Genomic DNA, 144,179 nt, shown 5'->3' on the forward strand with positions numbered 1-144,179 from the left:
ACAAAAACAGTGCTTTAAAATGTGATCAGTTACTATGCACTTATGCATAGTTTGCACAAACTGTATAGTTAGGTGTCATCACGTATCTTAAAAAGTGTTTTCATAATAGACAGTATGAGTATCTAGAAGTATGATCTGACGCTAAATTACATACCGTGGCCTAAATCCAGTCTTGTCTTCTCTCCCCTTCATTATTGTTACTCATTTTCAGAAAATATTTTTATAGGAACAATGAACTGCATTTAAATAACATTAACACTTTCTGCCTTGATGCAGAGAGGAGGGAAGGGTAACAGGTTTTCTGGCTCAGCTTTGACAGTTACCCAGCTCCGGTGGTTCTTTGACAGGCAATGTCAAAATGCCATGGCTGCCTGTGAATTCTGTGACTTACGAAGCCATGTCTGAAGTATGTTTTTTTAAAAGCACTCCTCCTACTGAAAACAAAACAGATTTTCTAAAATGTAGGGTTTGCCAGATTGAACAAGGTGTTGAGTCGTGTCTCATCCTTGGGATTATTTCCCCAGTTTAAGCAAATGTCTTCCTTTTGAGTTTAAATAGAATTACACTTGTGTGTAAAGTCGAACATATGCATATATTTATCTTTGTATTATGTGGATGGGCAGGGGAGGCAGAGGCGCTGTGTCCTGTGCCTGCTGCCTCATTGAAAGGGAAGAACACAAACCTTAATGAATTGAGTAGCCCTGGGGTTTGCCGGGAAAACTACGAAGTACGTTCAAGAGTCGATTTAGGATGAAATTATCCCGTGCTCTGTGCCTGCTCACGGAATAAAACACCAGTATGAAAACACGCTCGGCCGAAGGGGAGGAGATTTATCACTTTGGGAGGCGCGGACACTTTTTGGCGAGGAGCCGGCCAGGGAAGGAGGGAGGGAGGGAGAGGGGGAGCGAGGCAGGGCAGCTGTCACAGCCCCGGTGACAGGGGGGCTGCCAGCGCTCCATAGGGAGCCAGCGCACCGGGATGCGGGTGGGAACGGGGAGAGCCCCCCGCTGCAGCCGAGGGATGCTCCCGGGTCTCCGCTCATCCCTGGCGGCGGGACCCCAGGGGAGGGGGGTTTCTACTGAGACAGAAACCCTGGCGGGGGCATTTTCTGGGGCCACCTCCCTGCCGTGCCCTGGGGCATCCCCGGCCCGGGGGGCACCGCCCGCCGCTGCTCTCCCCGCTGCGCCGCCGGGAAACAAAACCCACTCCGGGGCGGCGCGGGGGGCACCGGCACCTCCTGCCCGAGCGGCCCCGGCGGGAGGCGGCGGCGGCGCGGCGCTGCCATTGGCGCGGCCCGGGCCGTCCCTCCGCCCCGGGAGGAGGAGGAGGAGGAGAGGGAGGAGGAGGAGGAGGAGGAGGCGGGCCCGCGCGGGGCGGTCGCTGCAGTCGGTGCGCGCCGGGCGGCCGGGTCGCTGCTGTGCAGTTGTCGCGGAGCGCAGGGATCCCGGAGCCGGGCAGGGTTTAGGGCGGCGGGGCCGGGAGGTCAGGCCGGAGCTCTCGGGCGAGGGGGCCGGGAGAGTTGGCGGTGGCGCCGTCGGGGCCGCGCCGATCCGCGCCCGGAGCGCGCATGGGGCGCTGAGCCCAGCCCGAGCCGCCCCGCTCCGCTCCCGCCGCGCTCCCGCCCCGGCCCCGCCATGGCCGAGGCGCCGCAGCTGGTGGACATCGACCCCGACTTCGAGCCGCTGCCGCGGCCCCGCTCCTGCACCTGGCCCCTGCCGCGGCCGGAGTTCAGCACCCCCAGCTCGGCCACTTCCAGCCCGGCGCCGTCGTGCGGGGGGCAGCCCGATGGAGCGGCCGGAGCCGCGGCCGGGGCCGCCGCCTCGGGGCCGCTGAGCGCCGACTTCATCGGCAACCTCAGCCTGCTGGAGGAGAGCGAGGACTTCGCGTCGCTGCCCCCCGCCGCCGCCCCCCCGGAGGCCGCCGCCTGCCGCTGCGGGGACTTCCCGGCGCCCGAGGCCGGCTGCCGCCTCCACCCGCCGGGGCCGCCGCCCGTGCCGCCCGTGCCGCCGCCCGTGGCCGGGCTGTCCCCGGGGCCCGTGCCCGGCCAGCCCCGCAAGAGCAGCTCGTCCCGCCGCAACGCCTGGGGCAACCTGTCCTACGCCGACCTCATCACCAAGGCCATCGAGAGCTCCCCCGAGAAGCGGCTCACCCTCTCCCAGATCTACGAGTGGATGGTCAAGAGCGTCCCGTACTTCAAGGATAAGGGCGACAGCAACAGCTCGGCCGGCTGGAAGGTGAGGGGCGGGTCCGAGGGGGGTCCCGGGCAGAGCCGAGGCGCTGGGGGGGCCGGGCACGGCGCCCTCCCCCCTGCGGGATGCCCGCACTGCTCCGGCTCCGCGCTTTCGCTTTAGCCTCACATTTCTACTTTTCCTCACCTTTCCGAAGGGAGAACTCCTAAGGGAGAAAAGCCTTCTGCCCTTCCCGCCGCCGGGGCGCCCCCTCCCCCGGCTCTCCGCGTCCTCCAGCCCTGCCCTGCCCCGCCGAAAGCAAAAGTTCACTCGGTGTCACGGCGCCGTCCCGGGCCGAGCCGGCAGGACCGCCCCTGCTCCCCGGGCAGTGCCCTGTGCCGGGCTGCCCCGGGAGCTCCTGCTCGGCCCCCAACGGAACGGGGGCGGTCCGGAGCCGCAGGGCTCTGCCGTCGGACAAGGCAGACGGGGATGGGGAAAGAGCGGAGGCAGAACAAGGCTTGCAGAAATACCGCGTGTTTAATGAGTAAGCCGCAGTGTTTGACCCGATGGCTTTGCTAAACTCGAGTCGCGGGAGCGTGTTTCTCGCGTTCCGTGGTGGGACAGAACTCCCTCCTCCTCCGCTCTCTCCAGCAGCGCATCCCGGGGGGACCCACCTGTTGGCCAGGGGTTTGTGCCCAGCCCGGGCCGGCCGGAGCCCCGCGGGGGGATCTCCTGTCCCCTGGAGCCCCTCGGTGGGATCTCCTGTGACACTGCTGCCTGAGAGCATCGTCAGAACGAGCCTGTGCCGTCTGAGTACAGGGAGAGCCTCCTCTGCCCTGTGAGGGATTAAACGATGGCAATAAGTCCATGAGGTGCGCGCACCCAGCGCGGCATCAGCGCCATCCGATGTGTTTGGGACTCAGCTCCAGTTAGGGCCAGTCAAACTCTTTGCTTCGCTTTTTAGTATTTGTATTATCCGTCCTTTTTTTTTTTTTTTTTTTTTTTTTTTTTTTTTTTTTTTTAAGTGTCAACCCAAATCTTGCATTTATGTATTTTTAATTGCTAGGAATGTTCGTTTCATCACCTTTCTGTAAATTTCTGTTTTTTTAGAGGTAAGCAACATCCTGCTAAGGAATCATCCTGTAACTCATTTCTAGCTGAAAGCTTCTAGGGCTTTTGAAAGTAGTTTGTTAGTTTCTGTTGATGTATTTGACTAAAAAAATGTAAAGGATAATTGTCTGAAGACACCTGTCATGAAAAACTTTAATAGGAGTGGAGTGATTGATAGCTGACAGCTTTTAAATAAGGTAACTTGTCACTTGAATATACTGCTTTTTTCCCCCCCCCAGTGGTATTTTAGTCTCCTTTAAGCGCCTTTTCAGAATGAGTAGAAGAGAACTAAAAGCCAAACAAACCAAAATAAAATCAAACAGCTCCCAAGCTCAGGCGAGCAAGTAAGAAACACTGATAACTGTGTAACTTTTAATCAGCACTTCCTATTTTGTTGCTGCTCGTCCCGTGGTGCTTCAGCCAGGGAGAAGTCTCTAACAGACTGAGCACATCCCATGCCCACATAGCTCTGCTGTGACAGGGAGAGCTGCCACTGGTGTGTTTTTTGGCTGCAGTCCCCTCTGGTAGAGTGCAGTACGTCCCCTGCCACTGCTGCTGTGGGGAAATACACTTCCATAATTAAACAGTCCCTGTTCTGCATGGGACACGGGTTGCCCCCGTCCCTTTGGCTGCACAACTGCCTGGCTGCTCTCAAAGTTGCAGCTTTTACCGCTTGAGCAGAGGAAGTGCAGAGTTTCTTAAAGACACTTTCAAGTGTAGTTACGAGCAGCCACGGGGTGTCAATGCTGTACCTGAGGCGTGCAGCCCCTTTGCCTTGTTTAGCACCAATTCCCCACGGCTCGGCTTGAGTGAGGGTTGCTTTTAATTTTTCCCCGTTTGGGAGCCGTTGGTTTTCCCGCTGTAGGTGCAGACTTGGGGCTGGGAGCGAAGCCTGAGTCAGCCCAGGGCCCGCAGAGATGAGCACAGATTAGTGAGTGACTTTTCTGCTGACAGAGGGAGCGCGGGTTCGCCTCAGAGCCTGGCACTGACTTAGGGCTGGGAGCACACTGTGCACTGCTGACGCAGGCTGGGAAACGAGGGGTGGTTTGTTGTTTTTTTTTTTCCCCTTAAAGTAAAACTTAGAGACACTTTGTCTTGTTGGGGTTTGCGTGATTACAAGTGCAATACGGCATCTTTCAAATTCTTCACAAAATGTATGGAACACACAAGAACTGAAAAAGAATGTGCACTTTCTGCATAGTGGCAAGGTGGTATTTCTCAGGCAGAAGTTGAGGGCTGATTGCTCTAATGTTTGTGAATATGCACTGCCCTGATTTAATCCATGATGTCAAGCTTCTTTTTCATTTTTCACTGGAGAAAGTTCAGAGGTATCAACGTTACCTCGAAACAGCATCCAAGCTCTTCTGAATAAAAGTATTAAAATAAAAATGGCTTTTAAAATAAGGGTATAAGCCAAAAGTATTAACATAAAATTATAAGTAACATAAAATTATTTATTAGGTCAATTGTTCTCAGTTATACGTACACACACAGTAGTTTATTTCAGTTTTTCTTGTCACAAACTCTGCTTTATTAACAAATTTTCCATTGAACTCTTAGGGAGCAAAGTCCCCATGACCCCCCATGGGGTGGCTGCCTTGAATGAAGCACTTGGGATGTGCTCTGCCAGACCTGCTGCATTGTTGGTTGTGAATTGGTGCTGATAGTGACCTGTGTTGCTCAGAGAAAGCCAAAGCAAGAGCAAGATCTGCTGCAGAGATAACAAAGAAATTGTTGTGAAAGTGGCATGGAAGAATGAGGCTTTTCTCCTAGTATATAGTCAAGTAAAAGCAACATTTTGCCTTACCTGTGATAGCGGGAGACACAAGGCTTAAAACAAAGACTCCACTGCAGCTGTAGATAACTATTTTTTTGACACAAATATGATAGTTTTTTTGGCTAATCATCATATATAAAATATAAAACATCTCAGTGATGTGCATATTTCATGATGTCTTTACTTTATGGCAAGTGTTGAGATTTATTGTAAGGGAACTGTCACAGTTAAGCTTCTTTGAAGGGTCTCATCCTTTCAGTCTGTTTTTGAAAATGGGTTCAAATGAAACCTTGTAACTTTTTTGAAGGGGAAACATGGAGTTTTGGTGTCACTCATCTGGAGGTGGATGTATTGTTGATTTTTCTTAGTGGCGAGTGTTAAGGTCCCATGGGCACATATACCTCCTTGACTTCTAGTCCCAAGGAAGCTTGTTCACCTAAATTCATTTGCTGCCATGCTGAAGGAATGTGAATAGATATCTAGCTGCAGAGGGATGAATGGTTGTAAGCCTGAATGCCTGAGGACAAAACAGGCATGGGACAGGTGCTTTCGGTGGCTTTATCATAGGAGCTCTCTGTGCTCAGCAGTGTTTTGTTGTGAATTGGCCTCCATGCAAAATAAATTCTGGGTTGTTCTGGTTCTGTTGTATTTGGTTTGAAAATCACAGGTAGTAAAAAATATTAGAAAGGCTGAAAAATCAAGAATAATTTTCACTGATTTTTTCAAGCTTTTTGAATCCAGATCAGCAAACAGTTTAAATTGTGAAAATTTAGATGATTTATTTAAATTGAAATGAGTACACAGAGTAACAGAGTACTGGAGTAGTCTGGATTGGAAGGGACCTTTGTGAGGGTTTTATTATTTTTTTTTTTTTTTGTTTTAGGGAAAAATCACAATTGAAGATTGCCTTTAACTCAACTTGTGTATTCCCTCAGTACTGGTTTACATACCTGTGGGCATTCACCTCTGTCCCTTGAGATGCCTCCCCAGGTGATTTGTGGCCCTCCCAGCATCATGGGTTGTATTATACATTTATACAGCACACATATGCATATGCAGGTAGAGGTGTGGCTTTCTGTTTGTGGGTTCTGTCAAGGTCAATGCTGTACAGTCATACCTTTTCACATGTGGCAAATAGCCTCAAGAGCTGGCAGCTGCAGTTGAGTCTGCCATGACATCTGGCCTTAACCCACCCTCTTATGAGAAAACCATTTGGTGTCTTGCATACCTGCTCACTGCCACCAAAATGCCTCATGTAGCAGCCAGTGTTGACTCTGGGTCACCAGCTTGCATTTTGCTTAGTTTCAAGTGTAAAAGTTCAGCTTAATCTTTGCAGGTGTGAGATGCTCTCCTCACCTGTGTCTGAATCAGTGCTTTGGAGCTTCCCATCAAGGCCTTGAATAATGTTTTCATTTTCTCTTAATTTTCTTTGCCCGTTTTCTATTTGCTGTAGTATCTGTTCAGTTACTTGTATGATTATAGGTAAGATTAAACGCCAAAATGAAATGTGTGAGTTGCTTTGTACACTGACATAATGAACTAAATTTTCCTGAAGTGCCTGACTTTAAAGAACTTGAATACAAAGACAAGGTGACTGCTCTCTGCCACTGTATTTTTTAGGCACGCTCAGCTGCTTCCTTATTATCATTATTTTTGTATCACATGGTTTTACAAGTAGTCAGTGAAGTTGATTGTTTGGGGAACTGGAGACTTTGCTGCCTGTGATGGAAAGGGGAAGCAGTGTGGTGCAAGGAGATAAAGATGTTTAGGTGAGGCATGTGAGGTTGTTTTCTTTTTCTCTTTTTCCTTCTTTCTTTTTAATACAATAAAATATGCAATACTTTTTGTGGTTTGGGTTTTTCAGTAAAGCACCAGAAATTGTGTAGTCTTGAGATGTCTGCTCATATCTTTTCGGTTTCCAAAGCATGATGCTGCCTAAATACATGCGTCTCTGTTTACTCAACTGGTGAATCATTTTGTAAAATATGTGCTTGGCTTCTGAAATAAAAATGCAGATATATTTTGCAGCCACAGATTTGTGAAATGTTGTAGGGCTGTGGCTACAGAAAATCAACCCTCAGCCCGTTCTGTTTTGGGAAGAAGTTCATATATGAAACAAGGATTTCTGATGGAAATTATTTTAAAACTTTGAGTAATAAATAATAAACTAAGACACAGACAGGATAACCTGAAATATAGTTTATTGTTTTTGTCTTTTAGAAATATGTAAAAGATGGATGTATTTACTCCATTGTCAACCCTTGTGAGAACTTCAAATTCACTGATGCTGGCGCTGCAGATAGTTATAGTTAAGCATATGGTAGTGCATACTAATATTTTAATGAATTTTGTAGCATTTTATTTGTCAGTCTGGTAGCTGAAATGGATTTTAAATATTGGGGAAACACTGTTCTGATAGGTGATGATAGGTTGTACTTCAGAAATTAAGTGCATTGGAAAAGGACACATTTTGAAGAACAGCATTTCTGCTGCTCCACAGAGAGCTTCAGCATGAATTGAATTGATCTGTGAAGATAAGTGCTAGTCACATTTAAGTATTATTTTTAAATCTACTTAGTAAACATTAATCATGTGTGTTGATCAAACAAAGGTGCATCACTCCTGCACTGTCGTTTGTGATATGCAGATGTCTTAGAGCAATGCAGCAGCATGAGGTTTCTTGTTAGGTCTCCATTCCTAATGGAAAAGGAATAAAAAGAACTAAGATGCTTTTACTGGGTTGGTTATTATCTTCTGAGAGCTTCATTAAGCCTCATGCTTGTTCTTGATTTCGATAGTGGACACTGGTCTTTACTAAATTGCTTAAAGTGATACCTAAAGAGGCCTATGTGTTAAGTTTTGAAGCACTTCTGTAGTGAATGGTAAAGGCCTAGCAATGTTTTGGTTTGTGGTAGATGGGACCAGAAGTGTCTCTAGCTTTAAAAATGTAGTCACTCAAAACCTCCTAGGACTCTTACAGCTGCTGCATCAGACGGAGATTAGGAATTGCTGGAGAAGTGGAGGGCAGCACTCAGTTTTCCAGACGACTCACTGAGTTGTTAAAGGCATCTTGCATCACTGCACAGTGTCAATAATTTTATAGTTCTGTTGGAAAATATGTCGTATTCTAGGGTTAATTAAATTTAAAGGTACACATCTTCTCTTGTTCTAGTCTTAGAAACCTAGTTTTTGGGAATGCATCTGGAAGTGTGTTCAGTCCTGTTGCTGCTTCAGGGACAGCATGCCAGGGATGAGGATTGCATTTCTAAGTAGCCCATGTTCCTCCAAGTGCTTTGCTGGTGTGTGCAGTGTGGGACTCCTTCTTAGCTTTTGTCAAGGCTATGTAGGTCCACAGGGTGTAGGTTCTGGGGCGTGGTACAGGTAGACTTGAGAGAATGTACTGGGGACATGGTCTCTGAAATAGTACATATTCAGATTTAAATATGGACTGATTATGACAAAAGTGCTTGTAAGCAGAGGTGCCCTTAACCATAATATTTGTTGACTAAGTGATATCTTCTACCTGTGCTCTGTAATGTAAGAACTCTTATTTTATTAGCATCTTAATTTTTTTTTTTTTGGTATCTCTTTCTCAGAGGCTACTTAGTGCCAGGCCTCCATGCTGCTTGTGCACTAGGATGGGAAATGATGAACTGGGCTGGGCTCTGCTTCTTGCACGTTGTTGTCTCTCTTACAAAATGTTAGAAATGCCCCTCCTTTAATTTAGTTGCTACCAGAATGAAATTTTCATCACTCGCAGAAATCAGAAAACCTTTTCTTACTGAAATGAGTGGTGTGTATGCATGCAGGAGTTACAGGTGTGAGCAGCCTTTGTGGAAAGCTGACAGTGCATGAGGCAGATGATGCTGAGGCTGAGCTGCCACTCCATAGCCAAGCGGTATTGGCGCCGCTCTCACTCCACTGTTGATGCTGCAGAGGAGGAGGGTGACATATGAGCAAAAGTGCTGTACCTGGGAGAGCTCTACACCACTCCTGGTCGTGTGGAGCTGGTTCTAATTTTCCATGCTGGAGCTGGCCCTGTGTGGATGGGCAGTGGCTCCTGGGCAGCCCCACTTGGCCATTCTGGTGGCAGAACCACCCCTGCTGATGGTCTCTGCTTTAGTGCTGCAGTGCTTCATGCCTCCCAGCAGACAGGATTTGTTTATATGTGACCTGGTCAAATTTGTTCAGCAGGGAAGGGTCTTTTTTTTTTTTTTTTTTTTTTCTTTTCTTTTTTTGAGAAGGGGAGTTCTGGAGCATTGGAATATAGCCATTAATTTTTGTACAGGAAACTCAAAAGTGTGAAGTGATGCTTTTTTTCCCCTTCCTGAATAAGAGGCTTACACATAATTCAGAATGTGGACTCTCAAAACTGTCAATTTGGTGTTGGCTATCTCACTTGCAATGGCAAGGTAGCAACTTCTTCAGTTTTCTTGTGCTTAACTCCAGAAACTGTGATGTGGGTGGGGTTTCACTTACCCATCACTGACTTTTCAAACTGTGCAGTTAGATAAGACTGAAGCAACTTGCTATAAATGTGGTGACTTGTTAAACCACATTTATTGTGCAAATGAGCTTACATCCTGCAAGATCAGCAGAAATGCTTGGTGTTTGCCTGGATGGAAATTAATTAAAATTTGGCGACTGAAATTAAAGGAATGGATTTGTTGCCCATTGTGTTATATGAATCTGCCTTTCAGTTCCCACAGTGGGAATTAGCACAGTTGCAAATGTTTTTTTGGCATATGTGAGTTTTAAGTTGGTGCTAAGTTCTGGCATCCATAGCCTTCTCAGATTTTTACTGCCCTTTAATATGTGTTAAATATATGTGAAGTCGCTAATGGGAGTAAGGATACTAACAATCCAAAAATATACTGTGGTGGTGGTGGTGTAGACTCATTTGCTTGTAGTTTGCATTTGCTTAGAACTGATATAAGTTAATCTGCTAATTTAATTGCAATTGTTAGAATTAAAAAAAAAAAAAGGTACCTGTGCCATACATATCTTGGATATATATCCAGATTTGAATTTTGGTTGCCAAAAGCATACTTACAGACTGAGATCTTTAGTGTTTGCCAACTAAATTATATCTTATAGCGATGCTTTGCAATATATAGAAACTCCTAATTAGATATTCAAAAAATGAAGATGCTGTTATTCAGACATGCTTCATAGCAGGCCTCCGCAGTTCTACCCTGTCAGGATGTGAAAGGATTACGTGCTCTGTGCTCCTGCTCACTGTTAAATGTGTTGATTTATCTTTCCAAAAATATGCTCTTCAAATCTGAACCTTCATATTAAATGTAATTATTTGCCCCCAACCCCTTCTCCCAGAAAACTTGGTTTTCTGAAGCCATGCTGGTGGTGCTCTGAGGCAAGAGAGCTTATATGTGCTGCTGTTGTCTGTGCCTGGGAAAGTGCAGTTACCAGAGGAGTTTGTAGTGACTCACTGAATAGATTTCTCACTACTTAGATGAGTTAAGGTACATCCCTTGGCCTGTCCAGAGGGTACCATGCTGCTGCCTTTGCTCCTCAGTAAAATCTTTCAATGTCTCTGGAGGTTCAGGTGAGGAAAGCAATGCTTGTGCTAACTTGGAAGATTTAAACTGAAAGAGAGTACATTTAGATCAGATATTGGGAAAAAATTTTTTATTGCGAGGATGATGAGGCACTGGCACAGTTTGCCAAGAGAGGTTGTGGGTGCCTCATCCCTGGAAGTGTTTGAGGCCAGAGACTTTGAACAACCTGGTCTAATGGAAGGCATCCCTGCCTGTGGTGGTGGTGTTGGAACGTGATTATTCTTAAGGTCCCTTCCAACCCAAACCATTTTAATGATTCTATGAAATGTTGTTTCAAGGTAAATAATGTTTATTGATTAGATTCATTATTACTACAAATAATTTTTTTAGATTGGTTATTACTACTATTAACTTTTTAAAATGATGTGGCGTTAAGGAAGGTTAAGTTGCCAGAGCCAGGTCAGGCTTACATACTTGCAGTTGCTGCTATGTTTGTCCTGCTTCACCCCTGCTTCTTTGAGATGAGCTGATGGGTCTGCAGCTCAAACCAGATGCTATTTGAAATTCAGGATGAGGGTGCAGCCTTATGTGTGATTTGATCAAATGGTATTACATAAATTAAAAATAAATAAAAATGCTCTAAACACTTCTATCTAGCTAGATATATTTAGATTTTGATTAATATCTAGAAATAGTGGAGGAAGATCTACAAAAAAAAAAACCCTCACTTTTTTTTTTTTTTCTTATGTGAAAACCCAGAGTGTGGCTGAATGTTTAACTTGGAGCAGCTTTAATTTTTCATAGTTTTTATGGTATCCTGGTCCTGCCATCATTGGGATGATATTAAGGCAGAGCTGGAAGGCAGTTCAGTTCAGTTTTAAATGCTTGGAAACCTCAGAGACGGATGGAGAGGGACGAACCAGGAGCTTTCTCTTTTGGCTTAAATTGGGGGATTAATTTTATTGCGTTTTTCTCCTTTTACCTTCATGAATATGTGCAGCCTGTGAGTAAAACTATGGTGTCGGGTTTTTGATGCCATAGATTGTCAGGTTTCTTTATGGCTGAGGGTTTACATTTGTGGCAAGAGCATCTCTCCTGACATTGTGTGAGTGTGTATTCTGGCTGGTGGGATTTTAATGCTGATCTAAGGTCTGGTCCCTGGTACTGTTTGTGTTTTGTGTCCTCATTATGCACACATGTAGTAAATCCACTAAATGCTGCCTTGAAGTACAAACGAAGATGGGAGTTTAAAGCAGTATTTTAAACAGCCTGTTGCAATTGATTTTGGGAAAAATGAAGAGATGCTATCATAATGCAGACTTCTCCATGCTTGTTAGGAACTTGAGTCACTCTTAAATAATCCAGTTTGTACAGTCTATGAAAACCTGATACTGCACTCTTGCCTATTTCTTCTTTACAGTTCTGTGGCAATGACATAGTCATAAGCATTAAAAAGAGAAACCATAATCTTCTCTGCTTGCAGCCCAAGCCAACACTAGTCATCCCCTGATGCTATGAAGTCATTCTTTGCTTTGAGGTTTCTAACTAAAACTCTGTTCCAAACGTCTGCTCTGGGTGAGCAGTAGAGGCATTAGAGATGGAGTCCTGGTGCCCTCCCCACTGCCTTCAGCCTCTCTTCAGACCATCCTCCTGTGGCCAGGGAGATCACTCCTGCAAAATCTACATTTTCCCTTGACAGCGATCCCTCCTTCCCACTTCTGGAGCTCTGGAACAGAAGACGAAAATGAATTTGCAACGATTGCACAACCTGGTTATGCAACGAGGCTGACGTGGTAGCGTATACATATGTAGAAAACGCCTTTTTGAAGAGATGACGTTAAGCACAGTTTCACCACCTTCTCCCCAAAGATGAAGGCAACTGCATTACTGGCTGCACCTGGTTAACCTGCATATTAAAGCACACCAAATGCTCAGCTACTGTTGACTGAGGACTATTGTTGATGGAGCAGAAAAATAAATCAGTTCTTGGAGACTGTTTATATGGGAAGGAGTTTTTTAGCTTGGGGCTCAGAGCCCAGGCAATTAGACTGCTCAGTCCTGGGGCAGTGGCCCGCATTGTAGTGAGTTTTTTACTGTCAGCATAATCTGAACCACCTAAGAATGTGTTTTGTTTCTTATTTTCAAATGAGTGATGACATTTCAGTTGGAAGCACCCTCTGCTAGTCCAATAGGTCATTGAGTGAGTGAGTGAGTGCTCAGCATTCCTTGCATCTGGAAGCCCAATTCCTTGCTTCCTATACTTTTTAATTTCTCTGGAAGAAGACATGCAGCACTGCTTTTGCATGAAGCAGGGGACTCATGGCATGGTGCTTTTACTGCATATTTGAGTCAGGCTGCCTGGTAAGGCTTCCCTAACACTGAATGTGATGCAAGCATTAATTTTGTCACTTCCCTGGCAAGTTACTCTGTGTGCCATGTGTGCTGGCGGGCATAATTACTGATACCTTGGGGCAAGGACAGACTTCCTGAGGTCCCTTCTTCAGTGTTTTCCACTGAGCAAATTTGCATTCAGCTACTGGGCATGTGGAAAGTTGTTCTTCTGGGTAAGATGTGCAGTCTGTAGAAACTGAATCACTCCCATCTCACCCGAAATGGCTGAGGCCATTGTTAATATGATGTCCTGTCGCTCTTGGCCTGACTGTGGCTGGTATATTTTTACTTAGGTGTGGGAAAAGAAACCATTTTGTGCCCCAGTTGCTTCCCTTTGCAGTAATTCTAGGTAGGTAAAAAAAGTAAGTGATGTTATCTTCATGTGTAGTGCTTGTTGCTGATTGAGAGGAAAATTCTGCAAACTAAGCAAGTAGACTGACCTGACGACTCCTCATGACAACTGCCTACTTTTAGTTAACATTCAGAATATTTTTATCCTAGTTTACTCCTTAGAGGCTAATAGAGTGCTGCTAGAGTAATTTTCAGATGAATCATGCCATCTGCCATGCATGCTTTGCTGTTTCAGCAATAGGGGAGGAAAGGGAATATATACATACAATGGTTTGAAACAGTATGTTTGTATTCTCTGTAAAACTAATTTAAGTTTCAGAGTTTTTTTTTCTTGTTTTGTTTCTTTTCATCATTATTATTTGTTTGGATTTTTTTCATTTGTGTGTTGGGCTTTTTTTTTTTTTTCCTACCAGGCATTTTATGTTTCTTGCTTTGGCTATGAGTTTAGTATAGGGCTCCAGCATTGATACTGATCTGTTGGGTGGTCACTGCCAAACTTTGCAGAAGGACTCTGGCATGATCTGAATTGTTAGTGACCTAATGTGAACCATTTCAAAGTCCTTTTCTGAAAACACTCTTCAAATGTTGAGCATTTGGGTTGCCAAACTGGACCAGGTAGAATTTGCACCCCTTAAAAAAATTAAAGATCGTAATAAAAAAATTTGTAGAGCAGTAGAACTGGGGGGTTTAGCCTGGGAGTTTGGAAGGAAAGGTCACTTGTGGAGTGAGTTCTGTGTGGCTCATGTTCAAGATTTGTTCATCTAGGAGCTATCCTGAGCCAGGGGAGGAGTGTCCCCAGCATGTAGCCATCCTACCTGTGAGAATGTGCAAACTTGAAACTTAAAGTTCATAACCACACTGGATGTGTCACATTCCATGTTGTGTTTTGTCCAGAAGCAATTATTTGGGAGACTAGCCAATCTGTTAGTAAGGTTCATGGGTTTGGGTTTGGAGAGGGCTGGGGTTATAATCTTGAGGAGTTTGTATGTCAAATTTATTCCATCTTTGAGAACCAGGCTGTAATATTAGATAATGCTTAACTTACCAGGCAGAGCAAATTCTTCTGTTAGAATATATTAAAAGTCTTCCCTTGCTGGCTGTCCCAAAGATCTTATTTTCTCGTATGATTTGGCTGATAAACCATTTGCACTGAAAAGTATGAATAGGTTGTGTGCTTTGTTCATGTATTTAGGTTTTTTCCAACAGTTTCAGCTCATGTGCTTGGTATTAGTGCCTTGACAACTGTATTTAAAGAAACTGAGAGCATAATATTGAAATGTGGAGCAATTAAACTGTTTTCTTCCCTTTTCAAGCATTTCACCCCCGCTCCTCAAGGGAATGATACGTCTGGTAAACTCCACTTAATTATGTGAGGTCAGTTGAAGGCTTGAGCAATAGCATGCTCTCTTTTTCAGGCAAGAAAGACAATTTTTAAATGCCAAGAATCAAAAGCAAGGACTGCTTGCCAATGGAGAGGAGTTGTTGCACCAGATATCAAGCTGACATGCAAACAGATCTCTGCTACCCTTAGATGAGGATTAGTTTATGCCCTGAAGCAAACAGATTATTAACTCTTGTAATTTTATTTTAGCATGTTTAACAACAGATACTGTTGCTTATAAAACCCATTTAATCCTTTTTTAATCACTGCAAGTCATTTTTCCAGCAGTTATCCTGCAGGCATGGGTTCCAATGGTTAGTTATTTATTGAGAAAAATATAACTGTTTGTTGTATTTTTTGCCCATGTATATTTAAGTCATTCTTTAATGCCTTGGATTCAAGTTTAAAATAAAAAAAGGAAAAGAAAAAGAAAAAAAGTTGGGCTTCTACCTCTGTTGCCTTTCTTCTATCTTTAATCCCCAACTGTTCAAATACCTGCAGCATCTCCTTTCTTTGGCCCCCTAACTCTTTCTGCCTCGTCCTTAATTCCCCTTCAGTTTTCCATGGCCACCGTTGTTGCTGATGTGAAACACCAGCAGATAATCCCAGCAGATTTTTATTAGCTTGGGCTTTGCTCTGCACCTCAAGGCATTTATTGATAAATAGCAGCTTTGTATTATGGGATGTATGAACAGAAGCATGTGATGACTGTGTTGGATGTGAGAACACAGGGAATAGCAGTGGTGGTGGTGGCATCATGATGCTCTTAAAGGAGGCAGTGCCTTTTCTTAGAGCCAAAGATGCCAAGGGAAAAAGGCTGGCAAACTTTCAGGTGCGCGGGAGGTTCTTCCTGTGTGGAATCAAAGTTGTCAACATCAAAAACTGTATGGTTGAGAAGAAATATTTCCATTTTCAAAGATGATGAGAGCAAGAATGTCATTGGCAGGTGTAGAGAAGGGGCACCAGGGGAGGTGGAAGCCTGAATAGCTCTCCTAAGTGAGAGGGATGAAAGCTGTTGGAATTTAGAGAGGTTGGTAGAAGCAGAGGAAAAGAAAAACCTGGATAGTTACTGGTATCATTGCTTATCTTTCACCCAAGTTTCCTGTCTGCTCCTGGGACAAGAGCTGGTATTTCCTGTAGTTTCCATTACCAGCTAGCTGCCGTGCTGTGCCAGGCAGGTGCCCAGCAGATAAACTGGTGCTGCAGCCTGTTCTTTAGTAACCAGGCTGGAGTGAAAGTGCACCAAACCTCTTAATTCTCAAGTTATCATCCATGCTGGGACAGAGGTGACGAATAACTGACACCAAAAATTGCTTACCAGGTTAGGTGTCTTTATCTAGGCATGATGTGTAAAAGTACCAGCACATGGTGGATGCATGGCATACAACTTCTCCAGAAAGAGGGGTGGAGAGCCTCAAGCATTTTCAGGTTTTTTGCTTAGTGCTGGGATCTTTCAGCATCTTGCAAAAATCTGTCCTGTGCATGCCAGCCACTGGGATGCAATGTAGCAGTGCTGCCTTGTGCACCAGGGTAATTCCGTGTTCTGTCTAGTGCATGTCTGAAATGAGGGAGCGTGTCATGGAAATACAGAATTGATCAGGCTGGAAAAGACCTTTATGTATAATGTATATGTATAGAAGCCACTTCCCAGCGCAGTGTGAAGGGTTAGGAGTGAGAATGAGACAGTGGTAACATTTATGTGTTTCTGGCTGTAGGAGCTTTGTCTGTTGGCTCCGATTAAGCCAGGGTTTAGCCTGTGAAAATATTTTTTCCTCAAATGTTGGGAGATCTGCTATTACAAGTGATTTTGCTATTGGGGCTGAATGGCATAAAGTGACTGACTTGAAATAATTTGATGGGTTTGTCTTTTGCTGGGGGAATCCCTTGCTCAGGCCTATCCCAAGGATAAATGAATCATGCAGAGCAGAAGTTGAAATTGCCAATAAAGGATTTAAGTTTGTTGCTGGTAAGTGACTGTTAAATGGGCTTTGCTGTAGGATATGTGTCTTTTCCTAGAAATGTCTTTAACATGGACTGAATTATACTGAAATACTAAAACTCCTTCCAAATTTAAGGAAAAACCCCAGAGGCTGGAATGCTTTTATAGTCAGAAATCAGAAACCTCTGACCAGGTTTATTGTTAATGCTGCTGATTTGCTTGAGTACCGCTTACACTAAATTTTATTACTTGAGGAATAGAAACAGAGTAGCAAAGAATACTGAATATTCCCTTTCCTCATTAACATCTGTTTTTCTCTGCTATGTAAATCATATGTTAATGTTCACATAGGCAACACCAATAAGAAAAATAGATCTTGCTTACTGTTTAAGGTTTGACTTCATCTTGTACTGGTAACCTAAAGGTCATGTGTGTAACTGCTGATGCGAGTCAGTTGTGGGAGAGTCCAGTAAGGTTCCGAGGTTCCTCTGCAGCAGCCAAGCTTCCCATGCCAATTAGCTGGTGTGGACAGCACAGTCCTCTTCTGAACAATGTGTGAGGTTTCCTGCAGGTTCCTTCCTACCTCAAAAGAACTTTTATTCAAGCCTAGTGATTCCTATCCATTTGTTGACTTCTGTGATTCGAAGTATCTGTTGGTGTTGCAGGGAAGGCCCTTGGGTAGCGGTAGAAGGGATGTGAAGAGGGTTATGTAGTCTGCTTTTAGTCAGCTTAGAAAGCTGATCTGTGTGGGATTGGTAGTTGGTGGAGGGGAATAGGTTCCTGTTCTAAATGTTCACAAGGAGGAACTTCATCAGGCACAGTAATTCCTGAGAAAGGAGGCAGCCCTTGTGACCTTCCATAGAGGTCTTTTTAGACTCAAATTATAAGACACCATTAGTTTAGGGAAGAGGCCAAGGGACAGCTTCGAGTGTTGACAAAATAGCCTCATCAAATTCAGGTCTGCAGCTCCAAGTGCATGGAACTATGATGGTAATCTTGGACCATGTAGTTTCCTCCTCATGTGAAGATTTTGCATTTTGACTGCACAGGGAACTGGCCCAATTTGCCACGTTGTCCAGACACTGAGAGTTTAGGAACCTCTGGGATTTTTTTTCTGTATTAGGTTATAGTTTGGCAAACTGATTTGGAAACCAAGATCTGAATATCTTCTTGCCCAGACCACAGTGGCCACTAAAGGACTGGAAAATAGGTTCTGTAAGAAGGAGTAAAAAAAGCAAGTATCTTCTAGTCTGTAGAGAAATCACAGGTTTTGCTTGTGATAGTAACAGTCCTTCAAGGAGGTAGAAAGGTGACAGCCATACATGGGGTTTAACCCACACCTAATTCTCTGCTTGCCAGCACTGGGAAGTCTTAACTCTCGTCTCCTCAGTATTTAGGAGATACAATTTACAATACCATACAATTTACACACAGCAGGGGTGGTGTTTTTTTTTTGGGTTTTTTTTTTTTTTTTTTTTTTTGGTTGTTTGGTTGTTTGTTTTTTTTTCAGATAAATAGCATAACTTCCATGCATATGCAGTCTGAGAGCATTGTCACCCTTTTTCCTTTTGAAAGCAAGACCAGGGGTACACAGCAGTGTGATGTGTCCCTGTTGCATATGATGAGATACGTTCTTTGAGCCAGAGATGGCCATGACATCCATCAGTCTTGGGCTTGCCTCCTCCCAGGGCATATCTGTACTGTGAGTTATGTGCTTTCTAGAAAGTCTGCAAGGGCTGGATGGTCTTTATATAGGAACAAAAGCTGTAACATGCTGGTAACCTCAGCGGGTTGCAGAGAAATTTTCTTGGCTTTGAGAGCAGTAGAGTTTTGAAAATCAAAGCCAACAAATGTGTTTTGGTTGTGGTGTTTGTAAGAAAAGGCAAGAGAGGAAATGAGAAAGGCTTTGAAATGTGAGTTAAATCATGAGTGCTGTGAGTTGTTGTGTTTTTCTGTTTTTTTTTCTCTGTAAAATCCTACTTTGTGTCATTGAGGCTTAGTTAGGAAAGTTTTACTTTCTAAAGAGAAGACAATATGTGTCACAAAGAAAAGGAATATCTTAAAGGTATGTAATCTGCAACGTAATGGAAGGGTTTGTTATGGAGAAAAACTGCAACCATAAGACCTGATAGGATTTCCTATCAGTTCAAAAAAACAATCTTTACCTGGAAGCATGAACTCTTCATTAACATTGTAAATGCAGGTGAGAATAGAAGAAAAAGATACAGAATTAAATGAGTGTCAAAAAGAAGCTGCAATTAATAAGGAAGATCAAGTGCTATGAGTTGTATTTAAGGAAATAAATATACCCATTCAGAAAATTAATAAAAAGAGTTAAAGGAAAAGCTTGTGTAATTCAAAGCTTGTGTGCTTTGTCCAACTTTGTTGTTCAGTACAAGGTGTGACAACTCTCTGCAAATATTGTCTTTAGTGAAATATATTATTTTCTGTGATCTTTGGGTCAGAAGGAGGAATTTTTTTTTCTCTTACTGGTGTAGGATAGAAAAGAGCAGACTTTTGCTTTCAGAAGCAGCGCTGTGTAATGTCACTGAACAGATCTGTTCACATCACAAGCCAAAATGGAGATGATTAAAAAAAAAAAAAAAAGTCCAGAAGCTGAAAATGAACCGTTCTTCCAGCATTTTTAAGGGTTGAAGTCCAAAGTGTGAAAGGGATTAAAAATTCTAAATGTATCTGGGGGGTATTTATAAATCCCAATTTCTTGCCATTCCAAATGCTGAGTGTTTTGTTCTTCTTTGTAGTGTTGTCATCAAAATTGTTTTGATTTGTAACACTTCCTTGACGTGTAGCTCTGATGTGAGATGTGGCCCAAAAAATATGGAAACTTTGCTCAGTTTAGAAAAAGCCCTTAATGAGTCACAAGGCAGTAATGAATCCAGCTTCTGTGCTCATCACTGGAATACTCATTATTATAGATGTCAAAAAACATCCTTAAAAAAACCTTTCATTCAAGGGTTAAGTAATCAGGTTTGGGATTGTTTGTTTTCTTCCTAGTGGGTAGCAGCTTGCTGGCCAGTCCAAGCTCTTTTAGGGACCTGGTGGATGCTCCAGGGAATGTTGTTTAGGAGGAGCTGAAGGATGCTGTGGAGTTTGGAGGCCTTTCACTGGGGGCTTGTGGTATTTGGGAACTGCTAAAGATAAAGGAATAAAAATAGCAAAGTTGGAGAGGGGTGCAGATTGTGGGATTAAGGTTATCCCCATAGGAAGCTGTGGGGTATGTGGTGTGTGTGGGGGGGTGATGGTGTGGGTTAATCTGCAGGAAAGCATGACATGGTTTGTTGTGCTTGCATAGCTTCAGTGTATCCAACTTTCCCATGCCAGTATTTTCACTTACTTTGGCAGGCGTTTCTGTTGAGGGCAGTGGAGAGGAGAGGGTGCAAGGGGGACAACCTGGAACGTGAAGCCTAGAGACAAGCCCAGGGGGAGCGGGGTTCTGGTGTCCTCACTGGTGGTGGTGGGGCAGCTGAGGAGGAGCACGGGCTGGAGCAGTGTGGGGGCTGGTGGTGGAACCTGGAGCTGAAGCTGGGACCATGAGTCAAAGTCCCATGACTCCATTGCAAGATCATTAGCCCTTTCAAGTAGCTGCCAAGAATTAGGGCTGATGGATAGCACCAGAACAGAACTCAAATTATTCGGGGTTTTCAGCTCGAAAACAGCATGGGGTGGAAAGCGGCACTGCAGTGTCTCACAGGCAAACTCTGGTGTGGCAAAACGTGCACAGGATGAAAATGCCAGCCCTGCTGCAGTTGTAGCTCTGAGTCCTGGCCACTGCTATCCACAGGATGTTGGTGTTTTAAAGGTCATCATAAAATCGAGTTACCAGAGCATGCATAAGAAGCTGCAGAAAGGATTTGCAAGAAATGGAAATAGTTCATTTGTACATTTAAACTGTACATTTAAAAAACTTTAAGTCAGGAAATGCCACTCTAACATTATTTTATACTTTAAGCTGCATTTTTTGGTATAATATTGGTCATAAATAACTTAGTTATTGATTACCAGTTTATTAGCAATAGTACTCTGGGAATTAACATTTTTTTTCCTACTCCAGTCTAAATTATTTTGTTACTCTACATAGCATACAGAAAAATGTGAGGATTTTTTCCCCTACAATAAAATATTGGAGAAATTTTATTTTCTTAGTGCATGTTATTTTAATTCAAAGAGTTTTATATTCTTTGTAAGTCTAATGTCAATTATTGTGTCTTTCAAACATGTAGAGTCCTAGAACTTGCAATCCTTTTGGACAGATACTTTTCTGAAAACAATTAGGGCTGCCTTTGTGGTATTCACTCCCATTTTTTTCTTTAATAATTTCTGAAAATGCTCTCTATTTGTATTTTCTACTAATATACGTACTTTAATTTCTTTTTTGAGAATGGGTGTTACTTAAAAATTTAATAATTTGCTTATAGATTTTTCTGTATTGTTCTAGTTTTTATATATTATTCTGTTGTTTTAAGTATTCTCTATATGTAGGCCACTCTGTATGTGTATAAAAATACATGTGCTCCAAATTTGAGCTTGAAATAATAATCATAATTATCTACTTTTTGTCTAAGTCATAAAATAATGCTTACTTTCTTCCACTTGTTACTATTCATTCAGTTTGCAAAATGTGTAAAGGATTGATTGTACCTTGCTTACAATACTCCTGCTGTTTTATATTTCTGTGCTAAGTAAAGGATGAGGTTTTTTTGAGTTGCTGGCATTTCATGGGTCTCTTAAGACCTTTCAAGGGGGACATTTTGTGTGGTTTATGTGTAGTGTTGGGGCAGACCTGACAGAAGTAGGGCACTGTTTGCTTGCCAACAATGTGCAAAGCGAGAGATGGCACCTTTCTTCTGGAGTTCACAGCTCGAGGTCCTGAGTGTGCAAACACACCACTTGAGTTGTCATCGTGTTGTGAACATGGGGACCTGACTAAAGATAGCTTTTTGGGAGCAGAAGTGCCTCAAGGTTACAGCCTAGACCTTTACCTCAGCTCAGGCAACCTGTTGTTTACAGGAGCTGAGTGTTGGAATCACTTTGGCAAAGAGACTATTTGTCAAATTTTGTGTTCTTCAGCTGTTTGTGCAGTATTTTTCTTCAGTATTTTTTCCTAAGGTATTGTTTTTGCAGGCCATATTGAAAACATGCTGTTTTCTCTTTTCTAATTTGATTGTAATAAGGGCCTTGTTAATCAAAAATAAGTGCAATAAGGCAGAATGAGTTGGTTATTTTTACATTTTCCTGTTTGAAAAAAAAAAAGCCTCAGTAAGTGAGCCACAATGAGCCGTGATGTATTTCCTCCATCAGGATGGAGAATAAGCCATTTATTATTTCAGCTCTGACTCACAGTGAACCTGCTGACACCCGAGACATTTTATAATCATAAGGAACAGGTTAGGGCAGTAACTTGGACGCCAGGCTGGGGATTACCTACTTATTACACTGTTTTACAACCTGGATACTTTAGGTTTTCTGGCAGAATGTCCTAAACCTCACACTAAACATCACGTTGTTATTGTACAATTACTGCTTGCAGGTCTTGCTGTAGGTGGTGCCAGCTAGACAGATGCCTTCATTATAATTATCCTTTTTGCTATATATAAAGATTTCATCCCTTTAATCCATGTAAAATTTACTGCTCTTGAAAGTGACGCTAATAGTTATACTTCTCACCCTTCCTCCTTGTGCTACGTTGTTCCCAAACTGACTAGGGCTGGGCTTGCTCAATCCAGAAATGGGAGCTTTCCAAGGAGAACCTGGGTTCTGTGGGAAGCAGCGTTGATGACAATAGACAGTGCTGGTGGTCACTGCACAGTCCCCTGACACAGTCTTTGAAAACAGCAGTGCTAACTCCAGTGTCCTGGCCAAACTCCAGCTGAATAATTACTTTCTGGCTGCCTTGAATTCCTCTACAGCTTCAGCTGGAGAAGTTGAGCTTCATTTCCCGTCTTGTAAACAATCCTGTGGTGTTGAAGCGAAGTCGCTGCTTTGTGGCACCTTGGAGGTGACTGTATTTTGCCATTGGGTGAGTGGCTTTAACCTTGCACTTGTGCATAGCCTGAGAAGTGCTTGGGTCCATTTCTGGATGGTAAGTCCTGGCTTTCATTCTTTGCATTGGTAAAAACATCTATTCCGTCATCTTTGATGCTTGTGTATGTCCTGGGAATAAAAAAACCCAGAACTTGGGTTTGATTGGCCAAGTCAACTCCTAAAATGCTCCTTTTACTATGATGTGTGACATCATCTTGTACTATACTTTTCCAGTAAGAGCCCATTTATTGCATTTACTGATAAATGAAGGCATCTATGAAATTCGGGGCCATGAGAGATATCTAGGTGTTGAAAGATGACTTGCAAGGGAATATTGAGATCCTCTTTAGTGGATGAGCTAAGACTCCTTCCATGTAGTTATTTAAGCACAATGGTCCCTTGCTCTTTGATAAGCAACAGAGGATCCAACCTGTGGCTGGATGTCCCTAGTCTGCTCAAACCCACAGATGGAGGGAGTAAATCAGAGAAGTAGGAAGCTAGGTCAGAAAATCATGTCTGCTTTGACAGTCCTCAAAAATAAGAGTGTAGCCAGTGCCCTGCCCTCTGGGCATTGGTGTTCAGACAGCCTCATCTCCCCATGCTGGGAGAAAGGCCAGCTTACTCAGTGAGAGAGACCAGTCCTGCTTGCTGGTGAGTATTGCAGCTCCAGCAGAGACCTGAGGTCTTGTGCTCCTGAGAGTGCAGGTTACTGGCTTTTCTGTAAGTTGGTTTATGCTGGCGGTTTGGTTTAACCTGAAATCTGGCTGAATATTCCCTGAGCTGCGTCGCTGATAGACCCTTGTGTTGACCTGATTTTTATCAGAGGGTGACAAATGGAGTGTGATTCAGGTGTGCTCTTCCACGTTTAAGACGTGCAAAAGTTACTTGCAAGAGACAAACTGCAGGCAGAAGCTGAAGATCTTTGCCTCTTGATTTTCTGTGGATGCATAAGAGTTGAATTGCTTTTTTATGAGGAAGATGGAGAAGTTAACCTCAGTGTTAGGCTTATGCTGAGGTTTGCAGTTGAGTTAATGTTTTGTATGTTTAATCTTTGTTGTCAGATACTGAGTACATGTTTAAGTACAAATACTATATCAAGATTCCATGACTGTTCCTTTACATATAAGAGCTATTTTATTTTTTTTCCATTTATTCTCCCAAAGAAGTTAGGCTTTGCATGATCCACTCTTAAACTGCCCTTTAGATTCATATACCTACCCTCTTCTTGCTCAGGGGAGTACTCATCCTTGTCTTCCTGAAGCCTGCTTCTCTATTCAACACATATTTTATTGTTTTGTCTCTTCCCTTCCTGATTGCTTAGAAAGTACACCAATGCTGTGGCATTTCTGTCTTGCAATATTGCATCTGTTCAAAATCTGATACTTGATGAGAGTCAGAATAATTGGTTTCTTTAGCAGTGCAGGTTGCCCACTTAGCTGTGCAGAGTGATTTGAGCAAGGGATCACAAAACTGCTTCTAAGAACTGTTTGCATAACAAATTTTGCTTCTGTTTTCAAAGATCACCTGTAGGGAGTGTGTTTTACTTAATGCGTTGTCATAATCAGGATGTAAGAAAGCACACGGTTTAAAACTTAGTAGAGAGAGTCTCGTGGCTTCAGGCTCTTTGGAAATGGCAAAATTTGGCTTACAAGCAGTTCATTGTAGGAGCCCAGGAATTTCACTAGCTGTGCTGAAGCTCCAGGATGTGTAGAGAATGTATGATGGCTGAAGGCATAGACAATCTGGGAAAAAAATCTGATGGTGAACATGCAGTTTTCTTAATAAGTAAATGGTAATGCCAGGCTTCATAACTTGCTGTCTGTATGTTCAACTGCATCTTCATAAATCTTAGCATATTTGCATTTAGAAAAAACTAAAGTATTCAACCAGTATAGTTCTCCTTAAATCATCCAAGTATTCAAAATTGTACCTGGTTTTCTGTAGGCTTGCCAGCTCTTATGGGTTTGCACAGACCTTCCAAGATGCAAAGGAAGTACAAGATTCTAGGCTAAAATACAGTCATATCTAATCTGAAAAGTAACAGTAGGTAAAGATGTTGTGAAAATTACAGAAGTTGAAAGACAATGTAAGTCCAAGGGTAAATTTATATTATGAATCTCTTATTTATTGTATAGGCCATGTTCTTTTAACAACTGGGTTTTGTTTTGGTTTTGTTTTTCTTTTCAATCTAGCCTGAACTTGTGTTCAAAGGAAAACTGGAAGGCCCAGGTTTTGACTCTGTTGTTTGCAGAACCAGAGAGCTTCTCCCAGAATGGGCTTAACACATGAATGGCCTTGGGGCTCCTGTGGAGAGATGGGTCGCAGGTATGGAGGTAGGATTGTAGTCAGTTGGTGCTTTCACTGGGGCCATGTCACTGTGTAAGGAGGAAGAGCTGCCTGATAATTTAAAGTAGAAATTACCATTGTATGTCTATTAACAGAGAAGGTATAAATAGCTGTTCCTTGGGAGTTACAGGGTGGCTTTTTAAAGTGAGATTTTTGTGTTGTCCAAGTTCTATGTATTTTCTCTGCTGTTTTTACTTGGTCTCGTGGTGGCAGTGTCTTAGGTGTTGGTTAACATGAGCATTTTGCTAGGCAAGCCAGATCTCCAGCTGAGAGGGATTTCTGCTTCATATTTTTCTTTAAACTTAAAAAGACTCAGACAAATAATTATTTATGAAACAGAAAAGATGTAACTGCACACAGGAGAAAAAGTGATGAAATAAAAATGAGAGTTGAAGGACTAAATTCTAGGTACTTACATCGAGGTTAGTAAAGAAACATATAGTGGTTACATGTCCCCTTAGATGCATAATGCTGGATAATGGCCATCTTTGTAATCATAAACCAGGAATGTACAGGTGATTAACTCCACGCATGCCAAGCATCTTTCTACTACAGTTATTTAGTATTATTAGCTTCACACTTATTATCAAAGACTGGTTTAAGGCTAAGAATGAATTAAATTCTACTAACCCCGTATTTCCATCAATTTATCAAGCTGGATTTGTATTAAGCTCAAGTATGTGTGCTTCCCTTGTCATTTGCTTTATGGTAAGAATTTTTGTCCAGTCCAGCTGGATATATGTCTGTATTTTATTCTCAATTTCTGAGAAAAATTTGAGAACGTGCACTAGTAAAAATTCGATTTTTTTCCTTAAAGAGCAAGTTATAATTGGATGACTTCTAAATTTGCTCTACATATATAGACACTAAAAAACCTCCATGAGAAATATTCTGCTAGAACTTATTTGTGGTAGTTATCCCAAATATTTAATAGCAAGGGTCATTCTAGGAAGCATATTATTTCATTTAAAAAATTATAGTAAGCTCACAGTGCAGAGAAAACCCATTCCATAGCATGTCAGAAACTGTGGTGTGATCCTTACTGCCTTTGGGTCTCTGCTCATCTCATTTCTTTGAGCCATTGCTTCTTTTGTGATCCTACCACTAAGTATCTGGCCAGGAATCCCCTGTGTCCCAAGGTAATAACCATGGAAAATCAGAAAAGGCAGCAAAGAAGTTTTAAGCTGTTGCATTGTTGGAAGTATTCAGGTATGGTTTTGAGTCTTCTTCCTTTCTGAGAGATAGAAACAATCTTTTATTTTAAAATGCATTACTGGCACACACAATTTTTCTTGCTCTCCATTTGCTTTGTACAGCTGGGTCTCATCCCTTTTATTTTTTAAATTTTAAAATTTATTCTTTCTTTTTACAATATTCCTTTTATCTTCCCTCTGTTACAAAACAGCTGCTCCCAGAAAGATGTTCTGCATGGTAACTAGTGGCTTTTTCTTTACACCCATGGGGAATGGACCTTCTAGTGATGGTTTCTGCAGAGCTGGGGCAAAGACACCTCCCTGCATCCTTGAAATCCAGCCCTTGTGCATGTCATGTGAGGGTGTTGAGGAATGTTATGGAGTGTGTGAAGCTGGCAGAGTGATGGCTGCCAGTGCTGGTTGGACCCGAGGCTGTGAGGACTGATGTGGTGCCCAGATGGTTTATTCAACTTCCCCTTCACATGGCTCTCTGCTGCACTGGGAGGAGCAGCCCACATTTTTGTGGGAGGGAAGCCCTCTTCAGCAGCATCGCTCTAGCCTTGTAGGATTGTGGTGGAAGAGGAAAGCCTGGCCCTTGGTCTGTGTCCTTTTGCCCCATTCCATTGCCTCCTTTCCCCAAGGCGAAGAAACCCCCTGCCTGGTTTCTTCCCTCTTGCAGCAGCCTGAAATTTGCCTGACCATGATTAAGGATTGCAGCACAACAAGGTGGAGGATTAACAACTTTTGTAGAAGGAATGAGGCTTGGATGGAGCTAATTAATTGAGTCTGGGTTTGAGAAGATAGAGAATGGGTGTGCTGCAGTGGGTGTGTATGAGGTAGATGGATGGATGGATGGATGGAGGTCATGCTGCAGGGAGTGGGAAACACCTTTTTGGGGCTGTTCTCAGCTTCCCACTTGCAAACCTGGTAATGCCACCAGATTCAGTTTTGCCTACGCCGTTGAGAAACCTTGAGCTGGTCCTAGGCAAGTATCAGTCACACGTATTTTGTCTGGGTGAGGATTTGGTGCCAGAATTGCTAATCGGATCAGGACGTCTGGGTATGCTTTTTTCCACAGCAGTGTGTGGGCAGAATGCTGTGCCTCATGCTCCCGTGGGTGATTGAACTTGCCGGGTTTTATAGCTTTGAGACTTTGGCCTCTATCACATGCATCAGCATGAAATTGGTGCCAGGCTAGAGCTTCTAAAAGAGGCATTTATGTGGGGAGGCTGAGTTCAAAAAACAGCCTTGGAGTCACTGGGTGCAGTAACACACTAGTGGGGCTGTGAAATATAAGGGAAGCTGTATGAGAATATGCACAGCCAAAGCCCAGTGTTTCTGCTGTGAATGGCCAAATGGGAATTTTGACTGAAATGGGGTAGAGAAACACCAGTGAAAGTTGTATTTTTTATTCAGTGTATATATATCTAGGTAAACAAATTAGAAAATCTGCTATTACTAGAATTGGGCAGCTTTTAGGGATCTTAAACTTATGTTTATATTGGAAATCCAAAACATATAAACAAATGGCATGAAGTTACAAACACGGAAAGCAGGATAGACACATGACCACCGAGTGTTTACGAACATCTATCCTGTCACAGACCTGCAGCGCAGCATGTGATGTTGTTGTTTCTCCTCCAGCAGAAGGTGAGGGGGGAGTCGCTAGAAAGAAGGGAGTATAACTTGGTTTAGTGTAATCTGAAATCCTTTCACAGGGAGTTTTTTAACTTAGAGCACACAGTACTCTGAATCATCTAAAATAAACATACTTATTTTTCAAAGACACTTGTTAGTTTCTTAGTGCGTGATTTCTGTTGCAGCCAGTGTTTAGTGGTGTTGGAAGCTGCACCAGCTCTCAAATGCACCCGAGTCCCTTGGAAGCCACAAGCCTATGTTTTGGTTTGGCAGATGCTTTTCTATAATGGGCTAACTTGTTGCCACTGTTGGAAGGCATCTTGGGATCCAGAGAAGTCCTTCTTCTCTGGGAGGAGGTGCTGAAATTTTTCTCAGCTCTAGTGAGAGAGATGCTACAATTCCTTGTGCGGTGCTCCAGTGTTGCAGAGCATGCTGCAAGCTGTGCTGCAGTGCACAATAGGCTTCCCTAAGTGCAAATCCTTGAGATCTTTTGTAAATGCAAACATCCTGCAGCCTGTACTGTACAGTGGCTCTTTAAAATGGTAACAAGCAAAATACATTTCCTGCTCCCAAACTCTGTAGCCCTGAGAGGCCTGTTGCCAGCGGGGTAGGGTTCTGGTCTCGGCATCGTTTCCTGCATGAACCTTTGCCCTCCCATCTCGGGGCACTGTAACTCTGCAGCCAGGCTGTCACAAACCCTCTTCCTGTGATTGTTATCCCGACATCTCCCTTCCAGTTTGTTTTACAGCACAATGATAGTGAAGGCAGGGAGGAAGGAGTGGGGAGGAGCTGCAGTTGTAAAAGGATTTCTCCCCCCTTAGTATTGCTGTCTGTCCAGGGAAAGCTGTGTATCCTTACCCTCTGAGAAGGAGAATGTACTGGGGGGCAAGGAGTACCCCATGGCAGGGGATCCATGAGATGTAGCTGGCAAGAACAAGGAATATTTGACCTGTCAGGTCTAATGTCAGGATTAAGACAAATTAATATGAATATCCTTAGCACTGCCTGCAGGCTCTTTTCATTACCCAACTGCAGTCAAATGATGTTTTAAAAGTGAATTTCAGAATATAGAAGTGGTCTTTTGGGAATAAGGCCTAAGATCCTTCTGCTCCAGTCTTTTCTCTGCCTGGGATCTATTCTAATTAAAGTTCAAAATGAAGGCATACATCCATCCCATTCAAGCAATGTACCTTTAACTTAAAGTAGATGGATAACTGGAAGACTGAATTTTGAAGCTGTGCATATATCTTCATAAATCCTACATTTTCATTTTTTAAATTTGTCATGTTAAATTGATAAGAAATAATGCTACTGCTGTCATATTGGGCTCCTAAAATATGATGTAGTATTATTGTTATTTTTGTGCATAAAATACTTGTTAAATTTTGCAAGCTGAGAATCATCATCAAGAAGGTACTTGCTGCTCTTGAAGTTTTCGGTTATATTTCTTGCTAAGAGGCAGAAACAAAAAAGTTATTAAATAAAAATGAGAATCTCATTGACTACACTAAAAAATGCAGTAAGGCTCTCTGGTCTTTTAGAACGACTTTCACTAAAATCATTGCAAGCCTTCTTGGAAATAATCTCTTTTGCATACTGCCACAAGTACTAGAAATAAGGCAGAGTGAGCCTACCTTGCATGTGCAGACATGTCTGCAAATAGCAGTAAGGACAGAGTTCACTGTCAGCTGTGAATGGGGCTTGCAAAGACACATTAAAATACTAGGGGTTATTTAAGTTAAACCTCTGGTTAAATATGAAGTCAAGGCAAATGTGATACACAAAAAGCAATTCAAAACACATGCCAGGCAAAAATATTCAAGAATTTGTGTGTTGGTATGAGCCTTGGATGAAAGTAAGTTATGTGAGCCTGCTTCTGCTTATTTCTTTGGGAGTGGAGCTATGGAAAAGGAGGTGTTACCAGCTGTTGTGCAACTTAAGACTGCCTCATCTTACATTACATTAACATGAGGGTTTCCTCATCTTAACATGTAAGAGTTATAAATATACAAACATATATAAGGAAATACATACGTATTATACCTACCTATAAAATTACATATTTAAAAAGTAGCATTTCTGTTGCTATTTTGTGTATGGTGTGTCTATGTTTAAATAACCAGTGCCATGTAAAATGGCCAAAACACAAATAATGGTGCTGCTGCAAAGGCAGATGCTGTTCTATGTGCTCAAATCCTATTTCTACAGCAGTTATTTTCGTGAGGTGGTTTTAAAGCTGAAGCAAATGTGTTGTGCCATTGTCCAAAGATTAAGGTGAATCAGATGTGAGACATTTCTGCTTGTAATGAGGTCTTCCATTGTTGTAGTCTTACTGCTTAGTGTCTATATATACAGTTTCTTTTTAAATAGAAACTTCTGTTTCTCTCATTTTCTCTGTACCACGGGTCATAGTTATTTTGATTCTCCCAGCACATGGTTTAATAAAGCCCATTTATTATAGGAAGTAACTGAGTAGGAAATACTGGTTGAAGGATAAGATTTAGACAGCTGTGGCATACAGGGGATTGTTTTCTGTTTTTATGGAGTTGCCACTAGGTTTAATGTGCACCCTGGGGAAGCAACTTCTGGTAATGTCTATGTAACTATCTCGGCATTAGCAGAGTGAATGGAGTGAAGATACCATACCCAACACCAGATTTTGTGCATAATCCGTTTCCTCTATTCACTTTTCACTTGGTTGTTAAGGATAGGAGATATTCTGAAATCAACAAAAAAAGCATTCATGGAATCCTGGGTAGGAAGAGGGATTTTTGCTGGATCACGGGTAAGAGTAAACTATAAATTTGGCAGATGGAATGGTCTGCAAGGGGAAAGCAATGTTTACATGCAGCTCTTCAAAGGAAACTGTGTGGGGAGCAAACTTCAATGTGCGGTGCTGTTAATGAAACCTTTAGCTGTTATGCCCAGAAAACTAATGCACACTTGGATTTTGCCTCAAAATCCTGGTTTTCAGAGATAAACAAGTCTTCTCCCCCATGAATGTCACTGTGGTTTCTCAGCATGGTGGGAAGTTGCTGCAGAGTTCATCCTCCCAATTTGAGAAGGACCAATTATAACTTGTAGGAGAAGCCTGAACAGATAGGTGTAGGTGAATTGGGAGGAAGACTTGTTTCCAATGTAGTACATATAGTACATAGACTGCTCAGTCTTTTTTTCTTTTTTTTTTTTTAGCCTGATTGTCCTGGGTTGTCAGCTCTGTGGGTCACTGACTCGGTTACCCTCTGCTCCTGGCACAATGAGGCCCTTTCTGCTCAAGGTCTCTGGGTGCTACTGCAGTACAAATATTTAACGATAAAACATGCTTATCTCCCGCCAAAAATCTGGCAGCATCCTTATCAAGATATTATTAAATTGTCAGTTCAGCCATATGCCGAGCATTTTAGGCGAACAAATGTTCACACTGGCTCTCGCGCGGGACGTGAAGGCTCCAGAGAGAGACAGGTGGCCGTGTTTACACCCTCGAGTACTGCCCGGTTCCTTACAAACAGAAACTTGCATTAAGTGCCTCTTGCTTTATAGCAGATTCAAAATTTATGGACTTGATATGCTTGAGACCACGTTAATTTGATTACACTTAAAAAGGTTTAGTGTAGGTTGGTGGAACCTACATAGTTTGCGTATTAAAGATGTCTCTGCATTGACCGTGGGGAAAAAATCAATATGGGAGAAGTAAATTTATCAGGCCCTCCCCACGAGAAAAAAACATGCTTGGCAATGAAACAGTGGTTTAAAGTTTATCAGTACTTTTTCTCTCTTAGTAATTAACAGAAAAATGCCTTTACCAATAAGTTTGACTACCTCTAGTATTTGCCACTGATAAACACACAGAAAGATCCTGGTGCTTTTTTAGGCACTCTTTTTCATCTTTTCATCCCCTTTCTCCAGATGACACCACTTATCGCACCTTAGTTCTTGGAATACTTGAGCCTAAGATCCATGAAGTAGTTGTCAACCTTTTCATTTTATCTTCAGATTGTCTCTTTTTAAGAGTGAGAAGTAAGGATGTTGTTCTGTCACTGTACTAGCATTTTTTCCCACACTTTTATTCTTGGAAGGTAGCCTGTTTGGCAAAAAATCAAAATAGTCTGATTTTTGTGTACATGCTTGGAATTTTCTTTCAGAAATCTGTAGCAATACTGCACAGTGGTTTATCAAAAAAGATACATAGATGCATTTTGCTGCTGAATTTTTTTCCTCTCCTATACTCTTGTTTTAAAAATAAATTAATAATTTAGTCTGTTGCAAAAGCTGTCTACTACGACAGCTATTTGCATTCTTTTCATTAAGAATTATATTACCTTCTGGGGGACTGCGACAGCTTGTGGCATTTGATTCCCCTTCCTTTTTTCTTTCCCTCTCCCTTTTTTCTTTTCTGTAAGGACAGACTTTGTACCAAACTTCCATAATGATAAATGAGAGAAGAAGGAGATGATACTTTTTCTTTCTTGTCTTTGTCGATGGTATTTGAATGCATCAGGAGGTAATGAGCTGAAAATGAATTAGAATTTATACTGAACATTTTCTTCAGAAAAATAAATGGAATTCGGAATGCTTAATGCAAATTAATTTCAAGGAAACTGCTTAGCTGTCTTTATTGATGGATATTACTTTGTAATAATTGTGTTTGTTCCGCCTGTGTAATTTCTTCGAGAAAATTTCACAGGCCAATAAAAGTTTAAAAGTATAACCATCAAGAATATTAATACTTGCAATCTTTGATACAGTTTTAGATGACCTTCCCTTACTCAAAGCACCAGTTGCTTTGCCAGTGACTTAATTATCTTTTTGAGCTGTATATTCCTTTCTCTGCAGTCTTTTTTTTTGCCAGAATGAGAGCCATAAAGCTGTCCTGCAGCTCCGGAGTACCAGGAACATTGTCACCCAGCCTCTAGATGCCTCTCAACACCATCTTTGCAGGTTGAAGCTGGGAGAGTTGGACACCACAGAACCTTTCAGAGTAGCCTTATGGCTGATGGATGTCCCTAGGGGCACAGAGGGAGTGAGGAGAGGCTTGTTGCTGTTTTGAGCAGTGCTCTTCAGATGTATGCTCTGGGCCTGTTAAGGGTGATTTAAACATACAGTGGCTGAAATACAGCTTGCAGCGACTGCGTCTGAACTTTATTTTCCAATGCAGAGAAACAGTAATATCTCCTTAACCCATCTGTTCTTCAATCCATACTGTTCTCTAGAGTGAAGTCATTATTTCTATGCTATATTCTACAGGGAAATTCCACTGTCTCACCAAAACGTGCTCCAGAGCAGTGTAAACCAAAGTTGTGCTGTGCTAGTTCTGTTTCAAGGGGGGGATAGAGTATGTTAGAGCAGCAGTGGCATGGTTTTGGAAAGCTCCAACAGTGATGAGTCAGTGCCCAAGGTAGTTTGGGAACATTAGGCTACCTGGTAATCTTCCATTTAATATTTGAAAACATTTTCTGCTTTTCATAAAATACAGAGGGTGCAATTCCTTTGGAATTGCTGTGGGTCAAGTTGTGAAAAGAGCAGAAAGGCAGTGTGGGTCAAAGTGATGTTTAAGACAGGATAAATGGCCATCCCTCCTGTGGCAGTGTAGGGCCTCCAGGCTGTATAAGATGACCAGCAGTGGAGACAGGCTAAGAGAGACACCACAGAATTAAAGGGTGATGGAGGCAGGAGGGTACCTCTGGGAGATGGTTCAGGCCCTTGCCCACAGCGGGATCTGCTGAGGCTGTGCTCAGGACGAGATCCAGCTGCGTTCTGAATATCTCCAAGTGTGCAGGCTCCGCAGCCTCTCTGAGCAACATTTGGCACTACTTAGACCATGATGGCAGTAGGAGTGTTTCTTTCCTTAAAACATAGGGTGATCCCATAGGGGAGAGTGGAGATTGTGCCAAAGACCTGGTTGAGGTGCTGTTACGAAAGCAGATGACAGCTTTCGATTTTGCTAAAGGATATGAAGCACATTTCAAACAAATTGGAGATCACTGTTGAGAAGTAAGAACTTCTCAAGTAAGTAGTAAGAAGTAAGAACTGTTTATGTTTGAACTCTGCCTCTAACTATGAGAAAAGCACCATGCTTGTATCCATTCACAGTGTGGTTGCAGAGTTAACACCCCATATCCCTAACTGGGCCATGCCGCATCCTTCCTAACCACCTCCTCCACCCTCCCCTGTCTGTCACATCTGATCTGAATGGCTCATATTCACTTTCAGGGCCTCATTAAAGCCACTGTTGTTTATCCTTCCACTTTTACTCACCCCTGTGATATTCACGCTAGTGTTCACTCTAGTGTGCCTCCAGTATCTCTTTCTATTGTCTACTTGATGCACCTGTACAAAACCTATTTCAGTGGTCTCCTGTTGGAGAGAAACCTTCTACAAAACTGCTTCATTTTCCTCATTTAAAAACCTGTTTCAGCTCTTTTTAATGTTCTAAAGGCTTTGTTGAAAGGCTTGGCTGCTTGTGTGCTAAAGCTACTCCCTTGCAGATGGATGTTCCCTCACTGATTCAATGTCATATTGCTACCATATCACTGGTTGTCTGTTCCTGTATTCTGCTATATCACATTGACTGAGAGGCTGCTGGCCTCTGCAGAAGGCCTTCTAGAATGGGATGCAGTCCCTGGGTTGACAGGATAATCCACAACACAAGAAAAATATGGTGGATCTATGATGTTGAGATCTGATTTGTTATGTAGGGATGGACAGATCCCTTGTACAGGGAGCCCTGTGATCCAAAGAATGCAGTCAGGTTTAAGCACTTAAGTGAAAACATGAAAGGACACAACAGAAAAATCCTTAGTAGTCTTGTAAGCTGAGCTTTGTTAGATGAAGAGGTCTGAACTCTTAAATAGCCTGGGCTTGGTTTGCCTGTGGGGGTAACAGTTGTGGGGTGGTTTGTTTTTTTGCAAAGCTGCTCGGCATCAGTTTAGGCAGGGTTGTCAGGAAAGATCAACCAGATGAAGGCCACAGAAAGTAAAACTGGAAAAGTTTGGTTACTGGGAATTTTGGCTTAACTCCTTGTATCTCTACTCCAGTGTACTCCATCCCTGGTTTTTGGGCAATACACTGCCCAAATCATACTTGTGCTTGTGGTGGTAAGAAGCTGCCAGTGGTTGGGTTGGAGGCGGGGAGAAGTGATGTAGCTGTTGGTGGTTTGGTGTGGTCCTGTTGGCTTTGGTGAAATGACCAGCCTAATCTGGGCACTACTGGTGTTACCCTGTCCTGTCTGTGGTTGTGTTTGTGATACAAAGCAGCCACCAGCTGGCAAAATTAGGTGGCTGTGAGTACAGTGACTGCTGTTATAAATTTTCTAGAACATGCTTTTCCCCCCTTTTGAGAGGTGTTATATAAGTAACATCACTAATACAAAAAAAAAAAGTGAGAGGTCTTGATGCATTAATACAGAGAATTATTTTTCATTCTTGTAATGTGACATCTGTCTGTGGCCTAAAGCAGAAGCATGTTCTTGCCACGATTGAGATAGTACAGAAGTAAATTACACTGAAGTTAAATGAATCCATTTAAAAATAAAATTAACTTTATAATTGGATGCAGAAAGTTGTCTCATCACAGCTGTGCTTAGGAGTTTTACTAGCAGTAAATTAAACTTTGGGATACATTAGCAGTCATAGGGACACAGCGACAGTTAAATGTTGGCTTTGAATATCTGAGCCCTTTTTTAAGGGGTACTCTCCATTATGGAATAACTGAATTGAGCATTAGTAGTATTTCATCACTGAGATTACTGTCACATTGATGGCTCTGAAATTCTAGTTTTAGTATACTTAGTATTTTTAAAAAGCTGGAATTTCTAAGAGCTCTATTTGTTCTCATTAGTTTTTTATTTGTATTGCAATGCCCAGATGCCCCATGATTTGACCTGTTCAAAACAATTATGTATTGGATGAGCATTAATTCAAGCCTTCTTGTGTGTGTCTTTTTTCAAGATATGTTTGCACTGTGGCTTAAAAAATTCTTAAATGTGTTGAGGCAATAAAAATGGCATGTCCAACACAAGTAAACGTATTTGGTTGAAGTAAGACGAATATGATGGAGAACCAGTTAAATGCTGGAAAGTGTTTGAATTTCTAAAGTCATCAGCTTGATGATTTGTTTGCTTTTTGGGGTTCAGAAAGTAAGTTTTAATGTAGTTGCCATTTGAACTAATTGTATGTTGAGAATTGTGTATACTGTACATGGCTGCACTGGTAACACCAACGACTTTGATTTTTCTGGAAAACTCAAAATTGTAAGTTGGAAGTTTGTGCTATGTCAAAGAATGAACAAACTTCAGTGTGTGGCTTTGTAATTATTACAACTAAAAATATGTATGTGTACTGTATCTGCTGATATTATGAGGTTCTGAGTTTGTTTTCTATTCTCCTTATCATATTCCTTTGGATTATTGTGTATGATGGAGCTTTAAGCTTAAGCCCTGATTTTTATGCTGAAAAAAAAGAGTTTTGTTAATTTTATATAGAGAGACAAAAATGGAGGGGAAGAAAGGAAAGGAAGGACACTGTTTTCTTATGTGCACCAGACTGTAATATTCTCTGTTATCATGAAATGTCATTATCCCATTCTTGTTTCACTTCTCCTTCCCCCATATCCCTATTACGTTTTTTTAGTCTTTTATGCAAATCACTTTGAACCAGTTGTTTAGTCATCTTAACGGAAAAGTTTGGTCTCGGATGGGTGCCGAATTTCAAAAAAATTATTTTAGCTTTTTTGTCTTAGGCTAGAACTGTTAATGTGTGCCTCTCTCCTGCCAAACACCACTAGTTTTGCATAGCCTTTATGAACAGTGTTTATCTGTATGAAGTTGGCCATTGCTAAGGAAGACAAGCTATGGTGGAAAGTTTGTTGAAGGGCCTAGATTGCACAGATCTGAAATACATTGACTAAATTCATTTTTTAAATCAAGGATCTGTTTTCTTCCTCTCAGTGCAGAATATCCTGGGATTCCCTGTCAGGTCAGTATGTATTGACCATAAAAACAACAAAAAAAATATGGTGAACGTGGTTGTCTGGCTGAGTAAGTTTATCAAAACCAAAAAATTAGTGTGGAAGCAGTATGTCCCAAAACCCAGGAACCACTTAGAAAAGGTCACTACCATCCAATGAATTTTGGTTTTGATTCCCCTTACGAAAGGCGAGGTGGAGCAGTAACATGCAGGTTTTAGGTTTCTCCATCCCTGTTTATGAGAGCAGTGTCAGACATCTGTTTCTGCTGCTGTGGTGTGGCCATGCTCCGGTGCCCCCCGCTGAAGCGTGACGTGTCTCTGTGCCTGCACACATGGGCTGCCCCAGCGCCTGGGGAGGGTCAGCCTGAGCTGTGCCTTGGCAGGCTGAGAGACCTGACCAGCATGCCCACATTCCAGCTGCAGGCAGAGATGTTTCTGGCCCTGCATGATAGGATGATCTCCCTCCTGCTGCAGCTCAGACTTTTTACAGATGGTGGCCATGGATTTCGGGGCTGCCCTGATACTCAGGTCAAAGTCTGTTGACAGTGGGGTGGCTGACCACCACCCCATAGTGTGTAGTTTCTGGGTTATGCATCCAGGACGTTGACCTTGGTTACATTTCCCCAGCTTCATGTGTTTAGCTGAAGCTCAGACTTCAGAGGCTTGTGGTTAGCAAGTGTCTTGTGTGTTGGAAGGGTGGGACCCTGGAGAGGGCCTGCAGTACCCTGCAAAGTGAACATCGAGTTTTTTGTTTGAATTTAACTCTTATTTTTGGAACCATGGGTGACTTATTCTTGGAACCCCATTTTTCAGAAACCCATCTGCATGCAACGTTGCCAGAATTTCTGGTACAAATATTTTGTCATTTGCTCTTGAGACAATCTGTTGTTTCAGTCCTGGATGAAGTTTTGTAATATGTTGCTTGAGATACCATTGAAAAATATCTAAGTGGTGGTGCAATCTTCTAGGTGAAAACACAAGGTTTAGAATCTTTTTCCTTTTTTAAAGAAAACAAAAAGATTATTCAGGTTTATCAATTAATAAAGTCTATAAATTAAACAACAAAACAAAACACAACCCAAGAGATTAGTGCATCTATTTTTTCTGTCCTTGAAGCAATTGAGTTAGAAATGAGCCACCTTTAGTCTTCTGAGCAGTATTTCGAGTTTCCACATTTGCTGCTCATTTTGCTCCATCTCTTCTCACCTGTTTCACATGCTCAGAGTATTAATTGTGCTTGGACACCTGTGTGTTTTCGTTTGGATTTTTCCCTCTAGCAACAGAGCACATTCCCTTAGTGTCTGTACAAAATTCTGCTTTTGCTAGACAGTGAGGTAGCAGAAGGGTTGCTGAGAACTATTAAAAGTTGGAGATTTAAAAATGAAGTTTAATCTTTACTTTTGAATCCCAATTCTTATTCTTTATCAGATTTGTTTGATGCTGCACAAGTCTTTTCATGTATACAGAGATAGATGGTACTTTGGTGTGCTGTGTCAATAACAAATGGCAGGGACCATAAAGATCCCATTCTCCAGACATGGTCAGGGGCACGTTCCACAAGACCAGGTTGCTCAGAGCACCTTCCAGCCTGGCCTTGAACACTGCCAGGGATGAGGCATCCACAACTTCTTTGAGAAACCTGTGCCAGTGCCACACCACTCGGACAATAAAGAATTTCTTCCTAAACCTAGTTCCAGTCACTTTGAAGCTGTTCCCCTTTGTCCTGTCACTATGAAACCTTGTAAATTATCTCTCCCCATCTTCTTTGTAGGCTCCCATGAATACTGAGTCTTACAATCAAGTGTTCGGTGTTAGTGTTGCCCCTTCTGGTGTTGCCAGTACTGTGATCTCCCCTTGGGTTATGACACAGGGGGCACAGGAGGATGTTGTAGGCTGGTTGCTCTTGCTACCACCACGAATAACTATGTCAAAGTTACAAAAACTGCTGTAATTCTGTTTACTGAAATGACTTTTTTTCTTCCTTTTCCATCTTTGGTGAATCTCATGAACCCTGCAGACAGACAGGTCAAAAAACTCAGGAAGCAGCTCCAAGACGCTATAGAAGAAAACTCTAATTGAGTTAGGTCAGCTTTGTGCTTCTGGGGAAGCTGTTGCAGATGAGGTTTCTAACTGTAAAGAGAGAATAATCTCCTCCCACTCCAAAACTGGAGCATGAGTCGTGTGGTTGCCGGGTTTACTTTGGCAAAATAAGCATTGTAGGTGGCGGTTAATGCTAAAGGTGTGCTAAGAAAAGCTCTTCTCTGTGATGAGCAACTTTGAGTTTGAGAGGGCTTTGCATACCTGAAAAATTTACATGGAGACCTTATAAATACAGCTCCTTTTGGTGCTTGCCCCTCTTCCCATTCCTATAGCTGTGCCTAGGAGCAGGCAAGTGGTGCTCCTGGCTCAGTCACTGGCAAGAAATTCATTCTCCTAGTGCTTTGCTTCCTCTTGTTTTGCTCTCTGGATACTTTGCTCCTGGCGAGCTTTCAAGTGCTTGTGGCTCCTTTGTGCAGGAGAGGTGGGCAGGTCTGACAGCACGTAGCTCTGCTGGTGTACTTAACTTTCACTTGTCTTCTTCCTGCAAAATAAATAAATAATTGATGTGTGAAGGGGAAAAGCGTGGGAGGAAAAATGTCAGGAAATTCAAAGGTGAAGCTATTTCCTCCCTCAGTAATATTTTTCTTCTACGTGTTGTTTCTTCTCTTCAAACAATGGGGTGAGTTAAGAATGGATTAAAACTATCAGCCTTGCCATTGTTTATTTAAATCCTTTCATGTGTGTGACGGACCTCAGGAAAAGCCCACACTTCCACTGCGAGCCCTCTGGGCAGCCTCTCTGTAGTGCAGTGCCAGTACAACAAGGCTCCAGTGTTCTTTGGGTCCCCAAGTGCCAATGAGTTAAAATAAATGGTGAAACATATAAGGTGTGTGATTTAAAGGTGTTGGCTGTGAAATCTGATAGCTCCAGCAAAGTCTAATTTTTTTTTTTTTTTAAAAAGCACAATTATATAGCCCACACACCCAGAACAAGGATTTCAGATGTTAATTACTTAAGTGGAAGGTGTTTGTGAACTTTTCGTGTGTGTTCGGGTGTGTGCACACTTCCATTTGGGGGAGGGGGTGTTTTGGTGAAACAGGTGAAAGTCAGCTCTGTAGTATAAAACAGGAAGCAGATGGGTACTAATTAAAGCCCTGTTGATAAAAGCGTGACTGAGCTTTTGAAGCAGCTGCTTTCCTTATTTTATATATAGCTGGTGTGTGCTTCATATGAGAGCCAGGCTCCCCACACTTCATTGTTTTCGTGGAGCCGCAGGAAATGCGTGTGCATGTGCGTGCGTGCTGCCATGGCTGAGGGACGGCGCTTGCTGTTTGCTTCCTTCTCTGCCCCACAGAAAGCAGTGTTTTCCAAACCTGCAACAAAGGTGCCAGGCACCTCTTTGTCTCCCTCCTCTTCTCCTTCCAGCTTTCCACCCTCAAGCAGGCACCAGGCTTGTGGGAATGCCTGTTTCTAATGGTGCTGTAGATAAGGGAGGGCAGCTTACCTTGTCTCACAGGTTTTTGTGTCTCAGCTCATCATAGAGAGCTTCATCTGGGAGGGAAACCAAAACACCAGTGAGGGTGTCAGCCTCCTCTGTGTGTGTGACTTCCTATTGTCATTATGGTCTTTAATCCAAACAGGTACTCTTTTACTGCCTTTTCTCTTACCTTGGGGCTTGTGGAATGGATAGTAAACTAATCTTCAGGGGGCAAAAAAAAAAAAAAGGAAACAACAAGATTTAAACATAATGCAGGCAAAGGAAAAATTGTACCAAAGCAGAGCAGATCTTCATATGAAAGAGCTATCATAGAATCATAGAAGGGTTGGCAGGGACCTTAATGGTCCTGTAGTTCCAACCACTCCTGCCATCAGCAGGGATGCTTCTCACTAGATCAGGTTGCCCAGGGCATCATGCAATCTGGCCTTGAACACTTCAGGGATGGGCATCCACAATTTTCCTGAGCAGCCTGTTCTATAGCCTTACCACCCTCTGGGTAAAGAATTTCTTCCTAACATCTAATCTGAATCTCTCCTCGTAGTTTAAAACTGTTCCCCCTTGTTTTACCACTATCTGCTTATGTAAAATGTCACTCTCCACCTTTTTTAAAAGCTCCCTTTCAGTACAGAAAGGCTGCAGTGAGGCCTCCCTGGAGCCTTTTCTAACTAGCAGTGTTAATTTTAGTATTTTAATGGCATCAATAGAAAAAATGTGTGCTGAACATAGAGAAACGTTGAGTTTCTGTTGACTTGAGTCGGGTAAGTTTTGTCTGTATATTGAATCATTGAAACCTGTTTACTGGTAGCTTTTTGGTGTGGGGAGATTTGCTCTTTCACTGAGGGAGGTGCCAGTGTTCAGTCTTCATGTTGGGAATGTCATCATTCCAGTAGAAATAAGGTAACTTTGGTGTGGGCAGGAGAAGAAAGAGGAGGAAAATTTTGGTCAGTGATGGGCTTGAGTCCAGTAGTGTGCAGATTCAGGGGATGGCCCCTGAGGTGTGGAGCAGTATCTTCTGTATGGGGAAAGTGTCCTTGCATTGGCTGAGTTTCTTAGTGGGTGATGTTTGGTAATTGGTGTGTGTTCAGCTGAAGCTCTCATGGGGTACTCTCTGGTCATCTGCTTGAAGCTGCAGCTTTCCTAATTTAAAGCTGCTGCTGAGGTTGCAAGTTCTTAATTTCATCTGAAGCAGAAACAGCTTAACTTGAGTGGCAGACCCCCTACCAGGGTAGGTCCTCCTACCACCCTGTAAGCCTATGACTGCCTCAGAGGAGCTGCACAACCCAGAGTGCTCAGGGAAGCTTTTCCTGCTTTGGCAGTCAATACTCCTTCCCACCAAGAATGATTGGTATCTATTGTGGCTTGTCAAGTAGCTGTGGTGAAACTGCTGCACAATACAAGCCATGGTCTTTAAAGCCATGGTCTTCACTGTTGACAGTGTTAGTGAGGATTATTTTCATCATATCTTTTCACTCTCTTGGGAAGACAACCACAAACAGGTAGAGCTTCTTGACCTGTGACCTTGTTGTTTGGTCCCTCAGTATGAGGAACTGATAGGTTTTTCATAGAAGTAATTCTAGAAGCCCTTTTGCCCCTCATAGCAGGAGTGAGAGGAGGCAGCCAAAGCATCTCTTTCCCTCTACCTTGCTAACATTGCTGATGGATGAACTGTGCACTTCTTTGCAACTGCATCTCTCCCTGACTGCTGTCAGGTGAAAGGAAAACTGGCTGGTCCCATAGTACGTGGAAGAATGGCAATGTCACCTTCTCCAATGGACAGTGTGTGGAGGTTTTTTTTTACTCTGAAGTTATCTGGCTTGTCTGCATTCTGGTTATGGGCTCAGTGAGTTGTGCTGCATCATTACAACCACAACTATTTGCTGGAGTTTACCAGGTGCCAGAACCTGGACTGGGAGAGCTTTCCTTCAGGCACAGACTGCAGGGTTATGAATCCTCCTCTTAAATGTTCTGATTTTTACAACCCCTCAGTGTTTGTCAAAAAGCTGTTGCTGTTTGAGTGTACTTTGACATCGTACTTGAGTTAATCTTCTTTGGCCTTATCCTTTAAGTCAGCCTTTTGACAAAGTCTGGGGGCCAGGTTTAATCTTAGATGGTTCTTGCTCTTTTTCTAGAGTCAGCAACTTAAAATTGTCTGTTTTCTTCCTGTGGTGCACGTGTGTTTAAGCCAGGATTACAGAAAAGCCCAGTGCAAACAGACAAGAGGACATTTGACTGCCACTACCACCCCTGCCTGCCTTGTGAGGGATTTTAGAAGTATTTTGGAGCCCCAAGGAGTATGTAGGCTACAAGCTGAGAACAGCTACAATAGAAAGGATGTGAGTTTATCAATAAACTTGTTTAAAAAAATTAGAAATCCATGTGGTTAGGGCTATTTGAGATGTGGGTAGCCTCTGTGGCAGTGTAGAGGAGTCAAGCAAGCTGATGTAAAAGTTGTGGTGTGCCTTTAGCTGTGCCAGGAAGCAAGTGCCTTGCCACTGCTGCTCTCTGGCAAGTTCTTTCTTAAGGTGAAAAGGCCTTTAAATCTGCTTTAAATAGGTTTCTGTGGTGTTTTATTAGCCAACTACACTGCACAGAAATCACTGCAGCCAGGAGATTTATACAAATCATAGGCTTCTCTTCAATTCTCCTTAGAGGTGAATATGTATCTTAATATTTTGGTTGATTAGACATAGTCTTGAATGTTTTCATGTTTAAAAACCTAACACAAAAATAGACAGAAATAAGTGAGAATTGGGAGAACCCCCAATCTTTCAAGTTTAGAATATTACTTCATTTTTTAAAAGAGCTGTGGAACACAGAGATTTGTATTTTTTTCTTGTAAAAATTACTCAGCTACTGCTCTCCTTGGAAAATCAGTCAAATGTGTTGAATATATACATGTGTGTGTGGGATAGCTGCTGTTGTTATGAAAACTTTGAGCAAGATAACGCTGCACTTCCTTATCAGATGCCCCAGAAATGCTTGGCATTGAAGGAAGCAGACAGCAGTGGATGGGTGAATGTGGGGTCCTTGAATAATTGACAGAGGAGGAAAAAGGAGGATTAGGCCCATGGCTGCTTTGCCAGTTTCCATTGTTTGAGGAATGTGTTTTAAAGGGGTAGGTCCTAAACCTCTCTGAAGCCTTGAGAATTCTATTATAAGGAGTGTCTAAGAGCTACTAAACTTTCTTAAAATTGCAATTGGTATGTGGATATCTTAAAGGTACTAGGTCCAGATCCTTCACTCTTTGCATGAAAACTGAGTTTCAAAGTATTTTTTACAAAGCTAGTCTTGGAAAAAATGTTCTTTTCTTCATATCCCTCTTCTTCTTAGGTAAATTCTTAAGACTTGGCTAACAGAGGAGAGATAGAAATCCCAGTCCATGATAAGTGAATGCTTGAAATACAGTGTTCAACTTAAATCTGTAGAAAAAAAAATCCTTGAGAAATTTTTGAAATGTAGTTCTGTAATTTCTGCTTTGTCACAGGGAAGTGTTTTGTGTGAGTTGTGTGGTGTTTGGAATGATGCCTCTCTTTTTTTCTAATCCATAGGGCATTTTCTAGAGGTCATGATGGGTGTAGTAATCACATCCACTGCAGACTGTGATCCTGCTGAGCAGCAGTGATGGCACGTAGTTCAAAGTCTCTTTCCTAACTCTCTGCCGTGGTGTCAGGGTTGAATGTAGGCAAACAGTGCCTTGCTGGGGCTCTGCCTCATCCAACTGTGTCACCTGCAATGCCTGGGTGCATGTGAGCTGACTTCAGAAGAGCTTTGTTGGCTTTTCTATGATTTCAAAACCAGCCTTCAACAAATATGTTTACTTTATATTCTGCCCCCACTTTTTTTTTTTTTAAAGTCCTCTTTCTTGCTCCTTTTTGTGTTTTGTTCTGAGCATGCTTGTGAGCTGGTGTTTTACAGGTTACAAAACTGTAAAATTGTGAATTATCTTGCTCTTGTAAGTCAACAGCAGACAGGAAGAAAGTGGAAAATACTGAATAGACAGCATATTGCTGTGTAGGCATTTAATGTTGTTACAGTGTGATATAAGTTAAAATATTGCTTATTTCCTCTTTGCTGTTCAAAACAACCTGGAGCATGTTATGACCAGGATCTAAACAATAAGTGAAAAAAGTAAACAAAAGTTTTAACAGAGAAAGGCGCGGCCTGCCAAATACTCTGCGTAATTTATGATTACACAAATAATCAACAAAAAGAATACTTGAAAACACCTGACTTTCCAGGGCAAGACTTGAATTTCTTTATAAAACTAAATGAAAATGTGTGACAATTCCACACAATATCTTCAAAATTGCAAAGAATCAAAAAAATTAAGCACGAGCAGCAAGGGCTTCAGTGTTTCCTGCAGTGGCCAGCAGTTTAACAGATCTGTGGATGTAAACCCAAAAATACATCAATTACAGATTATTATAAAATTTCATAAACAAAATTGGCCAGATAGTATTGGAAAACAGGCTTTAGTAAACATGCCTTTTTTTTTTTTTTGTTTCATCCTTGTTTGTAAAGAGGGCTTTATGTGACCCACAGAATAAATAACTTCCTGTGTCTTGATAGCTATTGCAAATGACAGCTCCTACTGCTGACATTCCTGCTATTTTTAATCTGATGTAAGTTAATGTCCTGTAAATTTTATTTTTTTTTATTTTTTTTGAAATGAGTGTCCCATTCTGACCAGCTCAGTTTAAGCATTTGCACATCTTTGGAGCTGCACAGGGGGGCTGTGTTGCTTCTCTCTCTGACTGTCTACTGAACTGCAGTAGTTGAAAGAAGCAAAAACCATCAAATACTGAGCAAGTCCCTGTAGAGTAACTTAAGATTTACTTGTTGCACCCCTTTGAATTGATTTAGGGTGTCTTAGCTCCTGGTGTCAGCTGTGCTTTTGCCTTAATATGCTTTAATGCATATCTGGAGAAAGCTAGAGGGAAGCTCCACTGTCTTCTTCATCTTTGGGCAAAAGGATGAGAGGCCCCTGGCAGGCTTTGTGATTGGGAATTTTACTGTTGCAGTCCTTGAATCTGAGTATTGAGGCTGGCAGGCTGGGGCTGCCCAGTTACACATGGGCTTCTCATTGGGGGGGATTGGGGTGATGATGGTGAAGCTTGCACCATGGGAAGACTGACTTCCAGGAGGAGGAAGACTAGTCTGGAAGTTGATAAGAGCTTTTTGGGTTTGAGGGATTGGCGTAGCAGAGGGGAGGCTTTTCAAAAACAGTGTTTTCTTTTCTGAACTGATGAGGGTGATACAGTGTCTCCTCTGGGACACCTCCTATTCCAGCTGGTAAAAGACACTTTGTGTCCAGAGCTTCCTTGTGTCAGGCTCTGTCCTGGGGAATGGGAGAATGAATGAGGTCTTATCTATAAGCGGCTGTGGTAAAGCCAGTTTCCTTGTGTATTTCACATGGAAAGAAATAGTAATGACACATAATTAATTAGACCTAGTTGGCAGAAGAAATCTAGCACCCAAAATGCCTAGCAAAGCTCGTTTTTGCACATCCCCCTTTGGAACCTGTTTTATTTTGTATCCAGTAGGATTCTGCACCTCTAGCAGCAGGTGTGTATATAAAAGAACTCAAGTCACAATGAAAAGATCTCTTTCCGTTGTCCTCATTGTAATATTCTGCTGCTTCAAAAAAATTGGCGTTTCGGTGTTGTGATGAATGCTGGTGCATCAGAGCTCTTGGGCTTTACTCTGTTAATTCCATTCTTGTCATTAAAAACATGGCTTTTTCTTGTCCTTTTTACTTTTCTTGTTTGTGAAGGAGGAAAGCAAATAAATACAGAGCTGATATTTAAGTCACTGTTGCCAGATGACATTCTATGGGAATGTGGACTTGCCAGTATGTAGATTTTAAATAGTTCTTTGATTTAATAAGGGTCTCTTAAGTACAGAGTACAGCCTACAGTAGTGAGGGACTAGGAATGCTTCCAAAATGAGTGTGAGGGAAGAAATTGCCCTTTAGATTTCCCTCCTCTGGGTGCCCATCTTGCTCTGAGAAATAGAGCTTGGCCTCCTTCAGCTTGGCCTGCTGAAAATTGTGAGCGTGTCGTGGGGTAACTGTACAGAGTTAGTGCTCCATGTTCTGCAAGATTGGATGACTCTGGCTTTATAATATTGAGCAGATGTCCTAAAACCCAGTGATGAGTGCCAGCCATTCTTGAACTGCAGCCTGAAGTACATCACAGAAAGCAGCATCTGAGAGGAAGATGTTGGCATGAACAGTGCAACCACCCAACAGGAGTCCTCAGAGTCCCAAGGAAGTCACCTAAATCCCTTCAAATGATAAACTTCACCTTTTAAAAGAGAGTGGCTGCAAGTGGCCAGACAGTGGAGGGATACTCCAGTGCATGCTGGAGTATAGCCAAAGGCTGTATTGAAATTTGGATGAGGGTTTTTTGCTGGCTTTGAAGTAGTGAATTGTGTTACATAAAATCTGCTAGGCTGTGGGAGCAAACTCGAATTGGTAAGAGCTCTCCTGAATAGAGTGTGCTGGTGGTCTGCCCTGCTTCTGTAGTGGGGGAAAATAAGTACCAAGGCAAACTGTGCTCTAAGAAGCTGGGGAGAAACATACCTGGTTTATGTGGTGCCTCTTTGGGATGTACAAAAAGGAGTAATTGAAAATATATAATTGTTTCTTGTGAATTTGTGATATAAAAACACAATGAGAAATGAACAAATAATGACTGTGTAAAGTAATAATATCCTTTACATATTTGCAGATATGCGGGAGTTTAAAGAGAACTTAGATATGATCCTATTTAAGCTATTTTAATAAAAAACATAAGAAATCAATTCTTTTCTGCTAGTACTTTATTAACAGGAAAATTATATTTCATTTTCTTTTCATGTATGAGGCAGATAAAGGGTAAATTGGCTAGATGAAACATAAATAGTAAAACAGTCACTATGTACTGAACTGTATTCGGATGCAAAAGAAACTAAGGGAAAGAGAAATGTCCCTTTCTTCTTTCCTCAGTTTCTCTTGTTTACTAATCAACATCAGATATTTACAACACCAGGTGAAATTCATGGGGCGGATTTTATTTTTAAGCTGACACTGTCCCCTTACAAATATGAAACCTGCAGCATCTTAACCATTAGATGCACTAAATAGTTTCTAAAGATGTCCTAAACCAAACAAAAAAATCCACTTAACTTTGGTTTAGTTTTCTTTTTGTAGTTTTGGGGACTACACTAAAAATTTTGCTAGTAGATCCTTGCACTTGCTGTAGTCAAAATAAAGATCAAAAAATGCATTGTGAGATGTAGCCTTAGATATCGTTCAGCCTGTAAATAAAAGGCTTTGCCCTTCTTTTCACAAGCCTTGCATCTTCCTCAAGCCAGAGATTTCCTGTGGGGCACAGCTAACCCTGCTGCAGAGGAAGCTTGCTGCTTTCATTGACTTTTTGTTTCTGAAAAACTGATATTTAGTGATATCCATGACCACAGAATTTGAGTCCTGTAGTCCTTTGCTTGCTAAATTAAAAGACTGGCTCTGCTATGCTAATGTAAGTGTAATAAGGAGATACATGTACTCTTTTTTATATTGTACGCAAAGATTCAGTCAAGAGATTTTTTTGTACTGTTGGATCTGTACATCCCATTTGGTATGTTGATTCTCAAGGTAAGAAATACAGACAACCCTCGAGTTTCTCCAAGCATGGGCAGCACAGTGGATGGGGCAAGTGTCATGCTTAGCCTGTGTCTCCAGTACCTCGTGCTTTGCTTTACCTGCCTCAGCTTTAAGTCGTTTTTGACTGTTGTGGGCTGCACATTGTTTATAAATCCATCAGGTCCTGACAATCATTCCAACCCTTTAGGTTATCAGTGGTTTTGTGGAAGCAAATAGTCTTAATTCATCAAAATGAAGATCTGCAGCTCCCTAGCAGAGTATCCAGCTGAAACCATACAGGTCTAGATTTGCTTGTGCCTTTACTTAGACAAGAGGTCCACTTTGGTCATTATGCAGGGATTTTAGTCTGCAAAACTTATGTGGCTTCTCAGGCAGGGATCTTAACAGTTGTTTCACTTAACCAGTTAAAGCTTTGAGTAGACATATCTGGGGTTTTTGAGTTTGGTTTTTTTTTTTTTTCTTGGAAGTTCTCTGTGTGCACTCAAAGGCCAATGCAAAAAATCAAAGCTGTTTTCTACTACAATGTATTTTCACCTCTGTAATTTGCACTTAAAACTTTGGCCTACTTCTGACCTTACTGCTTCTAATTGGTAAGAACATATTTCCAGTGTTCCTTTTAAGATGATCTACTAGTCTAATTAGCATTGATATATTTAGCATGCATACACATTTGTACCTCTTCATTAGAGCTAACGAATGTCAATAAAAGGCAGCTTAGTTTTAGAAAGAAAAAGAGCTGGGGGAAAGATTTCTATAAACAGTGCTGTAGTCTGTGATGAATTGGGTGTAACAGTGGAGAGTGGCAGAGGTGAAGCAGACTGTCTGTTAAACAGGAAACGAGTGATTAACATTTTTTGTTCTACTGATCATAATTATTCCCACTGGCTGAAAAAAAAATAAACACCGCTTAGTCTCTCTTTACTATAGCTGCAGAATAAAATTTTGAGCTATTAGTCATTCTGGCATTGTATGGATGAAGTGCTACTTTATTACTTAATTTTTTTTTCTTCTGTTTGATGAACTTTGCCTATAGTTGTGATTCGTGTTTTCCTTGCAATAACCTGCTTTTGCTCTGCATTTGAGGACAGCTTTTCCTCAGACAGTTATGGTTGTGTGGTGCCTGCATCCCTGCAGAGTTGCATTCCTGGTCACTGCATTAGAGCCCACAGTGAATAATTGTAAAAGGGCTATCTGCCCACCACGAGTCACAGCAGCCTTCCTCACGGCTTGATGGACTACAGGTGATTCCAATGCTTTTAACCCCTTTGGGCACACCTTAGCAGTGGTGCGCAGTGCTCACCTTGACTGCACTGTCATTCATTCAGTCTGGCATTGGCATAATGCAGGTGTTCCCTCACCTTTCCTGAACAAAAGATGCAGGCTTTTGTATGTGCAATGGCAATGTTTTGTGGAACTGGTTAGAAAGACTGATTATTTCCCTGACCTCTAATGTTTTATTAATTGAATCCTTTACCAGCTTTTCTGTGATAGCACCTGGTCACTCAGGTTTTTCACAAGTCGGTCTGCTTTGCTGGTTTTGTGTTACTGACATAATTGTGAAGGCCAGAGGTATGAGTGCTTAAGAAGAGCACTCATAAAGAAGCCCTAGTTGGAAGGGCATCTTGACTTTGAAACATTCCTCTTCAGTGAGGTCTTCTTGTTGGCCTCCTATGTCACTGATGAACTCACTTTATCATGAGCTGTATATGTGCATACACATATATATGTTTCATATTTGTGGAAAACAGAAATGTTTATTTCCAAATATGGAACCCTTATATTTATCAAACACTTATTTTCCATCTGTTGGAATAGAAAGCTTGCAGGATCGGTTTTGTAAAGGCAGTATTAGAATTTGTCTGGATCACCAACAAATAGTTATCCCTGCTATCTCAGAATTTTATCTGATATTTATTTCTTTCCCTTTTTTCCTACACTTGACAACTTTTAATGCTGTGATAAATTAAGTCAATAAATAAAGCCATCATTTATCTAATGGCTATTTGCTTTTTTTTTTTAATGACACTGTGGTGCCTTCTTATTGTTGCCTTTCTTTTACCTTTGAAAATGGATAGATTTTAGACAAATTTGTTAGCTGTCTTGGTTCCCCAGATGATTTTACCAGAGGTAAAATGAAGGTCTATTCAACAAACTTAATTTAAAAATCTCATGGTTTTCATGTGCATTTTTGTCCCTTGTTTTTTGTAGCCAGTGTCATATAGTTTCCTTGGCTTTGAAATTCTAGGAAATGTCTATATATTTGGTGTACACTGTGTTGATAATACATCATGCCTATATTGTGCTCAAAGAGGTAACGTGGTTATAAAACACAGTATTGACACTGATGTAGGTGATGGTTAACCTGGCTGTGGCCCTGTCTCTCTTTTGGTGGTACAGAAAACGTAAGAGTGGTTAAAAGTTTTGGTTAGCGTCATAATATGTGGAGGAGTATCCAGGTATGTGCTTTCCCTGTGTGCATGCTTGACATACTGAGAACCTTAGTTCATGGTTTTTTACTTTGGTTCTTCCTATGTGCTTGTGTAGGGAGAGTAGGCAGTGTTACCATCTTGTTAGAAATGTCCAAACTGCCATTATGGAAAAATGCTTTCAAGGAATCTACCTAGGATGAGAAAGAGGTTGTAGGATATAGCAATTGGGAAATACTCACATGCATGTTAGCAGAATTGCCCACTCTGACACGTAGGCATGCATAGCCAAGTCTTAAACATCCATGTTTGAAGCTGGGTATGTATTTTCTGTTCCTACATGTTACCATGATCCAGAGAAGAAAACTTCAGTGGCTGAGAAATCCTCTCCAGTCCCTGGTGGCAGCAGGATGCAACCTGGAGGATGGCCAAGCACCTTCAGTGTTCAAAGTTTTTTAGTCCTTGACAGCTATGAGAAAGAATCACAGGAGAGTATAAATCTGTGAACTTGAATGCAGAATGTACAGGACTTATAGATTAATGCCACTGACATATGGCCACAGGAAAGCCCCTCTGTGTTCAGGAGATGTGTAGCAACCATATAGCAATAGCACACACTCCATCCTGTTCTTTTTTATTTATGCATGGAAAAAAGGATGCATTGCTGAAATCTTACCCCATGGAACAGTTTATGGAAGTGTCTTCATGGGCAGTAGTCTGGGAAAGACTCTTACTATGCTACCACATGTAATGGAAAGCATGGGGAAATAGTGCAAGGTCCCCCTAGGAAGAGAAAAGTATTTCTTCACTTTTTCCAGCTGATACTTCCTAACTGTTTAACAGTGCAGGAGAAAAAATGAAGTCAAACAAAAGCACCTCCCCAAGAACAAAGGACCCAAAAAAGCATGACCTGTTTGGGAGGAAATCCTGCCCTTCCACCTTCATGCAGCTGCAGGTGGCAAGTTTCCAGCATCTTCTAAATATGACTCTTTGACCTGAAGCGCAGTGACATGTTTTCTGTCCATACTCTTATTGGACAACAGAGAAGGTTTCCGAGCTGTAATAAAAAAATACCACAACTGGGTGGCAAAATTAGCTGTTTCATTAGTGTTTGAGGCCTCTGACATTGCAGTGTGGTTGTGTTGGTGGACACTGTATTGTCAGGAAACTTTTTGAGAGAGAAATGTGTGCTGTCTGTAGACCAAGCGCTTATCACTGTCCAGCGCTAGCTCTGAGGCAAATCCAAGCTCCATGTGCAGCATTGGCATCTGAACTTCCTGTATTTCATAGTTACTAGGTAAGGCAAACAGGATTGCCTTACACCAGACTGTTGTACCAAAGGAAATTCTGGTAGGTCTGGAGTTGCCAATGTTTTCTTTCCTCCTCACCCTCTTCATCCAAGCCCCGTAAACTTGGCAGCGTGGCTGGAAACCACAGCAAAACGGGTGCAGGCGGTGTGGCTATTGCAGGCAAACCTGCCTGTTTTGCTAGGCATGATCTAACTTAGCCTTGTATAGATGCCAGATGGTGCCACTTGCCATGGATAGCCCCTGCTGCTGCTGCTGTCCGGCTGTTTATGCTGAACGAGCTGTGAGCAAGTGTGCTGGAGAACTTCCTGGCCTCTGCACACTTTCCTAGGAGTGTTAATGACTTCTTTTTAAAGTGGTGCTTGCCTCCACATCCAAGAGGAGGATGATGTGAACATCTGTACCTATAGAGTCCCTATATAAAGACCTAGAGAGACAGGTTGAATGTCTTTCTGTAGGAGCATATGGAAGTTGTAGAGGGATGCAATCTTCACTTCTCTGCTGTGAAACTTTTGGTTTGGTGTTGTCACCACAAGGAGATTGTGCTGGCTCAGAAACCTGCTGTAAGCTGTCAGTAACAGGATGTGCTATTGTACCGGATGGTAGAACACACTGGCAACTTGTGTAGTCCATCCCCTTGGGAGAGATGTAGAAAGCAGTGCACTCCTGGGATGCCATCTGAATGAAAACTTAATGGACAGTCATTAGACTCTTAATTTTAATGGAAATCATTGACCTGTGTGTTATGGAAGCTGTGTTACTCCTATGGCCTCCCAGTTTGTTATGACTGCATCTGCTTCCAGAGGCCAACTCCTTCCTACCTTTGTTACTAGTTACTTGTGAATCTCCCTGAGATGCCATGGCATGCTTTATTGCAATGCTGTCAGCCTATGCACCTTGATAGCAAATATACTTGTTTTTGTGAAGTGTATTGACTATTGCATCCATTCCTCACTCTTGCTTTTGGTGGCTATCACGGCACCCTGGTGGCATGAGTGCTGCCTGTATCCATGGACATGAGGTATGAGGGCGGGAGAGACCATGAGCACTTGTAGGTGCTTTTACAATTTTGGGGTCTTGTGGCTCCCTGGATAGTCACAAATCCAGAGCTAGGTCCTGCTTGGAGAGGTTTGCAGTTGGGTTAAAGAGGAGCTCTGCTTCCCTCTGCTTTTGGTGCTCCAAGGTCTGGCATGGAAGAAAGATAGCCAAGTGTCCCTGTATGGTCTCATTTCAGGAGGTACAATGTTTTCAAGTTTAACAGAGCAACTGAGTTTTCAGGTGTTTAGTAAAACACCAACCCAATTTACTAAAAAAAAATAATTAAATGCCTCAACTTCAATTGGGATAAGGATATAATTTTTCTCAGCAATTAGTCAAGTTTAACTTGTGTGTTTTGCTATTTGTATCTTGGGTTTAAATGCAGTATTGGATATCAGTAGAGCTGTTGGAAATGTCAGAAGTACAGCTGAATGATATAAATATGTAGACTCAAAGGAATAATTATCTTGGCTTCATGAGTTTTATTAGCCGGGATGTGCTCTTCACATTTGCATGTAGCTGATACAGTTATACATGTCTTGAGTCTTAAATCAGAAAGTAGCAATAAGCATATCGACAGTTCTGATCTGAATGCTGAAGTAAGTTTACTTTATCTCAGAGGCAAAAACTCAATCCCAGGAAGTACTCCACAGGTGCCAGCAGCTCTGCTGCCATCCTGACACAGATTTTGATAGAATTCCAGTGCAGTTACTCTCAGTGCGATCTGGCATGAGCTGCTGCTGTGCGAAGACCTGCTTCAAAATGCAGACACTTGCTTTTGGAGTAATTCAGGCTAGATTTTGGGAGGCTTTGCTTTGAAGTCCAGGTGAAACCCATGGCTGAAGGCATCTCTGCAGCATTTTGGGGCTGGTGGTGCCGCCGCACGCCCCAGCCGCTAACAGCTGCGCCATTCCTCTGGCTGCCAAGATCCACTGCTGAAACTATACTTTTTTATCAGGTCATGTTTGCATCTGGCAAGGATTTGTAGACACAACATCATTAACAGCAGTGCATATTTTCACAAGATTTACCTCTTCAACACTTTTTCCAAGTTAGTAAATCATAGCTTCTTTAATGTCCTGCTGGCTGCGTGAAAAACAGGAATTTATGTAACAAGCTCTGGGCCGCAAACCTTTTCCTGTTAGGAAAATTTTTTTTTCATTGCTGGCAGAGTTAGGAGACAGCTCTGTTACTCAAAGAGCGACCTCAAATGTCCTCGGTACAATAATACCAGATTATAACATTTTTGATGACTAAGGAATAGCAGCGATTTCTTAAATATTTAACGCTTATGTAGCAGAGAAGAGGGAGCTGAGCCTCATCATGGTGTTTTCCCTGGCCAATGTTTTGTATGTTTGATATGGCTATTTTGATGCTAAACAATGATCCTGAGCCAACCGGGTATGTTTACAAAATACAGTAAAAAAAATGAACTGGCGCAGGAGGTTTTTTAATCAACAGCCACACAGAGCAACTTTCTTGCGACATTTGTGGAGCTGGATTTGTGTCAGCCACAGATTGGTCTGTGGCCCTTGAGTGAAAACAATGGGGCTGCGCCAGGCCAGCCTCACAAGGCTTCTTGGCCAGCCCGTGGGGCTGCAGGCAAGTCCAAAGATGGATTTCCAGGCTTGCCCCCTCCCTATGAGTTAGCTGCACCTGGTGCAAATAAAATTCCGAAGCGTTCCCTAGCACCCTATTGCTAGATCAAAGATGGTATTTTGATTGTAAGGTTACCTGAAGTGAAGAGATGCAGTCCTACTTTACAGCTTTTAGGAGAATTTCCTTTTGAAATTAAGTAAACACTCAAATCATAGAGTCGTCATAGAGTCATTGAATGCTTTGGGTTGAAAGCGACCTTTAAGATCATCTAGTTCCAATTGCTCCTGCCATGGGCAGGGATACCTTCCACTCGACCAGGTGGCTCCAAGCCCCATCCAGCCTGGCCTTGAACGGTGCCAGGGATATGGGGAATTTTTGATGGTGTCTGTTTAACTGGGATAACTTGTAAAGACGGTTCTTTGGAGGAGAGATTGGAAAGGCATCTGAGTTGAGGCACATGGTTTGACTCAGTGCTGTGCTGGTTGAACAGTTGGCCTTGAGGCCATTGCTCTGCCATCCTCTGATGTTAGGGAGTGTCTTGTGCCCCTCTTTGGGGTGAAGCTGCACTTCTGGAGCATAGTCTCAAGTCAGTAGCACCTGTAAGGTGTTGCAGGGTTGTAACACCTCCTTGCTGCCCTCATCTGCTCGTCTCCTCTTTGATCCCAGAGTAACCACTCCTGATGAGCTCTGCAGATGGCCAGTCCTGCTTTGTTTGGCTTTCCATGGTCCAAAACATATCATGGCTCTTGCAGGGAATCTGTGCCTGTTGTCTCTGGTTTAAGACGTGAGATGACTGTGCCTGGCATGCCTTCTTTAGATCTTTAGATAAGTTGCTAAAAATTACTGTGAATGGAAGACAGATAGTGAATTACTGATTTCTCTGCCATTGAAATCTAATTTCTGGTTTTACACATTTATTTCAAGTGTTGTTTTGTGGTTCCTTCCTCCTTGTTTGGCATGAATTGCAGTCCCAGCATAGACCGTGGTACTGTCTCACCCTTCTATTAACATCTATGGCTGTTTGTTTCAGCACTCTTTGAACTTGTGGCCTTTTGTTAGAAATCGTGTCAAAATACAGGAAAACTTTTCACTTTTCTGTTGATACAATGTTTTTTTCATGTGCTCAGCAGAAAATTACATTAGCAAAAATAGGTTTATTTACATCTTGGTAATGCAAAGATTAGTCTCTTGTTAACAGGTCAGCCTGTGGCCTTCCATTTTGGATTTTTTTTTTTATTCTTTGTCTGTATTTAAGAACAAAACATGAAACATTACTCATGGCTGAGGAAGTAAAAAAAAAAAAACTCCAGTACCTCTGCTCATTCTTGGCACAAGATACATGGTGCCCTCAGGTATTTGAAGAGTCAATTTTGCATATTAAAATGTTGATTTTGAAAGAGAAAGATGGTTTTAAGACTGAGGGTTTCATTACAAGCTTGTAATTTTTATTCCTTTATCTTATGATTTCTTAGGCAATTTGGGCACTTCTTAGGCAATGATGGGTACTTATAAAAATTAGAACTTAATCCTCAACTGGTTTTCTATATGTATTTTCTCATGTATCTCATGTAGTGATATAAACCTCACTAACGCTCAGTGGCAATAGTGACAGTTGTGGGTCGTGTGTCTGTAGGGATGTGCAGGATGAGAATCCATTAGAAGGACCACAGAACAGGATCTAGCATTCCTGAACTTTGCATAAAATAATAATTTTAAAAAAATCCATAAATGCAGTCAGGTTCATTAATTAAAGGACTCACTTCAGTCATCTTCTTGATCTTCTGACTTATTTTGTCGCCTTTATGTGGAATTTTTATTTCAGAACACTTCCTGCACTTCTGTTTAACTTTTTATAATGTCACACGTGATGAGGGCAGATGACAGGCAAATTGACATGGCGACTCTTTGTGAGCTTGTTTCAGCCAGTTCAGAGCCGTGAGTCGATAAAAGACGTTTCCAGGCTGGCATGTTTTCTTATTTAATGATTACCCCTGTGTTTTCTAATAAAATGAGAGTATGCTTACAAAAGCAGGTGTTAGTATCCTTAAAAGATGCATGTCTTCTCCATTTCTTACATGCTATTCTGTTTTTCAGAATTCAATCCGTCACAACCTGTCTCTGCACAGCAAGTTCATCAGAGTGCAGAATGAAGGAACAGGGAAGAGTTCCTGGTGGATGCTCAATCCTGAAGGAGGGAAGAGTGGCAAATCTCCTAGGAGGCGAGCAGCATCCATGGATAACAACAGCAAGTTTGCCAAAAGTAGAGGCAGAGCTGCCAAGAAAAAAACAGCCCTTCAGTCTGGTCAAGAGGGAAATGGTGACAGCCCTGGATCACAGTTCTCAAAGTGGCCTGCAAGTCCCAGCTCTCACAGTAACGATGATTTTGATAACTGGAGTACATTTCGACCTAGAACGAGCTCTAATGCTAGCACAATTAGTGGAAGACTATCTCCTATTTTGCCAGAGCAAGATGACCTTGGAGATGGGGATGTGCACTCCATGGTATACCCACCATCAACCACCAAAATGACTTCTACTCTACCAAGCCTTTCAGAGATGAGTAATTCTGAGAACATGGAAAATCTTTTGGATAATCTCAATCTCTTGTCACCTAATACATCAATGACTGTGTCAACCCAGTCTTCATCTGCCACTCTGATGCAGCAAACGCCAGGTTACTCATTTGCGTCCTCGACCACAAGTATAGGTTCACCAAATCCTGACTACAGGAAATTCACTTATGCTCAAGCTAGCATGAACTCTTTGTCCCAGATTCCTATGCAGACCCTCCAAGACAGTAAATCAAGCTACGGATCGATGAGCCAATACAACTGTCCTGCGGGACTTTTGAAGGAGTTACTGACTTCCGATTCTCCCCCGCACAATGATATCTTGGCATCAGTGGACGCTGGCGTTTCCCAGGCTGGTGGCAGGGCGCTGGGCCAGAGTGTGCTGATGGTTGCCAACTCGGTGGTGCCCAACTATGGCAGCCAGCCACCCCACAACAAAATGATGAACCCTAATGCCCGCCCTCACCAGGGACATAACCAGCCAGCGCCTGCAGTCAATGGCCGTGCCTTGTCACACACAGTGAACACCATGTCACACACATCAGGGCTAAACCGCCTGTCGACAGTGAAGACTTCGTTACAAGTGCCTATGAGTCACCCAATGCAGATGAATGCCATGAATCCGTATGCCCCTGTTAACAGTTGCAATGGCTACGGGAGGGTGGGAATTGTTTCCCTCCACCAGGAGAAGCTTCCCAGTGACTTAGATGACATGTTTATTGAACGGTTGGACTGTGACATGGAGTCGATTATCCGTAATGACCTCATGGATGGAGAAACGTTAGATTTTAACTTTGACAGTGTATTGCCTAACCAAAGTTTTCAGCACAGCGTAAAGACAACCACACACAGTTGGGTGTCAGGCTAGGATGTAGTAGGAGGTAAGCTGTGCTTTTTATAATAAATCTGCAAAACAGATAAAGGGAAAAGAAAGAAATGTCAAGATGCTTAAAATCTGGGAGTTGTTCTGTGTTGGCACGTGAACTCCCTTGGTAACAGTCAGTCACTTTCCAGTCCTTTATTAGTTTGAGAATTAGGTTTTGCACTGGTGCATAAAGACTGTCAAGTACTGACTTCTCTTACTTCGTGTGGAGCTCTAATGTTTTGTCATTGATGTTTTAAAGAAAAAACTTGCTGGTTACTAGCCAGTAATGAGTACTTTTTTTCCCCATTTAAAGTATCTTAAAGCTAGCTTGAGCATATTTTAATAGATCTATTAATCTGTGAATGTTAATTTGTTCTTTTTGTTGTTTTTTTTCTTTCTTCCTAGGCTATGGTCAAATTCTTCAGACTTGTCTGACAGCAGGAACTGAGAAAAGCAGTACAAAGATGTCCTTCACCTTTCTTTTTAATTTTCTTGACGAAACTGTGCGCATGCACAAACTTTTTTGGGGTCTTTTTTTTTTCCTTTTTTCTTCCTTTCGTCAGAGTTGGCAGCAGAGAGAATATTTTCCTGTACAGGATGTTTGCCCAAGGTTTGCAGGTTATGTGCTGCTGTAGATAAGAACTGTGCCATTGGAAATTTCATTACTCTGAAGTGCCAAATTCACTACACCATATAATCACAGCAAAGACTCTTACTTACATCATGTTGTGCTTTTGGTTTTGTACAGTATGATCTGTAGAAGAAGAATTGTTTTTTAAGACTGTCTGTTTTGGTCCAAGAAAAGTTTATAAACTTTTGTAAGAATACTGTGATGATCTCATGCCCCAAGTAAGTTTAACCTTCGTTGATGTTACCTGTGTTTTGATGAATTGAGATAACTGTGGACTTGCCTTGCAGCAGTATGAACTGCATTATTTTACTCAAAATTGCCACACATTTCATATGGGAATAGAATAGCCTGTTAAATATGATCCTACTTAACTCACTGACTATTCAAAGCAAACAGTAGGTTAAATGCCATTTGATAAGTTACCTGTATTTGTGTAAATTTATGCAAGAATATATCTGGATTTCATTGTCAGATTAATCACTTTATTGTTGGGCTTAAGATAATTTTTGGAATACTTTCCAAGCTATTTTTCTTATAATTAAAATCTACTTTTGTTACATAGGCAACTTAAAAAAAATAAATCTGAGATCTGGCAGCATTCATAACCTCTTCATTTTGTACAGTATTTTAACTGGATTAAGTACATGTTTTTATAAATTTCCCTAGCACTTGGGAGTGCTAATAAAGGAAAAGCTTAATAAGGATCTTGAATACAAAACATTTCTGTCCCTTTTTTTTTGTTGTGTGATGTATAAATATAGACAACTTTATGTTTAGAAATATTTAATCAGTTTTATATATGCATTTTTAGAAATGTCATCTGCTTCTATTATCATTTTAACTACCACAAAGTGTTAAGTATTCATCGTTAAGATGCTTGTACAATGCTTCACATTTATATTTATTTCATGGAGGTCTCATAATGTTTGTGCACTCAAGAGCAGGACCTTTTGCAGAAAATTTGTAATTGTAGTAAAATTAATGACAAAATTGTCCTTTGTCTTAATTAGCACTAGTTCTAGGGTTCATCAGTGTTTCTGTTGTAAGGCAGTAGATTTCAAGAGGCAAAAATGCTACTTTTGAGTGGGAGACTAAAACTTTGACCTTGTTGCAGGACAAAACATTTTTTTATTTCTAAAAGAAAGATAAAGTAAGTGGCAAAGTTATACAAATGCATGAAGTTTGGGGTAGGGGAGAGCATTAATAGCAGAGATCTTGTTTCTGTGGAAGAGTGTGGTCTTGCTAGAGTAAGCATACTGACAACTACCTGAGCATTTTCAGGAGTGGGTCTTGAAATAAATGATTCCTGATTTTTTTGTAATTGCATGATGCAGTTTTAATGGATGTGTAAATAACAGGCCTCACCTCTCTTTTTGCTGGTTGCTACATCACATTTGTGTTACAGAAATCCTTGGAGCTTTTTTTTTGTGACAGAATTAACAGTTTTTTTAGCTAGGGTTGGCTGTTACGAAGAAGGGGAGAAACAAATATTTTACACTGATTTTTCTTTTATCTAAATAGCTCACAACTAGAAAATGTCCTAAATGAAACTCATCCTCCCTGTAGTGATGGTGTATGGTAGAAAAAGAAACAGAATGTGCCAAGTAAATGAAGTTCAGTAACAAGCCATATATTTAATGATCCTGTTACGACTTTCCTAAGGCTTCAATGTATTTATTGATGTGCTAGCATGTAGCTCTCTGTTGGGCTTAAATCACTACTAATTACAAGTGGTCCTACTTTTTTAGATATGCTGTTACAGTTGTCAGGCAGTTCCAGAGGCTGATGTGATACCAGGATCTTCCCCAGCATGAAATTGGTCTTTGAACTTTTTTTGAGCAAAATCAAATGTTCTTAGTGCCAAAGCCTCAGTAAAGCCACCTGCTTTTATGGGCAAATATCTCCAGTAGCATCTTCACCATCAAATGCCTAGTCTCTGAAATATGATAGTAAATCCTGGCAGTGGAGCAAGTGGAGGGCTCATACAGGGGTTTCTGAAGAGGATTCTGTCTGCTGCATGTGCAAAAATGTTTGCTCCCAAATAGGCACTGATACACATAGGCCAATGTCGTCATAAAATCCATCTCTGCATGCAAAGAAAGCAGTAATCAATGCTATACTCCATGGGGATGCAGCTGAACATGCTACATTTAATAATATACCTCCTGTTTATTATTTACTGCTACTGTATAACTTCCTGTAAACAGATATTTTATTCATTTCCTTTTATGCCTATGAATAACATAAATGTAGCCTTTCCCTAATTACAACAGTCTGTAGAAAGCCCTTTTAATTATTGTGAGAAAACGGTTGTAGGTAATCAGAGATTTGGGCTGTGTGGTCAATTTGGCATTTTTGGGGGGTTAGGGTTTTTCAATTTTGAGGGGGTTTTTTTGTTCATTTGTTTGGGTTTTTTTAGGTTTTGGGGGATTTTTTTTGTGGTGCCATTCTAATGTGTTGCAGTTGTAATTCTGGAATACTGTGAAGTTGGTGAAGGATCATGTTGTCTGCCTTGAAAACAAACATTATGTGACCTCTAGTTATAAATCCTTTTTCAGTAAAAGTACCAAGTTTCTGGAGTAACTTAGTTTGTCAGAATTGTTGTAAATGATTGGTTTGTGAATTGTGCAGATGATCTTACCTATGCAGCCTTGTTTTTGACTTTTCTCTGGTTTGTACTGTTATTAAAAGTTTATTGTATTATAGAGCTGTTCAGATATTTTAAATATAAAGATGTATTGTTTCCATAATATAGCTATATGATGTATGTTTAGGTAGTAGATGCATTAATTGGAAAGCTCTGCTTTGATAAACTGACGGTTTGCCTACACTTATAAGCAAAAGTTATATTGCTTATTATTGGCTTAAGTCAACAGAGCATCCCTGAGAAGTTAAAATTGGACCAATTATAAAACAGTATAAAATTTGCACTTGTTAAACCACTGGATGTATGTTAGTACTTTTTTATTTTTTTACTGATTTGAAATTCCTATTTTCATTATGAAATTGCTAGGATTCTTAATTTATGACTGATTTTAAATAAGGTATTCTCATTATTATTATTGTTATTATTATTATTATTTTGGTAATCGTAAGATGCAGCATGGTTTATGCAAGCAAAAAGCAAATTATTCTACATGAAAACTGGCCTCTTTTTTGAAGGTGTTCCACAAACCAGCAATATCTTAGAGATTGGCATGTACATACTGCTAGTTCTATTTGCGAGTGGTGTGACAGCTCTTCAACGCTTCACTGCTCTGACTTAGTCACATTGCAAAATTAAAATTCATACGTGGATATTTTCAGAAAAAGTGCCTGATGTACTTCTACAGACACATGAGAACAATCCCTGACAGTTTGTTGTATAAAGCCATAAATGTATATAAATTATGTTAAAAAGATTTTGTGTCCTTTCTTGTATACAGAGAATGAGATTTGTACCAGGATTCTACTTGTGATTAGTAATCCTTCTACTGAGATGTTGTCGTAATCACTTTCCTCACCGTGTAATCTTTTTAATGATGATGATCCCGTTTGGACAATCCTGATGGCATTAGCAATTTTATACAGAAAAATACCTCATGGTACCAAGTCTTGCCTGGCGAGATCATAACATATTAATGAGCAAACACTAACTGCAGAATAGTTAACAAATTTTCCATTACTTGGTATAAAGGAATTTTTCTCTCTTGGCATTGCTTCTGGATTTGGAACCGTAGCAGGTACAGGAACCTAATAGGGCTGTGTTACCAGTGTTTAATCACAACCTAGTGTGCTAAAAGTAACTTGTTTACAAGTCTTTGAGACTAAACGCAAGAAGAATCCATGCCTGACTCCCAGGGCTCACGAGACATCTTTGTGTAGAGGTGTGTTGTTACTGGAAGATGCACGGAATGGCATCAGACCGTGTTGCCAGCGCTTCAACAAGTGTAGTTCAGAGAAAATGGCAAAAAGTCCTGAAATCGTTTCAAGAATGGGTATTTGTAAGTATAAGCTCTTAATAAAATTGCTATGACATGAGATGGTAATTAGTGTATCAGAATGTTATGTAATACATTATTAAAGAATAATAAAAAAAAAGATGTTAACATCCATAAAACCACAGGAAAGAATTAGTCTTTTAGTCCAAATTACATGTTGGAACCTAATGCTATTAAATGTGGAAGAGAGAGGGCCCAAGCCCTCTTCGTCCCCTTTCCCCTAGTTTTTGCCTCTGCCCCTCCTGAAGTCTGTACCTTTTCTCAGAGTAAGTTTTTTCTTTGCTGAACATTTGCCAGCCTTCCTGGTGCTGCTCCTTTTGCAGCCATGCTTTAGGCTGTGGTGATGGGAGTGCTGCTGATGTGAGTGAGTAGGGAGAGCAGGAATGTCTAATTTTTTTTTTTTTAATTTTATTTTTTTTAAATTTAGATTGTGTTTCAAAACAGAGCTGGAAGAAAGGATGAGAGGCTGCCAAAACAGACAGCCAATAACACCCACGCCACAGTTGTCTTGTGAGGCCCAGATCCCTGCTTGCCTGCAGGTGGGGAGGGAAGGGGTGGCAGAGAGCAGCCTCTAAATGAATTGCTGGCAAGAAAAAGGCAGTTTGATCTTAAAGTGAGCAGAGGTAGACCTAAAGAACATGAAAGAACTAATTGTATGTAAAAATAGAAATATTTAAAGATAGCTAAAAAGTAATTTCTGCTTGTACCTTGCAGTTCCATCTTTATTTTAGCTTTGCCCTTTTTTCTTCAGTGTACATTTTGGAAGGGTTTTTGCATGTTAGGGGAAGCTGAGGATATCTTCCCTGACATTTTCAAAAGCCTGACTTCTGGAATGAGAGGATTGTAAGATCCAAAGATACTCTATTTGGGTGTTCATGACGCTGTTTTTGGAAAGGATGCACATTTAATTGGTACATGACTTGTTACTGTTGTCAGGAGAGATAGTCAAAGCTTGTCTCCTGGGAAGGGACTGGCTAGCAATTTATGCCAATCTGGCAACAAGGGATTTGAATCTGCTGATCAAGCAGGAAAACCTCAAAGCATCTTTGTGCTCTGAGTCAGTTCTACATCATTGTAATAAACATGTTTTTGTGCAGAAACGTCAACTGTATCACCTCAGTTGATAGTCCAGTTAAAACTTCCAATTACATTAGGTCTTCCAGCCATTTATTTTGCAGCTCCTGTGCAAAGATGGGATTTGTGGAGATCCTTGGAAGGAATAACTTGCAGTGATCAGTGCCTGTGGTCATGCCCACTGCAGGAATGGCATGCAAATCCCTGTTTATTACCTGATTGTGTTTTGCTTGGGGTAATGTTCTGGCATGTGCCAAAATGATAGCTAAAATGAGGAGGCAGGGACAGCACCCCATTCTATTTTATGTTCTTCTACTTGCTGTTGGACCCTGGGGCATGCAGAAATTTTGCATGTATTTTTTTGCAAGTAAACTTCTTGTGGGGGTGTTTATCACTGAGATGATGGGAAAAGGGGTGAGGGCTTTGTGCAGTACAACTGGGAGAACATTTCAGGAAGCTTCTGATGGGTATAATAGGGCCATGGCGGGAAGAATCAGACAAAGAGCTTGTTCATAACTTAAAACCTCAACATTTTACATCCTTCCTGTCTGCTCATCTACAGTTGCTCATGCCATCCTTAAACGAAGGGGCTTTTCCAAGAAAGATGAGTTGAGTGTTGGTCTCTTCTCCTAAGTAACAAGAAAAAAGAGGAAATGGCCTCAAGTTGCCCCAGGGGAGATTTAGTTTGGATATTAGGAAAAATTTCTTCACAGTAAGGTTGTCAAGCATTGGAACAGGCTGTCCAGGGAAGTGGTTGAGTCACCATCCCTGGAGGTATTTAAAAAGCCATGTAGATGAGTCACTTAGGGACATGGTTTAGTGGTGGACTTGGCAGTGCTGAGTTAATGGTTGGGCTTGATGATCTTAAAGCTCTTTTCCAGCCTAAATGAGTCTTTGATTCTATGGTTATGTTTCTTTCTCAGTACCCTAGAGTGACACTACCTGAGCAGGCAACAGCCCAGACCTTCCACAAGAGCCTTGCTGGGTTTTCAGGGAACTATGTTTGGCAGGAAATGTCTAAATTGTTTCTGAAATACTCAATCAACTTCAGTCAAGTCAGCAGAGTTCATGGAAAAAGCCCATTATAAAAGTGTATATGCATTGGAAAGAGGGAGGAGAGATGAGAGATTCTGGGATGAGGAAGCATGGTAATTTGTTGCTTTAAAGGCCAAAGAAGACTGGGTTTTCTCTGGGGAAAGGGCTGATGTTGCAAATAAAAGAGTTTTCTTTTTGTTGGATTTTGAATTTGTGTCTGGGAGCAACCACAGACAGCACAAAATCCTGGCCTGAATTGTTGCTTCAGTTTTTTGACCAGGTGAAAACAAGTGGTGAGCTGTGAAACCCTGTGAGTACTGGAGTTTCATTTCAGGAGTCCAAATAAGTTACCACTTCCTGCTCCTCCCTTTCTTCCTCCTGCTCCCCCACCAATTTACAGCAGTTGAGAGGAGTGTTCCTGATTGGTTGGGGTTTTTTTATTCATGCTGCTCAGAGAAGCTGGACTAGGCAACATTCTGTGTCCTTCTTTCATTCCCCACAGTGATGGCTGAGTTGTGCTAAGCAAGTTCTTTTCCTCCTCCTTTGTCAGCCTATAAAACAGATCTCTCCATTTAACTCCCAAATCACCCCCGAAGCCAAAATTCATTCCCAGGAGCCTTCATCCATTCCTGGATGACTCCAGGAGCCCTTTGAGGTGGCAAGTTTTGTCTGCTTGTGACTCTCCTGGAGGGGTGTGGGGGGTGGGGCGGGCTTCTAAATTGAAAATAGCCTGGAGATGACAGGGGAGTCCCTAGGAAGGAGGCTTGTCTTGGGGCGATTCATCTGTTCCACTGCTGGCCCTGTCTCACCCCCCCTCAGCGTCCTGTAACCCTCTCACTGACCCTTGTTGGTCTGCAAGGCAAGGCTTTCACAAGAGGGCTTTCTGTGTAGGGTTTCCATGTCTTGTTCGGCCATGGGCAAACCCTTCTGGTATAAGAACATCTGTCTGGAAGTTTATTTTCAACATAAAATAAGAGATACAGAACTCTTTCCTACAGACTTCTTGAGCAGCTGACTGTCTCCACTTCTATGATTCTGGTGTGGTAGGTACAGAAAGGCAAGAGCCTGTTGGTGACTGAGAAGAATGCCAGGCAGATAGAGCTAGAAGTGACTAAGTTTATTGAATATGCTGGACTCCAACTGCTGGGGTCCAGTTGCTTAAATAGATCCAGGTATATTAAATTAAAAAAATGATGATACTGGTCTTTACAAGAGGTTTCAGCATATTTTGTGACTAGCTGATTAACCAGCAGATATGATTGTTGATAAATGTGGTATAATGCACAGGGAGAAAGTGGGTATAGCACATAGGGATGCACAATGAACTGTGGATGAGGTGTTACCACCATGAGAAGCATCCTAGAGTCATTGAAAGGATTTCTTGTAAGCCTCAGCTCACAATTAGCTGTGGACAAAAAAAACACACAAGAGAAATAATAGTAGGACTGACAGAGTCCATAGCAGAGATTAAATGGCAGAAAGGATGAGTGAGGGTGAGTATAGTTGTGTGAGGTGATAGGGGTTTGTAAAACCAGGTGCTGTGGAGAAGGTGAATAGGAAGTGATTAGTCAGTATTTCTTGTGATACAATTGGAGGCACCCAATGAAAGGATCAGGCAGCAGGTTTAAAGCAAGAGGAAGTACTTCTTCACACACTATATTATTGAAATTTGGATCTCATTGCCATGGGATGTGGTGGAGGCCAAAAGTATAAATGGATTTAAAAAAAAGATTATACAAATTAAAAGAAGATATGTCCATCAGTGGCTACTGAATACAATGGTCCGGATGCGGCCTTTAACTCAGGAAGTCTCTAAATGGCCAGTGCTGGAAGCGTGGAGCATGTACCAGGGAAGGGATTACTCAGTCTGTGGCCTATCTCTTATGCTGTTTTCTCTTCTGCATCTGCTGCTGGCCACTGTCACTGGACGTAGTTGTAAGTGCACCTTCTGTTTTGACCTAGACCAAAGGTTGTCTTCAGAGTCTTAATTATGCTGGGAATAAGTACTGCTAGAAACAGATGCCTGACACCCTTCTGTGAGGAGGTTTCAAACCTCCACAAGTCCCTTTCCAATTCTCTTGGAACATTGTGTTGGGTGTCTTGCTTGATACCTCTGATGGGAGGCATCAACTGAGATTGTGCTCTCAATGTAATAAGCTGTGGTGTAACAAATGCAAAATACCTGGTTGGATTTTTAACATTTTAGGGCAGAAAAAAGTGCACAGATACTTGTCAATGGGAAGACAGAGCAGAGAGAAACAAAATCTCTGTTCATCCCAGCAGCTCTTCCCTAGCAGCTCTATGGAGGTTGTGTTAAGGATGGGTAAGACAGTGTTACAGATCCATTCTCCCTCCCCACACCCATGACTAAAGCGCTACTTTTTTTTTTTTTTTTTTTTTTTTTTTTTTTTTTTTTTTTTACTTTGTTGGCCAGTAACGAGCTAAAGTCATACATGTGGGCGTTTGAAAAGCCTTTCAAAGATACTCAGCAGTGATGCTGGACAGTGAGCCTAGCAGTACTGGTCTAGAAGTAGTGGTGTGTCAGTAGCAGGAGCTTCTTCAGAGCTGATAGCTAAGGTCAGCCAGAAGAGAAATGTGTGTGAAATGTGCAGATTTACTGCTTTTTAAAGGTCTTAATGATGTAGAATGGAGTTCTAGTGCAGGACAGAATAGCATTTTCTTGCCAGATCCATAGTTTGAGCTCTTTCCTTTGGATGTTAACAGAATGACACCAGGCTCGTTAACTCGCGGGAAGTGATTAAGAAATGCTGAGGTAAAGATGAAGGAAAGTCTTATCCTGCCCGAAGCTAAGCCAGCCCATTATAGGACTTCATGTGAAGAGACACTGAGTAGACATTGCAACTGAGTCTTGAATGCCAGCAGCTATAAATATTGTGTGAGAGTGAATTTATGCTGTAGCTCACCAGTCAACATGCAGGAAATCACAGACTTCACTCAAGCGTTGATAATATAATGCTAATGGACTACCATATGCATTGCAAACGTAGCTTTCTTTCCTTAGATCTGTGTCCAAAGCTGCTTCCTCTGTGAAGCTTTGAAATGTGAAGTCTGATCAATGCTGACTGTTCTCAAAACATTCAAAAAGAATTTTTAAGAAAGCTGTCACCTCTGTATGTTCCTCTTCAAGACTGAGTGGTTATTTTCTCTAAATTTCCACTTTTAAAAGAAAAGGGAGATACCTAAACCTCCACTGAGGCAAACTGTAAGGTGTTAGAATTAACTTAATGTTTGCTACCTCAACGGACTGAAATCTGGACTTTTTAATGTATTTCAAATTGAATAACAGAGAACCATGCAATTTGTAAAGCACTGTTAGACTTTATTATCAAGCAGATCCATTCTCTCTTCCCTGTTTTTTCTCTCCCACATTCTCCTTGGTGATAGGTTTGGCAATGGTTTAGGGACACCCAAATCATAGGTGCAATGTCAGCATCTGGGCATCCAGAGTTCCTTCTGTTTGGATTGGCATCAGCTATTATTTAGCAGCTTTTCTTTTGTGTACTTTGATTAGCAGTGTTCACAAGGTGTGGAGCACTTTCCAAACAGGATGAAAATATTCCTATTTCTCAAGAAGCTTGCAACTGGCATTTTGTAGTAAGAAATAGTTCTGTATGACTGGTTCTGAAAGCTCCTATGTCTCTCCTAAAATTTTCCTAGTTTGTCCTGAACCCTGTTTTGACTGCATTAGCCATTAGCAGTGTTAACATGTGTTGAGGTCATCATGAGAACTTCAAGAAGTCTCTGCCACCCACTCCAGAAGCTGCGCAGATACTCTGAGGCTATTGCAAATGCAAAGTGAAACATATGAGCCTACTCCCTCTGAATAAAGTTAATTTGAAGGTGATGTGTATTAACTATTTTTTTAAAATTATTTTTATTTGCTTTTTTTTCCCCTCATGTGCAATGATCTGTTGGTATTTACTGGGTCAGTTACCACAGCTTTGTGGAGAAGTTATGACTTCTTGCACCTTTGGCAGGATAAAGGGAACCCAGAACATAGCTGACAGCTGACACCTCCCTTATTCACTCTTACTGTGCATCCTCATAATTTTACTGAGGAAGACTTCATAATTCCATAATTTAAGAGGCAATTGCATACCAACATCACAGTTGCCTTTTGTGCATTAGTTAACTGAGTGATGATACAAAGCTGTTTCTGGCAGCCAAGGGGATGAAATCCAGCTGGCAGATCTGCTGGCGCAGGGTCTCAGTCAGCCAGCTCTGCACGCTCTGCGTTCCTGGGGCTGCTGTGCTAATTGCTGGAATGTGACTCCTACCCACGGTGCAAGGGGAGAGCATGAGCCCTGGCCAGCCAAGGCTTGCCTATCCCTTTGCCAAACCATGACTGCCCCCAGCTCCAAAGGCCGCTGTGCTTTAGGTAAGTCACTGCTGCTGCACAGGCATCTGTCAGCTGCCCAGGGAGAGAGCCCTGCTGAGGGCTCCATGTGGGGCTCACAGTAGCACTGGTTTTATAGGGTTTTTTAAGGGTTTGGTTTACCCAGTTGGAAAACACTCATAAAAGGGAGGATGGAGGGAGGATGATCTCTGATTCTGTGTGTTCAGGTTCTTAGAGGCTTTAGTGGTGCAGACATAATAAATTGTACTCAGCAGCTGCAAGAGCAACCTCTAACTTCAGTGGCACTGAAAACCGTAGTAAAACAGCATCTGTGTTTACTAGGGGTGTTCTGTATGTGTGGAAAAGATGATCCAGTTCTCTAGGGGACTGTTGTGTTTTTTACAGCAGTAGCATTTTAAAAATTCGTAAGAGTGATTTTTTATTTTTTTTTTTTAAGATCAAGATGTATTTAACCATATTTGAAAATTATTTGCTTATTTCTCACTTGAGAAAGGATTCTGGTATACCAATATGAACATATTTAATGACTTACTTTGACTTTTTTTCCAAGACAATGCAAAAATATGGCTCTGATCAGTTCTAATCAGAATTTAAATTTTAAAAAGACCCCCTCTATTCCTTCATGCTCTTTTAGCTTATAGAAAACTCAGAAACATATTTTATCTGTACATTTGAACAATGCACATCTTAATTCCTAGGTTTGTGTGGAGAAATAATCAATTTGCTTTAATATGACACGGTCTGAAAGAAATCCAGTGTTGTGGAGCTTAGATATAACCATACTCTTTGAAAGATGATGGAAATCAAGGAGGGCTGGACTTCTGGGTACCTGTTTTTTTGGTCCTTCACTCTTTGAAGAATTTTATACTCCTGCTTATCAGCATTGTATGTGGCAGAATGAGGTCCCACCTGCCTGAGTTTTGGAAATACCTTCTCCAGGAATTCATTTCTGCTTTGCAGTCTCTATAGTCTTTGTTGTGAAAAGGGAAAAAGACTTGGAAAAGGGGAAACAAACAAATGGATGGAATATCATGCTGGCAATCAGTGTTATGATCCAAGTCTTTCATATTTGATTTTTGATGGGTTTAGGAGGAAGGAAGCTAAGGGGAAGGAAAACCAAAAGGACACGAGTTGCAGAAAGGAAGGAAAGTAAGTGACAGGAGATTGGGAGAGGAGAGGTGAAGGCCAGGTGGAAAAAGAAACAGCAAAGGAAAGACTCAGTTGCTGGACAGTGCAGAGCAGAGAGACAGGGAGAGTTATCAGTCATTTGAATCGGTGGCTGGGCAAGATATACCTGGTCTGAGAGCTGCTATAGTACAGAGAGCCAGCCAAAATTGCTGGGAGAGCCTCTTCTCAGTCACACATCCAGGCAAAGCAGCTTCTCGGCCCATTTGTGCAGTGTGACAGTGTGTGGTCTCTCTGCCAAAGCTAATAAAGTAAGCCAAAGCAATGAGCTTGGTGGAGATATTCGTACCTAAATGGATAGCTATGTCATGTTATGGAGTGTATTTAAAGTCTTGTATAAAATGAATTCTCTGGACTACATATGTGGAGTATTTGGCCACCAGGCTGCTGGGAGACATCTCCTTGAGAAGTCATTAATAGAATTCATGTAGCTGATCAGATATGAAGCATAAATGTGAACACATTTTCAGTCACTGGGAGAGTCTGACATCAGTAGAGATGTTGTCAGTGCGAACTTGGAACCAGTGGAGTTGAAAGCCCATACCCTGGGCTTTGTTTCCAAGACATCAGATCTGTTCTCAGGTTTTGCTAAATACATCTTTGCATGCTGTATCAGCCTCTATATCTATCATCTATTTGCTCATGGGGTTGAGGTGAAGCAGATGAATTTGTGGTGTGTAGGTATAGACAGTCTCAAGAAAATGGTGGGTGCATGTGCATGTCAAAGACCTGTTTTCAATGCTGGTTTTCTTTCGGGAAACTAGAAATTGGATTCATCTAGCCAAGTGCTGAGTTTTAGGATCAGGCTGTTAGTTGACTGTTAACCAGCAGTCACCTGCAAAAAACAAACAGCTGGGACATACCTTTCAGCTCCAGCCAAACCCCAAACGGTCCGTGGCTCCACATGCTTGTGACTACAGAGACTCTGGCTGCTTGTCCTGACCTTTCTGCTGACCATGCAGGGGAGCTCCCCAGGAACCGGCTCAGGGAGCTGATTCAGCCAAAACATAACATGCCAGAGAAGAGATCTTGGAAATTATGGAGTTAGCAGCTGTGGCTAAGAGATGGAGCTGTGCTAGGTCAGCACTCCTTCCAAAGAAAGGCATAGGGAAACCCAGGCATTACAATCCAGCCTAAAAGGCAAGTGTAGAGATCTACACCACTGACTGTGCCTGTGAAACCAAGTGAGAGTGAGCACTGGCTGAACAAGAAAGCTTTCACTTTTGTGAAAGCTGTGAAGGATCATACTTTAAATATTATTCCTTCAATTCAGTTCTTCATTTCTTCGGTTCAATTTTTTTCTCTGCAAAGCCAGATAATTTGATTTACAGAACTGCAAACAGTGCTTCAGTCTAGAAACTGTGGAGTATTTTCATCTTTTTATCCTGTTTGCCAACCTGTTTCAGTTGAGAGTGACCTGGCTGCAGCTAAGCAAACTCTGGAGACAAAACCTTAAAACTGGAACGTGACTGTGGATTTAGCACCCTAAATTTCCAACAAATGCAGTAAAGCATGTCTGGCTTGGGGTCTAAACTTTATTCCTGCTGTGGAAAGTCCCTAGAGCTTCTTTTTTCAGTTCTGGTCTTAGAGGTCTAGCCCAATTTATGATGTTAGGCACCACATTCCTATTTATTTGAGAGTTCATGACAATTGACATATCCTCTCTACCCACTTTCTCACCCTCTGGTAGCTCTGGTCTGCAGTTTAGGCCCCTACAGAAACTAGCAGAAACCAACATATGCCTTATTTGCATTATAGAAAGATTTCTAGGAGGCCCTTTACTTTTAGACATGGATGGATCTGTGTAAGACTGTCTGTACAATAGTCTGATGCTCAAATTTACTCTGAGCTCTTTGTAATAATTTTGAAGAAAAAAGTCTGTTTGGAGGAGAAGATTGAGAAATTTTCCTTCTCCCATTACTTTCCTTTGGTTTTGGTCTGTGCAGTGTTGTTAGAATTTTTTGAGCCTGTGGTTGGTGTAACTGTGGGTTTTACTGTCAGAGAGTTGGGCTTCTTGTAATGAGCAAGTGCTCCACAACCAGGTGTAGCAAGCTGCTGTTTCCAGTCCAACATCCTGTCCAAACTTTGGCTTTCATGGCTTTGTGATAAGGCATGAGCATGCCCATAACACATGATACTTGAAATAGGTCACAGTTGAGATATTTTGCTGTGCTTTTATTAAACTGGCTGATGTCCCCAGTTTGAACTGTCTGTTTCTAGCAATAAAACTCAGCAGCTGCAAAGACTATCAGGTGCTGAGGGACCTTTAAGCATAGGTTAAGCCTGATGTCTTTAAGTCTGAGATGTTCAGCTTTGGAGACTTCATGCTATAAAACTGCATTTGTTGGAAAATTTAAGCTGCTAAATCCAGAAATGTGTTCCAGTTTTAAGATCTCAGCTTCAGCATTTGTTTAGCTTCCAGCCATCTCACTTTTAACTGAAATGGGCTGATAATTTTTTTTTAAAAAAAAGAACAAAAGAAAAAATTACTCCAGAGCATCTATATCATGTCCTCAGACTTATGAGGCTTATGTATGCATTTCTCAGGAAATGTTGGGAGGTTAGTTAATGGCAGTTAATAATATTTCGAGTTCTTCAGATGAAAATACATAGGAATACCTAAATGTTGTTCCTACAGAGGTTGTTTACTTAGGATAGAACTTACCTCTCAACTTCATGCACACCACAAAATGGAGGTCTGTATGTATAAAAGTCATGCACAGGAAAACTGGAGAATCCTTTTGGCCATCCCCTGATATTTTTGAGGAGCTGGGCTGGTGAACACAACAGGTGCTTAAGCTAATTTGGAGTTTTTGACTCAGGGCAAACACAGGGTTTAAAAAGTGCCTAAAAACTCCTCATCCTACAATCTGTTGTTTTGTTTTGTCACCTGGCACTACAGAAAGTGACCAGACATCCTCTACTCTCTTAGTAAACCTTTTTTTTCTTCCTAGAGCAACTTCTCTTAGTAACACTATCCTCTCTCCATGTGTCAGCTCGACCATTTGTCAGTGGATTGGATTCTTGTTAGGCAGCTGTTCTTATTTGGTTTAACAGTGACCCAACAAATCTGACTTTTCTGCTGGACTGTAGAACAGATTTCCACTTGATAGTCTGAAAATAGCCATGTCACTTTCTATTTCTTTACCCATTGCTCTATTATCTTTGTTCCTAGGGCTGCCAGGACAGTGAGAGTACCAGAACCAAACTAGCATGGGCAGGTTAGGCTGATTGTCTGCTTCTTGGTCACATATGGGACTGTAATAGCCCTTGGCTGGATTTCAGAAACCAAAGGTGTGCAATTCATTGGCAGCTCCACCCCAGACAGAAATGAGGGAATTATTCTCCCTAATTTACAGTAGCAAGAGCAAGTGTTCCTTCCCACAAAGTTGCAACACAAGATGTGAACTGGCCCAGGTAACTCCTGCCTTTCCTTCAGTCTCTACTTCTCACCAAGGTGGAACCTGAAGAGCACAAGACCAAGCAGCAGGTGTGACTGGTTTTTTTTTAGAGATGCTAGGCCAACATTTGTATCTTCTTAAAGGTATCTTCTTTAAAAATCTCCATTTTTGCCCAGAGCATGGACAAACCAAGAACTTCTGGCAAGACCTTATGTCTAGTTACTGAGCAAAACAACTTAAATGGTCTTTTTGGATATGTTTCTGCACTTGCTCCCATCCCTCTCGGTTGAGGAAGATTGTCGCTGCTTCACAGGGGATCAATAAACAGTATCAACTAACTATTTTTTTAATACTGTGTCAACAAACTGGTGACTCTTCACCACTCTAAGTGTCTAGATGTAAACTGCTGCTGTGCTAAAGCAAGGGTTTGCTTGGTGAATCATAGAATCACCAAATTATGGAATGGTTTGCGTTGGAAAGGACCTTAAAGATCATCAGGTTCCAACCCCTCTGACATGAGCAGGGACACTTTCCACAAGACCAGGTTTCTCAGAGCCCCATTCAGTCTGGCCTTGAACACTTCCAGGGATGGGGCATCCACAACTTCCCTGGACAACCTCTGTCAGTGCCTCACCACCCTCACAAGAATTTCTTCCTAATATCTAATCCAAATCTACCCTCTTTCAGCTTAAAGCCATTCTCCCTTGTTCTGTCACTGCATGCCTTTGTCAAAAACCCCACTCCAACTTTCTTCTAGCCCCTCTATAAGACCTCCCTTGAGTTTTTTCCAGGCTGAACAGCCTAAAGTGTACCAAACATGGCTGTTTGTTACCTGATGCATGGCACCAACTCACACACCAGTGCAAACTATTTCTACTTTCTATTCTACTTTGGGCAAAGTAGGGAGCTGGGTAATCCACAAAGGATTGGCACCCCAGTCATCAAAAATTTACACTATTTATACATTTTAACAAATGCATCAGCATTCCTTGATTACAGATTACATAACTTTTTTTGAATAATTACTACTCACCTCCCCTATTTGTAGTTGTATCCCTCACTTCTCAAGCTAATTAGTCCACATTTGTAGTTCTTCCCTGCATCCCTCTGATTGATCATCTTCATGGCCCTCCTCTGGACTTGCTCCAACAGGCCCATAGTTTTCTTTTGTTGATGCCCCCAGAGCTGGATGTAGCACTCCAGGTGGGATCTCACTTGAGCAGGACAGTAGGGTTGAACCACCACCCCTGATCTGTTGGTCACCAAAGAAAGCATCAGAAAGTCAGCAACAGCCTAGATCCAAGCACACTGTAATGAACAGTAAACTGCTTTCTCATTTCTGGATCAAGATCCAGTCATAAATGTAAAAACTCTGTATAGATACACATCTTTTACATTTACACGTGTATACAAGCACACATACAATGTTTATTTAAGCGTGCATAGTGTAGGCTTGCATGACAGCAGTCAGTGAAACAAAACTGATGGTTTAAATAAATGGAGCTGCTCATGTGAAGAATTCAAGCCACCTTGCAAGAAATTTAGGCAAGTGTAGATTGATGGAAATCCAGAAGGAAGCATGCAGCAGTGCTGCCTGACTGCCTGCATGATGCAGGCTGTGGGATTTGTCACAACAGCAATGCATCCTCTGCCCCTGATTTAGATGCCTTTGCTGTAGGAGATCTACTCTGACTTTGATATGTTGTCCCAGTGCTGTCAAAAGTGAATCTGACCTCCAGTTAGGCTGAGTGGTTTTTTCTTCCTCCCACCTTCAGATCTCTGCATAAGGAGTCTTCAAGCTTTTTTCCCTCCACAACAGATTCTCTCTGGAAAGTAAAGAGCCATGAGCAATTTTGGTCTATGATTAATCTCGTCCAAAGTCTGGTATCTAAAATGGGTGTAGATGAAGAACCTGCAAGAACCTATTTTTGTCTATGGGCTATCAAGGGAGTCCAAAGTAACCAACCCTCCTGAAGGTGCTGCATCAGTTGCCTCTGCCTTCAGCCTGTGAATCTTGTCCTTGTATTTTCTGATAGAGAGGATGAATCTCTGCTCCTTGGTGAAGTTTTCTTTCTTTATCTTTTTAAAAAAAAAATGGAGTGATGGGTTGTAATCTTCATAAGGCACATCTTTAAAACCCCTTGGCCATTCTTTGGGGTCCTGATTTCCAGTGTTCCCCTCGACATCAGAAGTAGGTGCACTGAACCAGCATTAGTCCTATGATTACCACAATGGATTTAGTACGGATCTGTTTAAAGATCCAAAGTTTGCATTTGTGTTTTGGCCAAAACTTGCAGCACTGCAAGTTTGCTGTCAAATCATGACCCATGACTGGTCAGAGCCATGGATGCCTGAGGGATCCTCTGCCTATGGAGCATCCCTTAAGACTATTGCTTGATGGCCATTGCCATTGACATTTTGACAATATGGCTTTGATCAAACTTGCCACACTCTTTATTGATTTCTTCATCTTCTGTCTTTCTGGTGCAAATGCTGGTGCCAATCAAAATCCTTTATATGTATTTAAGCTGTTCTACCACCCCTATTACTGCTATGAAAAGCTGTCATGATAAGGCATCAATTTATTTGATAGGAGTTATTTTCAATAAATATGTGTAGATTATCATTATCTATATATAGTTCTACATAGTTCTCAATCCTTTTGTCAATTGTGTTTATATTTTACTAGGGTCAGTGTCAGACTGATAGAATAGGGTTGACCCAGTTATTTATCTGTTAGCCTGGGGTACTAATTTGACATTCCAATTTATCCATGCTCTTCCTCTTCTTCAGTTTTCTTTCACCTTAAGTGCTAAAGGTTTTTGAAGTCCTGTTTCATGTCTGTCTTTAGCTTGCCTAGTACCTTGCCTAGCACAGCACTAATATTCTGAATGGATTCACACAGAAATTATGGTACAAATGGATCGGGAATATAAGCATTTGGACTGTCCTGATTATCCTACTTGACAAGCATTTTTATTGCTAAAGAGTTGTAGTGTTATAGGTTTTCTTCCTTTGGTAACCTGAAATGCTGGTTGGGAAGCTTGGAAACCTGGCTTTAGAATGTGAGCAGTGATTGTGAGAAAAGTTGTTGTTTGTCTGCAGATCCATAAAAATGAAAAGTTCAGACAAAAATTTTTAAGCCATATATGGACTGTCTGTATTATTAAAGCCTCAGCTGGTGATTCTTAAATTGCAGTTTGTGGATCTCAATGATCTCTGAGCCCATGGTAAGTACCCTTTTTATTTCGCTGGCACATCAGATTTGCCACTTGCAATGTGAGCTCTTCACTTCTGTCAGCTGGGAATAGTTCGCTTTCTTCAGCCTCTGACCACCATCTCCCTTTGTGAACAGGATCCCAGCATACTAATTTCTTCTCTGAAATACTTCTCAGACCACCAGATATGATGGACTCTGCTGCTACACTCCTCATGACTCTGAAATAGTCCATGGAAAAAAGACATGCAGAGACTTAGATTTGCTTGGTGGTTGCCTTAGGACTTACGAATGAACTGGAATGAGTTGAGTGTCCTTAGCTGTTTGCAGGCCAGAGACTCCTGCAAAACAAGCTTAATTATTGCAGAACAGTCACTCAGAGGCATTGAAAGTCATTGTTGTTTGCTGTAAAAAAAGGGTGTGGACCAAGATGTGCTGCTAGATTTTTGTAGAGGTAATTAAGGGGCCATCTACAATGTAAACAGTCCAAATAAATTTGGCAGTCTCTACCAGAAGCTAGATAGTGAAAACCAATCTAGGTTATGTTGGCCCACTGACTACATTAGTTTATTGTCTTGAATTTAAATCTTTTACAAAGAATTTAATGATGTTGAGGATACTGGCTTTTTAGTTGTACCTTTGGGTTATAAGAATGTATTCGACTAAAAAAAAATTACAGAAAGGAATAAACCTATAGACCAGTCTGACTGGTTGATCTTGGAGACAGCACAACTATCTAAATGAAAAATATCCTTCTGAGGATATTTTTTGATGGAAATGGAGTTGTTTAGTGGGAGGAAATGGATATTATCCGGTGGAAGGTGTTGCCAAGGTCCTTCTATTATTCACACAATCAACATATTCCTAGCCCTAGGGAAAGGTGCTCCGCCAAGCAGGGCTATAATCCAGGAGTTACTTCTCTGGGAACAATAGGAAATTCAAAAATGTCGAGAAACCTGTAGAGGGAATGGAACATTTGCTCTCCAGGATAGTTGTTTGTGAACAGCTTGGGTGCTCTCTGTGGGAGGATCCAGGCGTGTCTCTGCTGGCAGGAGCTAAAGCTCATGTCACCCTGAACACCTACGCAGCAGGATGTTCTTGCCAGCCAGGGACTCCAAGTCTGGAGTGAAGCCACTGAAGTTGGACTTGTGTTGTGTATGTGCATCAGGTAAACTCTTCCCATGGTTTGACAGAAAGATTGAGGGATCAGGGAGAGCCTTTGTGTTTAGAGTGCACCACCTGGGTCGCTTCCAGCTCACAATGTAGAATGTTGGTTGCCACATCAACACCCTAAAGCAGATTTTAGCTCTGGTGAAGAGGTGATGGAAAAAACAAACCAGGCAATGGAAAGGTCATACAGGGCCTCCAAGAATCTTCTTTCATGTGTTGGTGTCTGGCAGATAATACTTTTGAAGTTTACCTTTACCCAAAGAGGAACTTAAGACCACCTTGATGCTGATTTTCAAATAGAGTATCAGCCAATAATGCAATGTTGGGAGAGGCAGAATGAAAAAAATACAACCCTAAAACAGAGGAACATTTTTGAAACTGAGAGCTTGCACATATTGCTCTGCTGTAAATTTTATGTCTGCCTGTAGATCAGAACAGGAAGCAAGGTTTTGAGAGCTTCTGTCAGAAAACCTCAAAGCTTTTGATGGTATTATAAATGTCAAGTATGTTACAAAAAGGAGGAAAGTACCAGACTCTGTTCTGCTCAAGACAATAGGGACTTTATAACATTACAGGAAGCTCCATGTAAGAATTACAGAGAAGTTAAAGTCAATGCACTTTAATAATGGAGGTCTCCTAGCATTCAGTTTATCCCTCTTTCAGTATATTCCCAGGCACAAGCAGTATCACACTGGTTGAACTGTGGAGCGTACACTTGTCATTTTCAAAAGCACCTAAAGAGAATTTTTCCCCAAGTTCTGGTCCTGCTAAATAAAGTAGTGAAGACCAAGCTCTTACACTTAATTGTACATCAGATAAGTTGGTCAATAGAAAGCATTGTCTCTAGCATCTGATCTTGAGAAAAGGACAGAACTTCCTGTTAGAAGGACAGAGAGTGGAAAGGCAGGCTATATCTGGACCCTGCACAAGTGGTGAACTGGTAATTATTCACATCTCAAAGATGTTTGAATTAAGCAGGAAAGTAAAAACTTCTACCTCAGACCTGAGTATGTGCTGAGCATAAAAAGTTAAGATTACTTTATGTTTGGACACACTGTAGGAAGCTTAGAATTAGAAGTGACCCTGAAAATAGTTCAGCAATCTTCTACTCCTTTGCTGCTGGCCTTGTACCAACCATCTATGATTCTGTCTTGGCTGAACTGAAGCAAAACCTATTATAATCCACCCAAGACTAAATTGTCTGTAGATAATTAGACAGTGGAGAAACTCAATTATAAAGTACAAATATATCCATAGGAGAATACATTCAGGAGTTCTGAGCAACTGTTCTATCTTATTCAGCAGCCTTTTGTGTGTTTTGTTCTTAATTTCTTACCATAGATTGTTGCTGGGGATTTCTGAGTTGATCATATACATGGACCAATAGCACTATATTTAACATTTCAGGTTTTTGTTTCCTATTTTATACCAGTATTTTGTTTCCTATCTTATACCAGTAGACTAATGCTGACTGTATAAAGATGGATATATGAAATTTTAATAACAATCAAGTTGTCTTTTTAAGCTGAGAGAGAAATAATAACAAGTGATATAGACTACCGGAGCCCACTGGGGCAATTTCTAGACTTTATTTTGTTGCTGCAAAATATTTATCCAGTCTAATGAGTAGTACAAGGAGAAGTTATCCTGTAAACTTAAGTAAAATCTCGCCTTTCTAAAAGCATTTATTTATGAACCCAAGAAGAACCCCCCCCCCCCCCCCCTTTTCACCTTTTTCAAGCATTATCCCTTTCCACTAGCTTTGCTGGAACATGCCAGCTCTGCCAAAGCAGTAAATATGAGAACAGTAGATGTGGTGAGTAGAAAATTTCCTGAATTACTGATGAGCACTAGGCTAAGCTGTTGCTTACATCTGTCTTGTGTTCTCACCACGGGAATGAGTACCAATCTGCATGGCAGGCTCCAGCAGGGCTCCGGATCCCCAGTGCTCCTTTGCCTTGTATAAAGATTCTTCCTGACTATTGGTTTTTCTGACCATATCCTGCTTTGTGGATGGGAGATGTCTCCTTGGTAGACTCAGTTACCTACTTTGCATGGCCTCTTTGTCACTTTTCTGTCCTCCTTGATACTCTCTAGTGACCAAAAACATGCTCAGAAGGGGAGTCTCTGACAACTCTTCCAAAGCTTGCTTGTTTCTGCCTGCACTCTTGGTAATTAATAGTATCACAGAATATTCTGAGTTAGAAGAGACCTACAAGGATCATCAAATCCAACTCCTGGCCCTGCACAGCACCATCCCGAGAATCACACCAGGTGCCTGAGAGCATTGTTCAAATGAACTGAACTGTCTCTCTTGTTGGTAGAGAAGGAAAAGCAGAGAGTAGAAAAAAGAGCATAATCTCCAAAAACTATTTCGAAGCCTTATAAAGCTAGCCTCCTTTTAAGTCCAAGAAATTGGACTTCATAGAAATATGATGATTTACACTTGTGAATTGAGATTTATCATGTCAGCAATTTGCACTTGCTTAATATTTCTTTCCTAACTGAATCTCTTTAATGTTACTTTTTATTAGTTAGATCAAAATCCTGGTGCCTGGAATAGGATTTGTGTAGCCAAAGAGTAAGGAAGTTTTAAGTCTGGATAATCATTATTATTTCAGCTCTGCTTTCATGCCTTCAGAGGTCATAAATATCTTCCTTGCCACAGTTATTATTTTTCACACACTAAAAGGATTAAACTAGGGTTGTTGTGGGATTTTTTTGTGTCTTTTTTTTTTTTTTTTTTTTTTTTTTTGTCGTGGCCTTAGCCAAAGATTTTCAGGAAGTATATTTCCCTTTCTTAAAACAAAAACATGGGGTGATTGAAATGCAGGGTATCATTTTCATATTTTTAATTTCCTACTGCAGCTCACACTGCAACAATCATACTTTGGAGCTCCTCAGATCATAGAGATTTTGATAACGTTAGAGATATGCTCAAGATCTAGTCACCCTTGATTTAAAAGGATGCAAACTGTGTCTAGCAAACATGGCATTTCCATAAAAGATTTGAATTAGTTTGCTTTCATAGTGCTGTTGCAAAACAGGCACACAGAACCACCTCACAAGCAAAACAGGGGCATCAAAAAGACAATATACCTTCCTTCCTGAGGCAGATATTTCAGGAGTTGGGGAAACACAGCTTCCTGTGTTCTCACATGGATTTAGATAATGAAAGTCTTGACTGATTCAGAAAGAATAGAACATTACACAGCTGCTTGAAAATATTACAATGTTGCCATACCATGTGCGGTAGCACTAAATAGCCAGATGTAGTGAAATCTTCCATGTACATGTCCTAGTAAACAATCACAGCCCTCAGGCTGTGACTGGTCTTTTCACATTGTACTCAGGCTGGGATGGGAGGAGCTGGAGATGAGCAGCAGGTGGGAAAAAATAGAGGCGTAGTAATAATGAACATAAAGAGGTCAGAAATGGCTGGTTCATTTCTGTTCTTTAAAGATGTGATTATAGATGGAGCTGGTAGCTTTGGTTATCATTAAAGTAATGTGATACATGGCAGCTCAATATTATGTTTTTAATTATCACTCATGTTCTCAAGGGTCAACCAGGCAGGCTGAAATTTTCAATGCAGTGTGCTGCCACAAGGTAAGTGTAACAGGCAGATGAGGCCAGAAAGGCTTTTTTCCCCTTCAAAGAAGAGTTCAAGGTGGAATTAAAAACAAATTAAAATTTATTATCACTCTAGTGATTTTTTAATGCTCTCATTTCAATTCTTCCCTCTGCTTTGCAGGAGAGATTCAAAATACTGTAGGAAATTGTTGTTTTTCCATTAAAAAATGGCTCTTTTCCATCTCTCTGAAAATCTCTCCAAGTTTATTCAAGTTACAAATCATATGAAATATGCATGTTGCACAAATTTGCACGGTAGAAACTTGCAGGTCTTTTTAGAATTCAAATCTCCTGAAGACACCTTCCTGACTGGCCAACTTCCAGCCCTGGCAATGTCCTCATGTGCAGACTCCATCCCTGCAGAGCATCTGCGTTTATGGTGGGCTGGAAAGCATCTCCTGTGACAGTGTCTTGAACTGCTCTGGACAGCTGCTGGGAGTGAGAACAGAATGGAGAATGGCGCTCCTGTGCATGATCTTTTTCTGATGTCACAGTAGTATGGAGGACAAGGCTGTATTATCAAATATGGGGAGATTGATATGGAGCTCAGCAGGTGAAGGTGGCAAGAGGGGAGAGAAATAGTGGCACGGAAGCTGAGAAATTCAGTTCAAGTGGGTGAAGGATTTAGCAAAGAGGGAGGTGCGTGGGAAGACAGCTAGAGTCAGCTCTGTGGCTGGAGAGAAGGAGAGGCTGGGAATGACTGAACAGGGAAAAGTGTAATCAGCGAAGTCCAGTGTCCAAAGCTGCATATGTGCTTCTCCTTGTGAATGAGAAGGGTGAGAGGCTTTTCCTTCGGACAGGATCCTGACCTGGGAAATGTTTGCTCCTGCTCAGGGTCCTGATAAAAGATGCCCTAAGCAGGCATACTGTGCTGTTTCTACTTCAATGTAACCAACTTCTTTCTCCCTAGTATCTGGGAGCGAGGACAACCATAACCACTCATACTGATGTGGATTTGACTCTATGATCGCTGAACACCTGAGGGTTCCTCAGTGCAAGATAGCAGCATTACAGTACTTTGAGAAAAGAGCAGAAAAGGCAGTCTTTGACTGGAAATGAATTTCTAGACCTCTTGAAATATTTTCATTACTGCTGATGCATCTGTGTAAGAGAATTGGGAAATTTTGTCTTTCAATTGATTGACGTCAGAGTCTTGCTGGAAAGCAAAGCACAACACAGCTGCTACCAAGAGTCTCGAGTCTGTATTCAGCTGGTGCATTTGGTGTGCATGGGGGTGAGCAGTGCTGAGACAGCACTGCACCCATGCACTGCATCCACTGCTTGTCGGGCTCACACGTTGCCTCTAGGCACCAGAGCTGAGGCAGTTTTTGGATGAGCAATTTGTCCTGTCTTTGAAGGCACTGCCATGTCATGTTTCGACCTGAACAGAAGCAAGACCTTGCTGAAAAACAGCTACTGAACTTGGGTTTATGGCAAAATAACTTAAAAGCTTTAAAGCTTAAAAACTTTAAAGCAACTGCAATCAAAAAATTGTCTCCAAACAAGTCAGCCAAGGTGAAGCAAGGCTGCAGCAGTGATTTTCTGGTGGGAAAGTGAGTTTGTTGAGAACAGGGTACCTCTAATTTTAATGGGTGGTCCCTGTTTAAATTTTCTTCTCCCATTTCCTTTTTCCCATTTCAGCAGAATTAGAACTGATGTGTAAAGTGCTTATATTACTAGGAACAACAGTAGGAAACCCTTTGTTAACCTTAATTTCCCATCTAATATTTCTCTGCAGCGTCAGCCAGTCTCCAAGGCAATGGGGTTGTTGACAATAATTCCAAATTGCTGTGTAACTGTTAGACTGTGCAGCTTCTAAAGAGCAATTTGTTTATTTTGCCTCTGCTCATTTGTTGGTAGTTGGTAGGTGTTTTTCTTCTTTTCCCCAGAGTTCATGGAATATACAGAACTTCTCACATTTCTCAGATGTTTAGAAAGACTTTACTTAAGTATGTTAAGTTAAATTCAGACCTGAGTTTCCTGCTTAAGAAACAGTACATCTTTATCAAGGGGTAAATCCACGCAGGTTGCTGAGAATCTACTGTAAAGCACTGAGAATTCTGCACTTTTTAGGAAGCCAAGAGAATGGGAGAGCACTCAGTACCACAGGAATTACACAGTTATTTGCAGAATCTAGTCTTTGTAATTTAAGATGAAATAATAAAATAAGTAGAAACCCTACTTAGCAGCACAGGCCACTGAAGATGTCCAGCATGATACATGAATCCATTTCTGGACAGTGCAATGGTGGTTTTGAGAGCCCACGTGGCTCTATAGAATGTACCCAAGAGCAGCACAAGTATCTGTGTCTGTAAAACTCCCTTGGTAATTATGAGACTCCAAAATGTTTGTTCAGTTTTGCTGTTTTACACAGACATTGTGATGAAAGAACCACAACAGTTCATGATGGAAATGTTCAACTCAGTGAAATGTCAGCTTTTCTAAATGTATCTGGTTCATCAGTTGTAGTCTTCCAACAGAGCCTGTGTCATTTTCCTCACCACCTACCTTTGACACCTGCTCTCCAGGGCTGTTGGTGTGATTTTTATTCTCCTGGCAGCAGGAATTTTGAAGCTATCATATTTATTTTTCCTTCAGAAATGGTAAGAAGGCGATCTGCTCAAGATGTTTCACCCATTGCTAAGGTTTGAAAGCAAAGCAGAACAGGTCTTATCTCCATGTCAGAAGAGCTCTTCCACACCTTGGAAAAGTAGCAGGTGAAGGAGGAGTAAAACATCTAAATTAAAGGTCTAAATTGTCATTCAAGCTGCTTTCAGCTCCATAGAAAGAGTGTAGCTCCCCAGGAGGGATATTTGTGTAATAATGTAATAATGAAAGAAAACACAGCATTTTGGTATTTTACCTCTTCTTTGCCGTTAAATAGATTTATGAAGGCTGGAAAATTCAAGTGTAGGTATTGGTACATCAACGAATTCTTGTCAAGAAGAAATAAAATAAATAACCTTAAAAGAAGAAGATTCAGGGTAAGAAACATGACAAGGTTGAAATGTCCCTTTGCTTCACTCCTGAAGAAAAAAAAAATGAGGCAATATGTAGAAACAGTGACTCAGAGCAGTAACAATTAGTGAAAGAAGTAATTAGCTTATGATTAGCCTTTTTTTCCTGTGTGTTCTCATGTTTAGGTAAAGTATATTGTTCTTACAAATGTTGGACGGACATTTATCACATCCTCTGTCATAATTACTTGTGACAAGTCAAGCCTGAATGAAAACAAATGGAAGAAGTAAGTGTTTATCTCACTGTGAATTCTTTCTGATAATGTCTCATGAAATTCTTTCCATCCTGTACTTGCGGAAATTGGAGGAGCATTTTGACCCTGGGACACACTGACTGTACTATGCTGTTAATTGGAAAGAGCATCCCCTCTAATTCCCTCAACAGTAGAAGAAAGACATCAGTTTCATTCCCAGGAACTTTGCAGTTCTTTTGCTGTCAAACATTTTTTAAAAACCTGAATTGTACTTAGTTGTATTGTACGGAGCACACAGTCAGCCCCTCTGACCTGTTCATAGAACACCCAAAACGTCTTCAAGTTTTATACCGAGGGAATTAAGCCTGGATGAATTTCCTCCCAGTATGAACTGGACTTTTTTTCAGAAGAGAAAAAGTACAGGAGGAGGTCAGGTTGTCTTTAATGGGCACTCAAGCTGAGAGGTGTAAAACCATGTTATGAGGATTACTCCAGTGTCCTAAAAGGTGAGAGGAGCTGAAACTCTGGAGCTCCTGCTCATTCACAGCCTTTCCTTCCAGTGGTGAATTGATGCTGTGAGTTGTACTGGATATCGGCAGAGGAAGGAAACAGACCTGTTTGGCACGAAAGGGTATTAATGATATTTGCATGTGTGTGCTTTTAGAGACCAGACAAGATTGAGTAAAGGAGGTTTTAAACGGGAGACCTTCAGAAGAACCTCATAATGGTCACTCCTTTTGATTCTTCAGAAAAAACACCTGTGGATTTCAGTTACAGCTTTATCCTAAAGATCCTGGATTGATCCTTCATTTCTGAAGACAACTGGCCCTGTGGGGCAACCCAAATCTCTAAGAAAAGGACCCCAAATTTGCCTGAAATAGTTTTCTTAATGATTAGATTACATACTTTGGAATATTTTTTTAATACTCCAAGAAGTTTTACATTAAGTACAGGCTGAATCAACATTTCCCACCTGTTTAAGAAACACGAGCAAAAGCACTAGGTAGCATGTCTAAAAGCAAGGCTGTTGCATGAGAGCTGCTGGAGATCACTGCAATGGAGCACTGGGATTCTGTAGGTGTTTCACTGTGGGGAGATTGGGTGCATTCATGTGCATCCTGTGAGCCCTCCAAGGGCTTTCATTAACTCTTCATTGCAGGGCTACTCTCCAGAACATGCCTGTTGGATGAGGGGAATGCAGAGACCAGCCAGAAGAAGCAAATTCAGATAAACAGCTGATGGTTTGAGCAAGGAGCCCCAGTAACTGGATGTTAAAGGCAGTCAGCTTTGAAATCAGAGGGACAAATTCACAGACAGCCCCAAGAAAGTTGCTTTTCACCTACAAAATGTGCCAAAAAGGTGTGCCACTTCCATCTGCTTTGAAATCTACCAGTAAACACAAAAAAAAATATCACCAAATTAATAAATATTTGGCAATTGGTCAAAAGCCAAGAGCTTGAGCCCTCTGTAGTTTTAGAAGTCCCAGGAGCTTGGTTTGAGCTGCTAAATGTTGAGTACATCAATGGTAAAAAAAAGATCTCTCCTCAGATTTTAAGAAACATGCTTGGTGTCCTTTCAGCATCTAGAAATGCTGACTTTTGATGTTTTATTATTAGATGGGGTGGTTTAGATGAGGATGAGAGAGTTGGAAGCCTGAGTGTAATCTGAAGCTTCAGGGAAATCAAGCCAACAAGGGAAGCGTGATTTAGATACCATTTTGAGCAGGTTAGGTGGAGGTTATATTCTCACAGCATCAACATCAAAATCTGAGTCATATCCAGCACAGGGGCTATTGTGTAGCAGCAGGATCAGGTAGGTCAAATTGTCTGTGATTGTGGTTGGACCCCATAATATGACTATGGTAAAAGGAACCACCTCTGGGACTCAGTTGCTTGTCTTGCTGTTTAGGATCTCTGTATAACACTACCCTGTTTTGGTGGGATCACTGCTTTGCAGAAATTTTGTGCCATTAATATACAAAGGCAGTGTGAACATTATTGAATTTGGTTCTAATTAGTTTTCTTGCATTTTTTTTCCTCCTTCTTCTTTCCTTGGGCTTGCTTGAGAGCAGCTCAGAGATTCCTCCCCTGGCATTCATTTGGTCTTGTGTTCAGCATCTTGAAGGTGTGTTTATGCAATTGGTCATGAAGTTTTGCCAGGTCAAGGCCTGCACCTGCTTCTGGCCCATACATAAACTTGGTGGGAAATGTATGGATGAATCCCTGGATGCCTGTGTGGAAAGGGGCCCTCAAGGCTGGTAGCCAGCAGTTAGGGAGAGGTTCCAACCAAACTCTGAAGCAGTCCCATGCACCTGGGGACAAGCAAGGGCTGAGCATGAACCTTTCATGTTTAAAAGCCAACTGCTATTTAGTTTGCTTGCTTTTTGGAGAGGTTTATTCAGTAGATGAGTTTCATTGGGAAAAGAAAACAGTCTTCTGGTTTAGGCCACAGCCACTCTGGAAAAAAGAGAAGAGAGAACTGCTTGATGGTGAACTATGTGAGGCTGAATTCAAAGTAATTTGGAGAGCAATGGGTTTGGCAGTACCAGTGACCTTAGTTTGAGTCTGTGGAATCACACCAGAAACAGACAGATCCATATTTCAGTTAATTTATTACATAACAGCCCTTAGTCACACAACTTTCCTGAGGTGAATGAACAGAGATTACTTTCAGGACACGCTGCTTTCTCTTTATTTTTCCAGTCCTTGCTGAGTTGAAAATACAGTAAAAAGGAGGTTTTTTTCATGCAGTATTTCAGTGTTTCCCTCTCAGTCTGAACAGAGGAAGCAAAGAAGAATGGGAAAATAAATAAATCAAGTAAGATATTCTGGAGGATCAAAAGAGTTTAATTTGAGTTTTGGTGTAGAAGTTTGAATTGCTTTTTATTTTCAATGGGTTTATTTTCCTTTCACCCTGGCTCTGAACACAGTGTACTTTCAAGAAAATATTGTTCAAAACCTCATAAAATTTACACATAAAGTCTCTTAAATGAAAGGGAATATTTAAGTTTGGAGATAATTGTAGAGTGTCATGATCTAATTACAATAGCATTTTTGAAGGATAACAAACGTCAAAAGAAATAAACTGTATGTTATGGAAAATAAAAGTAGGGCCAAGAATCTAAGGCTAGCCAGAGAAATTAAACATTGAGGCTTTTCCTCCGGAAGGTTTTAAATCAATTTAGTGTTGGTGAAAAGTGCCAGGTTCATAGCAGAGGAAAATGATGCCTTTTATTTATTTACAGGCAGGGCTGGCATGCGCCTGTGACAGCATCTCTGCTTTAGACTATTGCTGTACTTTGACACTCAGCTGAACTGACCACCATGAAAAGCAGCTGAAAAGTCCTTCTGTCTCTCTTTCCTTCTGTCCTCTAAGCTTGCCAGCAGCCTCACTACACTTTGCTTTTGAAAGTGGTTTTGATCATGTGTATCTATCCATCAGGAGCTACACTGGGACAAATGACTCCTCGCATTCAAGTCCAGGAGCAGCTGGTCAGACAGTTAAAAAAAATTCCCAACTTTTTAAATTTTTTATTTGTTTACAAGTTTGAGTGCTTATGGATGAATAGATGGACTTAGGACAGAGTTTCACTTTTTGGAGTACACAGTTTGTGCTGAAGCTTATTCATGATGTATTTCCACCCTGCTAATTAACAGGCAAGGACAACCTCCAAAAATTTTAGCTGCTCCCCAGTGGGGGTTTAGCAAAACAAAGTGTTTGTTTTCAAATTGGTTGTGGAGAGTATAGATTTCTGATGGCAGTAAATTCATCTTTTCTTAGCTCTTTAGAGTAGCTTTTTTGATGGCTGAGCTTTTGAAATTGGTTTATAGAGTAGGATATGTAAACTTTGTACTGTGGGACTCCTTTGTGGGAGTCCTCAGGTGATAAGAAGTAAAATTGGAAGATCAGGAACCATTTCATAAAATACAATTTTTATGAGATTTTACCTCCTACTGAATGTAGAACTGATGGAAGTAATTTTTCTTTTTGGCTGTTTGGTGAGTAGCTGGAAAGAGAGTCCTTTCACAGGGCCCTGTTTCCAGTGGTGGGGCTTGAACACACAGTGAGGAATGCCTGGGCACCTGGAGGCCTCTCTAAAACTTACAGTTCAAAGCATTCTACAGCTCATGCAGGAGGTGTTAAGGTATCAAACACACTTCCTTTCAAAGGAGATGCTTCAGCCTTGTAGCCTTAGTCTGTACATTGCTGGCTGCTAAGAAATCAGGTCAGAGATGGTAAATACCTTCATGCCATTTCAAGAGTTGCACACAGTGGAAAGGAAAAAGGCAGTGCCTGTCTGCAGCTGCAGATTACACAGCTTTGAATCACCGGGGCTAATGGGATCCACTGACTAACTGGGTGTTTCCAAGAGGCAGCTATTTGCCAAGGAAGTGACGGAAGGGAAGGTGTCTATCAGAATGTCTCTCTCTCTCTCTCTCTGGCATGTGGTGCCACAGATGCTGTGAAATTTGGCCTGAGATAAGACAGAAGTTGCATAGAGCCAGTCTCATGTCTGGTTGTCTAGAGCCTGGGTGTTAAAACAAAGGCTAAAAAGGAAATAGTGATATGGTTTGAAAATGAAATACAATAAGGCACGGAAAGTCCGGAGGGAAAACTAGTGCTCAGAAGGCTGTTCTCAAGCATCTGAAGTCAAATTCATATGAAAGAGACAAAAATAAATGGCAGGGTGAGGAATCTCTGAGACCTGGTGTGGATGAGGGAAGAGAGGCTGGAGTCAGGTTTTTTTGCTGCCCACTGTAATCAGTGGAGGGGGATCTGTGCTCCCCATGTGAGCAGCCCCTTCTGGTCACAGCCCCTTTTCCAGAGAGTTTCTGTGCTGCAGCAACCTTGGCAAGTTCCCTGTGACTTGCAGCTTTGGGGAATTTCTTTGCTCTCTTGCAGCTCCCAGGTCCTGCAGGCACCATGGTCTACTTGAGATGGTGTTCCAGGGTGGCTGACTGGTCATGGCTGCTGCTGGGAGCAGAAAGGGCTGATGGCCGGCAGCCTCCCATGGGGGAAGAGTTTTCATGCAGAAATGTCACAGCTGGGTCTTTCAGGAGAGACAGATGGCTCCCTGCAGAATTCGAGAGGAAAACATGAAAATATTCCTCCTGTATATGATAATAAACTTGAAATGGCCAAAGGAAAAAGTACTTAGCACTCACAAAAACGTTTGGCTTACTGAAAAGCCCCAGAGACATCAGCACTTCACTGGTTTGTATAGAGGCTGTGTGCTGGCAAAAGAACTTGCCAGCTTTTATGCACTGCCCCACCAATCTAAATTAATTTGAGATCTTTGGGACTGACTCCAAAGGTGATAAAGTCGGTCAGCTTTCATTTCCTCTTATTCTTTGATCTGTCTCCTGAGGCTGCCTTCAATGGAATGTAATGAATTGATTTTATTGTTATTCTTGATGATGAGATGACAAAACCCTAGTGGGAACAGAACAGAAATCATGAGGGGTTTTTATGTTGTTGTTATTTGTTTTTTTTTTCCAAAGAAGATTTCAAGAATTTAATTTATTGGGACTGTATTTTAGAGAGGTTGCATTGTGCTCTGCTGATCTCCATGCATTTGGGGGGAATTTATAAGTGGGTGGTGTGAATCTTTACCTCTGCAACTGCAGATGCCTTTGTGATACAACCCCCCTCTAGACTTGAGAGAAAAATTACAGAGTGATTATCAGACCCACATTTGTGTGCTTCTGTGATAGGAAAACTATATTTTTGTTGAGAAAAGGATGATTTGTGCGTTACCTACACACACCAAAGTAAAAATAATTTCAAACAACCTTTACATGCATTTTCTCATGCACCTTATAGAAAAATGACATTATTTTTTCATATTTCATATTTTCATGTTGTAAGGTTATTTAACAGGACCTGCCAGTAGTGAACTTCCAATCTTTGTCCTTCTGGACAAAGATTTTGCCTGGGTGGCTTTGGCACTAAAACACAGCATTACAACCAATGTCAAAGAGCCTGGCAGCTGTTTGGCAGCTGAGGTAAAGAGAATTTCACTGCACTAGTCTTACTCTTTTGAATTAGGGTTGCCAACTCTACTGGCAATTTACTAAAGAAGACTTTTACTTTCCCTGCCTGTGAGACAGGACCTCTTTGAGCATACGGAAACGATCCTCCCAGTTTTCTGACTTCCCAAGAGAAATGCCTTGAAGTTGCTTTACACTTCTCTGAAATGTGTCTGTGTTATGCCAGTGTATACAATAATACCTTTGGCTAGTTAGCTTTCCAGCATGTATCCTCTAGTGTTTTAGTCATAAATCCAGTGATAAGTAAGACAGTGATCCTGAAGACTTCTGGCAGCTCTGTCTTCTTTCTTTTTTTTTTCTTTTTTTTCCTCTCTTTAGTGTGGTGGTAGTCTGAGGTTTTATAAATACTGAGATTGGTGAAAAAAAAAAAGAGCCAAAAACCTACTAAAAATCCCCTTGTTCCAATCAAATCAGTTCTTTTTGTCTATCTGGTGCCTAGTTACACACTTCTGTTATCTGACCTATTGTAAAGTCCAGCATTTGCAGTAATAGTTACTCCAAGATTGTCTATCTACACAAGGAACAATAAATGAGGGGATTAGTCAATCCATAAATAATCGCTTAAATGATTTAACTATTTAATAAGTATAGAATTATTTAAATGGTTAGAGATTATGTAGCCTGCTCTTCCCACCACATTGCTCTGCAGTAGGACTAATGGGTGTTTCTTACTCCCATATATCTGCTCAAGCTAATTCTTCATCCCATAATGGCGTGTAACCCTAAGCAGCAGCAAGCTTTACAGCCTTTCTTGCTTTCTCTGCCTTTACTTCTCTGTGAATGCTTTTTAGTAGGTCTTAGGATGCCTATATGCAAAGAATGGTACCCTGTCCTGAAAGGAAAGCAAGCAGCATCACCCTTGGGAAGGCCTAAATACAGCCACAGATGGAGCTGGTGTGAAGCACCTCGTTTGTTATTAAATGCATACCTAGGTGGGGCCTTCCTGTGTTATGCATCTCCCAGTACTGCAGGTAACCAACATTTCACAAACTGACTCGGGCCCATCCTGAAACTAATTTCATTTTTTACCCTCTTTTCTATTGAGAGGCTGTTTCAGAGTCTCCAGATTTTGTTCTAATCAACGGTCTGATTATACCCAAGCCTCATTTACATCCAAACCAAATTTACATCTTTGTCCCAATACTGCCTTTCATTCTCAATAACTCTGCTCTTTTCCTGGTGCTTTCAGTGCTTTGTACAGAGAAGAATCATAATTTTTCTTTTAAATTCAACTCATATGATGGACTCTTCATGTCACTCATTGTCTTAGTTTGATTTTGTACTTCAGTTCCTCTTCAAGGTGAAGCTTATATTTTTTGGGTGTGGATGACTGGATTAGACATACAAACACTAGATTTATACCCATCAGAAAGGAAAATTTATATCTCTATCCATATCAAATATAGGAACTATTAGGAGTAGAAAGAGGACACATCTTCATGACACAGCGTGTGACTTAACCAGCCTTGAAAGCTGTCCTTCTCTCCTTAGTTTAGAAAGGGTCTATTTAGTCTGAAAGCAGGGCAGCAGGAATGACCAGGGGTACAAGCTGATTGAATACATGGGACTTGTTTGGTCTGAAAGTGAGTCTCTTGGGAACTTATGACAGAAGATTACAAAATTTGGGAAGAGGTTGATGGGGATTGGCTACTCTGTGTTACATCCTGCAGAAGAATTAAGGGAAACATTATGAAATTATTTGAAAGTAGGTTCAAAACATTAAAAAAGGGAGTGATTATTCATGTGATAAACAGTAAATGTAAGGAAGTCTTTGCAGAAGAACAAAGTGGATTCAAGAGATTTGCACTGGCTCATGAGTAGATTGAAAATCATTTAGAAGAAAAATCCGTTGTGGGTCGCTTAGGAGTAAAATGACAATTTACAAAGGAAATCCCCTTTGCTGAACATGTTTCAAGGCTGTGAGAGTATCAGAAGGAAGTCTTAGATGTTCTTGTCCTATTCTTATTCTTCCTGTTCTTACTCTGGCCACAGTTGAAGAAAGGGTAATGGGCTAGGAGAAGCTTTGGCCTGAACTAGTACAGCCATTTTTATGTTATTACCATTCCTTGTTGCACTACTGCTTTATTTCATGACAACCACTACCTGTCTTCTCTGGAAATATCTTGGCTGACATATCCTAGGATAGCATTTGCTTTTTCTCATAGTTGCATCACCTGGTAGCTTAAGTCATCCTATAATTAACTGATGCTTTCTGCTTCTTCTCCTCAGTAATCTCCAGTTAATGAGCTCTCAGGTTATGGTGGCAGTTCCCACTATTACTCCACAAATGTATGATCTTGTGTTGAGTAGCTTTGAATTTCATCCCATTTTAGTGTCTCCTGGCACCTTCTCCTCCAATTCTTGGCTTTGCAAGCCTCTCCTAGAAAAATGGGGCCTGTCTCCTTTATGCTGTGAGCAAATACCAGCAGCACACTTGCTTTGCATATCAAGGGCACTTGCAAAAACATTAAAGAAGACAGACCCAGGGCTGCTCCCTGAGTATTTCTATTGTAGTTTCTCCACAGACTGATAGTTCCCCTTTCATCAAAACTCACTGCAGTCTCTTTTTCACCTACTTCCTTCCTGCTTGAAGTTCTGCTGTTTGGGCCCTGATTTTGCCAAGCCTTTGCACATGGAGGACCTTCAGCAATTGTGGTGATGGGCCAGCATAATATCACAAAAAAAAAAAAAAAAAAAAAAGGCACTCACATATATTTTTTTTTTGAAAGAGTAGATCTACTTTTACAGCCAAATATTTGTTTTCTTTCATGAAAAACATGGAAAATTGTGTTAGGTTAGGATTTTGGTGTTTGCTTCTCTCCCATTTAGAAAAATGACTCAGTGACACTCATCACCTTTGATTAAAACTTCATTTGCTTCTGAAGTATGTTTACCTATGTAACATTAACTGATGGGCTGTGGTTAAAACCAGAAAATTTTGCTCTCTCATTGCTACTGTTCCATATAATGTGAAGTAAGCTACAGGGATGCTGCAATATTCCTGCAAGTTAAGAGGAATTTATAAGTAGAACATGTGACCTTCAAAAAAAGGGTTACCAGATTCTGATTATTTTGCAGATTAAGATGAGGACAACACTTGTGAAGATGTCATTCCCCAGCAATTGAAGTTTTTTTTTAGGATTGGAGTTGCAGAAGTGTCTGGCACATGAAGGTGCACTTGAATACTGCAGATGATTGTTCCAAGGACCTGATTTCACTGAGCAGGGAGCCCCTCCTGTGCTTTGATACCCATTTCCTTCTTCCAACCTTTTGGGTATTTCTTTGTGTGGTGAGAGACATTTGAAGTTGCCTAAGAGGCAGTGCAGTTATTTTTGTGCATATCTAGTAGTGCAACTTGGCCACTAGTACTCCATGGGTTTGTGTCAAAGGAACACAGCACTGGAGATACTTCCACATGCTAAGACAGGTTTTTCTGGAAGCTCATCTCCATATTCCTCTCCTGCAGGGTTGCTCCTAGCTAAATTGCAATCCATCTTTAAGACTTGGTTTCTTAATCACCAAGACTGGACTAAGAAGTAGTTTTAATATAAAGAAGTTTGTCAGCATCTCTGTTTCAGAAGAGTGTTCCCTGTTTCTTGAAAATCAGTGTTCTAAAAAAAATAAAGTTGGCAGACCTGGAATCTGCCATCCAGGTACTCAATCCCCAAATCTTTATTTACAGGAAATGAACGCTTTACTAAGAAGTTACCAAGAAAAATAATGTGGGGCAGGATTAGTACTGTAGTCAGAGAGGAAATAGAATTCTTTAAAATTTCATCATGTGTCAGCTGCTTTTTTGGCAGGAGCGTGTACATATAATTGTAGCTTTAAAAAGTGAGCTCAGTGGACGCATGATTAAGGAGGTGAATGTTGCAGAAACCCTGTTTCCATGCACCAGCAGAGCTGCTGGATGGCTCCCTCCTAGCTAGACCCTCACTGTCCTGCTGGCACTGCTCTCTCTATGGACTCAACAGTGTGGCTCCAGGGGAAACTAAATTACTTGGAACTTATCAAGAGGTTGCTGGGCTACTTAATCATTATAATGGCTGGCTCGTAATTCCCTCCAGCCCTTGGTGTGTGTGTGTTTTACAGAGACTCAAACAATGATAAGCACATTGATCCTAATTGGATAGACTTCCCATTGGCATAAAAGGACAGAACACCACAGGTCTTAGGGTGTGCACCTTCTAGTAGCAGTACTGGGTCTGGAGTTGAAACCACCTGCTTGCAGAGAAAGGGAATTTTTCTAATGTATACACTCAGTAATCAATTGCCTGTGGCTGTTCACTGAATGAATATAAACCCATCCCTTTGAGAGCACTTGCATTTAATTTTGCATTTAATTTGCGGAGTAGAAGCTGTTTAGATACATTATCTGTCACTGCTGGTGTGCATGACAGGAACTGTAATTTTACTGTCCCCAGTTTAAAAACAACTGTTTGGGGCAGTCAGTGCTAGTGACACTGATTTCTGAGCAACTTTGGAAACAGCATTTCTTCCTCTCATGTCATCTGGTCAAAGCTGATTTACAATTATGCTTTCAGTGAGTGAACAAGAAGGAATGATGTTTTCTTCCTCTACTCTAAGCAATATCTTTTCCTCATTGCTAAGGAAATTCCATCATGGTGGCAATGTCTCTTTGAAGTGTTACAATCCCTCAGCTAATACTTAGCACTTATCTCATGCTTTTGTGTTTGTAGATTTCCGAAGAGGCTAAATATTTTCACCTCTGTAAATGAGGCTGACAGAGACCCAGCCAAGTGAAGTGATTTGTGCTGGAAAGAAAACACACTCTTCCTGATATTTATGCAGTTACCATCACCTCCAGCTCATTGTGAATTTCAGCTCAACTCCTAAGTGGATTAAAGTGGATGAAGATCAGCACCTCAGAGGGAAGCAACATCTCGTGGAAACAAGCTTTGCAAGTAGGCACAAAGCTAAATCTTACATGTAAGGTTTACACATCAAGACAATTAGAAAATAAATTGAGAACTTGAGGAACAGATGTAGTCTCTCAACATGCTTGAGGTAAAATCACAGAAAAAATGGCCACACATGAACTGCCCTGGTTAAGGTGTTTACAAGGGCTGCCCTAGGTCCTCTCCCCTCCCCTCCCCTCCCCTCCTCTCCCTTTTCCAGTAGTGTAGCAATGGAAATAACCAATTTGTTCCTTACTCCCTGGCTGAGGAATCTCCAGAGATTGGGTAAATGGGTCATTGCCAGGGAATAAGGCCTGGAGGATGCTGAGGGCGTTGTTACAGGAAAGTACTGCACAGCCAGGGACACCTTCTTGCTCTGAACAATCTCATGTGATATCATCATCAGTCTGCAAATCACTGTGGGTTCTGCTCCTTTATGTCCATTCTGTGCTTAGAAATAGGTGAAAGGATTTAATCCTCTTCACTGATAGTGTTGTAAAAAAGCCAAATTCTCATCTGTCCCTGGGTGAAATATGGTGCCCATTGATGTGTCCCACTATGGAACAACTTCCTTATTCTTTCAGCTAGTTAGAAGAGCATGCTGTGTTTGCTTTTCTTTTGAAAAAGGCAGGATAAGAAAAATAAAGCATTTCATGCCCATTCCCAATGTTGCCAAAGCATCTTGCTAGTTTAGATTTGGCCTAATAAAACAGACATTATTGTGCTCTACAGCTCTGGCCTTAGAGGTGGCAACCTGACCCACCGTGCCTTGATTCCATTAAAGCTCCATTTTAATAAATTCTTACAGTAATAACACAAATTAGGCATGCCATCTTTTCTGCAAAGTATAGGATTAGCTGGGGGAAAAGAGATTAGCAATTGAAAGTCAAGAATGAGCTTTGTAATGAATAATTTGATACTATTCAAGGAAGTTCCAAGAATTATTGTTCCAGATTGGGTCTGTGGCAAGTAGCTGTCAACACTGGGATTGTTAATGCCGATTGGACCTATGCAGCAAGAGGCCCATGTATGCAGAAGAGAACATGCCCTTCCCATTTCCTAGTTATGCAGAGGCAGTATTTTATGGAAAAGTTCATCTATTCAAGATTTTATTTGATGGAGAATTTCAGATCACTTATCAGAGCTCATTTGGCAGAAAATCTGCAGTTTCAGGTACTGAAAGAGAGTAACTCCTAGCTGATGCTATTAATATTGATTCTTCTTTCCCTTGTAGAGAAACCCTTGAATCAGGGGAACAGATGGTGTAAGCTCTTCACCAGTTCAGATGGGTCCTAGGCCTCACTCCAGGTCAGGTGAACCAGCCCTTTTCGGTTTCTTTGTTTCTTAAATGTAAAATGGGACAAATAAATTTCTATGCAGGAAAGAGTCAGTGCTGTTGCTCATACCAGCAGGAAACGTCTGTTTTCTTGTCAGTTAAATCCACCCAGCTGAGGCCATTCTTGGGTGATTCTCACAGAGCTTCTGGGGCATGCAGATGGCTAGGGTGGAAAAATCTCTCAACTCTGGGGTCTCTGCTGTCTGGTCAGTCATGCAAAGGCACTGCTGACACATCTTCAGTGTTGGAAACAGGCCTGGTCATTCTTCAGTCACTGCAAAGAGCAGGGTTTTGTGTGCATGAATCTGCAATTGCATTCTGCCTGCCCAAAATAATATGGTACTTCTTTTTTCTATTATCACATGTGTTCTCTAGACCTTTGTATTTCCATATGAATACAGTTTAGTTTCTCTCACTAACATAAACCTTGAAAGCCAAAGCAGTAGCTAGAAATACGTCACTGAGAACTGCACTTTATTTTTCACCTCAGATGACACCTGCAGACCCTGCCCTTCCTGGGTAAGAGGCAGGAAACCTTCAGAAGCCAGCACACCATCTACACACTCATCTGTTCTGCACACTATTAGTATGACTTCCCCTCAAACATTTTTTATGATGGTTAGTGTAGAGACATGGGGAGGGTCTGGCTGTAGGCTGCAAGCAGCAGCCATGAGATAAGTTTGCCCACAGTATTGAGGTTTGTGATGGTGTTCTTAGCAGTCTTGCAACCTCTAGGTTACGAAAGGTTTTGCACAGTAACTTGTCATAGGAGCTGGCATCAGATGTGCTGATATTCACACAGATAGTGTACCACATGTAAAAGCAGGTCCTTCACCAGACGTACTTCTTTTGTAACCAGCTCATCTCTACTGCTTTTCCCAAGCTTGGGTTTGGCTTCTCAAAGCAGTTTTGTTTCAGTACCATGCTGTTCTCTGACTAGACTTTGCAATTTAGCAGCGTCAAACGGCTGATGCCTTAATGGGGCCATTTTCTAATTTTTTCTTATTGCTGCATCTTCTTTTGTTCCTGACAGAAGCAAAGATGCTTCCCTTGTGTATTTTGCCTAACAGAAGTGGCTTATTTGTAGTCTCAAGAGATACATACCCTCAGCGACTCATGGCAACACATCTTTTAAGTGTCCTATATGATGCTTCTCACAATGTTCTGTGAAGGAATTTCTGTTTCTGCTCTGACCTGAATAGCAAAATTTGCTACAGCAGGCCAATGCCATTGCCCAAAACGGTGAGGCAGCTGCTGGCAATTTGATGGGCAGGAACACAGAACTGCAGACCAGGGTCTGCACTAGGTTTCCTCTCTTGTTATTTCACAGGGATACAAAGCACAGATAAAATCTCAGTGGAGTGAGCCCAGTGCTATCAAAGCTGCAAGAGCACAGACCACCCTGGAGGAAACTTTTTGGATAGCACAATCTCTCTCAGGAGGCTTTTGTGTCAGGTGCAGGTACCAGACCAGTCTGCAGTGCAGAGGTAGCTCCCACAGTCCCTCCCAGCCCCACAGTTGTGGTTTTTCAGGTTTTCTGACAGCAAGGGAGGAAATGCTCTTGCTGCTCTGCCTGCTGCTTCCCCAGAGCTTGCAGACCTGCTCTTCAGACATAGAAAAGTGTGTGTGTGCTCCAGATAGCACAATAGGATCTGGGCCCTCCAAAACTGGCCAAAGGATCACCAGCTGCTTCTGCTGCACAAGGGCTGTGTTTCAGCTCCTAATAGCTCTCTCTTAGCAGCATAGGAGTTTGTCAGAGTTCCAATGGGAGTTCATGGTCACAGGAGGAGAGCTTGTCTTTCCAGTAGCTTGCCTCTGTGAGATGAAACTGGTCTTGTCAAGCAGGGAAGAGTGGAAAGTGTGGCAAAGGCGCTTTAGGGAATAAGCAGCATTTGCTCCTGAGCTCCTAGGATGCAATGTCAGGAAGGGAAGAAGGAGGGCTGGACAGAACTCGAGTTCTATTATGTTTACTGTCTTAATCATACTGAGGAAATCTGGCCCTTTGGTGACAAGTGGTGACTTTAATCTGCCCTGGCAGAAGAATTTGGTCATTAATTTTTATCTAACAGTGTGAACACTGCGAAATCTGGGACAAAATGAGTCTTCAAGCTGGCCTGCCTCATGGCAGCAGTAAGAGACAATGTCACAAATCAGAGGCAGGATAAATAAAGGATGCTTTCCACAAAAGTGCTGATGTGAGGGATGGGCTGAGATCTCTCTGAGCTGGAAACGAACACCTGCAGCTGAAGGGGTGGAAGAAAGGGAGGAGGTAGGTCATTTGACTAACATGGTGTCTTGTACTGAGCAGGTTGCTTCCACAGGGGTACTATTTGCCACGATCACTAGGCTTCACCATAATCTTGCTGTAGGAATGAATGAGTATGTTTATGCTAAGATGCTTAGCATATTCTAGCAGCTCTTTATAAAGATCATTATCTATAATTAGGTAAGTGTGTTTAACTGTTATTGCTCTTGTGCTAAAAATTGCTGCAAATGGAGCTGAGGAGGGAGAGGATTCTAATTTAGACATCAGATAATTGGACCTAATTTGCTTATGAGAACTACTAGTTGTGGCCGCTTGAAACAGTACATCCTAAGCTCAGAAATAAAATGCTTTTCTAAAAGTATTTAGTGCCACTGTTCATATTTGTGTCAATATTTCCACTAGAGATGTGGTTTTGTTACTGAAACTTACCATATGAAAATACCAGTCAGTGCACTGCTGAACATGTTGGTCCTGATTTTGCCTTCTCTCACAGACATCTGAAGTGAGAAACAGGCTGCCATTTCCTAAACTTTGGTGAGTTCTGCTGACCTGTGCTGTAGCTCACTGGTCCTGTTCACACCAGTCAGATTCCCAGCAGGGTTTAGAGGTACATGTACTGTTCCTGTGGTCACAAGTGTGGTGGATTCAGATGTAAATAATGAAGCGATCTGGGAAGCTAACACTGTTCCCTAAAAGCTGAGCTTCTCCTCTTCACACAAGCCTGGCTCTAGGTCTGTATTTCACCATCAGTTTTGTGAAACACTGTGCTGTGTTTATACGCTTTTGGAGAGGAATTGCTAAGTGAATGCAATCATCTCCACTCTCATTTGCTGCACTGCACTGGTACCCAGTTGTCCTTATATTTCCTGAGGCTGCTGTGGCACCAGCACTGTTGCTGGGTGGGGTGGATGCCCTAAGTGCAGAGTGTGTTACAATGTGTGTGAGGCAGAGTACTCAGGCCCATGTGGACTGTGAGCTTCAGTGCAGCCCAGATTTACTGTAGACACCTCCAGAGAGTCAACATTGCCCTTACTCTCTCTCTATCCCAGCTCTCTAGCCTGTTCAATGCCTTCTGGAGCATCCTGATATACTTTTCACTTCCAGAAACAATAGACCCAGCTCCTATGATTTTAAAGCAATTATTTTTAAATACCTGTACTGCATTCTCACTTTTGTCACTGAAAATTTAACTTTTTTTATGCTTTCTGTTTTACTCTGGCAAGTCTGGAGATGGAAATTGACTGCTTGTCTTAGTTGATATCTGAAATAAATAAAAAATTATCTATGCTGCTTACACAGAGCTGTCAGTGTGCAGTATTTGGGGCTCAGTGTTATCCACTGAGTGGAAGGACTAAATAGTTGTACAGTTTCTTGGGTGCCTTTGTTGGAACCTGGATGCTAGAGCATGTGGGCAGTAGAGGCTGATGGCTTCACAGACAGGCCAGCAGTAGATGCCAGTGACCCCCAGAGATAGGGGGCCTGCTGCAGACTGAATCCTCTGCAGAAGAAACGGAGCCCTGACAGTCAAAAGCTTCCTCCATCAGGTTCAAATTCTTCTCCTTGATAGCAAAGTGAACTGTTACCTGTGGAGAATTATGGTGTGAGGTTTTCTTAATCTCGGTTTTTGAATGCTATACAAATAAGCTATGAGGAGGACCTGATCCTCAGTCTCTTGTATTTCAGATGGAAACTCTGTTGAGCAGATTATGAAGTGAATTACCAGTTGACATGGATAAGGAAAGAAGAAACGAACTACCTCTAGCCAGAAGCACACCCCAGAATATCTGAAAGCTTAAGAGAAGATGAATCAGGTAGAACAATCTCCAGATTCTTACTTAGTCACCAGGTAAGTAACCACGGAGATTTATGTGCAAATATAGTTTCTAAAATACTGTCTTCTGCGAAAATTATACAAAAGTCTGATGACTATATATTCTGCATGCATGTTTTTGCTTTCTCCCCACCCAAACTCCCAGTAAATTTTAAATCTTTTATTTGATTTCAATCAAATTAAGAAAATGGAAAGAAATCTCAAAGATGCCAGATTTCTCCAATGGTCCTTTAGACTGTATAACCTGGAGATGATGCATGACTCCTAGAGCCATTTTTTTTTGCTCCACAAGGACAGACTGATAGCCTTAGTGGAAGTCATGAGAGAGCAACTGGGCAGCTGGAGTGTGGGAATGCTAAGTGGCCAGGAGATAAATGCTGATGATCCATTCAACCTTTTAGGCTATGTCTATCCTGCTATTATTGTGTTGATGTTTTATCTTGTTGAATTCTACAAAAGAGATCCCAGATGTGAAGAAATATAAATGCAGTGTGGGTGCAAGAGGACCAAGATGCAGAGTAAGCACAGAAGCAGAGCTATTAGATAATGAAAACAACCCTTATATACTTTCAGCATCATCTTTTTCCTTTGTGTCTTTGCTAGCTTAAGTGAATTCCAGCCTGGCTGGTTTCCAGCATCTCTTTCTTAATCCATGCTCCCTGGGAATTGCATGCACTTGGGGATGAGGATTCCGCCATGGAATGGGGTGCTGTGAGGTCAGACATTACAGAAATAAGTATTGAGTATCTTTGAGGACTTTGTCTGAAGTGAACGGTGGAATGAAGGATGTAAACACAGATATTTAATCTAGAAAAGATGCTGCATACTCTCTTTCTTTTTTTGCAGCAATGATTTTGTTATGTCTTATCACCCTGATTAAGTGTGGCTGTGGCAGGAATTGCTTCATCAGCTAGCATGAGTTATTGGAACCTAAGAGGGAAATGACTGAAGACCAAGATGGCAGTCTACTCTAGAACCACTGTGTGTTACCATCATCTCTGGAGAACAGGGATACAACTGAGTATCCTTCTGCAATATCATTGTTGGCTTATTGACTTGATTATTCTCCTTGGATATGTATTCACTCAACAGATCACAGCAACCCCAAAGAGATTAATTACATGTATTTTTAAATTCCCTAAGTGCACATTTGCATAACTAGCATTTTTAAATATTCATAAATACATATTTGCTTGATAGATTGTAGCGGCATCATTTGCAGCTTCAAAAGGGACCTTCACTTAATCAAACCAGAAATGTTAATCATTTCTCGAGGCTCAGACATATGATCAGCATATTGTAGCACAATAAATATATTGAATATTAGCTGGGGCACAGCCACTGAGTGCATGCTCCTACCCTTTCGCACATGAGAGGAAATCTGAATGGCTTAGCCCCCTGTTACTGTGGTTTAGACAGGCCCTCTTTGCATTTGCTACAGACAGAAAACAGACTCATACATAGCTGCCATGGATCAGCTCATTTGGTTTAAATAGATCCTGCATCCTTGCTGGCTCCCATTTCCCAGTGACAAAAGCCTTGCAGGCAGACCACTGTGGATGTTCCCAGAAAGGCTGTGTGTCCACATGGCACTCCATGCCCTCAGCCCCACAGGAAGTGTTAAAAAGAAAAGGTCAGGAAAGTATTGTGGGCACTGGAGCCATGATTGACTCTTCAGCTTGGCTCATTCCCTGGCTCTCTTTTAAAATCCGTCAGTGAGCTGAGTCCAAGACACAGTCCCAGCAGAGTCCTGGGAACAGCTCCTGTTGTCCCCCAGGAGGGCAGCAGGTGTGCATGCCTTTGCCCTGCGCTGTCACTCTGTGCTCTCAGAGGGCTGTGTGTCCTCAGCCGTGCCCACACACCCCTTATCAGCCCAGGAGTACGCAACATGGGCCCTCTCATAGTGGCACAGCACTATACCTTGGGCTAGAGCCAAATACTCATTACTTCAGAAATTTTCATTTAAGAAATTTATGAAAATGAATAATACTCAATCACTGGAGCAGGCTCCTCAGGGAAGTCATCATGGCACCAAGCCTGTCAAGAGTTCAAGGACCATCTGGAAACTGCTTTTAGTCATGTAGTTTAGCTTTAGGCAGTCCTGTGATCATCAAGGAGCTGGATCCTTACGGGTCCTTTCCAAGTTGAAATACTCAATGATTCTATGAGTCTGATACTGTTATAGGGGACTGCAGTGGAACAGATCCAGAGCCATGTGCTGTATAATAGAGCCTCTCTGCCACTGAGGGATAATCCCAAAGTACTGTGAATGTGGGCTGGTTGGTACATCCCACACCTGCAGTGTACAGGCAGAGCTGCTGAAGCCAATAGCAGCTTGTATATCAAACACTGAACTGCAGTTCCTCATCTCCCACTCAGTCTGGCTGGATGCTTATTTAGCTCTGGTTGCAGGGAAATAGTCCTGTTCACCCTCAACTCAAAAGAAAGAGGAGCATAATTTTTATTCATGCAAGCAGATTGTGACCAGGTGTTGCAACAAGAGGGGCTTCCCCCCTCTGCCTTTTCTTTTTCATTCTTTGCAGTATCAAAGCAGGAAACCTCAAAGCAGGGTGACAAAGAAGTTAACTCCTGGGTCTGCCTGTGAGGTGGTGAGTCAGATGTGAAGGGTAGTCCCTCAGCAAGTAACTGAAAAGGAAAAAGAGAGGACAGCTGTTTGCACCAGCTGAGTTTTGAGCTCAAGCTCAAGAAGAGAGGAGCATGAATTCATAACAAACCAATGTCAAAGTTGGCATTCACACATTACAGCTCGTAGCTGGGAGGTGCAGGAAGTGGGACTATGAGAAAGGATTAAGAAATGCCTCTCGTGATGTGGGTCTGGTGGGAGCAGGGTACAGGGGAAAGGCAGAAGGACAGTGGGTTTGGGGGAAGGAAGGAGTAACCCAGAAACAAGGAAGGAGGATGATATTGTTCCCATGCATCAGCACCCCTGAGCTCACAAAAAGATCTCTGGTGTCTGGGCTGTTGGTCCCATATCCACAGGTGCACTTCAGGGTCAGTAGTGACTGGGTGTTCCTATATCTGCTGCCCTGTCCGTGGGCTACAGAACATCCTGAGGGGCTGCCAGCTTGTGAACTGTTTGTTTGCCTAGGAGGAGAAGGGCCATGAAAAGGGAACCAGTGACCTGAGCTTTTGCGTGATCCCTCCTCATCAGACCACATCCCTGTAGTCCTGTCCTGCTGAGTCAGTGCTGGACACGTGCATTTTGGTTTTCTGCTGGGTGATATTGCATAAACTGCCACATCTACACCAAATCAGACCCTCCCTGGCTTGGTGAGTGGGAATCAAGACTTTGAAAGCAAAGCCTGCTTGGCAGATTGCCCAAAGCTGACCTTATGTCCCAGTGCTCGTATTTTGAAACATTTTCATAACATTGCATCTTAGCAGAAGCGATTTCCTGACCTTAATCCTTCAGGGCAAACTCAGTCTGAGTTGTCTGCGGCTCAGTAGTTGATGGTTGACTGTCTTGTTGAGAATTATTGTGATTTGGTTCATTGTGAATAAGAGCCAAAGTGCAATTACAAGTATGTAATTTTATTTAAAAATGGATACTCCTTTGTGACTGGATACCAGCCTCTGCCCATTAGACCATCCCCTGCAGTCAGTCATTTATTTTAGAAACATACAAATTCCAGCCATTCACAACAGTTTGATCACTGAGGAATAAAAATCTTTATATTACCTGAAAGACAATCTTAGCTTGAATATAATTTTGTCAGGAACCTACTGTCCTTTCAAACTTCTCTGCAGAGAATGGTGGAAGATCCTAACATAGCAAAGGTTTGGGGGTTTTTATATTTCATTGCTGATAGATCCTTTTCAGATTAATAAAACCACCTCTATTTGTAATTGTAATGGTAAAGAAAAACTATCCCTGCAGTTTTGGTTGAGTCAAAATTGCAATGGCAATGAATGCTGAATATGAATCCCTGATTCAAGGGTACCAAAATATGTCCCTTACATCAAACAGCAAAGCAGTCTCACATGGAACAAGCTTATCTGACCTGTCTTCATTGAGAAGAAAAGGGAGAATGGAATAATGAAGTGGATTTTTGCTTTGTACAGATTTGGTATTTGCAGGAGAGGAATCTGGAGGCTGAGAGTTACCAGACCGATGAATTAATCTTTGAGTTCTCACTTGTCTGGCTTCCCTTTGGCTGTACCTTTTATAATTTGGATATGTCTTAACCCATAAGGGACCATAGAGCTCTGACCTACCTCACAGTGTCAGACCTGCAGCTGGGCTGGTTTTTACCAATAATTTAGGAAAATAACCTAATGTTAACTGTTCAACACACTCTTTTGGGAAATTATTACTTTTTTTTTTTGCCACTTTGAACCTTCCAAAGTTCCTGCATGATCAGATTTATTTTTATCATTAGCAAGTAATCATGGCACAACATGAAAGTGTGCATACTTACTCCTTCTAAATTGAGTTATTAACTAGCCCATATTAGGATAATGCATGGCTCTGCACGACCTCATGGTGGGAAGGGAAAAGAGAGACAGGGAACTTTAGTAATTTCTTTTCCTTCTTTCGCCAGGCAGTACCAGGTCAATTTTTGCTGTTACATGGAAAACAGACCAACTGATAGCTTTGTATTAGTTGTATTATATTTAGCTAGATTTTTCAATCAATAAAATTAAATATGTCTGTCAAAGCATAATTTCTAGTACTGTTCATTGCTGAGAAACTGAGTCTCATAACACGGTACAGATTGGTAACACAACACTTAGCTTAATTAGTAGTTATGCCCAAACTAAAATAAAAGAATTCTTATTTTTTTCTTCTTACAGACTTAATAGTTTGGGCAAATATATCTGTGGAGAGGTGAGGACACTTTGCTTTCCCTATATTCACATCTTGTTTCTACTCCTTTTTATGCTTTGGAGGAGTGACTGTTGTGAGATAAAGGCTGGAGATAACAGGTAAGGGGCTCCCAGACCTAGGAGCCTGAGCAGGGAAAGACCTTTGGCTCAGTCAGGTGCTTGCTCTCGAGCCAGGCAGGGGCAGCTCCTTCAGGGCTGCAGGAACAAGTGGATCTCCTTCTTCCTGGCAGTCCACACTGCCCCAGAGCATGAGGGCAGCTGTCCTTCTGGCAGCCCCTCCATGAGGTAAACACCAGAGACGCTGCAGCTGAAAATATCAGCCTTGGGCTGGGGACAGTGCAAAAGAGGCAGCCTAACATGCAACTGAAAAACCACAGGCTGAACCATAATCGACCCTGCTCGTTGTTGGTAGTCTGGAAGGGTTGAGTTTAAAGGATTAGGGGATGCTGCCACAGCCTTTCCAGGACACAGCCTCAGCGCTGCAAAATAAAAGGGTCTAGAGGGGAGTCTGGGCTGCAGACAACCCTAAGCCTTTTTAAATGATCATGTCTGCAATGTGTGAACACTAACAATATACTGACTAAATTCCTACTGCCAGAAAATGAGAGGTTTGATTTAAAACCTGGGATGCACTATTTTGGGACAGTCTTGATTTCAGCTTTTTAGGCATTTGGTTCTTGGTGAGGAATGCACAGGGGAAGTCACATGCAGACATGCCTATGTAGAAAGTAGTAGTTTTGCTCTAGGACCTACCCTGTTGACATGTTCTGATCACAGCTACAAAAATGAGCTGATCTCTTGGCCTGCCAAGATGGGAACTGTATGACCAGAATGAGACAGAGTTCTTCTGGATGGATGCTCTATGCCTTTGTGATTGCAGCTGTCCTGTAGGTGAAGTGGTCTGAAACGCCCTCAGACCAGAGGAGGGTTTGCCATGGGGTTCTGGTGTCCACAGGGAGTACTCTGGTTTCTTGCATAGCCTTTTTTCAACTGAGTCAGAGGAGACATGATTCTTGTGTTGTCCATGTCATGGAGAATCTAAAAGGGATGAAAACCCCTTTCTGCACTCTGGGATCAAGCTCTAAACTTTCTCAGAGGTTATTTCTTAGAAAATCTTACAGGCCTCCCTGCTCTTTCGTAGGTTCCCATGTCCCTGAGATGTCTGCACACACTGCGTAAGGCATGAGGTTGCCTAGGTAAGGTGCCCTGTTGGCATTCCACCAAACTGTAAACTCTGCTTACGTTCTTATCTAATTTTTGCCTCTTAAAGGAAATATCTAATATAGGAATCTGGATGCTCCAAATTTCTGCCATCAGCAATTGTGAAAGAATGAGATCCCTGAGAGCAACACGGGGCCTGAGTAGACTGGAAATACTTGTCTCCTTTCACCAACTAATGAGGTGACCAAGGTGAAGAGGCTCTTCAATTACATGCCTGAGTCAGAGAGGGTGAATTCATGCATAAGCCCTCTGGAAGTCCAGAATGGCACCACTGGAAACCACTCCAGTGTTCATCTGCTCTCACATCTGTAGTGTTTCGTGTGCCATCTGGTTCATTCTAGGGTTTGTAGGATTTTCTTTACATCATAGCCTCTGCACATGTTTGAATCTCTGCACAAGCAAAAAGCTTGCAGATATTTTTGCCAGATAATGGAAGTAAAAAAGGAGGTGGCTCAAGCATCGTTTGGATGGAGACCAAGTGAATGATAGGAACTGAATGGAATAAAATTTTAATGGAGGGTTTGTGATTGCAACTTGGAGATTCTGCTTGGCTTTTTTTGTATTTCTTTTTCTTTTTTAACTCTCATGATCTGGTTACCATGGAAAGCTTTTTCAATAGAGCAAGAGAACTGCTTCAATATTTTTCTTAAAAAATTTAATGAAGAAATAAGATTCATCTCTGCCTCTTTCTTTTTAAAGTCAAGAATCTCAGGCATGGAAAATTGAACTATCCAAAATGGATTGGTTTCTCCTGGACTCCATTTTTCTTCTTGAAATGTGGAGAGCAAATAAGAACTGCTAGCCATAACACCATTGAAAACACCCTTTCTCTTGTGTCATTAAACAACTGCTCTTTTTTTTTTTTTTTTTTTTTTTTTTTTCTTTAGAACAGCCATGCAAGAAATAAGCACACATTCACAAGGCTGCTTGTCACTAAAGTGGTTTGATTATGTTGCAGGGAGTGCCAGTTTAAGCTGCAAACTCAGTAGGCCTTCTTGGAAGCTTCTTTTTGCTCATTGGCAAAACAACTTGGAATATATACTTGGCCTAATCCAGCTTAATCTGATCTTTCACAATGGCATCTGGATCTCATTACAGACTGGATGCTTTCAGTATTTGATCCAGGCAAATTCTTTTCCTCCTTAATGTTTATTCTTTAAGAATTAAATATTTTGGAGAAGTGTCGTTCCCAGTCCATTCTTATGCATTGTGTGGAAGATATCCAGGAGCAGCCACTGAGATATTTATTGCCACTAAGGAGCCAATGGTTAATTGAATCTGAATCAGTTGCTATCAGTTATTGTCTTGGGAGTGGCTCAAAAACATTTCTGTATCTTTCAAGGATGGTATATTCCTTACCAAATGTTAAGCCTGAGTAAGCACCTGGTGGATTTGGATGACAGCACAGCGTTATCTCAAAGCATTTCTCAGTGACTGATATGTCTTCCAGTAGATGATCCTACTTTCTGGGAAGAAAAACTTTCTAATGATAAGGATAGTTATGCTCTGGCATAGGTTGCCTAGGGAAATGATGAAATCTCCATCACTGGAGGTTTTTAAGAGCCGGTTAGACAAGCAGCTGCCAAGAACAGTTGATGTATAGTCAATTCTGCCTTTAGGCACTACTAGATGACCTCCTGAAAGCCTTCTAAATATTTTGATCACTGAGCTTATAGCTGAACAATGAATCAATTAAAAGAAATTACAACCAGGGAATTGGAACTAATATTTTGTTTGTGTAAGGATTAAAAGAACAAATGGAATAAAAAAGCACAATTTGTATATGATGCTTCATTAAAAAAATAAATAAAAAATCTGAATCATTAGAGAGACATCTACAAAGACACAGACTTGGGAAGTTTGGTGTGAATGTGGAGGATCCTCATTCCAGAAAAAGCAATTAAAAAAAGCAACTAGAGAAAGCCCAATTACCGTCTAGAGATTTCATTTATAGGGCTTAAGGGAGAGATATGTAATTGGAGAACGTGTTTTGAGATAGTCTGTTGAACTATATTTAAGTTACACAGGGATACCTGCCCTTCACCTCTTACCCAGACCTTACAAAAATAGACGGTTTTGTGTTCCAGAGCCTTAGACCCATAATTTTAGACAGAGCATGATAGAGACAGAAATTTATCTCACAGCTTCCTGTATAGGAGCCCCTAATTCAAAATATGTGAAAGAAAGATAACATTTTATTGCATCCCAGCAGGTTCTGACAACTTAAGGGCACCAAAGTGTGATCTTGAAATAATAGAGCAGAGACTGTTTATGTGGCAGGTGAAGTAATCTGGCATCAGGGTTGGGACATACGGGTACAAATAATGTGAAGACAAGACAAAGTGAAGGACAGACATTTATTAAACACCACGCTTTCTGTTGCGTGTGTAATACATGTATCTTCACAGTTCAGGAGGAGATTTTGTTCAGTTTTTTATTTTAGGTGGCTGTTGCTGTTGCTTGTTTTGTGTGAAGGCCACAGCAGTAGAATGCTGAACAGATGTATGAGTGACAGGGTGGCTGCACCTAAGCAAACCAGAATAGCGATGAAATTCAATGTCTGTTGCTGGAGGAGTAAGATGGCAAAACTTCATGAGGAGAGAGGCAAAATCTGATTTCTTTCAAATATCTTCACATGCTCACTGAGGCAATCTGCCTGGTTAATGCAGGGTAGTCCATGATACCTGTATGTTTCTGTTTAGTTACTAAATATGTTTTGACACGCAGAAAAGTTTCTTTCTCATTCTGACTGTATGATATGTTTATGTTGGGTACGCTGTTTGCTTGCTTGCAGCCACAGCCTGAGCTAAGACATTCCTTAGGAGTCTGATGGAAGTCCAGATGAGCCATTGTTTGTTTTAGAAAGCAGATATTGGCCCATGAAACTTCTCTACCTCTTTTATCCTTACTGCTGTTGACTTGTTCTTTTTTTTTTTTTTTCTATTTTTTTTTTTTTTTTTTTTTTGACAAGCAGAAAAGATTTGAACAAAGTACCTGATCCTAGTTCAGATAGGAGCATGGTCTCATTACCATGGACAAAATTTCTCTTTTAGCATTTCTGAGATTACAGTGTATCACTACCTAGATTCTTTATTCTTTTTCATATAATTACTTTCTTTTTTTGATGTAAGTATCAGATTTTTTTTTCATCTAGAAGGCCTAATTTGAAGGGGTCAGAATAATTAGCAAACTAAAGGTATAAACCTTTGTTTATAATTTAAAAATTAAATAAGAATTAGAAGCAAAAAAAGTTATTATTTTTGTTATTTGTTGGATCGGGGCCCAGAGCCCTGGCTGGCCTGTGTGAACAGGACATTGGTTTCACTTAGCAGATGAGTTTTTAAGCTTGAATAAGATTGTGGTCCTGATACTTTTCGTTTCACTCAGCAGGTATAATGGCACACCTGTAAAACAGGACAGCAATTCTCAGTCAAGTTTTCCTTTTTCCCTTCAATAGCTTTCAATTGCAAAAAAAAAAAAAAAAAACCCCAAATTTATTTAAATTCACTAATAGTTTAATTGGATAATTATTTCCATTTCAATAATTTGTCTTCCTTTCTCTTACCTGCCTCCAGACCCCATCTTCTCAGAGTCATAACCTCTACTCTGCCTCATTAGCCCTTCCTCCAAACTTTCTACCTTTCTCTGAGTACAGCAGTGAGTAGTGTCTATACACACTGCCTCCTCCTGCTGCAGTGATCCTAGCAAATCCCTGTGTGGGCCTGGCCCCAGATCCCACAGAAAGGTGTGACATTGGACGTGTGCATGGTCTGGATGCAGCATCCACACTCTGCTTGCCTCTGGCTCCCCAGGGATCAACTAATTCTACTGGCAATAAACTGGGAGGAGCTGTTGACTCCCTGAAAGACAGGAAGGCCCTGCAGAGAGACCCTGACAATTTAGAGGGCTGGGAAATCACCAGCCATTATCAATTTTAACAGGAGAAGGGCTGGATTCTGCACCTGGGATGGGACAGCCCTGGATATATGGACAGACTGGGGATTGAGAGGCTGGAGTGCAGCACTGAGGAAAGGGACCTGGGGTCCTGGTCAGTGGCAAGTTGAACATGAGCCAGCAGTGCCCTGGGAGCCAGGAGGGCCAACCCTGTCCTGGGGTGCATCAGGCACAGCATCACCAGCCAGGCAACGGAGGGGATTGTCCTGCTCTGCTCTGCTCTGGGGCAGCCTCACCTCGAGTGCTGTTTTGTGCACCACAACATAAACAATATAAACTCTTAGAGAGTGTCCAAAAATGGGCAATGAGGATGGTGAAGGGCCTTGAGGGGAAGCCATATGAGGAGTGGCTGAGGTCACTTGGTCTGCTCAGCCTGGAGGAGACTGACAGGAGACCCCATAGCAGCTACAGCTTCTTCATGAGGGGAAGAGGAGGGGCAGGCACTGGTCTCTCCTCTGTGGTCACCAGTGACAGGACTTTCAGCAGTGGTCTGAAGCTGCATCAGGGGAAGCTCAAGTTTGATATCAGGAAAAGGCTTTTCCCCCAGAGAGTCGTTGGGCACTGGAATAGGCTCCAAAAAGGAGTGGTCTCAGCACCATCCCTAACAGAGTTCAAAAAGCATTTGGACAATGCTGTCAGGCACATGGCGTGACTCTTGGGGATCGTCCTGTGCAGAGCCAGGGGATGGACTTCAATAGTCCTTGTGAGTCCCTTCCAGCTCATGATATTCTGTGATTATAACTGATCCTCAGAGGGCTGTTAGAGAGAGGGAAAAAAGGGTGGGGGGTGAAGTCTCAATAGTCTGCTCTTTTTTCCCTTCTTTTTCATTATTAAGATCATTGAACAAGAGAATCCTTCACTGGTTTTATTTTGCTTTGACACCTAAGATCCTTGGTCTACTGTACAGAATACTTAATCTTTTTATTTGTTGCTTCTCTTCAAGTTGGAGGCACTTAAATTAGCACAATACAGATGACATTGTCAGCTTATAGAAATGCTATTCCAGTAAATGAAAAGAGGGCAACCAACACTTTAGAGAAATGTTTTATCAGGTTCTTCCCTTGGCTCTTACTCAGTCTTTATTCAGACCTCCCATTGAGTCATTGAAATCAATATGAGGTAACATTCTGTTTTCTCTTTCTTATCCTTTCATGTACTTTTATACCTCTGAGGTCTGATTGTACGATGAAACCACTCTGATTAGGCCAGGCCAAACTGATTATACAAATCTCAGAACTGTGTAGCAGCAGGTCTGATGGGAATTTAGCTAATTAGTGACTAAAAGGATGTCAAGCTTTAGCACAAAGTGGACAATCCATCTTAATAAATGGAAATGAAATGTAATGCAGAAGAAGCAGTGTTGCAACACTGAAAAAATATTTAAGATTCTTCCTTATTTGAGGAGTGTCTAGAGGTAGGACAATGGGCAATATCACACATACTCAGTGGCTCATGAGCACAGTGTTCTGATCCTGGCTTCATAGTAGACCAGCTTCCTCTGGCTATAGACTGCAGTTTGCCTCATGAATCTTTATAATCCATTCATTTGTGTACCAGCATTTTTACATCATTCATCTGGTACAAATACAATTCTTAAAACTGTAAGATTTAGACCAGAAAGATCTTGGGTTTGAAAAGAGGAAATATATTCCTCTTATGTGACAGAAATTTAAAGTTCATAATTGTCAAACATGTGGATGTATTTCCACTCACTTTCATGTCCTGTACAACTTGTTGCAATGTGATAAAAAGGGTAAGAGGTAATAGATTTTAGTCTGTTACTTTTGTAAACAAATGATTAGTAATTCAATTTGCAAAGGCCATTAAAATGAAATCAAATGCTTTTACAGGTAATGCATAATTATTACTTTTAATTTACAAGCAGACCTGAGCCATATCTAAGACTTAGATCAATTGGATTACTTTTTCCATCTCATCTTAAATCCCAGGCTCTAAGAATCAGTTGTATCTTAAACCCATCCCTATAGTTTGAAATAAATCTGCCATTGTTTATTGAGCTTTCATACTTTTTAAATGTAAAGCTTTCCTGGGATGTGCAAACCTTTGACACAATCTACTGAACCCTGCTAAGGGGATGTTTTGGGGTACCAATAAAGACCTATAGAAATGAGGATGGTAGCAAAAGATCAAGAGGTAAATAAGAATCTTAAGGAGCAGAGAAGTAGTAAAACTGAAGATTTCAACAGGAGGCAAGAAGAGAAAGCTGGTTGCAAGGACAGTAAACAAGAAACACACTGTGCGAGTGTTGTGCGTGACTGAATGGATAGAGACAGGAAAGGTGGATTTGTAGCTTGGGTCTGTGCCCTGACACACACAGTTCTTAAAACAAATTTGGTCAGGTACCTAATATTTCTGTCCCTCACTTTTCTATCTATAAAACATAGATGATAAAACCATTGCAAATTCATCAGGTTTTTTTTGGGGTTTTTTGTGACTCATTTGTGCTTTTTAGATACAGGGTGTGGAAGAAGGGGCACCAGTATGGCAGGAAGAAGGGAAGAAACAACCAAGATTAAACAGAGAGGAAAAAATAGAGAGAATGAAACTCTGAGAAAACGGAATTAAGACAGGCCAGAGTAAATCTGGCTGGTTCGACACCCTCATTTTTAATTTTTTCTCCAAAGATGCTCCACATACTCAATGTGGCTGCCTGCAGTGACATCTGCTTTAGAGGGAGAGGAAGGGTGAGAAAGTCAGGGCACTCAACACTTCAGTTTTTTTCTTTACAATACACCAAAGTCTTGTTGAAAGCAGGGATTCTTAGGAGAGCCTCCAGGATGTGGCTGTCCCTCAAAGATCTTATGGATTTAACTATTTGCAGCACTAACCGCTTGTTCTTTTTCACTGACAGCAACCAATGTCAGATATGGTTGTTGTTCCCCTCTATCAACCCCCCTGGCTTCCCTTTCAGCTGATACTGAAGATTAGATTCAAGCTCTAAGCTTATAAAGTCTTTGAGGAAAAATCTTAATGAGGATCTGATCCTTTTAAACTCTGATCTAATTACTGTTAGTGCAATGTTTCTATTTTGGATGCTGCAAACAGATCAAATTTGCATGTTTGAAGACAGCACTGTTCAGTGGACAAGAAGCAAACCCCACCCTGTAGGTTAAATACATTTTCATACATAAATAAAAACATGAATAACATCTATGTAAAGCAGCTGGCATAATTTCAGAAGATCTTTGGGAACTGAGACTGGGGAACTGCAGGAATACAGAAATATTTTTTTCCCCTTGCTGTATTTTTACTGGTCTAATGGTAACAGAGGAGATTTGAGGCCACAGTGGTGTAATCTGTTAAGTGTATCAGTAGGGAATAAGGGCAAATAGGACTGAAAGCTACAGACTCAGCCATGAAGATTGCTCTGGAGTGCACAGAAGTATTACCCAGAGTCCAACTGAAACCTCATAGGCTCCAGCTTAGTGACAACAAAGGTGGTGAAGGTCATTTCTATAAGCCAATACTTGATCTATTTCCATGGCTCCAGTGTTTTGTGTGCTTTTACCACATGTTTTTATCCCCGTTGGGATATGATTCTATGTGCTGAGCTCAGACAGTGTATGTGGATGCTGTTTCTGTCACATGCACTGGGTAGTTTTGCCCACCATGGAGCACATGTGTACATCTTTCTGTACAATGAGTGCTGACAGAGAAGACATATCTGAGCTGCAGATATGGATGTGACTGATTCACAGTCTGTCCCTGAAACCCCCTATGCTTTTTTCAAGAGATGGAACAATGTTGCCTGCTTTCCTGGCTGTAAAACTGCCAGTCACTGCATGGATGCCTGTGCTGCTGTTTGGCTTGGCTGGCAGCCTTGAGAGTGTGAAATGCTGCCACTGAGAAGCCAGGTGTGAAGTAAATTTGCCATGTACTGTTTAATGGGGTGTTACTGTAACTTCAAACCCTCATGGTGACCACTTCTGGGTTAACACCCTTCAGTAACTAACCAAAAGACAAACAGTAAGCAGGAGAAACATTAAGATGCTATTATGAGCCATGGTTTTGTCCAATTAGCAGACTCTGCTTTAGGCTTGACTCAAGTGGCTTGTCTATATAAGGATGTATTAGTCATTTTCTTTTTTTATTTTTCTTGACCATAAAAACAACAGATGTGATGCACTGTGGTCAGCATAGACAAGAATGATTCATGGCTAGACATATTTAAACCTCCACTAGAAAACTCTCCATCTGAGACCCTTTCCACCTCTTCCCCCTCATTTCAGATAACCAGAGCCAGAAGCACCTGTCACATAATACATCTCAAAATTCATCAGCAATTCTCCCCATATGTCTTGATTTTGAGGTAGCTGGAAGATATCAGCTGCTCCTGCCTAGTCTCTTAGGACTGCATGGACTTAAGGAGCACTAAGGTAGTGATAGAGAAGAAATTTTTGTGCAGCAATGATGTGGGTGAGCAAAGGAGCTGTCATGGCTGAGCAAGGATCAACTCACAGGTGGCAACTTGGGCTTGTGTAACACAGCAAGTTTGGCTCTGATATCTGTTCTACAGCCATCCCTGGAGCACTTCAGTGAGGAATTTAGAGAGTGTTGGAGTGAATATTTTCAGATGAAGATGTGGAGAGGGATGAGCTCAGAAAGTAAGGGAAAGAGGCTGTGAAAGAGGTCAGTAGTGAGTGCTTCATCTGTGAAGTAATTGTAGGAAGTGGTGGAAAGCAGAAATTTAGGCACTGAGGCTGTGTGTGAAGCAGTATGGAGTTGGGAAATAAGAGAATCAGAAATCCTATTACGTATGGGCTGGGAGTCTTGGCTTGGGGAGCTGGGTTTTGAAGAAGGGTAAGAAGAGGGCTTCCACCAGAACTGGCAAGAGAGAGGAAAAATGCCATGGGCTTTTTGGTGCTAACAATGAGTCTTCTTGGCTACTCCTAATCTTTGTGGAATTTCTTGGAGCCCTAGGGAAAGTTCTCTACTTAGGCTGGGAGGTATCTGCACACCTGGGTGCTGTACTAGAAGCTTGGTCTTGCTTGTGAAGCAGGACTGAAAGCTGGGACTGTATGTGCTGTTGCCCTCCTCTTAGTACTGCTGTCAATCTCTTCTCCTGCCATTTCAGCAGCACCTGGCTATCTGGTGGCCTCCCAGAGCTGCACCCCCAAGGAGTGGCCTGCTAAGGACTCTGCTGAATGGTGACTCATGAATGACGGCGACAAGTCCCAAGGAAGTTAAAGTGCTTATCCAAGTGCCACTGAGTAAAGAAAAACAATAAGTAAGAGATATATCAGTGTTTAAAATATGTGGAAAACACAGCACAATGAAATTCAATGTAGGTAAAAATAAGCCAGTCCTGAAGAGGTGATGCAAGGTCTCCTCCCACAGAAATGAGAAACTAGTGGATTAGTAATCTTGAAAAACTGGGATGGGGGCAGGTAATGGAGATGAGACAGCTCTGATGAACCTTGTCTGACAACTGATCAGATGTGAGATTAGGTTCTCTAATGTGAGCACAAACACGACAGGCCAATGAACTTTTCCAAGTGAAGACTCAGAGGCTGTAAATCACAAAGAAGGAAAGCCCTGGTTTTGCACTCTTGGTTTCTGGCATGGAATAGACAGTCCCTCCTGTGCTCTTAAGTACAAATATATACATGCACCAAACATGTTACAAGAACTTCAAGGCAGCAAAATTCAGCTCTTCCAAATTAGGCCAATTGTGAAGGCTCTTTCTGGATTTTTAATTTAGTAATAGTTTTCTACGCCTATTTCCTGGCACAGTCTTTAACTTCCTGATGAAAGGCTTAGAAACACTGCTTACTGCAGTGTACAGCATCAACATATCCTTCTGCCTCATCCTGTGCCAAATCTGGCTGCTTGTTCCAATCTTCTTCTCCATGATCAGCCAGCTTCCTTTTCTCATTGTAAGCTCTTCTGTGTCAAATTCCTGCTTCCTCATTCAGCAAGTGCTCTAATGACCTTCAAATTCCACAGTTGGTTCTGACTGGAAATAACCTGGTCCAGTGGAAGATATCCCTGTTCATGGCAGAGAGGTTGGCACTAGATTGTTTTTAAAGACCATTCCAACCCAAACCATTCTATGATTCCCACTTGGCATTGCATCACCTTCATTTTGTCATCCATTTCTTTTTGCTGAGGAGTTCTTCCCTTTTGCCATTCCCCATCTTCTCTTGTGCTCATGGTCATCTCTCCAGATTAGCTCCGTGGGTCAAACTCCTTCTGGGGCAGCTTATCTAATGTCAAAGTTTTGCACAGTATGAATCTGCCCAGTTCTCATGTATGACATATCTCATTGTCAGGTTGTCCATTGCCTTTCCCTCAGCCATCTCTCTCATAGTCAGTCATGGGATGTGGGGAACTTTCCCCTTCTCTTTCTCCAGACTTAGGCATTTTTGTAATTCTCTCATTTCCAGTTGTCCATCCTATTTTGCTACACACTTTCAATTACTATCTCTTGATCTTGTCTTGTTATCAAGACATGGGAACTTTTGATAGAACTTTGGAAAGAAAATGGCAGGACTGTTAACAGTGGAGAAAACAAGAGGTGAATTTAAAAATAATCCATCCTCCCCCTTGCTTGAGACAGTAAGGTTTCCCACCACACATAGGTTCCAATGCTACTGAGACTCCCTGACTTCCTTGGGATCTGAACCCTTGTGGGTAGGCTGTAAGCAAGGGCCCAGGGCCCTGGTGTTGTGTGGGGTTTGTGCAGAGCAGCTGCCTGACATGAGCTCAGCCAAAGGGGTGCACATCTGCATATTTTCTACTTGCAGAAATCACCTGTGTCAGAGGCAGGGACTGTGTGGTCAGTGAAGCATTACACAACATAAGAGTTGCTACTTATGAAATGAAAAAGCTCAGCCAATTACAGTGCTCTTCCTCCTGCACTGCTACCCAAAGCCTCCCCTCTGCAGTGAGCGGTGGAGACTATTTATCTCCTCTTGGCTGGACAGCCTTCTCTATTCCTGTCTACCCTGCAGCCCTGCTGCTTGTGAACTGATGCTACTGGTTGTCCACTCATCACCCAAAAGTGTCAGTGTTCTCCTCTGTCTTCTCTTCCTTTCCATGTTTAGGTTGGAGTAATCTTATACCTTGTGGCAATTTTGAGGAGAAAAATAATGATTCCAGGACAAAACATGTAGCATTGCATCAATTTTGGGAGTCTGAAATCCAATTGCAAGTGAGACCCAGCACTGAAAATCTTCTCTATTTTTGCCTGTGTTCCTTCTAGTTTTTCTAAAGTAATGAGTGTGTAAACCAATCTTATTATAAGGTTGATATTTCAGTTGCTGTTCTTTTTTTAGCAGTTCCAAAAGGAAATTCATTAAATCTTGGTGGAAGAGTGAAGAACCACAGCTTTGTACTTGTTGATTGTGAAAGCTGAAAGCTGGGATTGGAGACAGGTTTCATGTACTTTTGTATGTAAAGAACATAGTTTAATTAATGAGAAATTGTCATGATCACATAAGAACTGTTTGACTTCTGAATCTATGTCAATAATGTAGCAAGATGGCACTTGGTACCTTGAGTAAATTCCTTAAATTCCTCTGAAAAAGTTTCATAAGTGCCTGACAGGCTTTAACGATTCTAGATACAATCTTAGCTAAAATTCTACTCTCTCTGAATGGGACCCTTCAGGTAGTACCCTGTCTGCCTTTTAGAGAGCCTCACACAAGTTGTGCTTACGTATAAATCCTACATTCAAGGGAAGGGAGAGTTGGAAAAGCCACTGGTTCTGCAGGGCTACAGAGCTGTCTTTTTGTCCAACAGAGATACAGGGGCTGTGTTCCCTAACCAGCACTTATACAATGCCTAATGTGGACACTGTGACTATTTGTCTCCAAAAGCTCTGCAGGGAGCCAAGCCAAACTGGTCCTGTCTCCCTGAGCTTTGGCTCCAAAGCTGGAGGGTTAAGGCTATTTTAGGTAGTCTGAATATAACCCTAAGTATGTGTTTATTATATTAGCAGGTAGCAAATGGTTGGAATTAACAGTGGTACTAAATGTAAGCTGCAGGTTTTATAAGTTTTCAGAACTCCACTATTAGACTTGTACTGTTGGAATAAAAAAAAAAAAACCCAAAACATTACAAATACACACATATAGTCATACTATCAATCACACCTTTTGAAGGAGTGGGCAAAAATGAAGACAAGGATGAGGTGCTCGAGTTAGTGTAGCCTGAGAGATAAACAGCAGGGCAGATGTGTCAGATATTACCTGCTTGACGACCAGAATGTTTGCTGGGTATGAAGAATGATGAATATACAATCACCAGTTAAACAAATAATTTTTATTTATCAGCAAGAAGGCTTACTGTGCTGTTCCATGTCAATAGGCTACTGATGTAACATAAACTGAGTTCTGTTTTCACACATGAATGTTGACTTCTCCTGCACTCCTCCAAAGAAACAGCAACAATAAACACAGGAGATTGATGGAGGCTGAAGTGAGTATTGGGGCTACAAGTGATGGGAAGGTCTGAGCAGGTCTTCACATCACAGAGCTCATTTCTGCAGTGACAGGCAGGTGGGGGACACTGGGGACACACACAGGTGCCTGCCGTGTAAGGTCACTCCTGACAGCAGCCCTCTCCTGTCCAGGGATTTCCACAACACAGACAGCTCTTGAGCCAGGGCTGAGGGCTGGGGGCTGAGAGCCAAAGGCAAGCCAGAAACTGTCCTTGTGGTGTAGGCAATGAGGAGGGTTGCCTGATACACAGGTGCAACCTGCATGTCACCACTGGCAGGACTATGGGAGTCCTCAGGACAAAGGAAGCTCAGAGAGCACTTCCTTCTTATGTGAAGCGTCCATATGAACCAGACTTAGAACTTCCTTAAATCTGGAGTTATTTAGGTCCGAGGTTTTGCTTTGGGGCCCTCTCAGTGTTGACTTTAACTTACATTTGGACTGTCTAGGTCAATACTACGTTTTTTAAACCCTAGAAAGCACCTACTTTTAGCTACCAAAGGAGACAGTTTTGGTCTATTTTTCAGAAAAAAGTTACTATAAGGATAGGCTTAAACCTGTTTTTGCAGATACTGTCATTTGGAACTATTACAAATACAATAATGCTCAGTGTACTGACTTTTATCAGCCTTTCTGACGATTTATTAGCAAATGAGCTGCTTCTTCACAGACTAACATTGATTTGTTCAGCAAACTGCTTAAAATGCAAGAGATTTCAGGAATCTCTCTTTTAAAAATCAGTTTTAGTTAAGTTGGACTTATTATTGCTTTACTTCATAATTAATGGTACTAATAATCAGTTGGATAGAATATCAATGTAATTGGTAACACAGGTAGATTTATTGAAGCATATTGTTATTAAAAGTATGCTATTTTCTTTTCAGAGCATCTGGAGGCCACAGATATATTGGGACCCTGCAACATAGTATGTAGTCAAACAGCAAATTCTGATTTCTGCTACACAAATCTTGTGATCTTGGTAAGGCTTTGTCTGGCAACATCTATAAGCTTGTAACAAACTCTGACTACCTGGTAGTTTTGGGGTTTTTTGACTGAGGAAACATATTTACCTTTAAAAAATATCTTACTGCATTTGAGGCAGGATAAATGCTAAGTGGAGGACAAAATTCCAGTCTACACCTTCACGAAATTGCTTCTGGCAAGGATGAGAAGTGTTTCACACAACTATTAGATGTGGTAGCATTGAGGAAGCCCTGGCAGATGTGTCCAGTATCATCCACCTTTGCAGCTGGAGCTGCCGCAGAGCAGAGGGACCACAAACTCTTGTTGCCACATGAAGCAGCAGTTGTTAGACATTGCTACAATGCCTCTACTTTGCTGAGCTCCCCAGGAGCAGAAGAGTCTGATTCTCCTCCTTGAAGTCATCTTCAGTTCCATGTGTTTCTAGGAGCTGCAGTTTGCACATTTCCTCTCCCTTTGCCTTCCTGTTGGTATTATTTTTTTTGTGAAAAATAATTTTATAATTAAGAAACGCAGTTTTGTGTTGACTCCAATATTCTTTAACTTAAATTAGTGGAACAGACGTGATGGAAAACTTTCCCTTGAAAAATACACAAAATAATGGAGAAGCAATATGAGACTCTTCATCCAGTAGATTTGGATACATCTTTCTTTGATTTCTTATGGGACCTGAAGGTTCCTTCAGTTGCCAGGTCATTGAACATTTTGAGATAGTTTCTTCCCTATTTCTCATTATTAGGCTGTTGCACTTTGCACAGAATGATTAACTGGAACAGTGAAATGTTGTTTGGATCCCTCTACTCTGGCTTAAATGACCTAATGTACTGTCAGCCTCTGGGCCCTGCTTCCTTCCATGGAGCACTGAGCTGTTTCACAGCTGTTTCACAGCTCAGTGAGAGACTGGGGGACACCTCCTACTAGCTCTCCAAGGACCGTGGAGCATGTCTTAGCCTCAAGCCCCACACAGCACCCGACTGCAGGTCACTCCATCTGTGCAGCATTTTAATTAGTTTCATTAACTACCTGCCTTTCTGCCACTGGATTTTATCTATTCAAAAACCATCCATGAGTCTTAAAAAATTGACAAACGGCAGGTAACTTTTGCTGTCTGGTCTCTCCACCATTTGCTTTGCCATGTGCCAGGTAGTAGCTACACTAGAGACAGCTGAGCTAATAAAAGAATTCTTTATCTCTGCTTAAGGGGAGATTTAATAGAAGGTGTGTATATCCCTTACTAAAATGGAGTTCATCACGTATTTTTTGGAATGATAACAGATTCACCCTTGAACAAAGACTTTGAGGTGCATCTGAGTATTTTTGTTGACAACCTGGTGGACACTGTGCTGTCCATCCTGCAGTCCTGTTGCACTGACCCTTATGGTACTTTCATCAATGTTCTCTTTTAACTGCCCGCATTGCTGTTTGGCACATTTATCAATAAAGTGACTTGAATTCTAGGAGTTTTATGGACTATAGTCATGCTGCTATTCCTAAAAGTACGTTTTCCTCAGATTTGTGGAAAACGATAGCTGCAAAATGTCAAATTTAGAAGAAAGTGGGTGGAAACCTGAATTTTGTCACTTACTGCTTCAGCTGGCACTAAACGAGAGTTTTCAGCTCCCTCCCTCACCTCCTTCATGGCAGCAGAGTGTGATTGTGCCTAAATATGATGCTGTGACGGGGTCACAGTGAACTCCCGTGGTCCAGGTGGAACACAGTGTACGGAAATGCTGTTGCACAAACATAAGCGCGTTACCCTTGCAAATGTTACATCCAGCTATGGTTACAGGGGAAGGGTTTCCGTGATGCATTCCTCGTCTTCTGACATAGTTGCAACAATTTATATGCATGCTGAGGCTGAGGCGGGGAAGTTTGGGGGAGAAGCAGATGTTTTGGGAAAAGCTGCTTCCTCTCACACACCTCTCCAAGCTCTGCACACAGGGGATGGTGTGGTGTGGGGCTGCCCTTCACTGAGCAGTGAGAATCAGATCCTGTAATCCCAGTGCCTGCTATGATTCCTTGTTGCTTGAGAAGGGTGTTTTGCTTTAAGGCAAAGGTTTTGTGTGCGGTTCACAGAGAATGTGAGAGCTGATTTGGGAATATTACATAAGCAGAAGTAGAGATATTCCAGGCTCTGTGGTTTGAGAGGATGATGTGAGGAAAGGCTTGAAGCCTGCTGAAAATTGGTGAGTATAGCCATGCCAAGTATATGGACACTCTGAAAAAAACACCTGGCAAGGCGCCCGTCTACAGTCTGTGGTACTGATGCAGGAGCCTGGCTGGTGCCATTGGGTGGGGATTACCAGCTCCCAAGGGATGTCTGATGGGTATCCTGTCTGCTGGGCACTCGTTCCACATGCCATGAACCAAAACCTAATGCCCTCCAACTATTTAATCACAAGTCACACCTTTAGGTCTCTTTGTCAGCTCTTTCTCACATTGTTCCAGGGTGCACTCTTCCTATCCTTATTCATCCTCCTGAATGGCATGTCTTATTTCCTTTTCAGCCTGGCCAGGCTAATTTAAGTGCCTCAGTCAATATTCTAGCTCTATTTCTGCCATACAGCCTTGAGAGAGCTGCAAGGACCATGGTAACAACACAGACTTCATTATGTGGCCCCTAATAAGAACTACACTCTGTGACCCAAGTGTGGCCTTCCAGTACTTGAAGGGAGCCTACAAGAAAGAAGGCTGGAGAGATGATTTATAAGGGTATGTGGTGACACAGCTAGGGGGAAAGGGTTCAAGAAAGAGGTTAGGTTTAATTTAGATATTAGGAGGAAATTCTTTACAGTGAGGGTGGTGAGACACTGGAACAAATTGTCCAGAAGAGCTGTGGGTGCTTCACCCCAGAGAATGTTCAAGGCCAGGTAAGATGGAACTCTGAGCCTCCTGGTGGAAGGTGTCCCTGCCCATAGTAGGAGGGTTAGAACAAGATGGTCTTTAAGATCCCTTCCATCCCAAGCTAGTCTATGATTCTATGTGCATGGAGAAGTCTTGCCTGACATGCTCCCTCAGTTGTCCATCCTGCTCACTGTTGGTGTGTCATCAGCTATGACATAGCTGGTTGTGGAGGCTGGTAATTCAGAAGAGATCCATGCCAGTGGTCGATGATCTGAAAGTCCTGTGCTGTGAAGAAAATCTGAATGACAGGCCTGATTTAATGGAAAGAAAAGAGGGATGGGAATTAGAGAGTGTGGTAACACCCTTCAGATATCTGTAAGATTATTGTATAATGGAAGGAAATCATCTGCTTTCCAGATCCAGGATGGGATCAACAGGTTTGGTTGAAAGAGCAGCAAGTAAAGTCAGGGTTAGGTTAGTGGTGGGGAGAGTGAAATACTGCAGGAAATTGTGTGCAGAAGCTGAATCCCCAGCTTCTAATAAAGGTTGGACCCTCAGAACCATGCAGATAGGGGTGACCTTGTTTTGGAGAAACTTAATGACTAGTGTAATGATTCTATGTGAGAAAAATAGCTGATGTGACACTGGAGTGTAGGGTTTTATAGGTGTAGGAAGTGAACAAAATTGGGACAAGAGTGGAGAACCAGAACCCAGGATCACATTCACATGCTCACATACAAGAAGAACACCTTAAAAATATATGAGGATATCCTCCTAGCTTTTCAAAGCCTTTTTCTACATGTCATCCTTGCAGTCTGAGCAAATTTTAGGAACATTGATGTGGTTTCTTTGAGAAAGGCATGTTACAAACCACTATGTGCCGGTCCTGAACTGAACTTCCTTAAGTTATGGATCTTATAGACTCAGTGTTTCAGGATAATCACATCTACTGAATAAGGACCAGGAATTAACCTGATGAAGATCCAGTGTGGGTAAATTTTTTACCTTGTTGATGTTAGATTTGGTATGGTTGTCTGTAAAGTCCATCTCTGTCAGAGCTGAATTTGTCTATTGGAAAGCAGGCATGGAAAGTTTTAGAAGCAGTCATATGAGCTTCAGATCTGAATGAAGTTTGTAAGTAAATGATGCTATGCTATGTTTTATTAGTTGGGAAAAGCCAGTAGGAACAGCCCCACTGTTACAGTTTGTTACAGTCTTCATAGTTTGTGGTTACAGTCTTCATAACCATGTCACAATTTCCTCACCTGTCTCAAGTGTTTTACACTGATGTGGAGAAATGTGAGAAAGGAAAAAAAGCCCAGCCAGACTCATCCATTTCCAAGGGGAACAGTAGGGAAACAAATAGCAGTATTAAAAAGCTTGTTGGCCTTTTCTCTGAGAATTTTGCATCCCCCACACTGTGACATGGATTCAAAATTTGGCAGGATGGTGGTCTTGCATCAGGGATGTACCTTGGTATCTATGTGGAAATCTGCCAGTGCTTGCAAAACTCTCATCCATTTATAAATGACTGGCTTTGTGACTTTCATACAGGCTTTGCTCCTTCCTGCATGGCAGGAGCAACTGAGGGGAGCAACTGAGTGAACAGGGATTTTCCCCCAGCCTGACCACTGCCTCCCCTGTCACATCCATGTCTGAACACAGACATTGGGACTGGACTTGTCTTGCAGTCTCAATGCTCTTGCAAAGGGGGAGCAATGACAAGCTTTGGATTTGCTGAGTGAGAGGCCTCGTTGGGGAAATTTTAGCTGGGTGCACTGGATACCCAGTGGGAAGGATTGAAGAGGAAAGGCACCGTTTAGGGGGAATCACTGCATGACTAAAAGGATGATGGGGCTGTCGGAGGGGGTGGGGGGTGAGGATGGAAAAAAACATCATAGAAAGAGGCTTGGGTGCTAGAAGAGAAAGCAAATGTGGGTTGTGGTTCTCATTGCTTGAGGAGAATGTGCTTACTCCCATTCTCTTGCTCTTATGCAAGAAAATAAATTAAATATAAATAAATGCATTCCCTGAATATGTGCATAGGAAATAAACTAGAGATGAAATTAGTCTCATACAACTACATACCTTCACCTGAACTAGACACCTATGGTCCCTTACTTGTTGAGACTGATTCACCTTATTTACTTTTGACACCTTGTTGAAGGTGAGGTGAATCTAACCTTAGAAAGGCTTGTTTCTCTGCACTGTCTGCCAAGAGCATCCCTCAGGTGACAATTTCATTTGAAAATGTCTCTGTAGAGATTCATACCTGGGTGAAATGAATTCCATCCCTCAGACAGGACTGGTGCCAAATACTTGGCAAAATGTTGCCCTGAGCCTGGGCACTGTGCTGACCCAACAGCCTGGCTTTGCAGTAGCCTGTCCCCATTCAGGGAGGAGCACACTCCACTTCAGGCTTTTCCCTGAGAGCTCCTGAGCTCCAGCAATGCAAGTCCCTCTCTGCAAGAGTTCAGAGGAGGATTCAAATGCAGTCGAAATGATTTCATGCCTAATTCCATAGAATGGCTTTACCAAGTCAAGAGCATTCATAAGAACAAAATTTAGCTATCTTAGGTCAATTGGCTTACAAATAATTTTCCTAACTATAAACTCCAGAATTACCATGGCTGGGAATGGTGCTTGCTTTTCCTTTCTGTGTCTGTGTGCATAATGGGGGAAAGGGAAATGGAGGCCAGTGTGCAGTCTTGCACTCCTTGTTATTCTTATATTTGCTTGATATTTTCCATTAATTCCTGTGTTTAATGTTTCAGTGCCTTTGTTTTCCTTTCCTCTCTTTCGGGGAGGCTAATGGTGCGGACTATGTTATTATTAGGTTTGGCATAAGTTGATTAATTTTTTTCTTCTCTGCCTCTGTGTGATTGGGATTTGGTTTTTCCTGCCTCTGCATTGTAATGCTGTATTTGTTTTTACAGTCAGTACCTTGCTGTGCAGTTGCTTGAAGGAGAAGGAGAGCAGGCACGTTCCTTGGCCCTTGTTTTGTGAGATTCTTTTGGTTCCCTTCTGTTTTAGTAACCTGGCCTGCCTCTGTCTTTTGACCTTTTCATCCTCCTCCTCCTCCATTGATGTTGGACAGATGTGAACTTGTCCCTTCTCTAGGACTGTGTTGGTGCTAGGATTTCAGGTTGGATTGGGTTGACTAAGAATAATGGTTGCTGAGGAAAACGTTTGTATGGGAAATGCCAACAAAAGCACTTTGTAAGTATTGAAAATGGGTTTGGTGCTGGAGAGATAAAAAACTGGGACATTTTTTCATTATTCACTTCAGCTGAGATGATTATGAGCAACTGCAGCCAGTTAGAAGCTGCATTCTAAGGGTTAAACAAGTGAATTTCCCCAGTTCAGCTCCTGGTGTTGCAGTTTTGATTTTGTGGGGCTTGAAGGAAGGGCTCTGCCTGCATCACCCACAGCCGCCGGGAAGCATGACCATCCCAGCTCCACCCAAACCCCAACTTTTTCAACTCCACATTCATTTCACACTAGAGAACAACATGTTCCTTCTACCAGCCCAGCCCTTGGGTCTTTGTTCAGACTTCCACTGATGGTGGTATGACTCTCTTTGCATAGAGAGTGGGTGATAGAACCTTCTACTTGCAAACCTCTGGATCAGTGGATTGGTGCCAGCCTCCTCCATAAATCATGTCTCTCCTCCTCCCCACTTCCCACCCCCGGAAAAGCAGCCTCCCTTCAGACTGCCTGAGTGCTGCAGGGGGCTGAGCCTGCCCTGATCATCCAAACAAGTTGCATCAGTGCTGATCCAACCCCTCTTGTCATTAGGACCAGGGGGACTGCCAAGGCTGTCTCCCTCTAGGCACTCTGAGGGCTGTGCTGTCTAGGAGGCAAGATGGAGGAGGAAGAAATTGTTGTCACTAGAGCAAAACTTCCTGGGTTTGCAAATCTGTCTACCTACTTGGATGACCCTAATCACCATAACATCTGTATAATTAAATCCTATTTCTAACTTATCTTTTTCTCAACCCACCTTATACTCCTTGCTGTGCTTGATTTCTCTCTTCTTTGCCTATCAATTATCATTTGGCTGTATTAAGTATCTGGTAATCCTGTTTTTAGAAGGTGAAGTGTTTATTGTCCCCTGAAGGGAGGGAGCTCCGGGAGGCAGGATGGCAGCCAGCTCTTTCCTGGCAGTTATGGGAATGTCGATGTGGAGCTGCCAGTCGGTGGGTGGGCGTAGCGCAGCTGCCTCCTTAGGCTGGGTCCAGCCTGTTTGCAAATCTGGGTGAGGGGAGGAAGCTGAGGGTGACCAATTCTCCTTCTGTGCCACACTCAGGTCCCATCTCTCCCTCCAGCTCCTCTCTGATAACAAGCTGGCATCTGTGCTTTGGTGTATCAGAGATTTTCAGAAAAAGTTCTTTCCATGGTGCACGTGAGCGGCACAGATTTTTCTCCCATTTGTCCCAAGCTGTATGTGTCAGATGTGATTTCCATATGGCATCTATATCTCTCATACGCCCACACTGGATGTATGCATTGGTATACCAGTGTCTGTGATGAGCCACAGATAAATGTGTCGCATCCCTTACTCAACTGGAAACTGTGTGTGTATGGTGTTTGTGTGGGGATGAAGCCTGAGGAATATAAAAACAGGCATATGGCATTTTTAACTTATTGCACAGATAAAAAAGAGAAATAGGCATAAGGCAACATTCTAAAATGGCATCAACCATTGAAGTAAACTTACTACTGAGAGAAACCAAAGCGGAGGCTGCTGCATCAGCCTACAGCTCCAAGCTCAGCACCTCACCCCTGTAGTTTTTGGTGCTCCATGCATGACAAGATTTCAGACTGTATCCTCTCAAATGAAGGCTTTGGGGCATGCAGCTCTTTCTGCCACACTGGCATGGCTTGGACACCCCAAAATGCTCCTTCCCAAGCATGTGGACATCACTGGTTTGGTTTACTGAACTGAGGTTGTAGTTGGTTGAGTAAAAGGCTGACACTTTTTCCCACGGCAAGGAGTGTGCTGTGTACATGCTGTGGACGTGATTCAGTTGCCTAAACCCAAACATGTAGTGCCCATTTGAGGCATCCTTGGGTGCTTGGTATGGCCTCTGGCTCTTGCTTCAGTAGGGTATGGTTGTCACTGTGCCAATACCTCAGATGCTGTTGGCAGCTGGCTTAGGCAAATAAATCAAGCTCTCAGCCTTGAAACAGCAAGTGGTGCTAGTGGAGAGGTTGATGCTCATCAGACAAGAGGTCCAATGAAGTAAGGGTCCACAAGCATTTCATACTGAAGGCCTTTGGTGCAAAGAAGATTTTGAGCAGCCTATTCAGCTGGAAAGTGTGTCCCTGCCCTTGCAGGGTATTGGAATTAAATTATCTCTAAGGTCCTTTCTAACCCCAAACCATCCTGTAATTCTATGAAAGAGGAAGACAGAAGAGGCCACAGAAGAGGCAGGATTGGTCCCTTACATGACTGTGTGAGTTTTTCTATATTACACGTGAAATTCTGGTGCTGGAAGTCACAGCATAGCAGAGCTACTATCTCTGCCTGGAGACACCTCCTTTCTTGGAAATACTTTAATCACATGTCCTAGTAAGATGCCCCTAGGTACGGTCTGGGATCAAGCAGATTGAAATGTGGGGGAATCTCTTTCTCCTCCAGCAAGGAAAGAACCAGAAGGACTGCTTACAGATAATGAAGTGGAAGTAGCCTGAGAAAGGCCAGGGGAATTCCAGGGCAAGAATGTCGATATGGGGTTCATGGGAGTCCTGATTTGCCCAGGAAGTGACAGTGGCTACAGATGAGGCTGCACTGCTTGCACAGCACTGGATCACATGCAAAAGGGTGCCACCACCAGTAAACACCAGCAGGTTCAGGCAGCCTTGTTGAGTGGTCATGTAATGAATGACACGGTCTGGGAGATGCTCTTCTGACCAGTGCAATAGTAACAGCTACAAGAACAGCCCAGAATAAGGCAGAGCAGCTGCTGTGCAGAGCCAGCGTGAGAGACAGCTGTATATTTTTGGGAAGTAAATCTCAATCTTCAGCCTGGATCTTCCCCTTGAATGGGAGACAATGGCCTTTTCTGAGCTCTTTTCTCCTAGTTGCCCAAAGACCTTTCACTTATGCTGCTTAAAAGAGTACTTAGGCCAGGCTAGGTTTTACTGGCTCAGGGCTAGCAGGGGAGAGAACTTCTTGAACAAAGGCCTTTTATCCTAGGAAATATTAAATTCATTTGGTCCCTTTGGGACAAGTGAAGCTGTTGGTGTTTGTTCAGTAGACTTGAAATAGCAAAGGGAAACCTTTTTCTGCTTTTGCCCTGGAGTTGTTTATCTAGGCAGAGAGTTTGAGGTTCAGATATGGGATGCCTATGTGAGGAAGTAGGCAACTCATGTAATAAAGCACTGGTCTATATTGTGATAAATGCAAAAAGATTAGGAAGCAACAGCAAATAGACTCTGGCACCTGTCTTTATTTATTTTTAAATGCCTTGGGTAGAAAAAGAAAGACAATAAGAGACAAGTGGTCTGGCTGTCTTGGGGAAAATGGGGCAAGGCACCAAAACTTGCATGCTTTCCACCACCTGAGTAGGGAAGAAAGCTCCCAGAAACTTGGTGCCCAGGGCACAATTGTCCTCATTTGTGTTGGAAGTTGGAGAGGAAAAAAAAAGTGTGTGAGAGATGAAAGATACACAGGTGACCCCAGGATCTGATGTCAGTGAGACCCATGGGAAAAGGTGCATTGTCCCTATCTGGCTGTGAGGGTAGAGTTGAGCCAGTCTAGCTCACCACACAGTAGCTGCCAATGCTGCCAGTGTACGTTTCCCTCCCAAGATGGTCCCTGTGCTATTCAGACTGCCAGCATCCCTACTTCAGCTGTGGCCTGAGAGGAGAAAACTTTAATGGCAGCGTGGTCACGCAAGCAGGAGCAGATCAGTGCTTGTGGGTGTGACCACACATCACTGCAAAGCAGACCAAAGAGGGAAACACATCCAAAATAAAGGCTGTGTTGCACAGGCTGCAGTGACTTGGGATCCCTGTCCCTTGTTGGGTGCAGTGCAGTGCATGAGGTTGGAGACAGCCCTGCTGTGACCAGGGTGGCAGCACGGCTGCTCGTCTGCAGCCACACGGCGTGTTGCAGGTTGCTTGGAGCAGCTCTGGTACAACAGGGTGTTGCTTCCTGGTCAGGGACTGGGGAGGGCTCCCAGTGGATCTACAACCAGAATATGCAATTATTAACCAAAGGACTTTTCCTTGGTTAATGCAATCAACAATAATGCATTGAAACTCCAAATACAAAGTGCTGAAATGTTAACTAATTGTTGTTACTCTGTAAAACAGCATGGCTTTAAGCACACTGATGAGTACATGGGCCCATATGGGCCTCTTTATTGCTTAAATGTCTAATTGTTTTTTTCTTTTTGTGGTGTATGAATTCTTTCATTGCCAGCAGCTGAAAGATTTGAAAATCACAAAGAAATCTTGAGGCTCGGATGCAAACCCACTCAACAGTGCCATAACAAGTTACCGCAAGCCATTGAAGGTCCATGAGTGTACCCTCGGCCTTTGACAAATACAATGTATTTTTATTATCTAACCTCGGCTCACAATGAGATAGAATTCAGTCAGATGACTTTGCATGTGCCATTGGCCAGTGGTGCCAGTTTAACTGATGACACACTGGAGGTGACTTGAACTTGGGCCTGAGCTCACTGCTTTCACTCTCTAGTATTATGTGGAAAATTCAGTGCTTCTTTTATTTTTGTGCAAACCTGCCAAAGGGAAATCTTGCTTCTGAGTTTTTGGTTAGTAAGGACGGACCAAGAACTGTTCCTTCATGGAAGTTGCAGAATGAGTTGTAATATTGAATATATCCTGAAATGTTTTCCTAAAGGGTCTGCTCTTTGCAAAAATGAACTGCTGACAACTTTGTATTGAACTCAAATACATTCACTTCAAAACCTTCAAGACACCAACACCTGATATAACCATTTCTCAAAGAGTAATGTTCCTGGTGGGAATTTTTCTCACATGCTGGCAATTCTGTATTTTGCTAGAGCAGGTCCAGGACAGACCCAGTGTATGTCACTATACAGTGTAATGCCCTGTGTAGTCTGTTTTCATATTGACCAAACCCTGCTGAGATGCAGAAAAATAGTGATTTAACCTGATAAGCTTGCAAAAAGGAGCTGGCTCACTAAGTGCCATGAAAAAAAGAATTCCCACTCTGTGATACCCTGAAAGTCTTGAACTTGTACAAGCCCAGTTCCCCGCCCTTTTCCTGGAGGGGTTGGGGAATCACCAGATACTTTGCTGGGCCAGGGTAGAAGCTGCTACCTTTATATCACAACAAAAGTCCTTCCTTCTAGTGGTTGTGTCCACACAGATGAAAATGGCCAGTGCTGGCGCTGTGTTTACAGAGCCAGATTGGACAAGATATTCCAGCAAAGCTCCATTCCTACTTTGGGTGAGAGCAGGACAATGGTAATGTTATTGAGTTTTAGATTTTTTATCAAGACTTAGAGGAGGATCAAACATGTGGAAGGATTTAGTTCAGGATAGGTCTCTGTAAGGATACTAGATTGCTGCTTTGAAACTAGACCCAGGAAATGCTGGTCTTGCTCTCTGCCAGGAAAAGAGCAACACATGAAATGTTGGTTTGGATCTTACCTAAAGCATGGTTTGAAGTTCAACAAGAGGCACTCTCTCTATCTGCCTATGCCTCTTCCATTTCCTTTACCTGTCTGGAGCAGACTAGCTACTCCAATGACAGGGGACAAATGGACAACGTTCATGGTTGTGATCAAGGCAGGAATTTGCTTTGCAAATCATAGAATTATTAATGTAGGAAAAGACGTCTAAGATTGTCATGTCCAACATTTAACACAGCATTTCTGCATTTACCAGTAGACCATAGCACTAAACGCCACATGCACACATCTTTTGAACACTTCCAGGATGGTGATTCTGCCACTTCCTTGGGCAGCCTATTCCAGTGCCTGGCCACACTTTCAGTGAAAACATTTTTTCCTTTTACCTAACCTAAACCTCCCCAAATGACCAAAATGATCACTGATGCTACCTTGCTTCAGTACTTGGAACATGATGGACATAACCAGGCCATTTTGACATCATGCTTCTGTGTATGAAAATCCCTCCAACGATTAACAGCAGTCAACAAATTATTTAATTTTGGGGTGCCTGTGGACCATAATCCAGTCCTAGCTGATATTTCTGGAGGCTTTGTTCCCATTTTATGTACCATGGGTTTCTCAAGAGAAAATGGGTCATCAATGCCCCACTCTTCCTTCATGCTCTTTATATGATAGCTTGTGTGTTTCAAGCCATTCTGTGGGTGGGAAAGGCAATGTTTTGGAAATGAAGCTTAATTATAAGCAGCTGATGACGACAGGACTCCGGAGTTGTTTTCTTAATTGGTTAGGGCTCTGACTTTGAAGGTGGGTGGTTTTTGTGTCTCTTTCTATCCTGAGTCATTTTTTTGTCAAAGCAAGCTCACTCCAGGCAAATGTCTTCACCAGGCAAAGTAGTGACAATGTTGAAAACAGGACCCAGCTGCTCCTGGTGAGGACCCAGCATGGTCCCTCACAGGCACCTACTCCTTATCTCTGCAGGTAGCACAGAGGGGGAGCAACCTTAGAGTCTAGGTCCTAGAAGATGTGTGATATGTATGTATCTGTTTCATCCTTCTTCTCTCTTCAAGGAACTGATGAAGCCATGTGTGTTTTGTTCTCATAAAAATGCCCTAGAAGGATGCAGTATAGCGAGAAGAGCAGAGCACTGGAGTCCAAAACGTGGGGTTTGGTGCTTCGTGAGTAAGAATGTATTAGCCTATGCTGAAAAAAGACAAGAGGTTTCTACAGATTTAGGGTTGCTACAGAGGGACAATGACCAGTGGCACAGGGCTGCACTGGAGGTGGTGGGTCATCTTCCCCTGTCACCTTTCAGGGAAGAACACTACAAGTTGAACAAGGAGAATGGTGCAGCTATGCAGCAATACCCACGTTACGTGTTAAGGGAGGTGAGGGAGGGCTAGGAAGGGATCCCAACTCATGTGGTGCTGGGCATCTGATATCTGCACTTTATGCCTGGTATGACTCGACAGGGCAATTTCTGACAGTGGGCAGTTCCTTGGTGCCAGGTCAGGTGCAAGGAAAGCCTACAGCTTAAAACCAGAAAAGGTGTTAGCAACAACACCAGGTGTGAGGGCCCCTTCTAACTCAGCTTATTCTGTGATTCTGTGTGCTCTGGGTTTTCTAGTGAATGGAACTTGATGGAATTGACCATCCATTATAACCACTTATACCATTGATGTTTGCTGTAGAAAAAAAGGAAAACATAGCAGTAAAAACCCCTCTCATTTTTTTTAACAGAGGTAATTTGCTTTTCTGGGAAACCTTGGTGATCTGTATTGGAAAAATAAACAAGAGAAAATTGTGCAAGACATCCCAAAAGAACACTAATCCAAGCTTTCTGACACACCATGTGCTCTGTGACTGCAACATATTTTACACAAAACCTATTAGAAAAATGCCCAGAGTCTGTTTAAAAATAGCATTTTCCCACTTTTTTTTTTTTTTTTTTAAAATGTGCCTTACTTTCTAAGACCAAAATATTTTTTCCCCTCAGGCTTACTGTCTCAGTCTGGCAGGGAATAATAGTATATGGCCAGTAAAAATGTTAGTTTAAAATATCCATTAAAACTTTGCATGTATAAAATAAGATTTTAGTTTTAAAGTCACTAAATCTGTTACCTGGAACTAAATCTGTTACCTTCCTTTCTTAAAGGCATTACTTGTTTGTGAGAGGTTGCTTCTGATTAAAATAGACTTGTAATTAATTTAAAGAATGTCCATTGTATTTTGGGAATTTCTAGAAAGGAAATGGGCTGTAAAGTAAAGGATTTGCATCTTTCTCTGATGTCTGATCTCAGCTCTAAGTTCTAATTCTAAGTGCCAATTTGCAGTTTGTGCATAGTGGATTACTGGTTATTCTGTATTGCCTGACTTCTGTGGCACTGTGAGACACTGAAATGGGAAAATAAAACCTTGTCAGGTAGTTATTTTGCTCTGTATTTGTATAGCTGTTGACATTAAATTTTAGTACTAGTGCTGTATAAGTCAATTATTGTAGAAAGAGCAGGTGAGGCAGTCAAAATCAAGTGGCTCACTATGTGTTGCATTATTATGCAGTATCTGCCTGTTTCCTCTGTAACCGCTAAGTATATGCTTAGAAACCAATTAATCTGCACAAATATTTATGTTTATATTTTATATACATATATATCAACATGTATCTCCCCATAATTGGAGATGTTTGTATATGTACTTATAACTGATATCGATAATAAGAATTGAATTACGAACTTCATAACTGGTAATAGGTTTAACTATGCCATCACTATTGCTTCAGCCTAGCTTACTTGCTTTTCCATGACGCGGTGCATAATTTTTAACAAACTTACTTTTCTCTTCCACTTCTGCTTTAAAGACCTTCAAAAAAATGTTTGAGAAGTTCCATTGAAGTGAAAAGCTCCTGGCTGAAACCAAGTTTCTGGTACATATTTTTGAACTGGGCTCTACAGTGCAGTGAGTGGTAACCAAAACTTTGCATTCCAGGCATAGCAAATCTTTCCATTGGTGGCAAAGAGGCTGAGGAAAACCCCAAAGGGTAATGGGGGGAAATAGCTTCAAACTAGAACAAATTGCTGGATGACTCTATTGTCAAGAGGTCACATTCTTTCTGTAGGCAAATGCGTGGAGCTCTGTTAAGGTCAGAAGAAGGAGTATGAGGAAGAGGAAGGCATACTGAGGAAATAATCCTTCCTGTATGACCTCTGGGAGCTGCTGCTTGACGTACGTGGAGCACAGAAGAAGGAAAGAACAGGAAGGGAGCTCACACAGCACTCTCAAGTGGAGAATTTTTCTGAGACACTTTCAGCATCCCACAGAAATGCCGGTTGGAAGGGACCTCATCTTACCCAGTCCAGCTGCCTGCTTAAAGCAGGACTGTCACTGGTGCTTTGTTAGCTTGGTTGTGGCTTTCTTCAGTCAAGCCTTGAAGTCCATCCAAGATGGAGACCCCAAAACTTGTCTCAATAACCTGTTCCAGCACTGCATGCCCTGCCTAGTTGATAAAGCCTTCCTGCTTGAACCTCCCAATCTGTGCTTCCTGTTTGTGACCCCTCTTGCTAAAATCTGCCACCACTAAAAATAATTTTGCTCCATCATCTTGGCAGCTGTCCTTCCAGCAGGTGGATATTGGATTGTCTTTTAGCCTTGTCTTGAAATGGCTGTTTTAGGTGAGTGCAGAAGGCAGTCCTGGGGACACTCTTAGCTGTGGCCTGTGTAATAATCATTCCTGTCAGCAGGTGGTTGCCCCAGCTGAACCTTTCTCAAGTTGTGCTTTGTATGTCAATTAAACTGGGCCCACCTACCCCATGAATGTGAGGACAAATGGAAGGGAACGATGGCCGTCCCCAATAAAAGGGATCACAGCCACTGATTTCTTCCAGGAAGTCCTGTCCAAGGTGCATCAGCTGGCAAAAAGGTAATTCATTAACCACAATAATCTGACTCAGCAGTGTGTTCTCCAAACTATTCATCATCTGTATTCCATTTGCAATCAAGAGATATGTGTATCTCCAGAGGGTGGTTCATCATCCCCTACATGGTGTCTAATAGAGACAGCATGAACTACCCTCTTACAGTATTTATTTCTCTCCATCATCTGCAGAAACTTTTGTTCAATTGCATGCTGAAAGTAGCTACTCAACTTTTAGGGTGCCAGCATTAAAGTGAAACTGGTCTCTCTCAGTAGAGCTGGATGTATACCAAAGAAAATATTTACAAAGACTTGCAAACTTGCTTTGACTTTCAGAACTCCTTTTTCTGGTTTACTGAAACACTATTTGAAGTAATATTTTATATGAGAATATTTTACAAGCAATTTCATTATTGTTGTGCATGTACTCGTGTAATCCCTGTCAAACTGCAGGTGAAGCTTGGCAGTGGGTGAAGTCTGCAAAACCTGATGCTGGCTCTAAGAAACAGTTTTCAGTCTCACCCCCAGAAGAACTCTGGAACTGTTATCATCCAGGTCAGGGAGCAGGAAAACCATTCTATGTCTCTGAAGTCACTCTCTGCAATTTGCTCATACTGAATTCTTACATCCTTGCACACAGAGAGCATTGTTTATGTATTTGTTTATGGAAAATATTTGCTGGGATGTTACAGACAACGTGATATTTCCCAAAAGTCTATGCCCTTTCAGTGATTGCAATTCAGGTAGAAGAAGAGGATAGCTTAGTTAGTATGCAAACAGCTCACCTCACTCTTGTTCTTGATAACCTCAATTCTGTGTGAAGTAGTTACTGGAAAAAAGATGACTATTTTCTTGACTTCTAAGCCATCTGTCCTTAATCCTCCTGCTAGTATTCTTATTAGCATGTGTTTTTAAAATCTATTTAGTTTATTCCATCTTATTGCATTTCAAAGCAAAAATCTGTGCCAAAGAGATTGTTCTCTAAAATGGATTATTACATCTCAAAAGTTTACTGTCTCTATTACCCAAACAATCTGGAATTTGAAGAACTTTCCATACTTAGGATTAATTAATAAATTTTTTATGATTTCTGAATGCATGTTAGTTGCTGAGACAATGTAGGAAACATGACTGTTTCCACTACTACAACCACAACCAATGCTTATGTACTTTGCTGTAACTAGCTCACATGAATATCTACCTGGATTTTCCTTATGTTCTTATTACAGTCATGGAAATACCTCATGCACAGAGAGCTCAGCTTGCTTGTAAATGACATTAAAATCATGACTATTAGAATCAGTTTGGAAAAGAGATTTCATTTCTCTTGTAAAGAAAACAAAAAACAAACCAACAAAACCCATGAAAAAAGTGTAGTCTCTTGACTTCTGAAAAGAATTTAACTGCTGTTGAAACCCCCCCAAAAAAATACCAGTATATTCTTATTCTGAGCTGTTGAAACTTCTTTATCATTCCTTTTTGCAATCAACATTGCTTTCTTTTTGGGAATTACATACACTTTCCATGTAACATCTGATAGGCTTTGAGGAAAATCTTCTCAGATATGTTTTCTTGGACTTGTCAAATTTTATTCCAGTGAAGAATAATATAAAAGAAACTCTTAGTGCGGGTACTTGAATTTTATAAGCAGTGCTCATCTTGCTTCCCATTTTTCTTGAGCTGTACACACTGAAAGCTATTTACTAGCAAATTGAAACTGTTTTAACTTCCTCAGCTACATATTTCTTCTGTATTCTTCTTATTCCTCTTCTTTTTTCCTTCTTGTTATCTTGCCTCTTGGCTATTTCAGATAACCAGAATAATCCTGTTCATTCAAAAGAAATAAGTTCTCAAAAGCAGTGAAAAATCTCAGGTTTATCAGTCTTCCAAGTAGGAAACCTTATAGCACCTGAACTTCCTGGATCTCCTCAGCTTCAGAGTCACCTGCCAACCATCCTTGCCATCCCATGGTTATATTCCTTTCCAAGATCTCCAGTTGTGAGGAGGTTCATGCCCTAACAGGCTCCAGCAGCCCAGTGGCCCTTGTCTTCTGAGATGAAGATTTTTTGGTGTTCTTCCTCTCTGTCCCAATCCCTGCCCTCTCCTCCTCCTCCTTTTCAATCCTGCTTCTTCTCTCAGGGGCTTCATCCATGTGGTGTGCACTGAAAGCTTGCTCTATGGATCCATGTGCTCAGGGTTTGAACTGCCGTAGCAGCACCTCTCTAAACTTGGCATGGGAAAGCTACTGGCTGAGCATATCCCATGAATTAAGAAAAGCCCCAAACATGTCTGAGATTTTTTCACAGAGGGCATTTTAGTCTTCCAACAACTAATGTTCACTTGAGGCAGATAAAAAGATATAAGTCTTATGTTTTTAATTTTTGCCAGCTTCCTCCTACTACTTAGTATGCTTTAGAAAAAAACCCCAAACCATCACAAAACCCCAAACACCAATGAGAGAGGTTCAGAATAGCAGCTTCACAATATTGAGGTTTTCAGTGGTAATCTCTGTAGACAGTTCCCTCCACAGCCACTCCTTCTTTCACCAAAGTTTTCCTCGTCTTTTGCCATTTTCATCCCTAAAAGCCAAAAGCAGGGAAAAAGAAAAGAAGGCAGTTTAACCTGAATTATGTCATTTATCCAGGGCATCACACTCTTTTACAAATAGTTGTATTGGCACAACCGAGAGGTCAGTGACCTGTGCGGCAAAGGCAGGAGAAAGGAGAGAATTTCTTAAGCTGATTCTGCTGCCAAAACCAAAGTATTGTGAAACTGTCACACTGTCACATTCTGTAAACACTTTCTTCCAAACATTAACAAGTGGTGAAAATCAGTGGAGAAGGCACCTCCAGACCAGAATGCTTTTGAAGGCTTGACGGTAGCTGCAAATGCTTGTGAGAACCACCCCTAAGCCTCAGCCATAGGCAGTCTTTCAGTGCTGTACTGAAACAATACATATTCCGATCCTTTCAGAGCAAAGTCATGGCTCACACCAGTTCAACAGCTGCAAAACTGAAAAGTGTGAATTGTACTCTTAAATACACACATGACCACCCAAGTGCGGTAATCCTACTGGTTGGAACTGTGTAAATGAGGCTAACATCTGACCACAAGGGCATAAGAACTGCCAGCATATACAATTAGGAGGATAAAAGTAACTGCCCTCCTGGATCACTAATTATTTTCAGTGCACACAGTGTGATGAAAACCCTTCCAAAAATCAATTCTGTATTATAGCAGTTTGACTTACAGGTGGTGCAGAATGGAACATTACCAAGTGCATTGCAATTAATTATGCTTTCAAATGCACCAACTAAATTTGGCTGTGCAATTAGATAAATAATAACTGAAGGGAAAGGTTATATTTTGGAATTACACATTAGAATGGATAAATACACCTTTTGCCTTAGCTGCTTGTTCCTGTGCCGTGGCAGGCATCTAGTTTTGGAGCCCTGTCTGTCGCAGATAAAATGCTCGTGTAAATGCAGTTTTCACATCCATTTCAAAGCACAAGTGCCATTTTCATGCACTCAGCATAAATAAGCCCTTCCTTTAATTTATTTGCATATCTGTCTCAAATGTCAAAGGGAATGACAGTCCAACAAGACAATGACCAAACAGTAACATCAAAGAGCCCAAGTTGGCAGCCTCTGCCCTTTTCAAAGAATATTGACTCAAGCCGTGGATGTCACTGATTTCAGTCCAGGTGTGCCAAAGTGACCCCTACATGCTGAGAAAGTGGGTAAATGTGATTGACACATTCACAAAAAATTGAAAAATTTATTTTTTTGGTCTCCAAATTACCCTTCCATTTATTCACCAATTTTCGAACATAGCCAATATTTTAAAATGTCCCACAGATGTTCAACAAATGACCTTGAAAATATAATTTGAAATTATTGGTTTAGCTCACACAGTCTGAAGCAGTCAGAGTAGCTGGGTATCGTTGGGTAAAGGGAATGCTGCAATGATGGGAAATTATATCCGTATCACTAGACCCTTTGTTGGTGGATTCCCACAAGAGCCATTCATTTTCTTACCTTTTTTAAATATTTAGAATGTGAGCAGCTACATTAATTTTAATCCAAGTGCTAGCAACAAGGGATTGACACCAGTTCATTTGCTGTCACCCTGGTAACCTTGGGTCTTGGAAGGGATCAGCCACAAATTGGCTGAAGATGCGCTTGAGCAGAGGGACTATATTCCTGTAGCTAAAAAATACTCTTGAATTCCTGCCTACTCAAAGCAGCATCAGTGGATAACTGCAGAAACACTGGAGCAGGTTGCCCAGAGAGGTGGCAGATGCTTCATCCCTGGAAACATTCTGGATCAGGCTTCTAAGCAACCTGATCTGGTTGAAGATGTCTCTGCTCATTGCAGAGGGAGTTGGTCTAGATGGCCTTTGAAAGTTTCTTGCAACTCAGACTATTCAATGAAACCACTCCTCATGGGCTTTGGGTGGATTCAGATTCCAGATCCTACCCGTAACAATAAGTGTAATTCAGTTATCCATGCTCTCAACATGCCTTGGATGGACTGTGGCAATTCAGATGGTCTGGGAATGGAGGCCTCTAGCCCTTTACAGAACAGAGCCTCTGCAGCACACAGGCTGTGCAGAGCACTTTGGACTTCCTCTTCACATTCTCCACCATGTCTTTGCATGGATCATCAAATCAAACTCAAAATCTCCTGCTGAGGCCCCAAAGAGTTTGTTGACTCCAATGGAGTGCCTACTGCCCACTGACTCCAAGTATTGTTCCTCCAAGACTTATTGTTCCTCTCTTTAGCTGCCTAACAACCAGGCATCTGGAAAAAGCCAACACTTTGTAGTTAGTGGGGAGAGGAAGAGGCATCAGCTCTGTTGTTCCCTAAAGAAATCTGTCTCTCTCTATGGGCAGTTGAAAGACCTCAGCTGAGGTACCAAGCTTTTAGATGGATCAAACGAGGAGAGAGGACTGAATCTCAACAGAAGTCAGTGTGAATGAAGTGCCTAAGCTTGCCCTTTCTGGATGTTCTTCAAAGGTTGTTTGAATTGCTGAAGTTCCTGAGTGGTCACCCTTGTCATGGATTTCACTCTGCTGGAATAATATAATTCCTGGTCATTGAAACAAGCTTCAGCTTGTTATCTGAACATCTGGAATGAATTCCTCCAGGAATTAAGGCAAGTCATGAATCACACCTCCTTCTGCTCCAAGTATATGGTCCAGTTCTTTGCTAGGTCATTTCTTTGGCCATCCTTGTCATAAATACATACCAGTGTGCCTATTAAAAAAAAAATAAACAGCTTGTAAAAGTGCCTGTGCAAGAACAACCAAACCAAAGAGCAAGACAGAAACCTCCAAGCCCAGCAAAAAAAAAGTCACAGATTATCAGTGTGAGACACTCCACAGATTTCACCTGCAAAGAGGATGAAAAAGAAAATACCTCAGGACAGGTATTAGTGACACTAAAAGTCTGATGAGGAGTTATGTATGTGCAAGAGAAGAACCAGTAAAAATGGGAGAGGTACTGAAGATGGGAAGAGGATTGACATCTTTCCAAAAAATGTGAACTGACCTGGAATTTGCATGAATAGTTGCAGGGAATGTCTTTCTTTATTTCCAGGACTAGAAGCTGTCTCAAGATCTTATATTTACAGCAGGTTTGGGTTTTTTGGTTGGCATTTGTCTGTTTGTATGTTTTAAAAATATTTCTTTTTTTTTATTCTGAAGCTTAAAGGATGTCTGCCTGATTCTGTATCTGTGGAATACACTTGCAGGATGAAAGATCTGGAAATGGTGTGAGAACCTTTTGGGTGCAATGGTAGAATTTAACATTCTCTACCCAACTGCAGAGAAATCTGAATGTTTCTAATACTGTAATGAGCAGAAAGCTCTGGCTGTTTTGCTGCCACTGAGCACTTCACTTTAAAAATGGATAGATTTGGAGCATTTCCCAGATGTCGCATTGTCACTTCTGATTGACATGCTGGAAGAGGAAGTCAAAAGAGGAAGTGAGTTCAGGAATGGCGAGGGTGTAGTGAGTCCCTCTTGCTTGCAGGGACCAGCCAGGAATGTAGCAGCTGGCTGGGGGTCTGTGTGTGGGGTGTAGTCAGCCTGTTGATTTTGGGTGCCTAACTTAGATGCCTACTTCTTTCCATTGCCTATATAAGGAATAGAGTCTGGCAGCCATGGAGCGTGGGGAGCTCGAATTGCCCATCAATGTCTTACTAGTTGTCATGGCAACACAGGCAGGCACCTAGAGGAGATGGTCTGAAAGTAGTCTCGACTGACTTGCAAATACACACCACAGCTTGTATGCAAGTGAGACAGCTGTACTGAATGTATCCTGGCTGGAGTTCATGCTCCAGCACACTGACAACTGGAAGGAGCCATGGTTTGAAGCTGCCCTTTGCAAGCCCCAAACAACAAATCTTTGTCTTTCCATCTGGTTTAAGGCAAACTTAAGCATGGGGGACACATGGTGCTGCAGGAGGCAAATTCTCCACCCCCATGCCTCTGGAGCTGTGTCAGTGCTGAGAGAGAAATGAAACTGCTTTATTCATGGGACACACTCCAACAAGGGGAGATACCCTCATGGAGACAGCACTTCATCTCACGCCTTCTTTTGTAAAATTACAAGATATGCTTTAAGCTCCTTATGGAATTGATCAGTTAATTAATCAGTTTATCTGCCTCTGCCCTACATTTAAATTTAAATCTTCATGGCAATTCCAAGCAAATCTCTTAAGCTGTGCTGAAAAAATTAGCAAGCAGAAGAACCAGTACCCTGTAAATTGCTCCTCATACAATAAGGTCCATTTTGGTTATTGAATTCCTTGTGTTATTTGGAGATGCTCTTGCACCTGCAAAGACTAAGTCCACTCTTGATTATTGGAACAATTGTGCAACTGAAGGAATTGAGTAATCTCATAGTGATGCAAACGATGTAGTTTTCTATGAAGGCATTAGCAAAGAGTTGCAAGCATTCAGAATTAATGCTAGTAATGAGCTGTGATTTAAAACCTAAATATTCAGTTTCTAGCTACATTGCAAATTCATCCCCAGAATCCACTCTGTATTACTCACCACCTTTTTTCACCTTTTCACAATGGTAATGGATTTTTTAATACACTCAAAAAAAATAGCAAAAGAATTAAATTTCAAGTACTGCTAGCAATGTGCTTGAGCTCAGCTAGGAGCCTAACATATGGAAGCTGCTAAAACCTGGTGTTTATGTTTTGTGCAATTGTATATTCAAGGACAGCTCTGAAATTTGGAACATAGGCTCAGGTCAAGGCAGGATTGCTGGGGTGGGTCTTGAGCTCTGGTCTGTACTTGTAGCTGTTGAGGAGCCTGCATGGGTCTAGAGGATGCTGTAGACTTTGCCTGGCTGCTTGCTTTGGACCTCACTGTCTTCTTGCCTTGTTTTGAGCCTGTACATGAACTACATTAATCTGATCCAAAAAGTAGCCTCTAGTTATAAAGTCTGAAAAGCTTTTCAGAATAGTTTTTCATCTATTAATTTTCAGATCATCATTTCCAAAGCCCTACAACACCATGCATAGATCAGATGGATACATTGCTGTAGAATGAGATGCAGTTTGATGTCTCTGTTCAGGGAACAGGGATTAAAATTGTTCATGGTAGTACATGTAGAACTTATAAGCCTATGAAAAATTTTTGTCTCTTTTCTTCATATAACTGATACTAGTTTTGATGTTAGCAATTCGGATTATTAATAACTGATTTACATTTCCCAGACAGAAAATTGCTATCTGCCACAAATTTATAAGAGTTTCATATTGTGAAATTCTCTAGCACAGTGAATCCTTTGTGATTTAGACACAAGGAATTTGTGATTAAAATTTTAATATGATCACTCCAGTCTCCTGAGATGCTTAAGTACAAGAAAAGTTTATTTCCTGCATCCTAGAGTTCATTGTGATGGATGCATTTAAATGCCATCAATGGGATTCTATTTGCTCTGAAAACTAAACAAAACAGAAAGTCCCTCAAAGCAAGTAAAGAAATGGAAGGATTTATGGTCTCTACTGAAGCATGGAGACTAACCCACTACACAGTATTGTCTTGGTTCAGCTCTGAATTGTCAGAGCAGGCTCTACAGTTCACTGCAGAAACTAAAGATAGGAGGGGTAAGAAAAAGACAGGTGTAAAGCTCCATTCTGTTCCATGTAAAAGCAAGATTTGCTAGATATTGTCCA

At 41.8% G+C, this 144,179-nt stretch overlaps 1 protein-coding gene across 1 annotated transcript; it reads left to right on the top strand.

The window, feature by feature from the left end:
* Positions 1-1,634: 1,634 nt before the first annotated feature.
* On the top strand, positions 1,635-60,007 carry FOXO1 (forkhead box O1; the record flags this gene model as incomplete). The annotated part of the gene is made up of 3 exons (XM_083885143.1): positions 1,635-2,234; positions 56,466-57,822; positions 58,212-60,007. 2 exons carry the CDS (start codon positions 1,635-1,637, stop codon positions 57,807-57,809), a joined length of 1,944 nt encoding a protein of 647 aa, XP_083741269.1. The 3' UTR covers positions 57,810-57,822; positions 58,212-60,007.
* Positions 60,008-144,179: the final 84,172 nt, after the last annotated feature.

Source organism: Zosterops lateralis, assembly GCF_965231275.1.
Source record: "Zosterops lateralis genome assembly, chromosome: 2".
In the NCBI taxonomy this organism is placed as follows: Eukaryota; Metazoa; Chordata; class Aves; order Passeriformes; family Zosteropidae; genus Zosterops; species Zosterops lateralis.